The sequence below is a fragment of the Neoarius graeffei genome, chromosome 26 (genome assembly GCF_027579695.1).
Source record: "Neoarius graeffei isolate fNeoGra1 chromosome 26, fNeoGra1.pri, whole genome shotgun sequence".
In the NCBI taxonomy this organism is placed as follows: Eukaryota; Metazoa; Chordata; class Actinopteri; order Siluriformes; family Ariidae; genus Neoarius; species Neoarius graeffei.
The window spans coordinates 42,391,251-42,505,908 of NC_083594.1; the positions used below are offsets into that span (position 1 = coordinate 42,391,251).

Below are 114,658 nucleotides of genomic sequence, written 5' to 3' on the forward strand. Positions count from 1 at the left end.
GGCCTTCGTCGGCCGCTGGGCTCAAACCCGGGACCTTGCTGTGAGGCGACAGCGCTAACCACTACACCACCGTGCTGCGTTATTATTATTATTATTATTATAAGTAGTAGTAGTTGTAGTAATTATTTGTTACTGTCAATTCTTGTACCGTCTTTATTGTCCAATTAACGAGTTGTGTTTTCAGTTGTAACTCGTGTTCTTGTTCAAATTAACATTGGGTCACAAAAAGTGAAAAGGTGTTTGTTTTGCTTTCTATTTAGGAAGAAGAGGGCGGCACGGTGGTGTAGTGGTTAGCACTGTCGCCTCACAGCAAGAAGGTCCGGGTTCGAGCCCCGTGGCCGGCGAGGGCCTTTCTGTGCGGAGTTTGCATGTTCTCCCCGTGTCCACGTGGGTTTCCTCCGGGTGCTCCGGTTTCCCCCACAGTCCAAAGACATGCAGGTTAGGTGAACTGGTGACTCTAAATTGACCGTAGGTGTGAATGTGAGTGTGAATGGTTGTCTGTGTCTCTGTGTCAGCCCTGTGATGACCTGGCGGCTTGTCCAGGGTGTACCCCGCCTTTCGCCCGTAGTCAGCTGGGATAGGCTCCAGCTTGCCTGCGACCCTGTAGAACAGGATAAAGCGGCTAGAGATAATGAGATGAGATGAGATTTAGGAAGAAAAAAAGAATCAAGCCCAAATATTGTGCTTGTGATTACATGGGCTGTGATCTAAGCAATTTTTGCGACTTTCCGGTATTAAACCAATGAAATACTGTATGTGTTGGTCACAGGTCAGTTCTCCTTATTTATCATGTTTCTTTCTTATTCCACATCACCTTGTGTTTTGTCATGTGCCATCGCGGTGTGTGTGGGCAGTGAAGTGAGGAGGGCTGAACCAGGCGCGTCTTCTTTAAGAGCGCGTCCTCCGACTCGCTGCCATTTAAAGCTTGTCGCATCCCAGCGCGTCACGACTTTACCCGACTATCACAATTCATCGCACGTACAGTCGGCCCGGCTGAAGGCGATGGCGTCCGTTACGTTAGGACAACACCCGGGTCGGCACCACCTTGACTCAGAGAAGATGTTCTTCCCCAAATTGGCGGACAAGGGGAAGAAATTAATGCGCAAATCGTCACAGGAGAAAATGACGCGAGAGCGCGCGGCGGCATCAGCAGCAGCACCGACAGTGCCATTACTAATGCACCGACCGTCTTCAGACACGATCAGCGGGACAGGGTTAGAGATGTGTGACAGCAGTGATGCACAACCGCCACGTAGTACACCTACAGACGGGACGGCGGACGCGGACAGAGTCCCTGCGGCGCAGTGCGCACTGGAACGCGCGTTTAACGACGCGGCTCAGACGCGCAGCCGCACCGACGCGCCAAACGCCAACACGAACAACAACGGCATCGTCAACAGAAATCACCCTCGGAGAAGCTCGGCGAAAAACATCAGCGAGCTTTCACCCCGGTCAGGAGGCAAACGCGTCAAGATCAGGTCCCTATCCGCAGATGGAGATGGGTTCGAAGGACTCCAGCTCGAGCGGCTCACGCAGGGCAGAAGCGGCGTCGTGAGGCTCATGCGCAATGATCAGCGGAGGAGACAAGCGTGGTCCATTTTCGATCAAGGTGAGCCCAGGATGAAGGAGGAAAAAGGAGAAGGACACCTTTTCGTCTCGCTCAGGGTCACGCAGGATTGGTGCGACGCGTGCAACCGGCGGATCAAGAGCGCAGCGCTCCGGTGCGAATGTAAGTTGATTCAGGAATGACTCTTTTCGATTCTCACTGAACGACTCTTTAGAAGTGAATCGATTCTCTGTCATAATAGAGTTGCAGCTGCCAGGAAAAAAAAAAGCACAATTTTGGGGGAGGGGGTATTTATTTATTTTTATTTTTTTTTAAATAATAGCTCTAGATCTAGCTTCTAAGTCGTATCTGGATTTCCTGAAATCTTACTAGCCTAGGATGCATGACAAAAATGTAACTTGATTCAGAAACGAGTCATTTCTGTACTGAACGACTCTTTGGAAGTGAATTGATTCTCTGTCATAATAGAGTTGCAGCTGCCTAAAAAAAACAAAACTCTTTTTTTTTTTGGGGGGGGGTGCCTTTTTTTTGGCTTATAGCTCTAGATCTAGCTTCTAAGTCGTATCTGGATTTCCTGAAATCTTACTAGCCTAGGATGCATGGCAAAAGTGTAACTTGATTCAGGAACGAGTCATTTCTGTACTGAACGACTCTTTGGAAGTGAATCGATTCTCTGTCATAATAGTGTTGCAGCTGCCAGGAAAAAAAGCACAATTTTGGGGGAGGGGTATTTTATCTCATCTCATTATCTCTAGCCGCTTTATCCTTCTACAGGGTCGCAGGCAAGCTGGAGCCTATCCCAGCTGACTACGGGCAAAAGGCGGGGCACACCCTGGACAAGTCGCCAGGTCATCACAGGGCTGACACATAGACACAGACAACCATTCACACTCACATTCACACCTACGGTCAATTTAGAGTCACCAGTTAACCTAACCTGCATGTCTTTGGACTGTGGGGGAAACCGGAGCACCCGGAGGAAACCCACGCGGACACGGGGAGAACATGCAAACTCCACACAGAAAGGCCCTCGCCGGCCCCGGGGCTCGAACCCAGGACCTTCTTGCTGTGAGGCGACAGCGCTAACCACTACACCACCGTGCCGCCCGGGGTATTTTATGATTATTATTATTTTTTATAATAGTTTTAGATCTAGCTTCTAAGTCGTATCTGGATTTCCTGAAATCTTACTAGCCTAGGATACATGACAAAATTGTAACTTGATTCAGGAACGAGTCATTTCTGTACTGAACGACTCTTTAGAAGTGAATCAATTCTCTGTCATAATAGAGTTGCAGCTACCTGAAAAAAAAATCCCTCTTTTTTTTTTTTTTGGGGGGGGGGGGGTTTAAATCTTTTGGCTTATAGCTCTAGAGCTAGCTTCTAAGTCGTATCTCGATTTCCTGAAATCTTACTAGCCTAAGATACATGACAAAAATGTAACTTGATTCAGGAACGAGTCATTTCTGTACTGAACGACTCTTTAGAAGTGAATCGATTCTCTGTCATAATAGAGTTGCAGCTGCCAGGAAAAAAGCACTCTTTTTGGGGGGGGGGGGGGGGGTGGCTGATAGCTCTAGATCTAGCTTCTAAGTCATATCTGGATTTTCTGAAATCTTACTAGCCCATGATACATGACAAAAGTGTAACTTGATTCAGGAACGAGTCTTTTCTGTACTGAATGACTCTTTGGAAGCGAATCGATTTTCTGTCATAATAGAGTTGCAGCTGCCTGAAAAAAAATCTCTCTTTTTTGGCTGATAGCTCTAGATCTAGCTTCTAAGTCGTATCTCGATTTCCTGAACTCTTACTAGCCTAGGATACATGACAAAAGTGTAAGTTGATTCAGGAACGAGTCTTTTCTGCACTGAACGACTCTTTAGAAGTGAATCGATTCTCTGTCATAATAGAGTTGCAGCTACCTGAAAAAAAAATCACTCTTTTTTTTTTGGGGGGGGGGGGGGGGGGGGGTTGTAAATTTTTTGGCTTATAGCTCTAGAGCTAGCTTCTAAGTCGTATCTCGATTTCCTGAAATCTTACTAGCCTCGGATACATGACAAAAGTGTAACTTGATTCCAGAAAGAGTAATTTCTGCACTGAACGACTCTTTGGAATCTATTTTCAAGCATGATTGAATCTAGAGTTGCAGCGACGTGAGATTGTTTACCCTACAATGTCAGAAAAGTCTTTGTGTGTGTTGGGGGGTATTTTATGATAAAAAGCTCTAGATCTTGATTCTAATTCATATTTAAATATCGTGAAATCTTAGTTGATTCAGAAACGAGTCTTTTCCGCAGTGAACGACTCGAACCGATTCTCGAGCATGATGGAAACTAGAGTTTCAGCGACAGGATGTGTTTGATTTCCATTTTTTTTTAAGTAGAAGCTCATTTTAGCTCTGGCTTGCATTTTTTTCTTAAATCATTTTGGTTAAAGCTTTTCTAGAATCACAATCCAATGAACCCTTTCAAGTGCTTTTCTAAAAGTGTACATTTGCACAAATGAGCTTATTAGATATTAGTTTAATAACAGTTGCGAATAGATTATGATTGTAAATGTGGTTTTAAATGCACATTTTTTAAAGGAGCATTCAAGGGTTCCTAAAGGGTTCTTTAGAGAGTCAGGTGTCTTATTGTAATAAATGGAAAGTCCACACTTTTTAGGGTTCACTCAGAGAGACAAAAATTTCGAGGATAAACGTGCTATTATTATGATATAAACTAGAGTTTTCCTTAATTCTGAAAATAAAATGTATAGATAAATGATAGACTTACACCATAAATGTGAGTGGCTGTAGGAAATCAAAACGGTAACAGTGCAACATTTCTTGTTATGGCCGTCATGTTGAATCAAATGAATCATAACTCATGTGGCAGCAGTTTGCATAATCAATCATAGAAACACTTTCAGATTTGAGAGAATCGGTCCAACAGACGTTCATTTCAAAAGAATGGAATGATGAAGTGAGTCGTGATCATTGCGCATCACTCCATTTCCTTTCGCAGACTAGTTCCCTTGTACCAAGTTGATACAGAAGATGGTAGGCTGCATCTGAATATCTTGCACTTGTGCTCTATGGGTTACTGCGTAGCACAAGAAAATCTAGATGTGTGTGTATATATATATATATATATATATATATATATATTATATATATATATATATATATATATACACACAGTGGGGCAAAAAAAGTATTTAGTCAGCCACCAATTGTGCAAGTTCTCCCACTTAAAAAGATGAGAGAGGCCTGTAATTTTCATCATAGGTACACTTCAACTATGAGAGACAGAATGGGGGGAAAGAATCCAGGAAATCACATTGTAGGATTTTTAATGAATTAATTGGTAAATTCCTCGGTAAAATAAGTATTTGGTCGCCTACAAACAAGCAAGATTTCTGGCTCTCACAGACCTGTAACTTCTTCTTTAAGAGGCTCCTCTGTCCTCCACTTGTTACCTGTATTAATGGCACCTGTTTGAACTCGTTATCAGTATAAAAGACACCTGTCCACAACCTCAAACAGTCACACTCCAAACTCCACTATGGCCAAGACCAAAGAGCTGTCAAAGGACACCAGAAACAAAATTGTAGACCTGCACCAGGCTGGGAAGACTGAATCTGCAATAGGTAAGCAGCTTGGTGTGAAGAAATCAATTGTGGGAGCAATTATTAGAAAATGGAAGACATACAAGACCACTGATAATCTCCCTCAATCTGGGGCTCCACGCAAGATCTCACCCTGTGGGGTCAAAATGATCACAAGAACGGTGAGCAAAAATCCCAGAACTACATGGGGGGACCTAGTGAATGACCTGCAGAGAGCTGGGACCAAAGTAACAAAGGCTACCATCAGTAACACACTACGCCGCCAGGGACTCAAATCCTGCAGTGCCAGACGTGTCCTGCTTAAGCCAGTACATGTCCAGGCCTGTCTGAAGTTTGCTAGAGAGCATTTGGATGATCCAGAAGAGGATTGGGAGAATGTCATATGGTCAGATGAAACCAAAATAGAACTTTTTGGTAAAAACTCAACTTGTTGTGTTTGGAGGAGAAAGAATGCTGAGTTGCATCCAAAGAACATCATACCTACTGTGAAGCATGGGGGTGGAAACATCATGCTTTGGGGCTGTTTTTCTGCAAAGGGACCAGGACGACTGATCCGTGTAAAGGAAAGAATGAATGGGGCCATGTATTGTGAGATTTTGAGTGAAAACCTCCTTCCATCAGCAAGGGCATTGAAGATGAAACGTGGCTGGGTCTTTCAGCATGACAATGATCCCAAACACACCGCCCGGGCAACGAAGGAGTGGCTTCGTAAGAAGCATTTCAAGGTCCTGGAGTGGCCTAGCCAGTCTCCAGATCTCAACCCCATAGAAAATCTTTGGAGGGAGTTGAAAGTCCGTGTTGCCCAGCGACAGCCCCAAAACATCACTGCTCTAGAGGAGATCTGCATGGAGGAATGGGCCAAAATACCAGCGACAGTGTGTGAAAACCTTGTGAAGACTTACAGAAAACGTTTGACCTCTGTCATTGCCAACAAAGGGTATATAACAAAGTACTGAGATGAACTTTTGTTATTGACCAAATGCTTATTTTCCACCATAATTTGCAAATAAATTCTTTAAAAATCCTACAATGTGATTTCCTGGATTCTTTCCCCCCATTCTATCTCTCATAGTTGAGGTATACCTATGATGAAAATTACAGGCCTCTCTCATCTTTTTAAGTGGGAGAACTTGCACAATTGGTGACTGACTAAATACTTTTTTGCCCCACTGTATATATATATATGATCATTACAAGCTTACTATCTGTCCCAGGTTTCACATGTTCTCCCTGTGTGTTTCTGTTTCCTCTGGGTTCTCTGGTTTCCTCCTACCTCCCAAACATATCAGGAGGTGAACTGGCTACACGAAATTGACCCTGTGTGTTAACACATGTGTGCACTGTGCCCGTTATAGGCGCATACCATCTTGTGTGTATTCCCACCTGGCACTCAGTGCTCCTGGGATAGGCTCTGGATCCTAACTGGTGACTGGAAATGAATGAATGAATGAATGAATATAGGCACACTTATAATTGGCACAAAATGATTCATTCATTTACCTTTTCGAATAGGGGTGAATATTTTTTCTGTATTTCAAGAGGTACACAAGAAGACGAGAAAAAGAAACATTTTTCCAGACAAGTATGCCAAATATGCCTTGAGAAAACACTATCACTTTTATCTCTCACCTAGAGCTAAGGACAACTCTGTGTGTGTGTGTGTGTGTGTGTGTGTGTGTGTGTGTGTGTGTGTGTGTGTGTGTGTGTGTGTGTGTGGAGGGGGGACAAGAGGCAAACAGTATAGCATTATCAATCATACCGTAGGAGGGCAAACTAAGTAGGGAGTATAACTCCAAATACACCAGCACTGAAGACTTTGTGGGTTCATCTGGTATTTCCTGCTGTAGGAGGGTGTTGTTTTGTGTCTCGAATCATGTCATAACCCAGAGCATTTCATCAAAATGATGCCTTCAGATATGAGCTGGGGATTTTTTGGCAGACACAAGGGTCTTGCAAGGAGGCAAGTAAAAGGGGACGTCCCCTTCAGGGGTCATTGTTTGTTTTGAATTGCACTATATGTCTTATACCAACAGCCCCACAGCTGTTACTCACAGGGGCTTGATGTTTGGTGTGTGTCTGTGTATCTATGTGATGGAGTCCTTGGTTTGTTTTTGTAAGTAGAGCAGAAAATGTGACTTTTGAAAGCATCCGCTTCTTTAGTGTGAACATAAATAGTTGCTTTGGGATTAATGGGAGACCTTTTAGCTCGAAGAACACTGTTTGTAGGGCACGGTAACTTCCTCACACGCAGCCTATTTAGAAACAGTTATTCACGCTGTCTGTGAGTCCATGAATCCAGGTTTTGTGAAATAAATACAGTATCTTGCAAAAGTATTCATCCCCCTTGGTGTTTGTCCTGTTTTGTCGCATTACAAGCTGGAATTAAAATGGATTTTGGGGGGGTTAGTACCATTTTATTTACACAACATGCCGACCACTTTAAAGGTGCAAATTGTTGTTTTATTGTGACACAAACAATAATTAAGATGAAAAAAAAACAGAAATCTGGAGTGTGCATAGGTATTCACCCCCTTTCATATGAAACCCCTAAATAAGAGCTGGTCCAACCAATCCACTTCATAAGTCACATAATTAGTTGATTAAGATCCACCTGTGTGCAATCAAAGTGTCACATGACCTGTCACATGATGTCTGTATATGTAAATCAACCTGTTCTGGAAGGACCCTGACTCTGCAACATGACTAATCAAGAAACATGAAAACCAAGGAGCCTCCAAACAGGTCAGAGACAAAGTTGTGGAGGAGTATAGATCAGGGTTGGGTTATAAAAAATATCCTAAACTTTGAATATCCCAGGGAGCACCATTAAATCCATTATAGCAAAATGGAAAGAATATGGCACCACTACAAACCTGATAAGAGAAGGCCGCCCACCAAAACTCACAGACCGGGCAAGGAGGGCATTAATCAGAGATACAACAAAGACACTAAAGATAACATTGAAGGAGCTGCAAAGATCCACAGCGGAGATGGGAGTATCTGTCCATAGGATCACTTTAAGCCGTACACTCCACAGAGTGAGGCTTTATGGAAGAGTGGCCAGAAAAAAAAGTCATTGCTTAAGAAAACATGTCTGGAGTTTGCCCAACAGCATGTGACAGACTCCCCAAAGACATGGAAGAAGATTCTTTGGTCAAATGAGACTAAAATTGATCTTTTTGGCCATCATGGGAAATACCATGTGTGGCGCAAACCCAACACCCTGAGGACACTATTCCTACAGTGAAGCATGGTGGTGGCAGCATCATGCTGTGGGGATATTTTTCATCTGCAGGGACAGGAAAGCTGGTCAGGACTGAAGGAAAGATAGATGGCACTAAATACAGGGCAATTCTGGAGGAAAACCTGTTTGAGTCGGCCAACGGTTTGAGACTGGGACGAAGGTTCACGTTCCAGCAGGACAATGACCCGAAACATACTGCTAAAGCTACACTGGAGTGGGTTAAAGGGAAACTTTTAAATGTCTTGTAATGGCCTAATCAAAGCCCAGACCTCAATCCAATTGAGAATCTGTGGCATAACTTGAAGATTGCTGTACACCAACGCAACCCATCTATCTTGAAGGAGTCGGAGCAGTTTTGCCTTGAGGAATGAGCAAAAATCCCAGTGGCTAGATGTGCTAAACTAATAGAGACATACCCCAAGAGACTTGCAGCTGTAATTGCAGCAAAACGTGGCTCTACAAAGTATTGACTTTTGGGAGGTGAAAACCGATGCACACTCCAGATTTCTGGTTTTTTTTTTTCATCTTAATTATTGTTTGTGTCACAATAAAACAACAATTTTCACCTTTAAAGTGGTCGGCATGTTGTGTAAATCAAATGGATCAAAAATCCATTTTAATTCCAGCTTGTAATGCGACAAAACAGGACAAACACCAAGGGGGATGAATACTTTTGCAAGACACTGTAAGTAATATGGAGATGGCTCCACTTTGCCGTTGAATGAACTGACATTTGAAAATAGGTGAAAATACCCGACACGTCCTGCTTTCACTTTAATTAAAAGAGAATTTCAGTTTCACTCCCTTTCACTCTGTCAGCTCCCGTCCTCCTTCCCAGAAAAGATAAGATCCGGCATTCTTTCCTTCTGACACTGCCATCTAAAAAAATAATAAAAGAAAAATTGTCCCTTCCAACTCCCGGACCTGCTTTCTTATTCTTCCTTTCTTACTCGTATGACTGTTATAAATGAATCTCACAGCAGTTACATAAATAATGAGTTAACATAAATAATTAAATAATAATAATAATAATAATAATAATAGTCATATTTGTAAGATGCTCGAAATGTTATTTAACGGTTTTCCGTTATAGGTTCGAGTGTGTGAATCATTGTTTGCATCTAGAGGTTCTAACATGTCAAGAACCTCATGTCGAAGCTCATGTGGAACTCCATACCGCCCTGTGGGGAAGTGATTTTGACTCATCTCTTTCACCGAAACGTTTCCTGTTCGTGTGTCTAACTTGGCCCACAACAGGGAGCAAGTTCACAATAGTAAAATGATCCTGTGGCCTTGTGCTGTATTTGTGTGGAGCGAGAGAGAGAAACAGATGGAGAAAGAGATGAAGAGGAATGGAGAGAGTGTGTTACAGAGAGATAAAGTTAGTATGAATGCGTGTGTGTTGGAGAGAACGAGACAATAGGAGAACGTGCAATGTGTGAAAGAGCGTCCACAGAAATGACTGTGTGTGTTGGCAGTGTGTCAGATGTGTTTTGGTATGATTGGTCTAATCGTGAAAAACTGGTGATGATTTTTAGTCAAGGCAGGAGGAACAAGAGGAACATACTGATAAACATCTGACCACAAAGAGTTCCCTATATATATATATATATATATATATATATATATATATATATATATATATATATATATATATATATCTTTTAGGTTACGTCTTTTAAAAAACAAAAAAGAACCCTCTTTTTCATTTTATTTTCTTTAATATTAATTCATAACGCTGCTGAGAAAATATTTTACTAAGGATGCCGAGGAATCCCCAAGCTAATAGGACGTGCCTGGGTCGACCCTTTTGTCGACCATAAATGACACTAATTGTCTGATGTATGCACTGTATATATGCTGTACATCTCTAAAAACATTTCACTTTCTGATTTCAAAATGAAAAACAATAGCACTGGCTCCTGAATGGTGAACATAAAACAGACTGTCTTGTCTTCCGAGAGCCCCTCAGTGTTCGAATCCCGACAATGCCACTGCAGTCCGTGGCCGGGAGCCAAGAGAGAGAGCAAAATTGGCTGTCCTTTCTGGGTGGGAGGGATGGCATACTCTCTCTCATCTGTGAATCACAGCAACACTAGCCATGTGTGAAAGTCTTTGAGCTCATGTATGTGGAAGAGGGCAAATAGCACTGTCGAATGATGGGGAGATGGAGCCAGATGGCGGGTACGATTTCGTCAAGGGTACCTTGATGACGCTTTGCACACTATTGGCATTATCTTAACCAGCTTCATGAGGTAGCCACCTGGAATGCTTTTCAGTTAACAGTTGTGCCTCGTCAAAAGTTAATTAGTGCCTTCTTAATGTGTTTGAGATCAAATAGTAAATAATAAAAATACAGTCAATAGCCCTATTCAACACCACAACTGTAGTAATCCATATTATGTCAAAAACCGCTCGACTAAATAAAGAGAAACGACATCCATCGTTACTTTTTAATTAATAAAAATAAAGCAAAACCATTGAATTAGAAGGTGCGTACATTCCACGGACCCCATCAGAACCGATGAACTATTCAAATATTACAATTTATCAAGCGTGTACAGTAATATTCTTTCTCTTTATTCGAGCCGTAGCGCTTCTTGTTCTTGAATGTTTCAGTAATAGAGCACATTAGATCCAAACGTTTAATTAATATTGGCTGGCTTTGAGTGGTCTATCACAGGGCTTTTCAAAGTGTGGGGCGCGCCCCCCCCCGGGGGGCGCCAGAGTTCTTCAGGGGGGGCGCAACGTGAGAGACAAAATGGATCGGTTTTTAGCTGTCTATGGTTTTTAGTACCTAAAGCTACAGTGAGTGAGGAGACAAAGTCTGGGCCAAGCAAAAAAACAGAGCCTCCAGGATGTTGCGATTTGCAACTTCAGCGCAAATTCAACCAATCCCCGCGAATTCAGGGCAGTGTTGCAATTATATCCAATCACCGCAACTTTCCCGCAAATTTGACCAATCGTTGGCGTCGTCTTGAGGTGACGTCGACAAACTACCTTCCGCCTTACTTCCGTGTGTTCAAGAGAAGCAGCATGCGCGTCGTGTTGCCAGATTGGATGATTTCAAGTGCATTTTGGCGGGTTTTGAACATATTTTGGACTGGAAAACGTCAGCAGTATCTGGCAACACTGAAAGTGTGTTATGTTTACAGTGAAGGACTGTGTGCACTTTATTTATTTTTTTTTTACTTAATACAAGAAGTTAATGGATGCCAACATTTTTGCCAAAATGGTATTTTATTTTCCATTGTTTAGGCAGCTTCAGCATCATACTGTGAGATTCTGTTCAAATTGTTTTTTTCTTCTATGAAGCCTGAGCCATTTATTTTATTAGTTTATAATTATTGTTTAATTTAGTCTTCAGGAGAGACTGCCTGTACACAGTACTAGTATTAATAGGTTTTTTTTTTTCTTACATGAAAGCTGAGGCATTTCTATTATATTTTAAGGTAACTTCATAGTGCTGTGAGGTTCTCTGCACTTTAACTTTTGAACCAACAGGTGCATTTGGATAAGTAAAGCCTATTTTTCTGCATTTTTGTAGTCCTGGTAATCTTTTATATTGGTAAAGTTGTTTATAGGACCATTTCTCTTTGTTTTTTTTAATCAATAGTTTTTCAGTAATAACTTAATATTTAACATATCACTCAATTTTAATCACAAAAAGAGAAAATCGCCACAATTTCTCGCAACTTTCACTTCCTCCCGCAATGTAATCGCAACAAAAACCTAAAAAACACCGCAACTTTCATCGCAATTTTTTGGAAAACCCCCCGCAACATCAGACATTTTAGCCCGCAACAATCACAAAAAAGGCCCGCGGAATCCTGGGGGACTGGAAAAAGAAGGAAGTATGACCACGATTATTTAAAGTTTGGATTTTCATGGACTGGATCTGAAGATGCTCCACTGCCACAGTGTGTTGTCTGCCAAGAGATGCTAGCTAACGATGCTATGGGATGTTTAAAATGTGTAAAACAAGATGTTTTAAAAAGCACAGATGTTTAAAATGTGAAAAAGAAAAAAATGTGTACAACAACCATTTTTTTAAAAATACGAATGGAACATTAAGTATAGCAACAACAAAAATTGTAAGGGGGGCGCTGTTGTTTATTTGCTCTCCGAGGGGGGGCTGACTCTCCCACACTTTGAAAACCCCTGGTCTATCAGATATATTCCATTCAGCTAGCATGATATTGAACAAGTCGAAGATGCGCTGTTCGCGCAGCAGTCCAGTTACCTTCCAGCCGGTGTAGCGTTAGCGTTAGCTAAGGCCAACGCTAGCTTACCCGTGACTCGGTGCTGTTAGCGCGGCAGTCCAGTTACCTTCCAGTCGGTGTAGTGTTAGCGAAGGCCAGTGCTAGCGCAGTCAACCTGATTATTATTATTTTCCCTGTGTAATTTACTTAGTTGCTTTTAAAATCAACATCGATAGCTACACACAACGGAGCGACCCGGCAGCCAAAATTCTCTCAAAATCTTCCGTTTTTAACGAAGCAAGCCTGGCAGCCATGTTTGTTTACAAATTGTCACTGTCGCTTGCTAACGCAGAAGTTTTACATCTCCGACGTGTGACGTCGTGTTGTCTTAGCGTGCAATATCGTAACTATATTGAACGCGCATCCTCCATTGGGTAGAGTGGCGCAATACATGGAGGATAAGTGATATGCTAACAATATTGCATGCTATCAATAAACCCACTAGAAGGGAATAGAATACATGTTTTTATTCCATGGAAAAAGTGGCCTGTATGTATTATAATTATTAATAACCCATATAACTGACCAGCTATGCTTCATACCCCATTTGAGACTACTTTAAGACACATTGGCAGTTTAAAAATTACAGATATGACGTGTCCTATTAGCTTCAGTGTAATTACTGAAACGATTCCAAGTGATTAGCTGAATAATATACTTGAAGATAAATAACCGAATCAGAAATGGAGCATCTGTATACTTTAAAGCACCTCTGGCTTCGCAGCTGGTGAATATCTAAAGTAAACAGAATGAAATGTGTGGTTTGGAGAGAGTATATTAACTTCTTGATGTATAACACAACTCCCAGATTGAGATATTTCCAGTTTAAATGCTCTGCATTCTACAGATGACAGAGTACTAAAGCTTTGTCACCCTCAACCTCTCATAATCATGGCCTGAAGGTGACAGAAGCAGACTTGGGCCCAAAGGGTCGCCGGTTCAATTCCTGGGACCGACAGGGAAAAAATGTAAGGGGAGTTGAGTGCATGAACAGCGCTTTCTCATCCCTCTGTATCATGGCTGAAGTGTCTTTGAGCAAGGCACCTAAACCCTGGGTGCTGTCGCATCGCTGCCCACTTCTCTGGGTACAGTATGTGTGTGTGCTCATTGCCCACTTGTGTATTCACTGCTTCAGATGGGTTAAACGCAGAGGAGGAATTTCACTGTGCTTGAGTGTACATTAGGGTGGTCCCGAAATGTATGGGAAAAATTTTTTTTTTTACCAAAACATTCCGACCACCCTACCATTTTTTTACATAGGCTAAAAGAAGGCAACAAGCAAAATTTCAGAAAAATTGGTTAATATTTAGAGGTGCCACATGAGGTTGCAAATCGGGTTAAGCCATTAACATTAGTTGGTGCGTAGACTGTTGCAGAGAAGATCTCAAACCCCCAAAAAGTCACAGTTCTAGAGGGAATATGCCACTTCTATGAAAAAGAAGAGGCAGGAAGAGTTTATAGACTGATAGAAGGTTAACTTTCATGCACTAAGGGGTTCTTAAACAATGAGCACTGATCGTAATATGCTGATGAAGTTGTGAATGTTTTTCTTTCTATGTTTTTCAGATGGCTAGTAACAGTAATACAAGTAGTACCGGTGGTGCAAAGCACAAAACCAGAAAGGACAATTATGTTTGGTTAATTGGTCCCACTTCCAAAGAACTGTCTGTGAGAAAGCTTCCTTCTGCTAGGGAAGTCCTTAATGTGTTCTTTTATCTCCACAAGATACCATAATACCGAAGGGTTTAGAAAATCACTGACAAGTAATAGCTATTGTTGCTTTGAACACAGGAAGTTATACAACCCCGATTCCAAAAAAGTTGGGACAAAGTACAAATTGTAAATAAAAACGGAATGCAATAATTTACAAATCTCAAAAACTGATATTGTATTCACAATCGAACATAGACAACATATCAAATGTCGAAAGTGAGACATTTTGAAATTTCATGCCAAATATTGGCTCATTTGAAATTTCATGACAGCAACACATCTCAAAAAAGTTGGGACAGGGGCAATAAGAGGCTGGAAAAGTTAAAGGTACAAAAAAGGAACAGCTGGAGGACCAAATTGCAACTCATTAGGTCAATTGGCAATAGGTCATTAACATGACTGGGTATAAAAAGAGCATCTTGGACTGGCAGCGGCTCTCAGAAGTAAAGATGGGAAGAGGATCACCAATCCCCCTAATTCTGTGCCGACAAATAGTGGAGCAATATCAGGAAGGAGTTCGACAGTGTAAAATTGCAAAGAGTTTGAACATATCATCATCTACAGTGCATAATATCATCAAAAGATTCAGAGAATCTGGAAGAATCTCTGTGCGTAAGGGTCAAGGCCGGAAAACCATACTGGGTGCCCGTGATCTTCGGGCCCTTAGACGGCACTGCATCACATACAGGCATGCTTCTGTATTGGAAATCACAAAATGGGCTCAGGAATATTTCCAGAGAACATTATCTGTGAACATAATTCACCGTGCCATCCGCCGTTGCCAGCTAAAACTCTGTAGTTCAAAGAAGAAGCCGTGTCTAAACATGATCCGGAAGCACAGACGTCTTCTCTGCGCCAAGGCTCATTTAAAATGGACTGTGGCAAAGTGGAAAACTGTTCTGTGGTCAGACGAATCAAAATTTGAAGTTCTTTATGGAAATCAGGGACGCCGTGTCATTCGGACTAAAGAGGAGAAGGACGACCCAAGTTGTTATCGGTGCTCGGTTCAGAAGCCTGCATCTCTGATGGTATGGGGTTGCATTAGTGCGTGTGGCATGGGCAGCTTACACATCTGGAAAGACACCATCAATGCTGAAAGGTATATCCAGGTTCTAGAGCAACATATGCTCCCATCCAGACGACGTCTCTTTCAGGGAAGACCTTGCATTTTCCAACATGACAATGCCAAACCACATACTGCATCAATTACAGCATCATGGCTGCGTAGAAGAAGGGTCCGGGTACCGCACTGGCCAGCCTGCAGTCCAGATCTTTCACCCATAGAAAACATTTGGTGCATCATAAAATGGAAGATATGACAAAAAAGACCTAAGACAGTTGAGCAACTAGAATCCTACATTAGACAAGAATGGGTTAACATTCCTATCCCTAAACTTGAGCAACTTGTCTCCTCAGTCCCCAGACGTTTACAGACTGTTGTAAAGAGAAAAGGGGATGTCTCACAGTGGTAAACATGACCTTGTCCCAACTTTTTTGAGATGTGTTGTTGTCATGAAATTTAAAATCACCTAATTTTTCTCTTTAAATGATGCATTTTCTCAGTTTAAACATTTGATATGTCATCTATGTTCTATTCTGAATAAAATATGGAATTTTGAAACTTCCACATCATTGCATTCCGTTTTTATTTACAATTTGTACTTTGTCCCAACTTTTTTGGAATCGGGGTTGTATTACTGTATTGTTTGTATTAATATGAAACAGTTAATAAGCCACATTATTTTATATTGTGTCTTGAGTGAAAACTTTAATGGCTTTGTGGCACCTCTAAACATTGTTCAATCTTAACCAAATTTCGCACAATAACTTCTTTTAGGCAATGTAAAAAAAAGGTAAGGTGGTCGTAACAAAATCCTAAAAAAAAAAAAATTGGGGGACCACCCTAGTGTACATGTGACAAATAAAGACTTGTTCAAACAAATCAACCTGACTGCACCATTAATCACCGTGTATTTAGGATTGTTTGAGATTTGTTCTTAAGGGCCCTCTGCAGGACCTCTAAGTTGCCTCATGTTTAAGAGCTGCTTTATGCACAAATATTTTGTAAATCTTCCTAGTCTTAAATTGAGCCGAAGGTCTAAATGCTTTAAAGAGTTTCTTAAAGCTCAATCTTTACTGTGAATACGATCCCGGGGTTTAATATAACTGAAAAGCCATTTTCACAAGGAGCTTTTCTGCTTTCCAAAATGTCCAGTTGAAGCCTATAATTCATACTTTCCAGTCTATTAGCTCAGACTGTAATCAATCTGGGCCGTAATTATACCAGGCTGAATCCCAGTGATAGTATAGCCTTAAACCTGATCTCATGGAGCCTGTGATTAAAGTCACAGTTACTTTTGTACACACTAATTTACCAATGTTGGGCCTCTGCTGGAGATCTCCAGAAGATGGGAATGATCTATGAAAGATTTATGAATGGAATATACAGTAAGTCGTTGCACGAGTGCATGCATTCATAGGAACTGTAACCAAAAAAAAAGCTTCCCTGGATTTCATATGAATGAAGTTGCATGAAAAACGTGAATGCTAGTCGTGTCGGCTTTGGCGTATAGTTCCAATTTTGCAACCACAGGATCATGTTGAATTGTTGACTATGTCATTCTGATTGTCAGTTTGTAACTGATGGAGTAGTCCAGTGAACGGTGTTCTCGTGAGGTCCAGAAACATGACAACTGACCTCAGATGCATGATTTACTTTGTATCATTTCCACACAAATGAATGGGGTGCGTTTCTTTTCCTGCAATCCTGTTAGTTTACGAACTTTGCTGACCTGACGGTTATGTCATTGTCCTTGCTTGCTTTTGGAAAATAAATCACGTCCGAGTCTCAGGTCACTATAGGGCGATTTTATTCTCGGAGCCAGTGAGACGGAACATTGTCCTCTAATAGGCTGTAAGTCTTGTCCTTAGAAGTGGACATTCTCTCTCTCTCTCTCTCTCTCTCTCTCTCTCTCTCTCTCTCTCTCTCTCAAGCCAATGACATTACTCGGCATTCTGCAGAGCCTCCGTGAGTAAATCTAACCTACTTAGAGGCATCTATCATCAGACAACATGCACTGCCGCAGTCCTGACATGGGACAGAGAGAGAGAGAGAGAGAAAGAGAGAGATGTAACATATGTCTGGAAAGTTTGGTCCTTTTTTTTTGAACCACAGTATTTGTTCCTCTTTTTCAAAACATCTTGTCAGTACTTGCCAGAGAAGGAAGGAGTTTTAACTCAGAACTTTTGGTTTTGACAGAGTGGTGTCTTTTTATGCGGTTTATCATGTAAAGACATGACCACAGATTTTGGAAAGTCCCTCCAAACCAAAGTCCCTCCAACGGCCTTTATGTCGGTTTACTTTCACTTTCCAAATGTCACACTCTATTAAAATTTTCCAGTTAAGCTTAACCAACCCTACTTAAAGCACCCTTCTTTCTGTGTTGGCATGTCCATGATCTCGCTCGAAACATAGAAGTCTTACTACAATGGTCTCTTTCCCATTCTAAATTTAGCATTGATGCTCCGTTTGAAGTGGCTCAGCTCCCTGGGCATGCTGGGATATGATGTATTTTCGAGGCTGTGGTGGTGAAGGCAGGCTAAAGAGAGACTATGGCTGTGACTACAGCTCCCTATTTCTAACTCGCAGACCCTAATTACATGCAACGAATGAGAGAGCCGCCAGTCAGCGGTTACGTCCGTGCCATAAACAGCTCGGTTCCGGTCCATTTTCCTGCCTTGTGTTGTTTTGGTTTTCTCTCTCTCTCTCTTTCTTTTTCTGTCTCGTGGATGCCCACCCACACAAACACACAACCCTCTTAAAATAACGATTCTCATCTTTCTTTGAATGCATACAGTAAATGTAAGAGAGAGAGAGAGAGATAATAGGCAACGCTTTTAAGTTCATTCCCATTCAAGATCGGAGATTTCTCACAGATAGAAATCAGGGTTTATGTATGTGTTTGGTGACTTTTGCTGACTGACTGGTTCTGAAGGTGGAGGGAAACAAATCATAAATTTATTGGCTTGTGGGTAAGTAGAAGCTCTAGTATGCTGCTGAGGCTCATGTTTGGTTGCCTGGAAACTGACAAGGCTAAAAGGTAGGCACTAGTATCATGGAGTTGTCCACCACCTTCCAAAATTTTCTCCCCAGTTTGGTCTCGCCAATTTGCACCTCATGTCACAACTACGATGCGAGTTAGGGTGGCTGGGTCTTCGAGACATAAAGTTGTGAACCTTTTCAAACTCTCGCTCATGCTGTGTCACAAACCATGGAGAAAAAGTGCTACATGGCCTCACAGACACCCACGATTGCGTAGCGTCGCTGTGATTGACAGGAAAGAGAGAGAGTAAAGGCAAATGCAAGCTCTAGTTCACTAGATAAGTGCATTAATACACACCATGATGAACAGTTACTCTGATTAATCTGGTTGATGAACCTACTTGTCCTCAGAGTAGTGGTGCCGTACTCAAGACCGGTCTCAAGACCACTTTTTGAAGGTCTCGTCTAGGAATCAACCACATTTTTACTCGGAGTTGTCTCAGTGTCAGACATCAAGGACTCGGGATTTTATTTCAAGACCACAACTGAGTGGATTTCATTAAAGCCCTGTGCATTGTCTGATTTATTTGTTAACGTCGTTGTAAAACTTCCTGCTTCAAATGCAACCAATAATGTGACACATTTTTGTGCCGCCACCCCTTCCCCATCCCACTTCACACACACTGGTTTGGTCCTGGTCTTGACTCGGTCTCGCCCTCCTTTGGTCTTGGTCATGACTTGATCTCAACCCCTCAAAGTCTTGGTCTTGTCTTGGCCTCGATACACTCTGGTCTTGGTCATGACTTGATCTCAACCCCTCAAAGTCTTGGTCTTGTCTCGGCCTCGATACCCTCTGGTCTTGGTCATGACTTGATCTCAACCCCTCAAAGTCTTGGTCTTGTCTCGGCCTCGATACCCTCTGGTCTTGGTCATGACTTGATCTCAACCCCTCAAAGTCTTGGTCTTGTCTTGGCCTCGATACCCTCTGGTCTTGGTCATGACTTGATCTCAACCCCTCAAAGTCTTGGTCTTGTCTCGGCCTCGATACCCTCTGGTCTTGGTCATGACTTGATCTCAACCCCTCAAAGTCTTGGTCTTGTCTCGGCCTCGATACACTCTGGTCTTGGTCATGTCTTGGTTTAGGTGGTCTTGAGTACAACACTGCCTCAGAGCGGCTATGAATAAAAATAATGAGTAGTTTGGACATCAAATCGGCTTGTCTTGGTTCTGCTTGTCTCCACCTTTTTTTTAAAATATATTTTCCCTAATAATGGGGGATGTTCTGGGCCTGTATTTCCCCCAATCCCTGATGCAATACAACTGTCTTGATCTGCCAACGTGACGTACATCATCATTTGTGTATTTCAAATACGTAGTCATTTTGTTGACAGTTTTTTTTTGTATTGTCATCACTGTTGCAGTATAGAATTACATGAAAACTTGAGAACATCTGCAAAAAATCAAAAAACAAACAAATGCAAGCTCATTACTCACCTAATCAATGGAGGAAAACCAATGTCTTGGCTTTTTTGCATGTTTACCTTCATGAAAAGGTAGTTTGGGGTGTTTTTACCTAAAATTAAATCTAATTACTTCTATTAATTTACACATGTAGTGTGCTTTATTCTATCTGAAGGTCACTTCAAGAACAGCGATTATTTCTCTAAATTAATGCATCTGAAGGACAAGTATTAAATATGTGGAAGTCTGTTTATACCCAATGGACAAGATGAACCATTATTTTATTAATGTTTCTTGAAAATTTGCTCTGTGTCTAAAAATAACAAGACTTGACTTCAGATGGCTTGGTTTGAGATGCTTGGTGTTATATTACATACTCTATTTTCATCAAAGCCAGTAATGTTTAAACAGGCCTTTATTCATACAGACCGTATAAACTGAGCACACGTTCATGTCTTGCATTTTGTTTTATATTCAAATTTCTATTTTTAAAGGTGTTATATTCGATGCAGTTAGCAGTCCGTGCGAGTTTAACATTCACTCTATTAGGAGTTTCTTCAACTACCACAAACATTTTCAGCCTGCATTGCATGGTTTAGGTAATTTGTGCAATTAGTCATTGTAAATCACTTACAACCCCCCAAATGCAATTAATCAAATTATTAATATTTGTTTGTTTGGGATGTCACTGATTTAGCAGCATGTGCATGATTGTACCAAATTAATGCCAGGAAGTGACACCCAAGTAATTTATTAATACACATATCTTATTATTAGAGAGCCATGTGCGCGTTATCATTACTGACTAGGACAGTGACTTGTGTTTGTGTCATTGGCCCTTCGTCCTGTTCTCGACCCCTTAAAAATATTCAGGATTGATAAAGAGAATAACAGCGATCCTCATTCTGTAGCATACTGTAACTATGCTCAAATCACTTATCTGCTGCGTTTTCAAACCCAGCCATTTAATTCAGTAATCCACCGGGATTAATCTCTTTGGTCGTGTTGTGGTGTGATGGTGTAAGAGCATTTCCTTTAGGGGCTCAATAATAACTCTATTTATGGAGCCTCTTTTATTGTCTTAAAATGCAACGTAATGTTTTTGTACAGTATGTTAAAAATTGAATCATGATGAATAATTAAAAAACGTCAAAAATATTGATGTTAAAGAATATTAAAAGACATTATGACATAATATGCAGTGTAAATGGAAGTGAACGAAATACAAACATCAACACAAACCACAACAAAACAAAAAAGTTAAAAAGGTTACAAGCACTGGTGTTAAAGTAATTGTATAATAATAATAATAATAATAATTATTATTATTATTATTATTATTAGTAGTAGTAGTAGTAGTAGTACGTAGTAGTAGTAAATATTTACTAGCATGAATAATATTTATACATTTTCGATGAGGACGACAACGACTACTACTACTACTACTACTAATAATAATAATAATAATAATAATGTACTTACTACTACTACTACTATGACTACTACCAATAATAATAATAATAATAATAATAATAATAATATTATTATTATTGAAAATGTATAAATATTAAATATTCATGCTAGTAAATACTACTACTACTCATAATCATCATCATGATTATTATTATTATTGAAAATGTATAAATGATAAAATTATTATTAATGAATAAAATAATTATTAACATTAGTAGACGACTCCTCCTACTACTACTACTACTACTGCTGCTGCTACTACTACTACTACTAATAATAATAATAATAACATTGTTGAAAATGTATAAATATTAAATATTCATGCTAGTAAATACTACTACTACTACTAATCATCATCATCATCATTATCATCATTAGTAGTAGTAGTAGTAGTGAATATTTACTAGCATGAATAATTAATATTTATACATTTTCGATGAGGACGACAACAACTACTACTACTGCTAATAATAATAATAATCATGTACTTACTACTACGACTACTACCAATAATAATAATAATAATAATAATAATATTACTAGTACTACTACTCAATCATCATCATCATCATTATTATTATGATTGAAAATGTATAAATGATAAAATTATTAATGAATAAAATAATAATTAACATTAGTAAATACTGACGACTCCTCCTCCTCCTCCTACTACTACTACTACTACTAATAATAATAATAATAATTATTATTATTATTATTATTAGTAGTAGTAGTAGTAGTAGTAAATATTTACTAGCATGAATAATTAATATTTATACATTTCTGTTGATGATGACGATGACAAATACTACTGCTAATAATAATAATAATAATAATAATTATTATTATTGAAAATGTATAAATATTAATAATTCATGCTGGTAAATACTATTACTACTACTCAATAATAATAATAATAATAATAATAATAATAATAATATTCATCATCATTGAAAATGTATAAATGATAAAATAATTAATGAATAAAATTTTTAATACTAGTAAATACTGACTACTACTACTACTAATAATAATAATAATAATAAGGGGCAGCACAGTGGTGTAGTGGTTAGCACAGTCACCTCACAGCAAGAAGGTCCTGGGTTCGAGCCCAGCGGCCGGCGAGTATGGAGTTTGCATGTTCTCCCCGTGTCTGCATGGGTTTCCTCCGGGTGCTCCGTTTTCCTCCAAAGACATGCAGGTTAGACTAATTGGTGGCTCTAAATTGACCGTGAGTGTGAATGGTTGTTTGTCTCAGTGTGTCAGCCCTGCGATAACCTGGTGACTTGTCCAGGGTGTACCCCACCTCTCGCCCATAGTCAGCTGGGATAGGCTCCAGCTTGCCTGCGACCCTGTAGGACAGGATAAGCGGCTACAGATAATGGATGGATGGATAATAATGATAATAATAATGTACTTATTTGATGAAAGATGGGTTTCTTAAAGTTAAAGGGGGGGGGGTTGTGTGTGTGGGGGGGGCTGTTGTTGTTGTTTGTTAAGTGTTAATAGAGGAGGCCTGACACATATCAAGGTGTCCTGAGTTTCACTTCTTTACTTCTCTTCAGACCTACTTAAGATGTTTTTGTCCTGATGTTTCTTCTCTCCTTGAACTTTCCCTCTCTCACCAATTCCCTATTCAGAGAGTCTCTTTTCCCCTCACTGTGGACCGTGTAGGTGGGACACTGCCCCACAAGCCCCTTTACATATGTTTCACTGCATCGAGGAACATTTCAGTGGTCAAGGCTGTACAGGAGGAACTTTGTTCAGATGCCTATTCAACAGGAGAGACATTGTGTCGGGCTTTTCAAAGCCCCATTCACTCGCACTGACAGATTCAGGAAGCCAGGAGCAGTCTGGGGTTGTTCTGCTAACCACACTTTCAGAATCTTCCAACATCATCCATGCTTCAGGATTTCAGAGTGAGTCTGCGGTGCTCTGTGTAAACTATATGAGTGGTATATGGTGGAAAATGTAATACATAACTAAAAATAAGGTCTAAACTCTTCTGTGACATCACAGTCCTGTTCACCATGTTTTTCCATGGAGTGATTGTTCTGTGAGTAGAATGATGGGATTTCCTTTAGTTATAAAGAGACATGAGACAATGTCACTTCCAGTAATGGACAAAATAGTGCACGATAATGAATAAAGCGTTCCAAATGGACCATGGGATTGGTGATAATGTCTTGAGTGTCACAATGTATAATGACCTTTAGGGTTTCTGCGTGCATTAATCTAGCATATACACCCATCTATCCACCTGCTGTTTGATGCAGTTCTCGAATCAGCCGATCACTTGACAGCAGCACGATGCATCAAATCATGCAGATACAAATCTTCAGTTAATGTTCACTTCAGACATCAGAATGGGAAAAACTGTGATCTCAAAGTGTGACTTTCTTTCCCTGTGGCATGGGTGTCGGTTTGAGCCAGATAGGCTGGTTTGTTTGAGTATTTCAGAAACTGCTGATCTCCTGGGGTTTTCACACACAACAGTCTCTAGAGTTGACACAGAATGGTGCGAGAAACAAAAAACATTGAGTTGAGTGAGCGACACTTCTGTGGGTGGAAACAAACACCTTGTTGATAAGACAGGTCAGAGGAAAATAGACAGATTGGTTTGAGCCGCCAGGAAGGATATAGCGACTCCTCTTTACAACCATGGTGAGCAAAGCATCTCGGCGTGCAACAGAAAACAGAAGACCACATTGGGTTCCATTCCTACAGCCAAGAACACAGACATCCCAACCTGCAGAAACTCATTTCAGGGAGGTGTCGTGACCCCATGCTGATGGGAAAAAAGTCATGCCCCCCCCAAAAAAAATTAAATAAAATAAATAAAGATGCACATAACAGGGGGGCGATGTAACTTCAACAAATTTTAATTAACTACTAGCATGTTACAGAGCAAGCCATATAAAACAACACATGATATTTCCTTTCATTTTTGCTTTTACATGAATAGAACACAACTTTTTCAGTAACTGTTTACATAGGTTGGACATAGCCGGAACGTAGGCCTACTTCCATGTCTTTTCCATGTTAGGATCCAATTTCCTTTCATATCTTCACATGAATAGAACACTGTTTTTCAGCCGAAATGTAGGCCTATTCCTTTTCATGTGACTTTTGCAGGGTTTCATTGTATTTTCATGCTGCTTGCTTTGCAGACTTGAGCAATTTCCCTGAAACTTCAAGCTCATAGCACTCTGTATCAATGAATTTGTTGATTTTACAGGACATCAGGTTCACAAGAGTTTGGTGAGACATCTGACACCTGAATTCAGTTTTGATGTGATGCACCAAACTGAATGCTCTCTCCACATCACAATTGGAATTAGGCAGAACCAACAACACCTTCATTAACTGGCAGAGCTCCTTGAATCTGACCTGCCCTGAGCTTACTGATTTTACCTTAGACAGCTTCCCCCAGAACTCATTGATTGACAAATTCTTGTAATTTGGGACCAGTGCTTCCAATTTGGTAGAGGTATAATCCAGGACTTCCAAGTGGAGTTGCTCTCTGGCATCTGCCTTCATCACATCAGGGAATCTCTCAGCCAAAGTCAAAATCTGCTCTGGTTTCATATCATCTTGGATCTCTGGATTAACCACTGACAGATTTGTCAAGATTTGGTCTCTCATTGGGAACTTTTCCTTTACTTTTTGGAAGCTCCTGACATAGAATGCTCTGGCACCTTTGAAGAATTGCTTTGTCTTGTAAGGGGGGAGGGCTTTGTCACTTAGCAAGTGCCTCCTTGTCAAGAACCCAACAAAAAGCTCTTCATCTTCACAGTGGATTTCAGGGTTACTCACATCTATCTCCTGCACTTTCTGCTCTCTCAACACCTTTGGCACAATAAATCTGCTTACTATGTCATGCAGGAGCTCTTCAACACTGTCGTTTAATTTGAAAACAATGGGTGCCTTGTGTTGAAAAATCAAATTAAATTTGTCAAAACACTGTGTGACATTATGGAGAAAGCAAGTGTAAGTTTTCATAATTGGGTCTGTCAGCCTTTTCTGAATATCACAGGACTTCTGATTCTCACTATGTGATTCAAAATAAGAAGTAAAGGCAGGCCATTGGTTAAGTAGATGGTCCAAATAGGGTTGCCAACCGTCCCGATTTGCCCTGGACGTCCCGAATTTTAGGTGAATTGAATTTGTCCCGCGAGGAACAGCTCCCGTCACGTATTCCAATCGCAGTCGCAGTTTTTGATGAAATATAGATGAAATATTTTGTCCAATAGTAGCAGACTGGTGATTGATGACACATTCTGAACAGGGATCTTTGATAGGCTACTGTGATAAGGCGCCAAAACTCATGCAAACGTTGCTGTGGGAGACGGTTGTTGAGTTCAGTTCAGTCAGTGGTTCTCTGCTCGTGACCAAGTCAGTGAAAATGGATGAACCTGCTAAGAAAAAGAGGCTTTGCAGCTACAACAAGGAATGGGAAGCAAAAAGGTCATCGGTTAAAGCCACCACAGACGCTAGGAGAGCATTTTGTACATTATGCCGCCGAGAGATATCTATTGGCCATGGTGGCGAGCACGACTTATCCCGCCATGAAGACACAGACTCACACAAAAGGGCTGTGCTATCGAAAGGAGCTAGCAACATCAGTACATTCTTCGCCACATCTACTTCTGAAATCGGCAAAATTTCTGAAAGCGAGGTAGCCTATGTGTATCACACCATCAAACACGGCCATAGCTATAACAGCGTGGACTGTACAGTGAAATTAAATGGGACCTTATTTCAAGACTCGAGTGTTGCTAAGAAGATGCAATTGGGAAGAACCAAAGCAGAGATGATAACCATGAATGTCTTGGGACCAAGCACTGTGGGGAAAATAGTGTCTGACCTTTCTACAGATGATGGTGAGCCAATTTATTTTTCACTTGCTAGCGATGCTGTCCAAACATTTTCCCAAAGAAAGCCATCGTGTAGGGCAGTGCTTTTGTACTCTCTGCTGGGCTACATTACAGAAGTCCTGAAACTGTTTAAGTTCCTCTCTTTTTTTTTAACTTTTCTCAAAGTAGTAGTAGATGTCAATTAGCAATTCTTCAGGTGACATTTACCCCGTTTCCACCAAATCAGTTCCAGGGCTGGTTCGGGGCCAGTGCTGGTGCTGGTTCACAACTCGTTCAACTTGTGAGCCAGCTGAGAACCAGTTTGCTTTTCCATAGCTCGCGGTGCTAAGGGGAGCCACGTCAATACGTCGCTGTATACGTCAGTTACGTCGCTGCGTTTGCATAAACCTTGGCGCGAACATCGAAGCAACAACAACACGGAGAAGCAGCAACAACAACAATAATGGATGACTTCGCGTTTGTACAGCTGCTGCTTCTCGTCGCTTAAAAATGGCGACCTTTCAGGGTCTTGCTATTGTTGTTGGTCTTAACAACTCCGCCCCCCCGCTGATGTAAGTGGTTCTTTCCTCTGGCCCAGCAAAGAGCTGGTGCTCCCTGGAACCGGTTTTTCTGGCCCCAGAGCCAGTTCTTTGTTCTTTGTGGAAACAGAAAACCCGGTTCCAAACTAAGCACTGGCCCCGAACCAGCCCTGGAACTGCCTTGGTGGAAAAGGGGCAATTGAGAGCTCTTTAGCAGCAGTTTTGGCACATATGTTAACCAAATGACTAGGACAGCCAACAGTGTATATATGTGGGGCCCGTGCTTTCACTTTTGATAAGACAGAGTTGTTTTTGCCAATCATAACATTGCAGTTGTCACTGCTGAATCCTATGCAATTAGACCATTCAAGGCCTTTTTCATGCATGGATGATGCAATGCATTTGAATATATTTTCAGCTTTGGCATCATTGCACACTGGCATATCCACAAATCCAACTGTCACCTTATCCTGTGCTTCACTGTAGTACCTGACTAAATAGCACATTCTTTCTCACACATGATGCCATTGCTTTCATCAACCAAAATACCGTATGGCCTTTTTTCTGTCCGGATTAATTTGTACACATCCTCTGAACATTCAGGTTCCAGTGCCAGGTTCATCATCACTGCTGTCAGAGCAGGCATAATTTCTTGCTATTTCAGAGTCTGGAAACATTTTCCTAAATAACTTGCCAGTGTGCCTACACACATGGAATGGCACATTATGTTCAACAACAAAAGATGTGAAATACACCTCAGCTGTAGTAACCTTCTCAATGAGACTCTGCTTTTCTGATGAAAAGAACTGAGATATATTGGAGCAGCCTTCCCTACGCTTAGCCTCCCTAATATGTTGTGCTCCCTAAAAGATATGAAAGCATATTATATTATATTATCTCATCTCATCTCATCTCATTATCTCTAGCCGCTTTATCCTGTTCTACAGGGTCGCAGGCAAGCTGGAGCCTATCCCAGCTGACTACGGGCGAAAGGCGGGGTACACCCTGGACAAGTCGCCAGGTCATCACAGGGCTGACACATAGACACAGACAACCATTCACACTCACATTCACACCTACGGTCAATTTAGAGTCACCAGTTAACCTAACCTGCATGTCTTTGGACTGTGGGGGAAACCGGAGCACCTGGAGGAAACCCACGCGGACACGGGGAGAACATGCAAACTCCGCACAGAAAGGCCCTCGCCGGCCACGGGGCTCGAATCTGGACCTTCTTGCTGTGAGGCAACAGCGCTAACCACTACACCACCGTGCCGCCCATATTATATTATATTATTATTATATTATATTATATTAATGTAACGGGGCGGCATGGTGGTGTAGTGGTTAGCGCTGTCGCCTCACATCAAGAAGGTCCGGGTTCGAGCCCCGTGGCCGGCGAGGGCCTTTCTGTGCGGAGTTTGCATGTTCTCCCCGTGTCCGCGTGGGTTTCCTCCGGGTGCTCCGGTTTCCCCCACAGTCCAAAGACATGCAGGTTAGGTTAACTGGTGACTCTAAATTGACCGTAGGTGTGAATGTGAGTGTGAATGGTTGTCTGTGTCTATGTGTCAGCCCTGTGATGACCTGGCGACTTGTCCAGGGTGTACCCCGCCTTTCGCCCGTAGTCAGCTGGGATAGGCTCCAGCTTGCCTGCAACCCTGTAGAACAGGATAAAGTGGCTAGAGACAATGAGATATTAATGTAAACTGCTTATTCATACATTGTTACTTTACGGAAATCTTCAATAAGTTTGGTCTTTTCATGACAGCCTGTTGTAGACCTAAATATAATGCACATGAAATGACACTACTCACCTCAACATGTCTTTTACAATCATTTAAGCCACCATGGGCAATGCTGAAATCACTGTTGCAAGCAGTACATTGCGCGAAACTGTCATTATTTTTTACCCTTATTAGACAGGGATATTGTTTTGTGTAATCTGAGGTGAAGTGGGTTTTGTATTTTTGTTTTTTGGGTCTCTCTCTCTCTCTCTCTCTCTCTCTCCCTCTCTCTGCCATGACGATCCTGTAGGCTGCACTGACTGAACTGAAAACTTCGGTCCTCGAGAAAAGAGATAAAAGCCCACCCACACTGAAAGCTGATTGGCTTATTTTGCTGAGTAAACCAGTCAGGATGCTCTTTGTCTAGCATGCGCTACATGAACAGGCACACACGCAGTCTCTCTCGCACGCGCACATTCTAAGATGCGCGATGCAGACATTAATGTTTCGCGTGCACGCTCTTGCTCGCTTGCTCTAGATTCCGGGAGATATTATCCAATTTGCGGGCATCAGGGAGCCACTATCAATATGCAGGAGACCCCCGGAACTTCCGGGAGACTTGGGATGTCTGAGAACAGGAATCATAGAATCAAGAACAAGTTCCTATTAAAGTGGCCATTGAGTGTCTTTTGTGGTATACTATACTATACTATACTATACTATACTATACTATACTATACTATATATTAAGTATAGTCCTTGAGTGGAAAAGAATCACTACTGACTACTGTTGACCAGTGCTGAAGTTCAGAAGTTCCTACTTTTACATGTTTCAATTTATAAATGCAACACGATAAGAATGTGGGCAGGAATAAAATATTTATTTTTGTTTACTCTCATTTTTCTATCGACGTGTACGGGAAGTTTATTTTGTGTTACTGAAACTGGGAATTAACAAATGGGCATAAGATAAATATTGGTTTGTATGTAGTTGCAAAGAAGCCATGAATTATACATGTATGCTTATATTCAGGTTTTGGGTTTTTTTACATTAAAAAAATACCAGTGTTAGCCAGCTTACAATACAATCTGTCTGCATGTATGATTTATTCATATCTCTTTACGTCCAACAGCCATATTGCAGCTGCCATGATTTTTTGCTGCTGTTATTGTTGTCGTCGTCGTTGTTGTTGCTGTTGTTATTCTTTAGGTAAGAGTTTACAACTAGTAATCCCAACATTGTACTGGAAGTCATCTCGTAATTACAATATTTCTGACAGGACTTGAAGACAGCATGCGTTGCAATGGCATATGAATATACAGCACTCAGCGTCGATAAGGTTTTTAAACTCTGTGTACACTTCCTGGCAATTTTATTCGACACACCTTCCTTGCTGGTGCAGCTTTCAGGCTTAAAGCTAGAAACGATAACTCATTTTGGCATGCACAGCATGTTGGTACTCTTCAAGCCCCTCATCAGTGTCAGCTTCTGATCTCTGGTGGTCCCTGCTGTGCCGAGAATAATTCGCCACCCAAATAACATCTCAAGCTATGGATGATCGATGGGTTCCAGCCTACAAAATGACCTATATGGATAGAACGGCTTACGAGTATGAATATAAAGTAGGTGTACCTACAAAAAAAAAAAAGTGGCACCTTCTTATAGTGTAGGTATAACTGTTTTTATTCTATCCACATTCACTGGATATGAGCAATCGCGCTACTCGACTACTAGGCTATCAGCTCATATACCATGAGTCGAGAAAAACAAAATGGCGGCGCGAAATAAAAACTACGCGAAAACAAAACCTCAAAAAATACAAAAAAAAGCAACAAAATATGGAAAGAAAGTATTTCATGGTAAGAACGTCTCATCTCATTATCTCAAGCCGCTTTATCCTGTTCTACAGGGTCGCAGGCAAGCCGGAGCCTATCCCTGCTGGCTACGGGCGAAAGGCGGGGTACACCCTGGACAAGTCGCCAGGTCATCACAGGGCTGACACATAGACACAGACAACCATTCACACTCACACTCACACCTACGGTCAATTTATACCCCTTTTCCACCAAATCAGTTCCAGGGCTGGTTCGGGGCCAGTGCTGGTGCAAGTTCACAACTCGTTCAACTTGCGAGCCAGCTGAGAACCAGTTTGCTTTTCCATAGCTCGGGGTGCTAAGCGGAGCCACATCATTACGTCGCTGTATATGTCAGTTACGTCGCTGTATACATCAGTTACGTCGCTGCGTTTGTATAAACCTTGGCACGAACATCGTAGTAACAACAACACAGAGAAGAAGCAGCAGCAGCAACAACAACAGAAATAATAATAATGGATGACTTCGCGTTTGTACAGCTGCTGCTTCTCGACGCTTAAAAATGGCGACCTTCCGCGATCTTGCTATTCTTGTTGGTCTTAACAACTCCGCCCCCCCGCTGACGTAAGCGGTTCTTTCCTCTGGCCCAGCAAAGAGTTGGTGCTAGCCTGGAACCGGTTTTTCTGGCCCCAGAGCCAGTTCTTTGTCAGTGGAAACAGAAAACCCAGTTCCAAACTAAGTACTGGCCCCGAACCAGCCCTGGAACTGCTTTGGTGGAAAAGGGGCATTAGAGTCACTGGTTCACCTAACCTGCATGTCTTTGGACTGTGGGGGAAACCGGAGCACCCGGAGGAAACCCATGCGGACACGGGGGGAGAACATGCAAACTCCGCACAGAAAGGCCCTCGCCGGCCACGGGGCTCGAACCCGGACCTTCTTGTTGTGAGGCGGCAGCGCTAACCACTACACCACCGTGCCGCCCAGAATTATTATTATTATTATTTTTATTATAATAGCATTGTTCACAAACTGCTTCTGTCATTTCGGCGGTTTGTTTACAATCTAAGCGGAAATGATTTTGCTGGACATCTTATACTTGGTGCTACAGTACGCGCCTTGCTGGCTATCAGCTCACGTACGACTTGATTTCATGGATTAACTGTTAAATACAAGGTCAGTGTGGAATTCACAAATCTGATTGGTCAGAAGATGTTGATTCGTATTCTGGAACAGCAACTCTGACAGTAGTTCCAACTCTAATTCAAATCACATGTTTGTTAATATGCTCGTTTTATTATATTACAATGTCTATAATAGTGGCGAAGATGTTTATTTGGAGACATTTATGAGGCAATGTTTGTGCTCGGAGTCTCCAGTGTCAGTGTCCAGGTTTTACGCCACGGAAAAGTCTTATTTTCCGATAAAAGCATGACCCCGTAGTGTTTTATTCCTTATTTTATGTGTGCCAAGTGTAACTGAACAGGTCAAAACAGTGTTCTGTTTTACTTTAGTATAAAAAAGTACCAGTGCAGAAAAATAACTGTGACAGCGCGGTGGGGAGATGGCGCAGGATATATTTAGGTCACCCTTGACTCTTCTGTCCTCTCATTCTGTCTCACGCTCTGGAGTTTTAGCAGCAGAAACTGAATCATCTGCTTCGTCTCCACAAACTCTTCACAAATTCAGGGTTTAATTAACATTCATTTATGTATATATGATGTTTTTCGGTCTTGTGGAAATTAGTGTTAATTAGTTGCTGCTGGGAAACACTGTCGAGCAACATCTGTGGGATTTCTGGGTGTTAGTTCTTCATGTTCATCATCTTAGCTACCTGCTTCCTTTTAAAATCTCCTGGACAAATGATTCTCCATTAATTAGCGTCGTATGTCATCGGTGACTCAGATTTGCTCACTGGTTACACATCAGAATTGCCCCTGGGTTCTTATCAGTCTGGGAGTTTTAGACATATAGAAAAAGGGGAAAAAAAGTGAAACGGAGAGAACAGCGTGAAAGAGTGCGAGAGGATGAGATGGACCATCAGTTATTGAGCGTGGTGCAGGAGATCAGATGTCCCTCGGGATTCACAGTGTAGGACATCCATCTGTCTTCACACTCTCAGTCTCTCTCACTCACTCAGGAAGTGGAGCACTATGTGACCGCATAGTGAGCAAGTAGGGAGGATGAGCGAGAAGAGAGGAGAGAGAGAGAGAGAGAGAGAGAGAGAGAGAGAGAGAGAGTCTGTAGCTTTAAGAGGGCTGCAGAGAGGAGGACGTGTGGGCGCTGCATCAGTGCAAGCTCTGCACTGCGTGAGAAAACTAAGGACAGGCAGAGACTGAGAGAAACAGAATGACAGACTGAGAGAGGAGATAAGGGCCGTGTCGGAGAGGTTATCGTGCCCGAGCGTGCCTCTGAAAGCCTGACGCAGCCCTGCAATGGTGGATGCTCAGGACATACTGGCAGCCCCCAGCGCAGTGCCACAGAGCCACTGGCAGCCATCGCCAGAGAGTGCCATGGGCACAGGTGGGCGCAGATAGCGGCGCCCGCCATGAGGCCGGCGGAGGAGGCAGCCGTGTCCAGTGCGTGCTTCGGCCACGTCTCGCGGCGCCTCAGCCGTCTCTTCCGGCGCCTGCCCAAGTCCCGCTCATGGTCTGAGGGTCTCAGGCTTCTCCGGAGGTCCAGCAGCAGTGGCGCTCTTGTACTATCAGGTAACAAACATCGAGGAGAAGAACGGAACAAGATGAGTAGATAAAGCTTTGGGAGAATATCTACCATGAAGAAGGGATGAGGAAAGAGCAGTAGACAATTATGACAGAGTGTGGGAAAAGAAATAAAGGAGCTGAATGTTTTGCTCGATTAATAGATGACGGTAGAGAAGTCTTCTTCAGCAAACGACAGGACAGAGGGAGAAGGTAGGAGGTGGGAATCTATCAGGGACAGAGATAAAGGAGGGAATGAGTAACTGAGAGAGGAAGAGAAGTTGGGCAAACCTTTAGTGACATGTTTATTCAGAAACAGAGGAGGGAACGAAAATGGGAGATGTTCTACGACAAGGGATGATTTAGAGAACCTGAAGGTTCTTTATATAAGAGAAGAAAAAGATTTTCTGAAAAACGAAGGAGTTCGATGTTTTGTGTACTTTGCGTACTAAGATATCCAGTTCAACTGCAACTGAAGAGCTCTGCAGTGATGTTACGCCTCCCAAAAATAGCCCAGTTCGAGTCTATAGGGAGCATCACATTTTATTCTCGCTCACTCTCTTCTTCTCTCTAAATGGTTAGTGTTTCTCTCTCGCTGTACCTATTGTTTTCTATTGGCATGCAGAAAGGCTGGAATAGAGAGCTACTGCATTCATTGATCCTGTATAAAGCCCTGGTGGTTCTATAATGTTCCTGTAAACACGAGAGAGAGAGAGAGAGAGAGAGAGAGAGAGAGAAATGTGCCACAGTCAGGAGTTTGGTTTGTTAACGCATCCTCAGCCAAATTGTTATTCTGAGCTGTGTTTATAATAAAGGCTGCAATGCAGAAGATTGACCTCCGTGCTGTTCAGCATTGATGTAAGGCACCAAGGTTGTGATTCGCATATAGTTCACGTTCGTTTCAATGCACATTACTTTGAGTAAATTATCAACAGCTCTGGGGGAAAAAATGAATTTTCTATTGATTTGGAAAAACCTGTCTCTCACGGTGGACTGACGAAGGCAAAGAAGTGGCAAAAGGAGAAGATGAATAGGGCACGTTAGCTGCCTTGTGTGAAACATCAAAGGATTTTCTGTCTGTTACGTAACTTGCACTTTGCATCATTGTCCTAAATGGTGTAAGGTCAGTCGGGTGGGTGGAGGCAAGAATCAACGACCTTTACAAGTGCTTGAATCATATGGTATGTGACGAGTTGGAGGTTTGTTATCTTACCACAAAGTTCGGACAGCATGCTCACAATAGGTCTCTTTTATTAAGCTGGATACAAACAAATTTCCATCCATCCATCCATCCATCCATCCATCCATTTTCTTCCGTTTATCCAAAGTCAGGTCACGGTGGCAGCAGGGTATTCCAGGCGTCCTTCTCCCCAGCAATGCTTTCCAGTTCCTCCTGGAGGATCCCAAGGCACTCCCAGGCCAGATGAGATATATAATCTCTCCAGCATGTTCTGGGTCTACCCCGAGGTCTCCTCCCAGTTGGACGTGCCCAGAAAACCTCCAAAGCAAGGCACCCGGGAGGCATCCTAACCACCTCAGCTGACTCCTTTCGACATAAAGGAGCAGCGGCTCTGCTCCGAGATCCCTCCGGATGTCTGAGCCCCTCACCCTATCTCTAAGGGTGAACCCAGTCACCCTACGGAGAAAACTCATTTCAACCGCCTGCATCCATGATCTCATTCTTTCAGTCAGCTCAAGTGAGGGTTGGAACATACAGTAGATTGACTGGTAAATCGAAAGCTTTGCCTTCTGGCTCAACTCCTTCTTCACCATGACGGACCAGTACAACGCTCAGATTACTGCTGACGCCGCACCAATCCGCCCGTGCAAACAAATTCATTCACAAATTGTTTGCAGGACCATTTAGAGTGGAAATTTGGTCTTCATGAAAATACACTTTGTGTGGAAAGACATTTTCATTGAATGAAAGGTCATATCAATGACTTTTATGATATTAAAGAAAGCAATCCAAGACAAATCCATGAATTGAGAATAATAAGACGAAGGGCAAAAGAAATGGCGCCCTATACAAAGAGGAAGAGATGGTTGCGTTTGTGGTAGCTGATGCACTGCAGTGGATGAGCTGTATTACTGGAAGATTTGAGTTTAGGAAGTGCTCTTTCACTGTTTAGTCATCATGTTGTCATTTTCAGTGCTGTGAGCTTTTATGGAGTTTTCTGGGCGTCGCTAAATGTTAATCAGCTGTGCTTTGATCTGGTGATTCACACGAGTACGAAGAAAATCAGAACTACCAAAACTTTTGTAAATCTGGAGGGAGATTTTTTGAAAATGATTATAATATTACTACTTTGAAAATGAAATCTTCCAAAATCAAGCATAAGAGATAAAACCTGACTTTGTGTCATCAGACATATTGGATGATTAATCAAATCAATGTGAATATGATGCTTTTAAGCTACTATTGACCGAGACCGGTGGCTTGCCAATATCAATCCATCCCTACTAAAAGCTCTGTGGAGGTTTTGCTTAATGCATGGTCTTTAGTTCAGAGTCTCAGACCTTTAGTAACAGGAGAATAGAGGAGCATAGGAGAGGACACCCATCAATCTTGGCAGTCTCTATGGTCCACGAAGACATAGTGGATCTGCAATCCTGCCTCGTTCATACAGACTGACTCATAGGTGTGATCTCACATATGCATAGTTATTGTGAGGGTACTGAAAACCAAAGTCGAGGCCTATCAGTGTGGTAATGTAGCTACATTATGAATGCCATTAGTTAATAGCTCTAAATTCTTGGTGGTTTACAAAGGAGAGCTGGAGGATATGATGATCAATCGGGTAATATTTTACAATATGGCATATATTTGTTTTTTTTTTGTTGTTTTTTTTTAACATACCAAAATTTCATGAGTGAAAGACATTTGGAGCACCTCGTAAGCAGCAGTAGCTCATGACCATAGATTTTGGTGTGGCATAAACTCAAACAAATTTGCATTTGACCTATGCTCAAGGCTATTTAGAGTTACCCCCATAACAGACAGTTGGGTATGGACAACATACGGTCATTCAGCATATAGTCTCGCAGCATGTTTTGAGTGGTTTCAGTTACAGCGCTCAGCGTAAATGAGTACACCCCCTTTGAAAAGTAACATTTTAAATAATATCTCAATGAACACAAACAATTTCCAAAATGTTGACAAGACAAAGTTTAATATAACATCTGTTTAACTTATAACGTGAAAGTAAGGTTAATAATATAAACTTAGATTACACATTTTTTCAGTTTTACTCAAATTAGGGTGGTGCAAAAATGAGTACACCCCACAACAAAAACTACTACATCTAGTACTTTGTATGGCCTCCATGATTTTTAATGAGAGCACCAAGTCTTCTAGGCATGGAATGAACAAGTTGGCGACATTTTGCAACATCAATCTTTTTCCATTCTTCAACAACGACCTCTTTTAGTCACTGGATGCTGGATGGAGAGCGATTCTCAACTTGTCTCTTCAGAATTCCCCATAGGTGTTCGATTGGGTTCAGATCAGGAGACATACTTGGCCACTGAATCACTTTCACCCTGTTCTTCTTCAGAAATCCAACAGTGGCCTTAGATGTGTGTTTAGTCATGTTGGAAAAGTGCACGACGACCAAGGGCACAGAGTGACGGTAGCATCTTCTCTTTCAGTATAGAGCAATACATCTGTGAGCTCATGATGCCATCAATGAAATGCAGCTCGCCGACACCAGCAGCACTCATGCAGCCCCACATAAGGACACTGCCACCACCATGTTTCACTGTAGGCACCATGCATTTTTCTTTGTATTCCTCACCTTTGCGACGCCATACAGTTTTGAAGCCATCAGTTCCAAAAACATTTATCTTGGTCTCATCACTCCAGAGTATAGAGTCCCAGTAGTCTTCATCTTTGTCAGCATGGGCCCTGGCAAACTCTAGGTGGGCTTTTTTGTGCCTGGGCTTTAGGAGAGGCTTCTTTCGTGGACGGCATCCATGCATGCCGTTCCTCTGCAGCGTACGCCGTATTGTGTCACAGGAAATAGTCACCCCAGTTTGGCTTTCTACTTCTTTAGATAACTGCAGCGAACTTGCATGCCGATTTTCTTCAACGCTTCTCATCAGAAGATGCTCCTGTCGAGGTGTTAACTTCCGTGGACGACCCGGACATCTCTGTGAGATGGTTGCAGTTCCATCTTTCTTAAATTTTTGTACCACTTTTGCTACAGTATTCTGACTGATAAGTAAAGCTTTGCTGATCTTCTTGTAGCCTTCACCTTTGTGGTGTAAAGAAATTATTTTCTTTGGGGAATTCTGAAGAGAGAAGTTGAGCATCACTCTCCATCCAGCATCCAGTCACTAAAAGAGGTCGTTGCTGAAGAATGGAAAAAGATTGATGTTGCAAAATGTCGCCAACTTGTTCATTCCATGCCTAGAAGACTTGATGCTGTCATTAAAAATCATGGAGGCCATACAAAGTACTAGATGTAGTAGTTTTTGTTGTGGGGTGTACTCATTTTTGCACCACCCTAATTTGAGTAAAACTGAAAAATGTGTAATCTAAGTTATATTATTAACCTTACTTTCACGTTATAAGTTAAACAGATGTTATATTAAACTTTGTCTTGTCAACATTTTGGAAATTGTTTGTGTTCAATGAGATATTGTTTAAAATGTTACTTTTCAAAGGGGGTGTACTTATTTACGCTGAGCACTGTATACCATTGTTCAATATAGCAGTTAAAGGCAAACTGAAGGCAAATTTTTTTATTATCAAAATTAAATTTCTCATTTTATTAAATATACTGTAGGAATGCATTTTTTGGCAGCTATTTTGTCACTGCTAGAGCAAGTTATGAGTGTTTTGAAATACTCTATGTAATATATCAGTCCATACGTCAAAGCGATGGCCGTAAATGAGATTCGTTGAGACCTGTGCGAGACATCGTAGGACGAAAGTAAAACGTACAACGGAAATTCAAAGTGACCAACATCTGCCAGCGTTGTCAAAAGACGCGCTCGCCCTCTTTCAAATGCTGGAAGCCGGAAGTTTTGTTTGTTTTGATAGCAATCAGGAAAGTTTGAAAAAAGTAGGCAGTAATCATCATTTAAACTCGTTTTTGTGCAATATTTCGTTTGGAAAACAGTTTTCAAAATGGCGGCACTGACACCTGGCTGACACTTGACGTTTCGAAGTCTCGCACAAGTCTCGTGAAGATCGCACGGATAAGCGACGCCTGCCGTGGACCAAACGAACTAAATTCAACATGGCTAAAAACCGAACAGGCTGATAAGTATAATATTTAATTGCAATTAGTTGCCAATACAAGTCATGATAGGGGCGGCACGGTGGTGTAGTGGTTAGCGCTGTCGCCTCACAGCAAGAAGGTCCGGGTTCGAGCCCCGGGGCCGGCGAGGGCCTTTCTGTGCGGAGTTTGCATGTTCTCCCCGTGTCCGCGTGGGTTTCCTCCGGGTGCTCCGGTTTCCCCCACAGTCCAAAGACATGCAGGTTAGGTTAACTGGTGACTCTAAATTGACCGTAGGTGTGAATGTGAGTGTGAATGGTTGTCTGTGTCTATGTGTCAGCCCTGTGATGACCTGGCGACTTGTCCAGGGTGTACCCCGCCTTTCGCCCGTAGTCAGCTGGGATAGGCTCCAGCTTGCCTGCGACCCTGTAGAAGGATAAAGCGGCTAGAGATAATGAGATGAGATGAGACAAGTCACGATATAAGGTTACTAAAACCGAAAACGTAATTGAATAACACGTTAATTAAGAAATAAAGCAAGTTTAAAAATGACTTCAGCTCTCCTTTAAATATAGCAGGTGTGTTTCCCAAAGAGCTAATATCATTCTGCCATACAAAGGCAAACTGCAGTGTCTGCATATTGTGTCGGTGGCAAAAGACGGCCCAATAGTGTCACCTATTCGTTATTGGACCGTCTTTTGCCACCGACACAATATGCAGACACTGCAGTTTGCCTTTGTACGGCAGCATTAACCAAGGTTGCCAGGTTTCAGCAAAAGCTCAAGTACATCTCAAAAACCATACAAGAGACCTGAAACTAGCCACAAAAATTCAGGTATCATAGAACAGTGACACATTTTTCTCAGCCTTTGCTTGGGAAACAAGGTCACCGTGGTGTGCACACAGACCTGATCCACTCCAAAATCCCCCTTTCCCTCGACTAAACTCTGCAAAATATCTTACAATAGAAATGGTTCTGTGCATCATAGATCCACTGTCTGTGCAAACACTTAGCCTATATTTGTAGAATTTATTTTCCTAATTCTATAAAAAAGGATTTGGCAACCATGGAGTATTTATTAACAAATATAACTTGGTGTCAAAACCACAGCCCCTGGTCACTGTGTCATTAACTGTCCTGTCTCTGCTTCTCCTCCAATACTGAATATGCATGGGGCAGTGTGAGCGAACATTCCTGCACAAATAGTTGTGCTATTAGCACTGGGTGGCACGGTGGTGTAGTGGTTAGCACTGTCGCCTCACAGCAAGAAGGTTCTGAGTTCGAGCCCTTTGTGGATTGCATTGCGTGTTCTCACCGTTTCTGCGTGGATTTCCTCTGGGTGCTCCGGTTTCGTGCAGTTAGGTTAACATGGGGCAGCCGTGGCCTGAGGTTGGGCTGAAGTGCCCTTGAGCAAGGCACCTAACCCCCAACTGCTCCCCGGGCGCTGTAGCATAGCTGCCCACTGCTCTGGGTATGTGTGTGTGCTCATTGCTCACTTGTGTAGTGTTCACTGCTTCAGATGGGTTAAATGCAGTGGTTAAATTTCACTGTGTGCTTAAGTCTGTGCTTGAGTGTACGTGTGACAAATAAAGGCTCTTCTTCTTGCACTTCTCATTTGAGAGTACTTGGTGCAAGTATAACTCTATGGCGCTATGATCCCAAATCAGAAAAAAGTCAGGACGGTATGGAAAAATGCAAATAAAAAAAAAAGAAAGCAATGATTTCAAATTTATTTTGACTTGTATTTCATTGCAGACAGTATGAACCCAAGATATTTCATGTTCTGTCTGGTGACTTTCATTTAATTTGTTAATATCCATCCATTCCTGTGTTTCAGGCCTGCAATACATTCCAAAAAAAGTTGGGATGGGGAAATTTAGGGCTAGTAATGAGGTAAATCAATTAAATAATGATGTGATTTGAAACAGGTGATGCCAACAGGGGGTGGCACGGTGGTGTAGTGGTTAGCACTGTCGCCTTCACAACAAGAAGGTCCTGGGTTCGAGCCCAGCGGCCGGCGAGGGCCTTTCTGTGTGGAGTTTGCATGTTCTCCCCGTGTCTGCGTGGGTTTCTTCCGGGTGCTCCGGTTTCCCCCACAGTCCAAAGATATGCAGTTTCGGCTAATTGGTGGCTCCAAATTGACCGTAGGTGTGAATGTGAGTGTGAATAGTTGTTTGTCTCTATGTATCAGCCCTGTGATGACCTGGCGATTTGTCCAGGGTGTACCCCGCCTCTCGCCCATAGTCAGCTGGGATAGGCTCCAGCTTGCCTGCAACCCTGTAGAACAGGATAAGCAGCTACAGATAATGGATGGATGGATGGATGTCAACAGGTGACTGTAATCATGATTTGGTACAAAATCAGTATCCAGGAAAAGTCTAGCCTTTGAGGAGCAAAGATGGGCAGAGGACCTCCAGTTTGTCAACAAATGTGTGAGAAAATTAATGGAATGTTTAAAATCAATGCTCCTCAGAGAAAGATATGAAGGGATTTGGATATTTCACTCTATACACGATTCAAAGAATCTGGAGGAATTTCGGTGTGTAAAGGGCAAGGGCACAAGCCTAAGCTGAACACCCATGATCTCCGATCCCTCAGACGGCACTGTATCAAGAACCGTCATTCATTTATAGCTGATATAACCACCTGGGCTCAGAATTACTTTTAGCAAACCTTTATCAAGCACTACAGTACAGAGTTACATCAACAAATACCAGTTAAGACTTTACTATGCAAAAAGGAAGCCTTATGTTAACTGTGTCCAGAAGCACTGTCGACTTCTCTGGGCTCGGAGGCATCTGGGATGGACCATCACACAGTGGAAACGTGTAGCATGGTCAGACGAATCAGTATTCCAGGTCTTTTTTGTAAGAAATGGATGTCATGTGCTCCAGACCAAAAACAAAAAGGAATTTCCAGATTGTTACCAGGAACAAGTCCAAAATTCAGGGTCTGTCATGGTCTGGGGTTGTGTTGGTGCCCTTGGAAAAGGTAACTTACACTTCTGTGATGGAGCATTAATGCAGAAAAGTACATTGAGATTTTAGAGTAACTTTTGCTGTCTTCAAGACGACATCTTTTTCAGGGAGATTTCAACAAGACAATACACAACCACATTCCGCACACATTACAAAGGCAGGGCTGGGGAAGAAGAGGGTGCCTGTCCCCTGTCCCCAATAGAGAATGTGTGGTGAATTTTGAAATGAAAAACTATTACAACGACGACCCAGTACTCGTACTGTTGCACACCTTAAGACCTGTTTGCAGCAAATAACACCTGAAACACTTCATCACTTGGTGTCTTCAGTCCCTAAACATCTTTTAAGTGTCGGGAGAATGAATGGCGACATTATAAAGTGATAAATGCTTTACCATCCTAACTTATTTGGAAAAGTGCCGTCAGAATCAAATCATTGTTTTAAGGTTTAATTTCCATTTCAACAACTTTTTCTGATTTGGGGTTGTAAATGTGGTTGTACAATGTCCCGAAATATTTTGATAAGTATGATATATATAGTGTGTGTATACTAGTGCATCTCAAAAAAAATTAGAATATTGTGAAAAAGTTCAATATTTTCCATCAGTTATTTAAGAAAGTGAAAATGTTATATATTATAGACTCATTACACATAAACTAAAACGTTTCAAGCATTTTTCTATTTTAATTTTAATCAGTATGGCATACAGTACAAAAACATAAAAAAAACCATCTCAAAATATTAGAATATTTCATTTTGAGTTTGAGTAAAACAGTATGAACACAGTGTATCTCTCGGTCTAGTTCAGTACACACAACCACAATCATGGGGAAGACTGCTGACTTGACTGTTGTCCAGAAGATGATCACTGATGCCCTCCACAAGGAGGGTAAGCCACAAAAGGTCATTGCTGAAAAGGGTGGCTGGAAAAGGTGCACAAGCAACAGGGATGGCTGCAGTCTTGAGAGGATTGTCAAGAAAAGTTGATTCAAGAACTTGGGAGAGCTTCACAAGGAGTGGACTGAGGCTGGTGTCAGTGTATCAAGATCTGTCACGAACAGACATCTTCAAGAAAGGGGATACAACTTTCACATTCCTAATATCAAGCTACTCCTGAGCCAGAGACAATGTCAGAAGTGTCTTATCTGGGCTAAGGAGAGAAAGAAATGGACTGTTGCTCAGTGGTCCAAAGTCCTCTTTTCAGATGAAAGTACATTTTGCATTTAATTTGGAAGTCACGGTTCTAGAGTCTGGAGGAAGAGTGGAGAGGCACAGAATCCAAGGTGTTTGAAGCCCAGTGTGAAGTTTCCACAGTCTGTGATGATTTGGGGTGCCATGTCATCGGCTGGTGTTGGTCCACTGTATTTTATCAAGTCCAAAGTCAACACAGCCATCTACCAGGAGATTTTAGAGCACTTCATGCTTCCATCTGCTGACGAGCTTTTTAGAGATGCTGATTTCCTTTTCCAGCAGGACCTACCCACAGTGCCAAAACTACTACCAAATGGTTTGCTGACCATGATATTACTGTGTTTGATTGGCCAGCCAACTTGCCTGACCTGAACCCCATCGAGAATCTATGGGGTATTGTCAAGAGGAAGATGAGAAACACCCGACCCAAAAATACAGATACGCTGAAGGCCACTATCAAAGCAACCTGGGCTTCAATAACACCTCAGCAGTGCCACAGACTGATCACCTCCATGCCACACCGCATTGATACAGTAATTCATGGTAAAGGAGCCCCAACCAAGTATTGAGTGTATAAATGAATATACTTTTCAGAAGTTGGACATTTCTGTACTGTAAATCCTTTTTTTGATTGATCTTAGGGAATATTCTAATAATTTGAGATACTGGATTTCTGATTTTCATGAGCTATAAGCCATAATCATCAAAATTAAAACAAAAAAGGCTTTAAATATTTCACTTTACATGTAATGAATATAGAATATATGAAAGTTTACCTTTTTGAATTAAATTATGAAAAAAAGGAACTTTTTCATGGTATTCTAATTTTTTGAGATGCACTAGTATAGTAAATATGACAAGTATTGCATTATAATAGTGAAAGCAAACCCTGGTGGGATGGAATTAGTGGTAAAATATAAGAATATAAAACATCCAAATTTTAAAAACGAATGTGACCTAATTTCTGATGAACCCTAAAATAACCATTATTAGTGATTTCACCCTAAACAGCCATAAATTACGGAACCAGTGATTCTGTTCACTATAGGACTGTTGAAAGCAGTTGACAGACAAACTCCACTGGCTCTGGTAAATGTACACACAAATTGTGTGTGTGTGTGTGTGTGTGTGTGTGTGTGTGTGTGTGTGTGTGTGTGTGTGTGTGTGTATGTTGGGCGCTGATAAGGCCCTAAATAAGCACACTGGTATTCAGAGCCTAATTGCATCTGCACTGTGGGGAAAACGCAGTACATTCTTTTATACTAGTTCATCATTCAGGATTTTTACTGATATTTAACAGTTATTCCACGAAATCGAGTCGTACATGAGCTGATAGCTGATGAAGTACGTAGCGCCGAGTCGGCTATAAGCCATGTACAACAAGATTGAGCAGAATAGCTATTTTATTCTATGCACATTCACTGGATTTTGTGAACGAGAGCATTTATATTTTTATTTTTTGCAAATTCGATCAATAAAAACTTTATACAAAACGTCCGACAAAATAATTTCCGCTTAGAATGTAAACAAACTGGCGAAATGACAGGAGCAATTTGTGAAAAATCCTATAATAATAATAATAATAATTATTATTATTATTATTATTATTATTATTATTATTTTTTAAAAAGATACGTTCTTACCATCAAATACTTTTATTCCTTTTTTTTGTGGTTTTGTTTTCGAGTTGTTTTTATTTCGTCCTCGGTTGGTTCAGCAACACGCTTTGCCATTTTGTTTTTCTCTACTCACGGTATATGAGTTGATATCCTAGTAGCAGAATAGCCAATCAGAGCACACGATTGCTCATATCCAGTGAATGTGGATAGAGTAAATCCTGACATATACTGATAATAGGATGAAATTCGCATTTGCTTTCTGTGAATCTTAGCTGCGAGTTTGTCACAGCTCCTAAACAAACGTTCAGAGCTGTGCTCTGGAGTGCAGCTCTCTCATCTCCTCATCTGCGCCTCTGCTCAAACTGATCAGCTTCCAAAGCATCAACGTTCGTGCTAATAATAAAATACTGCACCAACCAATAAATTAGCACCAGAATCACTGAGCACACGACGAGATTATGTTTCCGGGTGGAATTTTCCTTTAAAACGCCTACATACTTTATTATATGACTTGTTTATACTGTTTTAATGTGGTATAAGTACTAGACCACATGCTGTCAGCCATTTGATATAATGTTTACTTATACAATGGCTCTATATTTGTGCTGTAATTTCTATGGAAATGGAAACACGTTGGTAGGTCGTGGTACATGGTGACCAAACCAAGAATATTGGGTTGTTTTGGATGCCACTTTGTCTACAGTTTGTTAGTGCATTTGCATATTTCATGACCATGACTGGTGTGTAGTTGTCCCATATTAAAACGTCACATGTATCCCAAGCCAGACAGTACAGAATAGAGTTGACTAAAGCCAACATATTTGTAGTAATTAATGTGTGCTTGTCGCATTATGCAAAGCAACCACCCTCGCTATTCTCAGTTGGATTTAAAGTCTTTAAAGTCTTAACTATATTCGCATTATTGCTTGAATTATTTGAGCATGCAGTTAAATTCCTTGGCCTTTTGACTATTGCATTAGATATTTGCTTATGTTTTTTTCCCTACCCTTATTTCCTGCCCAGTTTTGTCTGTTTTTGGGAATGAAATTGTTTTTCCAGTAGCTGTTCGTCTGACTCTAGGAGCAGGCCAATGGAAAGACAGGGCAAAAAAAAAAAAGAGAGAGAGAGAGAGAGAGAGAAAACTTCAACCATTTCCCAATGGTATCATTTCTACTAACTCTTAGTTTTCAGGTTTTGAAGCTGTTTATGTGCGTCTGAATGAGTTATGTTGATGTATTTGTAGTAATTCTCTATAAATAAACCCCTAATACAGTAGGATGCTTGCCAGTTTAGTGCCTGTAAGCGTTATATGTGTTGACTTTGGCTCAAGTACCTGCATTAGCAAAGAGGGCCTTTTCTCACGTAAGAGAGTGCTGGATAGGAACAGAACAAGGCTTGTGCCGGGTCAAGGCCAGGTGGAAGAAAAGGTGTGGGGGCTGACTGGCCGGTCTGACAGCAGTCAAAGACCAGACACACCAGCTAGGGTTACAGAGAATTTGAGTTCTACCCAGAATATACTAATGTTCTGTTTCGGGATTCAAAACACCTCCCTCCAGTTAAATCATTGCAATTGCATCTGAAATACAAGCGAAGTAAAGAGCGTTAAATTCCGGGAAATTGAGGTATTTCACCTGACGTCACAGGGTCACGTGACGCCCCGGTGTCCGCCATTTTGAACGTCAAGCTGCATACTAACGCTGCAGACAGAGAGGGAGAACCAGCTTGAAAAAAAACGTGTTACAGACACCTAGAATAGATTAATTTGTCAGTAAGCACTCTATAAATAACCATGGTGTTTGCTTGTTGTGCTGTGGGCTGCCACAACAGACAGGGACAGCGTGCGGGACGCTCCTTTTACCGGTTTCTAGTGATGGGAATTTCGGCTCTTTTGGCTCTTCTTACTATAAGGAGCCGGCTCTTTCGGCTCCCAGACGGCTCCTGAGATTTTATTTTTGATTTAATTGCTGCAATTAACTCATCTCATCTCATTATCTCTAGCCGCTTTATCCTGTTCTACAGGGTCGCAGGCAAGCTGGAGTCTATCCCAGCTGACTACGGGTGAAAGGCGGGGTACACCCTGGACAAGTCGCCAGGTCATCACAGGGCCGACACATAGACACAGACAACCATTCACACTCACATTCACACCTACGGTCAATTTAGAGTCACCAGTTAACCTAACCTGCATGTCTTTGGACTGTGAGGGAAACCGGAGCACCCGGAGGAAACCCACGCGGACACGGGGAGAACATGCAAACTCCGCACAGAAAGGCCCTCGCCGGCCACGGGGCTCGAACCCGGACCTTCTTGCTGTGAGGCGACGGCGCTAACCACTACACCACCGTGCCGCCCCTGCTGCAATTAACTAGTTAATTAATTACATTATTATTTATATTTTATCAATAGGATGTTTTCCATTTTATTTTTGAGTTTTTGTAGCCATTGTAAAGCTTTGTAAAGTATAGCAGTGTAACAACGTTCTAGCTATAGAAATAAAACTTACTTACCAATTAATAAATTATTTTCTCACAAACATAATGCAAAACTGTGTTATATTACCAATATAAAATACACAGCTGATTTTCCCCTCCTCAGGTGCCTCACAGACTCCTCTCCCCTGCGCTCCACAGCTTTAAGCATTACACCAATTTTCGTATTTTCGCAGCTGTGAATGACATCAACCCCCCCAACCAAAATAAGTAGGCGTACACCATGCTACTTTTTTTCCTTTGAATGGTAATAGACAACACAAAGACGCAATCGGACAGCAACTTTTTTTGTGAAAGTCTCTCTCTCTGAGGCACCTAAGGACAAAAAACTAATTCGGCTCCCCAACTCGGCTCCCACCGAAGAGCCGGCTCCCGTCGTTCACTTCAAAGAGCCGGCTCTTTGAACCGGATCGTTCGCGACCGACACGTCACTACCGGTTTCCTACTGACCCAGACAAGACGGCCAAATGGATTGCAGCTGTGAAGAGACAGGATTGGGAGCCAACAGAGTACTCCAGACTTTGCAGTGATCATTTCATTTCAGGTTAGTTTATCAGTTAACGCAATTTTGATAAAATATATAGCAAAAAGTAAATGGGTCAGTGTTTGTTAACCCATCTGAGCAGTGAAACAAGGCAGTGTTAATTTGTCTAGGGTTGCATGTAGCAGACATCAGACATAAAACGCAATAACAGAGGCTAGAAAGAAACGGGACACAGAAATAAATAAACAGGGCTCCATACCAAGGCTGGGTACAGTGTTTGTGATAAAAGACAGATCCAATTTAACACGAATCACAGCTTACTTTCTTGTTAAAATGTGCAAAGGTCTCCACCATCTCATACCGCCTTGCACTGAAGGACTTAAGCGTGCCGTCCAAAATGGCTGCGTCACGTGACTTGGTCACGTGGGTGAAATACCTCAATAGCAAGTTTGTATGCTAATCCCCCTTCCACCAATTTACACTGTTCACCTTCCAGCTATGAAGAACGGGAAGGAGAAAGCACAATATCAAGGAATTCATTTTACTGGGAAATACGCCACTCGAATTTTTCATACGAACTACATCCGGGACACGGAGAACCAAAACCGTGACATATTTAACCCTTTGATGCAAAACATATGCACACCCCTTCTAATGCACAACATGGGTCAAAAATGACCCGCATTCATTTTCCAGGTTATTTCATGCTGACTGAGTTTTTCTTTGCTCTATCTTTTGAAATCAACTTATTTTATGATTGACTATTCCAAGTATTCTTTAAATATCTTGTTTTTAATTACCACAAATCATTAATTTAATTTTTTCTTTCCTACAGTACTTTATGAACAAAAATACTTTTTATATTACTATACATGGGTCATCCAAGTGTGATTTAAAATGAAATGTCTTAATACTATAATAATAATTTGTTTCAAGTAATTACTTTAGCAGTGAACGGGGCCAGTTATTTATTTATTAACTATGTAGTTAGCTAAGCCAACTACAATAAAATTAGCTAACTAAAGTAGAATATGTCAACAGCTCGGTAGCTAATAGTAATTACTTGTAACTTGACAAGTAATCTACTCACTCTCAAGGTAACCTAAACATAATCAATTTTTTTCTAAGGTAATGTTAGAACAATTGAAAAACATTACTTCCATGTATTAGATGGGCAAAGGGCGCTGTGCTGAGCTGTGAAATGTCTGACACAAGCACAATTCACAGTTCCCACCAAACGCTGGAGTAAATGCATGCGGGTCGGTTCTGACCCATGTGTGTAAACTTGATGTAGAATTACAAAAGCTGTGCTTGTTCATAACTTAAAGGAAAAATAAAAATGATGATTTGTGCTAAACAAAAACAAGATATTGACTGCATATTTGGAAAAGTAAATGACAAAATGAATTTATTTCAAAAGTATATCATAGAAACACTCAGCCATACATGAAATAACCTGGAAAATGAATGCAGGTCGTTTTTGACCCATGTTATGCATTAGAAGGGTAGTGATACAAAAAGGGTTTTTATTCAAAAAGTAAGAAAGGAAAAAATAAAATAAGGATGCATGATGATCAAAAACAAGTTAATTGAGGAATACCTTGAATACTGAATGATGGAATTAATTTATTGCAAAGATATAGAAGATAAAAACTCAGCCGGGTCACTTTTGACACATGTTTTGCATCAAAGGGTTAAATAATATTGGCTGGCGTTGAGTGGTATATCAGATATATTCCATTCAGCTAGCATGATAATGAAGTAGTCTTATTATTATTATTATTATTATTATTATTATACATACAGGGGCGGCACGGTGGTGTAGTGGTTAACGCTGTCGCCTCACAGCAAGAAGGTCCTGGGTTCGAGCCCCGGGGCCGGCGAGGGCCTTTCTGTGTGGAGTTTGCATGTTCTCCCCGTGTCCGCGTGGGTTTCCTCCGGGTGCTCTGGTTTCCCCCACAGTCCAAAGACATGCAGGTTAGGTTAACTGGTGACTCTAAATTGACCGTAGGTGTGAATGTGAGTGTGAATGGTTGTCTGTGTCTATGTGTCAGCCCTGTGATGACCTGGCGACTTGTCCAGGGTGTACCCCGCCTTTCGCCCGTAGTCAGCTGGGATAGGCTCCAGCTTGCCTGCGACCCTGTAGAACAGGATAAAGCGGCTAGAGATAATGAGATGGGATGAGATTATACATACACATTCCTTTCGGGTGTTCAACGCGTCTTTCAAAATTCTCTCGAAATCTTCTGTATTTAACGAAGCAAGCCTGGCGGCCATGTTTGTTTACAAATTGTCACAGCCGCTCACTCGCTAGTGCAGAAGTTTTACATCTCTGACGTATGACGTCATGTTGTCTTGACAACCATGCCGTATCGTAAACCATATTCAACTCTCATTCTCCGTTGGGTAGAGTGACGTAATACACGTAGGATAAGCGATATCATAACAATATTGCATGCTGTCAAACCAAATGAATGAAACATGCTAGAAGGGAATAGAACACATGTTTTTATTCCATTGAAAAAGTGTCCTGTATGTATAATAATTCTCGATATTTCACTCCTATGATGTCACTCTCAGTGTTTTCCTGATGATTGTCAAAATGGCAAACCGGTTCAAAAGTAAAATACTTTTGATTAACTTGCATTTTGGTTTTTTTCTGGATGTGTCCATATAATATAAAGAACATTACATGGTGGCGCGAGGATATGAAGTTGATCTTCTCATGTTAAAAAATTCAAGATGAACCTCATATCTTCGTACAACCATGTAATATCCTCTCTCTCTCTCTCTCTCTCTCTCTCTCTCTTCTACCAGGAGGTTTGTCAAATCCACATCAGGTCTAAACTCATTCAGGCTCCGATTCCTCTTGCTATCCTACAACAAATCTGTGAAATAAAAAGATCTAAATTTAAAAGGAAATCTACATTTCTGTACAAATAAAGCTCAAATCAGATTTTGGCGCTTCTGGATATTCTTCTTTAACATTGGTTGTGTATGTCTAGCTTGTTGTTCAGATTCAGAGAACAACCTTACTGAGCTATAGGATGTTTAGAGGACATGCTAATTACTCAGACTTTGTGTTGGCTTATACGTCTCGAATAAGCATGTATGCTCAATTATCCTCTTTAATTATTGATTCAGACCTAGTTCTACTATCTGACTCAAGAGTAATCATTTTCCTGATAAGAGCTTCATTTGGGAATTTTTTTTTCTTTTTTTTTTGTAATCCCTGCTGTAATTTGGTTTCACTTTAAGGCTCCAGATGATGGGGTCAGGTTACTGGATTTGAGCCAGAGAAAGACAAATAGCAGAAAACATTGCTGACACAGACAGAACCCATGAGCAGAAGAGATCGAGAGAAAGGTGTCAGCAAAAAAAAGCGCCTTTGCCTTCTGCCTTTTCTGTCTGACAGAACTGACGTGGGGGAAATGCTGATGGTGACAAACAGGGCAGACGAGAACAGAAATCCATCCATCCATTATCTGTAGCCGCTTATCCTGTTCTACAGGGTCGCAGGCAAGCTGGAGCCTATCCCAGCTGACTATGGGCGAGAGGTGGGGTACACCCTGGACAAGTCGCCAGATCATTGCAGGAGAACAGAAATATTAGTGGGAAATGGGAAGGAACGAGGCATGTCGGGGGAATATGTAGGAGTCAGTATTCTCCCTCGCTTTTCGAAAGAAAGCCTTTGCATTCCAGGTACAGCAAGGGGAATTAAACCAGCTCTGTGAGCTCCGTCACAGCTACTGCTTTGTGGTCAGATTCAATCCATGTGCATTGTATTCATGGGGAAGTGACATGTTAAAATGAGAAGTGGGACTTAAAGGGAAACACCCAATAATATGTCAACTAGTTGACCTTCTCGTGAGAAGGAAACTATAAATGCCCAAAGAATTTTTTTTAAATTATTATTATGCTACGTTTTTCTGTTTGTTGCTTGGTTATTGCCAATATTACTGCTAAGCCTGTCACAGTTATGAAATCGTGGCTAATGGTTAATTATCACACAGAAAATTGTGATTAATGTTATACTAAATATAGCCCAGCCCTGTTGGATTCTTAAATCTGATTGGTCAGAAGGCATTGATTCATTTTACATAACAGTACAACAGGCTTTAACCAGTGTTGTAGTCGAGTCGCTAAACCTCGAATCTGAGTCTCATCTCATCTCATTATCTCTAGCCGCTTTATCCTGTTCTACAGGGTCGCAGGCAAGCTGGAGCCTATCCCAGCTGACTACGGGCGAAAGGCGGGGTACACCCTGGACAAGTCGCCAGGTCATCACAGGGCTGACACATAGACACAGACAACCATTCACACTCACATTCACACCTACGGTCAATTTAGAGTCACCAGTTAACCTAACCTGCATGTCTTTGGACTGTGGAGGAAACCGGAGCACCCGGAGGAAACCCACGCGGACACGGGGAGAACATGCAGACTCCACACAGAAAGGCCCTCGCCGGCCACGGGGCTCGAACCCAGGACCTTCTTGCTGTGAGGCGACAGCGCTAACCACTACACCACCGTGCCGCCCTGAGTCTGAGTCATTAAAGAAAATTTTGAGTTGAGTCCACTATTGATCTGAGTCGAGTCCAAGAACAAGACTCCACCCGCACCATTCGACGGTGGCTGTCGCTGCCTTTATGTGAAAACATCTCTGCCTACTGTGTTGGACTAACGTTATTGCTCAACTGCCCCATTTTAGTTAACAGGCTACAGATAAAAAGCTTGTTCATCGCTCAGCAAGCCCCGCCCACTATCAACAGGGCATGAGACAGGGTTAACACTAGCTAGTTCGTCGGTCAGCAAGCAAACCACGCTATCAACAGAGCAATGAACATAACGTGTCACTTCCTTCTCTGGGTGGAGTCTTGCCAAATGATGATTGAAGTTCGAGGTTGTCCCCGTCGTCTCCTCAATAGTTCTTCTACATATGGAACACATAGCAGTGCATTTTTTCCCACTGTACGAGAAGTCTGTAAAAGCAAAGCGGACAATCCTAGGGGCTTTTCTCCAGGCATTTTAGCAACATTAACGTTAGTTTGTTCCTGAACATGACGTATGAACAGGTGAATGTGCATTCTCTTGCACGGAATTAGTATAAAAATTAATGTCGACATAAATATAAATCTCTTATGCCAAATTATTATGGCATGTTACAAAAAATAAAGAAAAAATCAGAGTCCTCGTCTCCAGTTTATGAATCCGACTGCAGTTAATGTCCGAGTCCGAGTCATCAGTGCTCAAGTCCAAGTCAAGTCACGAGTCCTTAAAATTAGGGCATGAGTCGGACTCGAGTACTACAAACCTGGGCAGTGTAAATGTACTACTCTGTAATAATGTACTAAACCTTGTTTTTATTATTATTATTATTATTATTATTTAGAGTATGGCTAAGTTAAAAGCTGAATATTTATTAAATTATTCATCTCATTATCTCATTATCTCTAGCCGCTTTATCCTGTTCTACAGGGTCGCAGGCAAGCTGGAGCCTATCCCAGCTGACTACGGGTGAGAGGCGGGGTACACCCTGGACAAGTCGCCAGGTCTTATTAAATTATTATATTGATAAATTATAGTAATCCTGATCAGCATATCAGGTAATACTGTATATTTAAACAGTATTGCTGCTATTTAAACTTCTAGATATTGGAAGTGTAGTGTGAACCTACATGGATTACTCTGTGGACTTTGTGTAGATCATTTCCATTCTGTGAGTTTGTCTAATACCATTGAACGAACTGCTTCCAAACCCTGAGCATGACCGTGTATCGTTTCAGAGTGTGTTGGATGAATAATTCACAGGATTCCTGTTTTCTTGTGGGTGTGGAAAACTTTGACGCTTTTCTTCCCAAGTTGGCTGTAACAAGTCACACAAGTCTTTCCACATGGTACTCTCAATGAAACACAAAGGAACAAAAAAATTTAGAGAACATGGGTCAACTCTGTTCCATCTTTTGCCTTTTTTTGTTTGTTTGTTTACGCAGCCAAATTCTGAACACATCAGTCGTGATAGACTACATTTCCACATCACCAACAGGCATAGGTATCTCCCAGCTTGCGATCTCACATCCAGGTTCATGGATATCTTCCTGTTTTCTGTGGTTTTAAAAGCATTTAAAGAGACCCTTAATCCTTGCACAGCTCCTGCATTGCAGTCAGTAAAATCCAGGATAAGGCTAAGCTTCTTCGTCTTCTTCCAAATTCATCAGGTTAAGGAGGTCAACCAACAACACAAAAGGGTTCGGAGCATATGTTTCCAAGGCATCATGCTTGAGGCAAGAAGGGGGCGAGGGCATGTGGGCGAGGATGTCTGCGCCTAAGGGACTAAATAGCTTAAGGTTGTAAAGGGTGCACTAGAAATCTGCCTAATCCTATTTGGGATATTTAAAAGCTTTCTTCTAGACCAGCCTTAGAGATTTCCCAGATCTCTGCACAAACCTATGGGTTGTTAAACGTTTTCATATCTGCCTCTGTATCAACATCTCATCTCATCTCATTTATCTCTAGCCGCTTTATCCTGTTCTACAGGGTCGCAGACAAGCTGGAGCCTATCCCAGCTGACTACGGGCGAAAGGCGGGGTACACCCTGGACAAGTCGCCAGGTCATCACAGGGCTGACACATAGACACAGACAACCATTCACACTCACATTCACACCTACGGTCAATTTAGAGTCACCAGTTAAGCTAACCTGCATGTCTTTGGACTGTGGGGGAAACCGGAGCACCCGGAAGAAACCCACGCGGACACAGGGAGAACATGCAAACTCCACACAGAAAGGCCCTCGCCGGCCACGGGGCTCGAACCCGGACCTTCTTGCTGTGAGGCGACAGCACTAACCACTACACCACCGTGCTGCCCCTGTATCAACATGAATCCGAAATACTTTTTAAAGAGGATATTTGTCATTTTTAGTGCCCTCTGCTGCCTGTCAGATAAATTGACCCCCATACACGATGTTGAAAGAACATATTCCTCATGAGTTACCATTTAAGGAAAAGAGGTGGAGTTTCTGTTGCAGATGGGGTGGAGCTAACTTCTTGCCTGGCAAAATGTAAACAGATGCCTGAAGCGAAGAAACGTATAAGATCTGTTGCATGGCAATATTGCAAATCACAGTTTTTCTCATTATAGGTGATTATTATAGGTCTAGAAACACTTTTAAAAATTACACACCACACCTTGAAGATGTTATAAAGATTAAGCCTGTTGTGCATTACTGATATCAACCTGAAGGTATATTAAAAATCCAAGAAAAAAAAAAGTACTGATATCAGGATAAGATGGTATGGTCTGTAGGGTGTGTTTTAGATTGCGGCTGAATCACACTATATTAGAGTATTATATCTCAGCTGATTTCAAGAGTGCTCTGTCACCTGTAGTTGGCAACAAGCTCATGTTGTACTGGAGCCCAATTGGATTGGACTGTTGCTAAGGTTGAAGGTGACAGGCAGAGCAGGATGGAAGTCCTCCCAGATACGCATTTCCTGATCCTGGATCATGCTGTTTGCTTTGGACAGATTCTCCTAATCTCCATTTCACACCCATACCATCCTACGATGCATGAAAAAAAAGGTGACCTCTTTTTTCCGTGGGTGGCTATCAGCGTTGCGTGGGCATTCCCAGGCCCTCCTCTCAGTTTGCTGATCCACCCTGCTCGCCTTGCAGATGTGTCTCAATGTGTTCAACATTGATAATTCACCATGTACTTAGTGCTGTATCTGAAACCCTGTTATCACTCTGACAATACTTTTGCCAATAGAGTGGACCGTATGTACAAACAAGGGCTCCGTTGAGCTTCCGACAACAAAATGGAAACCAAGACCAATCACACTTGTGTCTTGAGGTAGTAAGCTGCGAGTTAATAAATCGAGCTTTTAGTTCCGTTGATTGCAGTAAACCCGACTGATTCAGTCCAAAGCTCTTAATTTATTGGTCATTTAGCCGTACTTGCCTTGTTTATGTTTACTGATTAAATGAGCAGACGACAGGCTATCTTCATTAACTTCATTGTTGTGTTCAGTTGATCTGACAGCAATGGTGTTGTATCTCGTTAAAACCTGGGGTTTGGATTCAGAAGCTGGTCCTAAATCAGGCCATAAGCAGTTTCTTAAGTGTTTACGACCAACACTGTGGTTACTAGAAGACGACGTTTAATTATGTGTGTGCTTTTGTTTCATGAAAAGGCGAAAAGGACCCTGAGGGCCAGTAATGGAAAAGAAAATGTGCTCCACTGCCAGGGTAACCTTCATATCAAAGAAAAGTCTCTTGGCAAGCTTTGTGGAATAGTCGGATATGCCAGTACTTTAATGAACACATGCTTCTGAGCTCTCTGAGTGGAGAGATTCTGTCGCCATCTATTGACCATTATCTGGAATTACACCTAATGAACGGGTGAAGTGGATTAAGATTAAACCACAAAAGTGCTGTTTACAGAAAAGCCAGTTTAAATAGTTTAAGTAGGGGATAAAACACAATGACTTAGAGTACCACATGTCATACTTTCTATCCATTTATAGTTATATTTAATGTGAACTTTTATGAACAAAGTTAGTTCTTTTTTATTACTTACATTACAGCAAGCGGCACGGTGGTGTAGTGGTTAGCGCTGTCGCCTCACAGCAAGAAGGTCTGGGTTCGAGCCCCGTGGCCGGCGAGGGCCTTTCTGTGTGGAGTTTGCATGTTCTCCCCGTGTCCGCGTGGGTTTCCTCCGGGTGCTCCGGTTTCCCCCACAGTCCAAAGACATGCAGGTTAGGTTAACTGGCAACTCTAAATTGACCGTAGGTGTGAATGTGTGTGTGAATGGTTGTCTGTGTCTATGTGTCAGCCCTGTGATGACCTGGCGACTTGTCCAGGGTGTACCCCGCCTTTCGCCCGTAGTCAGCTGGGATAGGCTCCAGCTTGCCTGCGACCCTGTAGAAGGATAAAGCGGCTAGAGACAATGAGATGAGATGAGATGAGACATTACAGCAAGTATAAACAGCTGTATCTTCATCAGCATCATTCTTTCTCTCTCCTGAATTTAATAAGCCAAAACAAGCAGCTTATCATGTTACCGTGAAATTGCAAAGCCGTCTGTCTTGAAAACGTCCCTGTGATGGAAAACCTACACCTTTAACACTGGAGAAATAAATGAACATTTCCTCATAGAACTCTTCACCAGATCAACAACTAGTTTTTAACACATTTATGTGGAGCACCTGCCATATACAGTTCTGTGTAAAAGTCTTAGAAATGCTGTCGACCAAAAATGGCTTAAAAATAATGAAATGAAATGTTTCAACATTAAAAAATACTATAAACAGTAATCAGTGAGCCATAATAAATGAAACAAAGTCGATATATGGTGTGAGACGACCCTTTGCTTAAAAAAAAAATAGTAGTCTGAGGTCCAACGAGTGCAGTTTTATGCGGAAATGAGCTGTAGGTTTTACTGAGCATCTTACAGAACCAGCCACAGTTCTTCTGGACACTTTGACTGTCACACTCGCTTCTTCATTTTGCACCAAAGCCCAGTAGCCTTCATTATGTTTTCTTTTTTTAATCTGAAATGTGCTGTACTATGTAATATGCTGCTCAGATACAAACCATTTTTTCCTGTAATATTTAATTTTTTGCTGGAAAACGAACATAATGTAGAAGTCATAAAATAGAAATCTATAACAAAGTTTGTATGAAAAAAATAGGGTGCCTCAGAGTTTTTGCAAAGTCTTCTTCTTCTTCTGGCTGCTCCTGATTAGGGGTCGCCACAGCGGATCTTTCGTCTCCATTGCTCCCTGTCTTCCGCATCCTTCTCTACCACACCTGCCACTTCCATGTCCTCCTTCACCACATCCATGTATCTCCTCTTTGGCCTTCCTCATTTTCGTTTGCCTCGCAGCTCCATCCTCAACATTCCCCTTCCAACATGCTCTGCATCTCTTCTCAGGATGTGCCCATACCATCTCAGTCTCATCTCTCTTAGCTTCATTCCCAAGCTTTCCACATGTGCTGTCCCTCTGATGTGCTCGTTCCTTATCCTGTCCAACCTCCCATCGCAAACCTTAACATCCTCAACTCCGCCACCTCCAACTTTGCCTCCTGTGTCTTTGTTAAGCGTACGGTCTCCAATCCATACATCACACCTGGTCTCACTACTGTCTTATACAGCTTACCTTTCACTTTTGCTGGGACTTTCCTATCACAAATGGCTCCCGAAATCCTTCTCCAACTGCTCCACCCTGCCTGCACTCTCTTTCTCACCTCACTATCGCAGCCCCCATTTTCCTGCACAGTTGACCCCCAGGTACTTGAATTCACCAACTTTCTTTACGTCTACTCCTTGCATCTTCACTACACTCTCATCCCCATTCTCATTGATGCACGTGAAAGTTTTTGCAAAGTACTGTGTGTATATATAGTACATCCACAAGGGGGCGCTATATGCAAGATTAAAATGATTTTTGCAATTACATGAGTAGTTACTGTATGTGATTACTGTATATTTTTAGTCTTAATATCACCAGCATGTGATATATAGTTGCACAACCCAGAGAAGTCAACTTATAAAGTCAGACGTACCACAAGTGCTATTACTCACTAAATCAAGACTCTGGGGTTATAGTCTCTCATCAGTGTAAGAAAGATCACGGTGACTTCATGGGTCACCTGATACTCCCAAACAAACAGTGAAAAAACACTGACATGGCTACACGAGAAGACATTTTCTGTCATCCGCTGTGTTTTCATGTCTTGAACTATGCAATCTAAAATCTGTTGGTTCTCTTGATCAGTGGGGTTTTTTTTCTGTTACTGATGTGTTGTTTGTGTGTCTATCCACCAGACTGCAGTTACACTTGTCACCTGCAGTGCGAGAACCATGTTCAGCTTGACTGTAACCAGGCAAACAGGCAAAAAGAGGAAACGCCTACCGACTCCCCCTGCAGGACATATTCTACAGCACCTCCAACGAAGGTAAACTTATAGAAATACCTTCATTTACCCATTACATTCATGGTATTTAGCAGATGCTGTAATCCAGAGCAGGTGGTGTAGTGGTTAGCACTGTTGCCTCACAGCAAGAGGTTCTGGGTTTGAGCGGACAAGAGCTTTTCTGTATGGAGTTTGCATGTTTTCCCTCCGGGTGCTCTGGTTTCCCCCAAAGACATGCAGGTTAGGTTAATTGATGGCTCTAAATTGACCGTGAGTGTGAATGGTTGTTTGTCTCTCTTGCCCCTTTTCCACCAAAGCAGTTCCAGGGCTGGTTCGGGGCCAGTGCTTAGTTTGGAACCAGGTTTTCTGTTTCCACTGACAAAGAACTGGCTCTGGGGCCAGAAAAACCGGTTCCAGGCTAGCACCAACTAGGGCTGTGCTCGTTTGCCATCAGTTGCTTACGATATCGTACCATATATATCGAGTTAAACGATGCCTTTAATGTATTGTAAGCAGAGGGCACGAATACGTTTGGCACCAAAATTATTCAATCAATGAGTCTCGAGACGAGGCCATGGAGACATGGGGGACGTAATTAGCGGCTTGCAGCGTCTGTAGCAGAGCGCATTGAAGCAGAGCGCCTAATTTCTAGTGCGCATGCCCTGAGTAACTGGAAGCGCCATTTGTAAATAAAAACGTTTTTGGTTGGAACAGGTTGCAAGCATGAATTTCCGTCGATTTCTGGCATGAAACATGCTTTAAATCAAGTGAAAATTGATGACAACCTGCTACAGAACCGGGAGATATGCATGAAATATGTCATATATGGGATTTTCGATTTTCAAGTGAGTAAACGATATCGTATCGTACCCTCGAAAATCGCTCATGATCGAGTATCGCGAGCTGTGAGCACAGCCCTAGCACCAACTCTTTGCTGGGCCAGAGGAAAGAACCGCTTACGTCAGCAGGGGGGCGGAGTTGTTAAGACCAACAACAATAACAAGACCGCGAAAGATCGACATTTTTAAGCGACGAGAAGCAGCAGCTGTACAAACGCAAAGTCATCCATTATTGTTGTTGTTGTTGCTGCTGCTGCTTCTTCCGTGTTGTTTTTGCTTCGATGTTCGCACCAAGGTTTATGCAAATGTAGTGACGTAATGACGTGGCTTCCCTTAGCACCGCGAGCTATGGAAAAGCAAACTGGTTCTCAGCTGGCTCGCAAGTTGAACGAGTTGTGAACCAGCACCAGCACTGGCCCCGAACCAGCCCTGGAACTGATTTGGTGGAAAAGGGGTATCTGTGTCAGCCCTGTGATGACCTGGTGACTTGTCCAGGGTGTACCCTGCCCCTCACCCATAGTCAGCTGGGATAGGCTCCAGCTTGCCCATGACCCTGCACAGGATAAGTGCTTATGGATGGATCTAAGCCAGAGCGATGTACAACATACCCAGATCAGCCTGGAGAGCAGTTAGGGGTTAGATGCCTTGCTCAAGGGCACTTCAGATATTCCAGCTGGTCCAAGGACTTGAACCAGCAACCTTTTGGTCCCAAAGCTGCTTTTCTAACCATTAGGCCATGTCAACTGCTTTATACACTCACCAGCCACTTTACTAGGATTCTAAGATTCCTGTTCTTGGCTGCAGGAGCGGAACTCGATGTGGTCTTCTGCTGTTGTATGCTGAGATGCTTTTCTGCTCACCATGATTGTAAAGAGTTGCAATATCCTTCCTAGCGAAAAAAACCCTCAAACCAATCTGGCCGTTTTCTTCTGACCTGTCTTATCAACAAGGCGTTTGTTTCCACCCACAGACCTGTCGCTCACTCAACTCAATGTTTTTTATCTTTCACACCATGCTGTGTCAACTCTAGAGACTGTTGTGTGTGAAAACCCCAGGAGATCAGCAGTTTCTGAAATACTCAAATAAACCAGTCCATCTGGCTCAAACCGACACCCATGCCACAGGGAAAGAAAGAAAGTCACACTGTGAGATCACAATTTTTCCCGTTCTGATGTTTGAAGTGAGCATTAACTGAAGCTCTTGATTTGTATCTGCATGATTTTGTGCATCGTGCTGCTATCAAGGGATCGGCTGATTAGAGAACTGCAGAAAACAGCAGGTGTGTGGGTGTTCCTAATAAGGTGGCTGGAGAGTGTACGTATAATGACAAATTTATGTATAAATGCCTCCTTCTTTGTATGGTGTTGTAAAAGCGAATACTGCATTTTGCATCACAGACCTTCATTACAAAGCATGCGACATATTACCTAAAGGAGTAACTCGATTAGTGCAGAGAGGCTTTGTGTTCTCCACATGCTTTCCAGAATGAAAGCCATTGTGTCATAGCTTTCAGAGGTAGAGCTAATGCTTTCCCACTGCCAGTCATGACATGAAAGAGACCAGCTAGTTAAAGGACATTGAAATGAAGGTCCAGGACAACTTAATTACAGCAAAGGTTTTATTAAATCATGTGGACCAGTGTGCACCTTAAGATCAGCCAATGTTGTAGTCGAGTCACTAAACCTCGAGTCCCCAGTGTTCAAGTCCGAGTCAAGTCCAAGTCATTAAAGAAAATTTCGAGTCGAATCCGAGAACAAGACTCCAACCGCACCGTTTGACGGTGGCTGTTTTAGCGCCGTTAACATTAGCTCGTTCCTGAACATGACGTACACTACCGTTCAAAAGTTTGGGGTCACTTTGAAATGTCCTTATTTTTGAAAGAAAAGCACTGTTCTTTTCAATGAAGATCACTTTAAACTAATCAGAAATCCACTCTATACATTGCTAATGTGGTAAATGACTATTCTAGCTGCAAATGTCTGGTTTTTGGTGCAATATCTACCGTACATAGGTGTATAGAGGCCCATTTCCAGCAACTCTCACTCCAGTGTTCTAATGGTACAATGTGTTTGCTCATTGCCTCAGAAGGCTAATGGATGATTAGAAAACCCTTGTACAATCATGTTAGCACAGCTGAAAACAGTTGAGCTCTTTAGAGAAGCTATAAAACTGACCTTCCTTTGAGCAGATTGAGTTTCTGGAGCATCACATTTGTGGGGTCGATTAAATGCTCAAAATGGCCAGAAAAATGTCTCGACTATATTTTCTATTCATTTTACAACTTATGGTGGTAAATAAAAGTGTGACTTTTCATGGAAAACACAAAATTGTCTGGGTGACCCTAAACTTAAACTTTTGAACGGTAGTGTATGAACAGGTGAATGTGCGTTCTCTTTATCAGGGAGTGTGAAGTATTCTGTCAGAGATGGTTGGGAGATGGATGTAAGTGCAGAAGGTGTGTTTATTCATACAAGTGAAGACAGGTAGACAATCCAGAACGGCAGGCAAAATTGTAAAACAGTGAAACGGGTAATAGATCGAGCGAGGCACAAACAGGCTAGCGTACACTCGGCAGAATCAAAGACGAGAAACAGGAAATCAGGCATCAGGAAACCAAACAAGGAGATAAGACTCGGTAATATGTCAGCAATGCAACTCAATACTTCGCAAAGTAAGTGTGTTTTCACAGTTTTTATATAGCCACGCTGATTGTGCCTTAATCCTGTGCAGGTGCGAGTCGTTTACGGTGCGAGAGTCCGCTTGGCACGCGCGCTGTCCATAGCGCACCCAAGAGTCTATCTGATGCACACGCCAAGGCGCACAGGTGTGACACTCTTGCACGAAATTAGTGTAAAAATTAATGTCGATATAAATATCTCATCCCAAATTATTATGGCATGTTACAAAAAAATAACAAAAAAATCCAAGTCCTCGTCTCCAATTTATGAGTCCGAATGCAGTTAATGCACGAGTCCGAGTTATCAGTGCTCGAGTCACAAGTCCTTAAAATTAGGGCACAAGTCGGACTCGAGTACTCCAAGCCTGAGATCAGCTCTCAGGCTCAAAATAAAGCTGTTTCAGAGACAAAACACACCATGGAACTATAAAGTGCTTTACTGCTGTGTGATATAATTAGATAGAAGTGCCGCTAACTGCAATGAGATTGAGTTATCATGCTAAAATTATGACAGCGGAATGGATTATACAGTATCTCCATTTTACGAACGTGAGTATATTGAATAAGTGTAAGACATACAACAGTGTAAGACAATTACTGGCCTGTTTATTCTTGAAATCATCAAAAAAAAAAAATCCTCTGCTCTGTATTTCCCCCACTGTGCATCTCTGCAGTGTCACATCCCTTCAGTATCTCCTCTCACCCTTTCTCTCTTTCCCTGTCATTTTATATTTCTTTGGAAAAGGTTACATGATGGGCGGCACGGTGGTGTAGTGGTTAGCGCTGTCGCCTCACAGCAAGAAGGTCCGTGTTCGAGCCCCGTGGCCGGCGAGGGCCTTTCTGTGCGGAGTTTGCATGTTCTCCCCGTGTCCGCGTGGGTTTCCTCCGGGTGCTCCGGTTTCCCCCACAGTCCAAAGACATGCAGGTTAGGTTAACTGGTGACTCTAAATTGACCGTAGGTGTGAATGTGAGTGTGAATGGTTGTCTGTGTCTATGTGTCAGCCCTGTGATGACCTGGCGACTTGTCCAGGGTGTACCCCGCCTTTCACCCGTAGTCAGCTGGGATAGGCTCCAGCTTGCCTGCAACCCTGTAGAAGGATAAAGCAGTTAGAGATAATGAGAGAGATGAGAGGTTACATGATGTTCTCGGAAAGTGTCTTCCCCTCATCACGCCATCATCCGAGCCCAATATTCCATCCTTTAGTTCTGCACTCACTCTTCTACCTTTTTAACCATTACTATTAGCATTTAGTTTTGGCACCCATAACCTCTGACACACTCCAAGCCACTATGTTCATTATAAAATCCAGCATATTCCCCGAACTTCAAACTCTGTGACGGAGTTTTGTGCCTTTTATTTATGGAACCTGTAGAACTCTGATAAACTACTGAACAGCCCCGTCACTTCCTTTCCTTTTTAATCTGTGTCTATTTTCGCAAAAATACCCACACCTTTTCGAATTCGACTTCCTTCTTCCTGTCTCAGGCATAGAAACTGCAAACGTGAACGTGTCCACTGTAACATGCACACTTTTGTGTGTGTACGAATGCATGTATATTTCGTAAATCTTAGAGGTGTTCCAGCAAAGCAGAAGCTTCAGCAGCTACTTGTTTTTAATCTCTGTGTTTCTGTGAATGTGCATCGGTGCTGATGCTTATCGAAGCTCTTAGCTTTCTAGAGTCTCGACTTCCTGTTTGTATTCTAATTCACAAGGGATTCCGAGAATTAGAGCAATCTTCTTGGACATGCAGCACGACTTCATATGCTTTCTCTGTGCCTTTCTTTCACAGAGAGAGTTTCTAATGTCTTTGTATTACTGTTTGCCCGTATGGAATCAATTTTGTGCCAAAATGTTCATACAATACTTTTGAAATATCAAACAAAAACGACAAATCCAAATACAAAAAAACAAAAAAAAGTCAATTTTTTTAGACAGGCAAACAAATTATTCGTGTAATCGTGCAAAATATCAGTCTATTACTCTTCAGAAGCCTTTTATTTTTGTTCCGCGTCTTTCTCGGTTTTGTCTGACGTAATTTATTTTGGTTGCGATTCCAGCTTTCTCGTTTGCGCTCCCTGATTTTTTGCTTGCAATTTTGGCACAGGGCGGCACGGTGGTGTAGTGGTTAGCGCTGTCGCCTCACAGCAAGAAGGTCCTGGGTTCGAGCCCCGGGGCCGGCGAGGGCCTTTCTGTGCGGAGTTTGCATGTTCTCCCCGTGTCCGCGTGGGTTTCCTCCGGGTGCTCCGGTTTCCCCCACAGTCCAAAGACATGCAGGTTAGGTTAACTGGTGACTCTAAATTGAGCGTAGGTGTGAATGTGAGTGTGAATGGTTGTCTGTGTCTATGTGTCAGCCCTGTGATGACCTGGCGACTTGTCCAGGGTGTACCCCGCCTTTCGCCCGTAGTCAGCTGGGATAGGCTCCAGCTTGCCTGCGACCCTGTAGAAGGATAAAGCGGCTAGAGATAATGAGATGAGATGAGATTTTGGCACAAACTTCACGTGTGGGTGGGCTGTCCAGGAATGCATTCCCATTGGCTAACTTGTGTTTGACCGACAGCTATGCTCAGCCATTCCCTACTCGGATTCTGGCGGACTGTTTGACGAGTGACCGATCCATTGACGGTAAACAAGGATCGAGTGGACTTCAGTGGCGACTATGATACTGAATTAATTCAACAAAGTGTAAATTCAATATCATAGTCGCCACTGAAGTCCACTCCATCCTTGTTTACCGTCAATGGATCGGTCACTCGTCAAACAGTCCGCCAGAATCCGAGTAGGGAATGGCTGAGCGTAGCTGTCAGTCAAACACAAGTTAGCCAATGGGAATGCATTCCTGGACAGCCCACCCACATGTGAAGTTTGTGCCAAAACTGCAAGCAAAAAGTCAGGGAGCGCAAACGAGAAAGCTGGAATCGCAACCAAAATAAATTACGTCAAACAAAACCGAGAAAGACGCGGAACAAAAATAAAAGGTTTCTGAAGAGTAATAGACTGATATTTTGCACGATTACACGAATAATTTGTTTGCCAGTCTAAAAAAATTGACTTTTTTTTGTTTTTTTGTATTTGGATTTGTCGTTTTTGTTTGATATTTCAAAAGTATTGTATGAACATTTTGGCACAAAATTGATTCCATACACCCGGGTTGAACGATATCATGATACATCGAGGGGTTAGGGTTGGAGCCAGTGTGTACTTGAAATTCTGTATCGCTACCAGATCCATTTTATTTTATCGTTTGATCCGATTTGCTGACGTACTTGGTATTACAAGCACAGGTTGTAACAGACAGATCAAAGATTAAAGCTCTTCAGAAAACTTCGAAATTTCCAACGAGATTTGAGAAAAGCTACTAAAGATGGCAAAGCTCTACAAATATTCTACACAATCACCAGCCACTTTAATAGGAACTTGTTCTTGATTCTAAGATTCCTGTTCTTGGCTGGCAGGAGTGGAACCCAATGTGGTTTTCTACTGTTGCATGCTGAGATGCTTTTCTGCTCACCACGGTTGTAAAGAGTTGCTATAGCCTTCCTGGCAAAAAAGCTCGAACCAGTCACAGAGAGGTCACAGTGAAAGAAAGTCACACTTTGAGATCACAATTTTTTTTTCCCATTCTGGTGTTTGAAGTGAACATTAACTGAAGCTCTCGATTTGTATCTGCATGATTTGATGCATCGTGCTGCTGTCAAGGGATCGGCTGATTAGAGAACCGCATCAAACAGCAGGTATACAGGTGTACCTAATAAAGTGGCCAGTGAGTGTATACAGTATATTTACCTATACATTCATGTATTAACATGTTTTAATGTGAACGTCATTATTATAGCAGTCCAGTTAGTCCGTAAAGTTGTTTTTACAGCTTTGCAGGCACGATTAGAAATTACTGTATGTTCCACAAGAAACTTTCAAAATAAAATCTCTGATATCTGTCTTGGTCACTTTTGTCTCGTAACGGCAACGTGTTTTGTGAGGGGGAAAAAAAATTCCCAAAGTTCGTAATGAAGCCATTCCGACGATGGCTTTCTTTTCCTTTCAGCACTCCTCAATATTGCTGTGACATTTGAGATCTTTGTGTCCTTGGTGAGCACAGGAAATAAAGTGAGCCATTTAGTGTTGAAATTCATTTCATAAGAATGTGCAACGCTCAACTTTCTTTTGGACAGTGTTGGAGTCGAGCCACGAAACCTCGAGTCCGAGTCCAGTCTCGAGTCCCCGGTGTTCGAGTCCGAGTCAAGTCCAAGTCATTAAAGAAAATTTCGAGTCAAGTCCGACACGAGCCCCGCCCACTATCAACAGGGCAAATAACATGAGAGAGGGTTAACACGAGCTAGTTCATCGCTCAGCAAGCAAGCCCCGCTATCAACAGAGCAATGAACATAGCGTGTCACTTCCTTCTCTGGGTGGAGTCTCGCCAAACGACGATTGAAGTTCGAGGTCGTCCCCGTCGTCTCCTCGATAGTTCTTCTACATATGGAACAAAGAGCAGTGCATTTTTCCCCACCGCACGAGAAGTCTGTATAAACAAAGTGGACAATCCTAGGCGCGTTCTCTCCAGGCATTTTAGCACCATTAACGTTAGTTTGTTCCTGAACATGGCATATGAACAGGTCAGTGTGCATTCTCTTGCACGGAATTAGTATAAAAATTAATGTAGATATAAATATAAGTATCTTAAACCAAATTATTATGGCATGTTACAAAAATAAAGAAAAAAGCCAAGTCCTCATCTCCAATTTATGAGTCGGAATGCAGTTAATGCACAAGTCCAAGTCATCAGTGCTCAAGTCCAAGTCAAGTCACGAGTCAGACTCGAGTACTACAAGCTAGAGCCCTGCACTCCCGTGGGAGTCCCGCGGGACCCGACGCAAAGCAGTGCGGCGCAGGACAAATTTTGAAAGCTCATTGCGGGCACGGGCGGGAGGGGGAGTGCACAATGCGGGAGCGGGCGGGAGAGGTGATAAGCTGCAGTCCCGCTAACTAAAAACGTGTTTAAAATAAAATTTATAAATTATTAATTTATGTCTATCATATATAATTTGTGCTGGATATTTTTTTTGGCATTAATAAAAACATTTTAAGATGCCTAAATTTGCGGATGTGGTCTAATCTAGCGTACGTTTCCGATTCCTTTCCGCTCTTCCGTGTTTGAGATCTCCGATCATGGCAGAAGAGCAGAGCTCCTCTAGTGAAGCTCACAATGGGTATCTCTGTAAAGCCTCAGCTGCGCATGCCGCCTGGCAACGCGCACCCTCGCTACGTGCGCTAGGTGAAGGATCGGTCAGTGGAGAGCTCAGCTAAGCTCAGCACGTTTAATTCCCCAAGCCAATGACAAGAACTTTCGTGAGAAATAACGCGAACGTCTGCATCATGCGGGATTTGCGGGTGGGAGCGGGACAAAATATGGCAGGCGGGAGCGGGACTGAAAATCATAATTCTTTGCGGGAGCGGGTGGGAGCGGGACTGAAAATTCTGTCCCGCGCAGACCTCTACTACAAGCCTGCTTTTGGACATTTTGAATGGCTAGCTAAGACATGCAACAACAAAGCGAGCCAGTTACAGGAGATCCTAACATGCCTCGCTGGCTAAGCTAAGTAAAACAGTGGGAGAACTCAGCCATTTAAATTTAGATCACACAGCAACAAATCAAATAAAACACACTGCGTGAGTATCTCAGCTAGTGCACGGGACTAGAGAGACCGAGAGAGGTCTGTTTTGTTCTAAACACACTAGCAACCTGCTGACCTCCTTTCCATATTACTGACATGCTAACTGTTATGCTAAGTGTTATTCTGCGTGGCAAATATGTCTTAGCATCCTGTAAATAAGTATCCATTCCACAGTAAACGTAGTTTATGAATGCATGGGAACATATACATGTACTCTTTGTTCCTCAGAATACACGTTCTATCGTTTTTAGCTGTAATTGTTTTTTACGCAGGTATACCCAATATAGGAACAATTAGTAAGATCTGACAGTGCACGGAGAGCAGCTTTGCAAACTAGTGTCTTGCGTAGCTTGGAGCTTAGCATACGATTGGCAGAGGAAGAAATTAGAGCCTCTGTGCATTATTAAACACAAAGAAAAAGCAAGCAGCATGAGGTGTCCTGGTTAGCAAAGAGGGGTATGAAACACAGATCATGTAAAGGATCTGACGCTGCATTTAACATCAGTGTGTAAGAAGAGTCTATCATGAGAGACTGGATACTGAGTGTCACTGGCAAAAACCTGTCCAAACCAGAAAGCCCCCAGTAGCTCTGACAGTAGTGCTGGCTACAAGGCAATTTATAGGCAGTCATGTGTCCGTTCTTATACGTTACTGTTTCTATAGTAACAGCCCATTTATTGGGACTTGTATGGAGGACTTGCGGTGAATTTCACACAGTCTTCAGTCTTCATGACTTGCTTGGTAGCATGATAATAATCTTTTTTTTCCTTTGTCTTATTCACTTTAAGCGAAATAACTTGGTGCGCGTCCTGCCAGGTCACCAGTGTCTTAAGACCTCCTGACAATTTTAACCATCTTCTGCTGACCATGTGTGCCCTTCAGCTCAAGTTTTTGGTAGCGTTTCAGCTGCTGTTCCAAATATTTTCTACGGACGTGAGGTCCGATAATTTTGCCAGTCACTCATGCTTGTTATTTTAGTCCTACACACCCACACACGCGGGTCTTACACACCCTACAGTTGTCATGCTGGAACGCCGCGTGTTGGGTCCTGTGTGGTCATGAAGCTCAAAAAAAGGCAACCTCAGAATCTGGCCAACAGCTGGGGATCTGGATTTATTCTAAGTTACACTCAAGTGTGTAACATTGTACAATAAGATGCTGTTACTGCTGTGACATTTTTTCAATTCAATTCCCATATCTGGTCATAACAAATGGGCATGAAGTCTTCATCACGATGCAACTCTGGCTGGTGAACTCTCCGTTCTATGCAGCCGATCTCATAACCTTGCAGGTCTTGGGTGTTTTCCTATCGAAGAGCAATTCTGCCCAGCTTTTCATGAGATTGATTATCTTCCTTCACAGCAATTTGCAGAAAGACCCTCCAATATTTCCTCCAGCTCTACTACGGTGTATCGATGCCATGCAGAGCAGGGATCCTCATCTTTGGGCCAGTCAATAACCAAACCCCCAGGAAAGCAATCTTCGTGTCCTCCATCTTCTTCCCATCAACCATCTCATTGATTATGATAATATAACAGAAGGCTTTGGCTTCGGGTCATTTGTCTGCATTTATTGAAACGGTATCTCTCTCTCTTTTTTTTTTATCTCCAGACACATGCAGACAAAATCAACCAGCAGCATTTATAGTCGGCTTTGGGATACAAGGAGGCAAGACTTTTTGCTGCGTTGACAGAACACACAAGAATACTGGCCTGTCTCCAAAGCTTTAACTGTCGCTCAATGAAAATTGAGTAAAGCGGTGACATGGGAAATCGAAAGTGGTTTGGCTGAAAAAGGTCATCACTTTATCTCTCTTTTTTTTAACTAGGGCTTTTCATCACACTCAGTAAAATATAGTTCATAGAGTGGATAGTGGACAACGCAAGTCTGCATATGGGCAAGTAAAGCCAGGATAATGGTGATGCTTTTTCCAGTATGGAGTGATATACATTATCTCCAGGGTATGAGGAAAATAATGAGCCATGCTGGATGACACCCAGATTGCCGTTAAGAAGAACTCTCACATTATGCTGTACTCAGCTGGTCTTAACTACTCAAGGTCAGGGTTAAAGGTTAACACCACGGGTGCCTGCTGGGCCTGAAGTGAGGTCAACAGTCATGTAATCCATGACCTGCAGATGTCTAGGTTTTATTATTGTAAACTGTTAGGATTAAAACCTTTGCATTTCACTTTCATTCATGGAATGGTTTGGTGTGGACGGGTGTCCATCATCTGACAAATACCCATCCTTTTTTCAGAGTGTTACAAATCGTTAAAAACGAGGAGCAGTCTGGAGGATAAAATTGCGGTTTTAATGTTCGAAAGTCAAAGGATGAGGAAATACCATTATTGGATCTAATCTCTTATGGAGCACAGAGAAATTATGGTGAATTCAACTCTTTCAGGAAGACAACTCTTTACAGTTTTGGTCTGTATGTCAATAAAGCAGATTAATTTGCTGAAATCATAGCACTCCATCCGTCCATCCATCCATCCATTATCCATAACCACTTATCCTGTGTAGTGTCGCAGGCAAGCTGGAGCCTATCCCAGCTGACTATGGGCGAGAGGCGGGGTGCATCCTGGACAAGTCGCCAGGTTATCACAGGGCTGACACAGAGCCAAACAACCATTCACACTCACATTCACACCTACGGTCAATTTAGAGCCACCAATTAGCCTAACCTGCATGTCGTTGGACTGTGGGGAAACTAGAGAAAACCCACACAGAGAACATGCAAACTCAACACAAAAAGGCCCCCATCAGCCACTGGGCTCAAACCCAGAACCTTCTTGCTGTGAGGCAACAGTGCTAACCACTTCACCACCATGTCGCGCTACTGGCATTTCCAGGGGCCTCACAGCAAGAAGGTTCTGGGTTCGAGCCTAGTGGCTGACAGGGGCCTTTGTGTGTGGAGTTTGCATGTTCTCCAGGTGCTCTGGTTTCCCTTACAGTCCAAGTACATGCAGTTAGGCTAATTGGTGGCTCTAAATTGCCCATAAGTGTGAATGTATGTGTGTGTGTGTGTGTGTGTGTGTGTGTAGGTTGTGGCAGGACGGGCATCTGGTGTAAAACTATGCTCCAATTAATGTGACATGTGGATCAATAGGGTCCGCAGGGACCCCGACCTGGCAATAGTGCTGGACAAGGAAATAAGAAGAAAACGTAACGGGGTATGCTGTTGTTGGAAAATAATCAACAATGAAGTGATGACATGAAGTTCCAAATCTTCCTCTGTCCCAAAGTGGTTTATTCCTGTTATTTCAAAAGAAATAGTAAGTCCTCTGGACCATGGTGGAAAACTTAAAGCTCTGGCACTGCGGACTTTTTCCACAAATATTTAAAGCTAGAAGGCCTTTCGATTTCATAAAATCGGTGAAATTTAATTCCGTCTGAAGTTTGATCATCGTGATACATGTTTATTTCTGCAATATCTAAAAAAAAAACAAAAAAATAGGCCATTCTGTTGATGGGAAGTTATTCAATTTGAGGGGATTCCCGAGCAAATAATGTGCATGAAATCGCTCGCTTTGCGCAGTCACGCAGACAGAGGAAGTCCGTGTGCGCATGCTCAGGTTTGCTTGCTTCTTCTTCTTTTGGGTTTTACGGCAGCTGGCATCCAGTGTTGCATTACTGCCATCTACAGGTTTACCTTGACCATGCACTGACAGTTCCATCATCCTGTCGCTAAACGAACAGCTGATCACACCGAGGTGCTCGCTGACCGCTAATAATTAGTTTGGTCCTGCGTTTCCTTTCCTTCGCATATAACGTCTTTTCTTCTCACTTTCCGTTACTGTAGTCGGTCTTTCACATTTCATTCACACACTCACGTCCTTCATTTTTCTCTCCTGTTTCAAATTTGTATCCCACGATGCCTTGCGCGACCGGGGGAAAGCCCACCACGTGCTGCATGACGTAGTATCTTGCATTGCGTCATGGTGAAGCAGGAAAAAAATAGCAGAGAATTTAGGGCCACGTGGCTCTGAATTTATTCTCATCTCATCTCATTATCTCTAGCCGCTTTATCCTTCTACAGGGTTGCAGGCAAGCTGGAGCCTATCCCAGCTAACTACGGGCGAAAGGCGGGGTACACTGTGGACAAGTCGCCAGGTCATCACAAGGCTGACACATAGACACAGACAACCATTCACACTCACGGTCAATTTAGAGTCACCAGTTAACCTAACCTGCATGTCTTTGGACTGTGGGGGAAACCGGAGCACCCGGAGGAAACCCACGCGGACACGGGGAGAACATGCAAACTCCGCACAGAAAGGCTCTCGCCAGCCTCGGGGCTCGAACCTGGACCTTCTTGCTGTGAGGCGACAGCGCTAACCACTACACCACCGTGCCGCCCCTCTAAATGTATTACTTGTTCTATTTTTAAAAAACTAATAAAATTGGAAGTCTGTGATTCGAATTCAGTAGCTTTCGGTCCACTGAACAAAAAAAAAGGCAGTCTACCTTTAATAAATGCTGCCTAATACAAAGCGTGATCAGTATTTGATACATTTTTCACAATATTTTTATTGCACTTGTGATCTGTTATGTCCATCATAATTTATTCAGTTATGTAAACTAGGTATACTATATATGTGTCAGTACTGTATTATTGTAAGCTCTTCAAACCAAAGAGCATTGGAATTAATTAATAATGCAAACCATAACAATAGATCATACATTATGAAGCCTTTTAATTCGACCCGTGGCTTTTTCGAATGCTTGTTATAATGAAGTGTGCTCTTTTTACGCAGCCATTAAAGCTTACTTCCATTTATCAACACTTGAAATTCAGACATATTTGCTGTCCTTCCTGACACCCAGGACTTTGCATATTGGCTGTTATGTTAAATAGGACCACGTGCGGATTGGATGGTGTGTGGGGTTTGTATCTGTGTTTCTTTTTGTCTCTCAGTCTGTGCCTGTGTTTCTTCGTTAAGAGGAAGTGGCTATGGTTGAGCAGTTGCATGCAGGAAGAGAGACAGGGAGGGAGCAGACTCAACCACTGATGGTAGAGCAAGGCGTAGAGAGAAAGAGAGAGAGAGAGAGAGAGAGAGGGAGGGAGTAATACGTCAGCTCTGCTCTGTCTGTGTAAAGCAGGCAGGAAGGCAGTAAGCAGGTTGATTCCCAGCTTTGACTGCTCTACCCACTAGAAGCACACTCAACACAGAACTGCATCATCTGTAGACTCGCTAGGGTTTCAGTTATCAACCCCAGCTTGTGCAGCAATGTTCGCATGTGACAGCAAAGCTGCATGAGCACTTCACTTCATCGCAGCGACATATCTTCATCTTCCTTCCATTTCTCAGCTGATTGACGAGCAGTGATCCGAGTGGCTGTGGATTTTGAAATTTCAAAGACCGAGCTGAAAAGGCCACTTCTTCTCATTTCCAATGAGATCTTGTCTTGCTGACCTGCCAGAAAGAGGAACTGAGGTCGGTCTCCTTCCGCAACCTCCAACAGTGATACGCAGAAGTACTCCGATATCTCAACTCTCCTGCTCTCGGATTTCCATCTCTCCCTTCGACGGAGTCCAGGAGTTCTGAAGCAGTTCCTTATCTCGTTGTCGTATCTCGACTTCTTGCACTGCCTGGAGCCAGGGGTGCCAGGGGCCGCTGGAGGCCCCGCAAATGACCGGTAGCAATAGCATGAGCAGCGGCTACTGCAGCCTGGATGAGGAGAACGATGATTCCATCTTCTTCACCGCCAAGACCACCTTCCTTCGCCAAGCACAGGCAAAGCAACGGGAAAAGGTAATGCTGGGGAAAAGGGAAGAAGAGCAACGAGTGTATGGTTTTGGACATCACGGAAACTTCTTATTCTTAGATGACAGTCGTGTATTGCGGAAATGAGGTTGTCGTCTTGAAGTTTCTCAAGTTGCGCCAATGATGACTCAATACTCCGTTTTAGTTTGCATCCTTAAATTAAAAAAAAGTGGATTTGGTTTGTTGATTTTATTTCAGGGGTGTTTTTCAAACGATGGTTTTGACGTACTTCATGTTGGAAAAACGTTGATGGTGGAAAGTTTAACATGAGAACAAAAACTGTTTTACCCAAATGAAACCTCGAAGTTGGGGAAGTCCCCCCCCCCCCAGTGTTTCCTTTGTGTCAGTGAAATATGCTAATTGTGACAACAGCAGTTTGACAGCTTGCTTGCGTAAATAGCATATGTTGCACTTCTTTTTTTTTTCTCTCAGTAATGTACAAACCTTGGATTGTCTGTTAAACCTTCATATGGAAGGTTCATAGTGAAATAGTGTCACTTCTTAAACCTGTTTCTTGTGCTCTGAAGCTGCTATGGCGGGGAATTTCGGCAACCGGGGTGCCGGGGTGGGCTGAAGAGTTGATAACACACCTTATCACCATTTCCTTATTATCTTTTAGCATGAATATGCTTCTCTGTAGAAATATATTCGGTTTTAAATCATCTCCTGGTCTCGTGACACACCCTAAATTCTTTGGACTGTTGTGTTTTCCCATTGGACCACGTTTCCCCAAAATGTATAAACACTTATGTAAGCTCAATTCAGTTTGAGACTAATTTATTTGTTTAAGATGCTACAGTGAGATGAATAGCACGCCCAGGCAGCTGGCATATCGCTTGACAATGGAGTTGCATATCCAGCTTATTTACTTTCTATCTTATATCGAAAGTTAAAATTTGAATATTAAAATGAATCCTTGGTTTGGTGTTGTATTGCCATGTGGAAAAATTGTATTGCACATTTATAGGTATTATATTCTCGGGTTAAGTGGACACCTGTATCAGGCCAACCCTCTGAATTTTCCTTCACCAGGCTTACCTCAGCCTCAGTAGTGTCAGGTTTGAAAAGATCCTTGTTCATACTATGAATTATTCATCACAGTGTGTGACCAATTTAGATAGCCAAGGACTGGGTTAGGCATAAAAAAACATGTTGTCGACGAGGTCTACTCTTATAATCAATAGAACAGAAAGATCTTGCGTTGTTTGGGCTGCCAGGATGTGGGTTTTGTCGGACTGGTTGCTAAGATGGTGTTGTCTGTGTCGTTCAGGTTGCCAGGTTAGAATTGAGGTTATTGTTGTTGAACTGGTCGTGTAACCGTATCTTCAGATCAGATTTCATCTTTAGACCTTGGTTGAAGGGTTTCTTTTCCCTCTCAAAGCTAATCGTAGATCAATACCTTATCATAATTTGTGCAATATTTGGAATTTGACCAGCATCACCAAAGAAAAAAAAAGGACCCTACAACCCTATGCTGTATAATAGTTCCAGTAGCATTGTACCCATCATTCATTCATTCATTCATTCACCGGAGCATATGCAAATATTCCTTAAATTTTCTCCGATGGACGTATAATTCATGTTGGACGCCAAACCTTAAAGCTAACCCGCTGCTCAAACAGAAAGCATTGTGCAGAACAAACAGACTTCTACAAACAATTAGATAAGCCCCGCCCCTGCCGGCTGAAACATTGTCGTTACAGCCAGTTGTTAACATTTGAATAGGGAAAAGTACACAAATACTGTATAAAGAATCACTATGTGCAGAGCTTTGGGATCGAACGAGCCGTACATTCAGACACGTTGAAGAGAACTGACTTCAGATCGATGACTTCAAGCAGTAAAACTGGAGGATGTTTATAGAAATTACAGATTTCGCACGATGAAGCATGGCATACAGCCCCTTAAAGGAGAACTGAAGGCAATTTATCTCATTTTATTAAATATAGGAATGCATTTTTGATCGCTATTTTGTCACTTCTATAGCAAGTTATGAGTGTTTGAAATACACTATGTAATATATCAGTCCGTATGTCAAAGCGACAGCCGTAAACGAGATTTGTTGAGACCTGTGCGAGACATCGTAGGACGGAAGTAAAACGTACAGCGGAAATCAAAGCGACCAACATCTGCCAATGTTGTCAAAAGCCGCGTGCTCTCTCTTTCGAATGCTGGAAGCCGGAAGTTTTGTTTGTTTTGAGAGCAATCAGGAAAGTTTGAAGAAAGTAGGCAGTAATCGTCATTTAAACTCGTTTTTGCGCAATATTTTTTTGGAAAGCAGTTTTCAAAATGGCGGCACTGACACCTGGCTGACACTTGATGTTTCAAAGTCTCGCACACGTCTCGTGAAGATCGCCAGATAAGCGACGTGGACCAAACGAACTCAATTCAACATGGCTAAAAACCGAACAGGCCGATAAGTATAATATTTAATTGCAATTAGTTGCCAATACGAGTCACGATATAAGGTTACTAAAACCGAAAACGTAATTGAATAACACGTTAATTAAGAAATAAAGCAAGTTTTTAAAATGACTTCAGCTCTCCTTTAGCTTCATTTTATACTGTAATGAGAGGTTATGCAAATGATCCTGGACTCGCAGGCATTTTTGTTAGTCTCCCTACAACCATCCGTCACATACTGCTTTGCTGCTGGCTTTGCCGAGTATAAAATCATTTATGAAACTAGCAGTTGGTACCCCAAATCACACCCTTGCCTGTTCTGTGGAGCATGTGATGGCCAAGTTGCTTTGGTGCAGTGGCAATGCATCGTAAACGCACGGCGTAATTAGCTCTATACTACAGCATTTGGTTTGGCGTGTGTTTGTGAGTGGCTTTGATGGTATAACGTCTTAGATGAGGGATAGCAGGCGTGCAGATGATCAAGAGTGATAGCTTCTCCTACTCAATGCTTGACCCAGTAATGAAAGAGGAGAGAGTGCATGTGTGGGAGGAGGACAGAGAGAGAGACTTGCGTTATTTGTACACTGCGGTACATTAGTGTCTGTGCAGAAACAGGAGGGAAAGAGATTACGTGTCAGGCGAGAGCAAGAGAGCGTAGATGTCACGCAGTTGCTGCAGTCAGATTGTACTGAATTCTAATTCAACACATTTGGCATGATGTGAGCATGTCAGGTCTTCGGGTTATAATAGGAAGTGGACCACAGTTTCACAGCTTCCGTTCTGAGATAAACAAGCCTCTGCTCAGGCACCAAGTTCCTCACTCTGACTAATCATGCTCGGTGGCTGTAAGCAAGACCAGTGCGTTAGCAATGCCATTTAAGTCAAATTGGAAGTGATTTTGGCCTTCAGCGATTTTGACACAAAAGCGAGCTGTCTTAAATCTCAAAATTCAAGCAAGTGCAATTTCTTCTTTTCGGGTCACTTTGCAAAGCCATGCCCCCAAACCGATACAGACCATTTCATCCAATAGTTAAAGGGGAACTGAAGTCATTTTTAAACTTGCTTTATTTTTTAATTAACGTGTTATTCAATTACGTTTTCGGTTTTAGTAACCTCATATCGTGACTCGTATTGGCATATTATATTACACTTATCGGCCTTTTCGGTTTTTAGCCATGTTGAATGTAGTTCGTTTGGTCCACAGCAGGCGTCGCTTATCCACGCGATCTTCACGAGACTTGTGCGAGACTTCAAACGTGAAGTGTCAGCGCCGCCATTTTGAAAACCGTTTACACAGCAGCCAGATCGCCAGATCATTCCAATTTAGATTAATTTCGAGATTTGCCAGCTTCATCAGTGATGGAGATTATTCCATACGACTTCGAACCAACGTGGAGTAGAGAAGAGTTGGAAAGATGACAGGATAAGGATCAGTCCGCCGCGCCGGTATTTACATCATTACTGTCGCGCAATTAAAACATGCCAGATCAGGCAGCTGGTGGGTTTTCAAAATAATAAATACATGCATGTATTTTTGTGATAAATACATATTATACTGAGTGCATTTCCCACATAATCCTCACTAAGGTTTCGGACAGCACTACAAAATGGCGTCCACGCTATATAGTGCCCTATGTAGTGAGTAGGGAGCGATTTCGGACACAGGGAAAACTTCCGGCTTGATTACATCAGCATTTGAAAGAGGGCATGCGTGTCTTTTGACGACGTTGGCAGATGTTGGTCGCTTTGATTTCCGCTGTACGTTTTACTTCCGTCCTACCATGTCTCACACAGGTCTCAACGAATCTCGTTTACGGCCATTTCTTTGACATACGGACTGATATATTACAGAGCATATTTCAAACACTCATAATTTGCTATAGCGGTGACAAAATAGCGATGAAAAATGCATTCCGATATTTAATAAAATGAGAAATTGAATTTTGATAATAAAAAATTTGCCTTTGGTTTCCCTTTAAGACACTTCATCCAAATCCTTTTTCATATGCACTATCGATTATTTTAGGCGGCACGGTGGTGTAGTGGTTAGCGCTGTCGCCTCACAGCAAGAAGGTCCTGGGTTCGAGCCCCGGGGCCGGCGAGGGCCTTTCTGTGTGGAGTTTGCATGTTCTCCCCGTGTCCGCGTGGGTTTCCTCCGGGTGCTCCGGTTTCCCCCACAGTCCAAAGACATGCAGGTTAGGTTAACTGGTGACTCTAAATTGACCGTAGGTGTGAATGGTTGTCTGTGTCTATGTGTCAGCCCTGTGATGACCTGGCGACTTGTCCAGGGTGTACCCCGCCTTTCGCCCGTAGTCAGCTGGGATAGGCTCCAGCTTGCCTGCGACCCTGTAGAAGGATAAAGCGGCTAGAGATAATGAGATGAGACTATCGATTATTTTATATTTCAGGTATTTGTTTGTTTAAAAAAAAAAGGAGGAATTCTCAACGGAATTTGACAGAAGCAAAAGATATTTTTGCAAAATGAAAACGAAACCGGAAATGACAGGAATCGGCGAGTGTCCAGTTCGGGCGCGTTCGGCTGGGGGCCGCTTGTGGGGAGAGATCGTTTTTATTAAACCAAATTACATAATAAATCTATACTCGCACTTGCGAAGGATATCTGGCAAGTGCGATATCCAGATATGAGAAAACATGTGTTTTCTCAGTCTTTATATAGGCACACTGATGCCTCTTGATCATGTGCAGGTGAGCCTCATTAGCAGCGCGCGTGCGAGAGTCCAGAACGGAAAGGAAAGACCTGATGACTGGTTGGATATTCGTGGGCAGGAGAAAAGCTGTACCGTACGTGAGACTCTTTTTTTTTTTAATCCTGTGTCTTTAGATTAGAAGTCAGCTGATCCAAATCCACAGAATTACAACAAAGTTTTTGAACATGGTTAAAACTAGACGGCCTTTCGATTTCTTAAAATCGGTGAAATTTAGTTCCGGCTGAAATTTGGTCATCGTGATATATGTTTATTTCTGCAATATCTTAAAAAAAACCCAGGCCATTCTGTGACTGGGAAGTTATTTAATTTGAGCGGATTAAAGCAAATAACGTGCACGAAATCGCTCGTTTCATGCAGTCAAGCAGACAGAGGAAGTCCGTGTGTGTGTGTGCGCGCATGCGCAGGTTTACCTTTGACCCTGCACTGACAGTTACATCATTCTGTCGCTAAACGAACAGCTGATCACACCGAGGTGCTCGCTGAGCGCCGATATTTATTAGTTTGGTCCTGCGTTTCCTTTCCTTTGTATCTAACATAACATCTTTTCTTCTCGCTTTCCGTTACTGTAGTCAGTCTTTCACGTTTCATTCTCACACTCACATCCTCCATTTTTCTCTCCTTTTTCAAATTTGTATCCCACAATGCCTTGCGTGAACGGGGGAAAGCCCACCACGTCATGCATGACGTAGTATCTTGCATTGCGTCATGGTGAAGCAGGAAAAAATAGCGGAGAATTAGGGCCATGTGGCCCTCAATTCATTAATTGTTCTATGAAAAGAAAAATAATAAAATTGGAAGTCTGTGATTCAAATTCAGTAGCTTTCGGGCCACTAAAGAAAAATAACTGGGTGTCGGGGAGAATTCTTTTTATGACCTACACTTGAAAAATCTGAAAGGCAGTATAGCTTTAAGAGAGTTTTTCCTTTCGAACAAGGACAAAATACAGACGGACTTATTTCAATTGTAAAATTTAGGATGTTATTTTAAAGCTAGAACAATAGCAAATAATATGTGTTTGGCAAAAAAAAAGCCTTTTCACTTGGGTAGAATGCGGTTTCATGCCAAATTCATCGAGGTCAACTTTACCCGTACAAATTTTCAGTGAGCCAATATCACATCACACACACACATCACATTATCTCTAGCCGCTTTATCCTTCTACAGGGTCGCAGGCAAGCTGGAGCCTATCCCAGCTGACTACGGGCGAAAGGCGGGGTACACCCTGGACAAGTCGCCAGGTCATCACAGGGCTGACACATAGACACAGACAACCATTCACACTCACATTCACACCTACGGTCAATTTAGAGTCACCAGTTAACCTAACCTGCATGTCTTTGGACTGTGGGGGAAACCGGAGCACCCGGAGGAAACCCACGCGGACACGGGGAGAACATGCAAACTCCACACAGAAGGGCCCTCGCCGGCCCCGGGGCTCGAACCCAGGACCTTCTTGCTGTGAGGCGACAGCGCTAACCACTACACCACCGTGCCGCCCGTGAGCCAATATGTTATTTTTTAAAAATATGTTTTTATTTCCATATTATTTTCTCATAATAAACCAAAAACAAGCATATTAAACCTATTGCTAAACGTTTTTGTCTCGTTTACAAGCTTGAACTGGGTCTTTTCCCTATTCGGCAGATGCTTTTGCACATTTTATGCTTTGAATTTCTCAAAAGAAGAATCAGAAATTTTAAAACTTGTCTAGAAATAGGTTTAATAATAGGATATTGTTTTGTGGCAATCTCATAATCGGACATACTAGATAAATTCGGCGATATTCAAGATATTTTCAATTGAACAGACGCCATTTTTACACTGAGGCTGCGTCATGTAAAGGTATGTCCTTGGGCTTTGGCGTAGAATTTTGTTTCAGATGTTATCTAGTATAGTACGTCTAGTAATTGAGCACCAATAGCTGTATATACTGTATGAGGAAAGAGGATGTGGAGCAGCCAGCAGCTTCAGAATGCTCGAGTAGCTTCCACGTGGCCCGAGGATGGCTCTGAGGGCATCGTGTTACCTAATCAGCTCAAGACAACATGTGATGAGCTCAAGGTTGGAAGTGAGGACACGCTAAGGAAACACTTCTCTTTTAACATATGCAAGGTGATATTTGTCCATATGCGCTTCGTTCTGCATCATGGACTTATGTTACACCTTCAGGTGTCATGATGGAGAGTTGAGGATTCATGGTTGTTGTTTTTTATTATTATTATTAGTATTTGTTATAAGCATGCTTGGCATTTCATTTGAGGAACTGAAATGGGTTTTAAATAATAAACTGCATTTATGATCAGGCAAATGTGGCCGAGTTGAGTTAATGTTTGATCTCTGTGTGTAAATATATAGTTTCGGTTTACAGTCTGGTGCACTTCAAAAAGGTTTTGCAGTTTCTAGAGCATGTCCTGACCTGCTGCAGGAACCCATCTGTGCAAGGTAGAAAAATCAGGTCATGTCTGAGCTGAAATGAGCAAAATTGAAAGAGACAGATGTCACCTGGTCTTTTTCCAATCTTTAAAGGGAATATTCTGGACCAATTTCGTTTTTTTTTTTATATATATATGAAAGTATGTCCCTTTACACACTCATCCAGAAGGGTAATTTTGCACAAGGCCATCTGTCTCCAGCAGAAAAAAATAAAATAACAAAACGCATCTGGAAAAATCCCAAGGGAGTCTGAAGCCAGATTCGTGACGTCACCTGCGGAAGCGCCAGCAGGCTGCGAGAGCTTTGCACGGTTTCAGTGCACAGCCTGTGTAGACCAAGCGCTCCCATTTCTCTCTCATTGTCCGGTCTTTTGGAAAACGATGAGTGCTAATCCCATCATGACTGGTGTTGCTACACCCTCCTACGATACATCTGTTAACCATTTTAATAATTACGTGATAACGTTGAAGAAATTTGCAGAAAACCACCAGGTCGTTTTCTCATAAACAAACCAGCGCTGGCGTAGGATTCAGAAGGAGGCGTCCCGCACGCGACGTCACGAAAATCAATGCTTCCCGGGAAATCCGAACGCCAGGTTTTTTCAGAGGCGGACCAATTCACCTCAAATGGCTTGATTTCAACTGAATTTTTCTGGTATTGCGCAAGGTAAAAAAAATTGCACAAAATGCAAAATGTGACAGATATTTGACCAAAGTTTAATATAAAATAGGAGAATTACGTTGATCTTGCTCTTGAATTTACCCGTGATATGCACTTTAACCGTCCTGCTTCATCAGATTCCTGATCTTGGCTGCCCGGAACCTGAATTGACCTTCTGCTTTTGTAAGCCATTCACTTCAAGATTGGAGGGTTGTGTTTTCTAAGATGCTTTTCTGCTCACCACGTTTGCAAAGAGTATTTATTTATTTAAGTGACAGTCGAACCAATCAGGACGTTCACAATAACCAACCTCTCTGGCACTTCCATATATTCTCATTCTTAAAGTTGACAAAAATAAGCAGACCTGAGTGTTTAGCATATTGAAATACTTTTTATATCTGCATTACTACATCTACAACTAATAGTTGGAACAGTACACTTAATAGCATTGATAATATTGTATCAGTACTTCATATTTTAATACTATTAAAAGTAAACGGCCTTTCGATTTCATAAAATCGGTGAAATTTAGTTTGCTCTAAAATTTGGTCATTGTGAGATATGTTTATTTCTGTAATATCTCACAAAATATCAAGCCATTCTGTGGCTGGGAAGTTATTTAATTTGACGGGATTCCCGAGCAAATAATGTGCACGAAATCGCGCAGCCAAGCAGTCGGAGGAAGTCCATCTGCGCATGCGCAGGTTTACCTTTGAGCGTGCACTGACAGTTACATCATTCTGTCGCTAAACGAACACCTGATCACACCGAGGTGCTCGCTGAGCGCCGATATTTATTAGTTTGGTCCCGCTTTTCCTTTCCTTCGTATATAACATAACGTCTTTTCTTATTGCTTTCCGTTACTGTAGCCGGTCTTTCACGTTTCATTCGCACACTCAAGTCCGCCATTGTTCGCTCCTGTTTCAAATTTGTATCCCACAATGCCTACGTGAACAGGGAAAGCCCACCACGTCATGCATGACGTAGTATGTTGAATTGCGTCATGGTGAAGCAGGAAAAAATAGCAGAGAATTAGGGCCATGTGGCCCTAAATTCATTAGTTGTTCTATTTTAAAAAAAAAAAACTAATAAAATTGGAAGTCTGTGATTCGAATTCAGTAGCTTTCATTCCACTAAACAAAAATAATCGAGTGTCGGGGAAAATTCTTTTTATGACCTACACTTGAAAAATCTGAAAGGCAGTCTAGCTTTAAAATAATTAGAATACTTGCATGAGCACTCTATACTTACAAATGCTAGCATAGTATATTTAACAATTATTCCACAAAATCGAGTCGTACATGAGCTGATAGCCGACGAGGTGCATAGCGCTGAGTTGGCTATAAGCTATTTACGACGAGACTGAGTGGAATAACTGTTTTATTCTATGCACATTCACTGGATTTTGAGAAACGGAGCATTTTTATGTTTATTTTTTTGCAAATTCGATCAATAAAAACTTGATACAAAACGTCCGACAAAATAATTTCCGCTTAGAATGTAAACAAACCGGCGAAATCACAGGAGCAATTTGTGAAAAACGCTATAATAATAATAATTCTTGAAAAAAAAAGATACGTTCTTACCATCAAATAGTTTTATTCCATATTTTGTTGCTTTTTTTTCTTTTTTGGGGTTTTGTTTTCAAGTAGTCTTTATTTCGTCCTCGGTTGGTTCAGTAACATCTCGTCTCGTCTCGTCTCGTCTTCTTCCGCTTATCCAGGACCGGGTCGCGGAGGCAGCAGTCTAAGCATGGAAGCCCAAACTTCCCTTTCCCCAGACACCTCGGCCAGCTCCTCGGGAAGAACACCGAGGCGTTCCCAGGCCAGCCGAGAGACATAGTCCCTCCAGCGTGTCCTGGGTCTTCCCCGGGGCCTCCTCCCGGGGGGACATGCCTGGAACACCTCCCCAGGGAGGCGTCCAGGAGGCATCCGAAAAAGATGCCCGAGCCACCTCAGCTGGTTCCTCTCGATGTGGAGGAGCAGCGGCTCTACTCTGAGCTCCTCCCGAGTGACTGTGCTTCTCACCCTATCTCTAAGGGAGCGCCCAGCCACCCTGCGAAGGAAACTCATTTCAGCCGCTTGTATCCGCGATCTTGTTCTTTCTGTCATTACCCAAAGCTCATGACCATAGGTGAGAGTCGGAACGTAGATCGACTGGTAAATTGAGAGCTTCGCCTTTTGGCTCAGCTCCTTCTTCACCACGACGGACCGGTAAAGCGACCGCATCACTGCGGAGGCTGCACCGATCCGCCTGTCGATCTCACGCTCCATCCTTCCCTCACTCGTGAACAAGATCCCGAGATACTTAAACTCCTCCACTTGAGGCAGGACTTCTCCACCAACCTGGAGAGGGCAAGCCACCCTTTTCCGGTCGAGAACCATGGCCTCGGACTTGGAGGTGCTGATTCTCATCCCAGCCGCTTCACACTCGACTGCAAACCGCCCCAGTGCATGCTGAAGGTCCTGGTTTGAAGAAGCCAACAGGACAACATCATCCGCAAAAAGCAGAGATGAAATCCTGTGGTTCCCAAACAGGATTCCTTCCGGCCCCTGGCTGCGCCTAGAAATTCTGTCCATAAAAATTATGAACAGAACCGGTGACAACGGGCAGCCCTGACGGAGTCCAACATGCACTGGGAACAGGTCTGACTTACTGCCGGCAATGCGAACCAGACTCCTGCTCTGTTCATACAGGGACCGGACAGCCCTTAGCAAAGAGCCCCGAACCCCATACTCCCGAAGCACCCCCCACAGAATACCACGGGGGACACGGTCGAATGCCTTCTCCAGATCCACAAAGCACATGTGGACTGGTTGGGCAAACTCCCATGAACCCTCGAGCACCCTATGAAGGGTATAGAGCTGGTCCAGTGTTCCGCGACCAGGACGAAAACCGCATTGTTCCTCCTGGATCTGAGGTTCGACTATTGGTCGAATTCTCCTCTCCAGTACCCTGGAGTAAACTTTCCCTGGGAGGCTGAGAAGTGTGATTCCCCTGTAATTGGAGCACACTCTCCGGTCCCCTTTCTTAAAAAGAGGGACCACCACCCCAGTCTGCCACTCCAGAGGCACTGTCCCCGACCGCCACGCGATGTTGCAGAGGCGTGTCAACCAAGACAGCCCCACAACATCCAGAGACTTGAGATACTCAGGGCGGATCTCATCCACCCCCGGTGCCTTGCCACCGAGGAGCTTGCAAACTACCTCAGTGACTTCGGCTTGGGTAATGGACGAGTCCACCTCTGAGTCATCAGCCTCAGTCTCCTCAGTGGAAGACATGACGGTGGGATTGAGGAGATCCTCAAAGTATTCCTTCCACCGCCCGACAATGTCCCCAGTCGAGGTCAACAGCTCCCCACCCGCACTGTAAACAGTGTAGGCAGAGTACTGCTTCCCCCTCCTGAGGCGCCGGACGGTCTGCCAGAATTTCTTCGAAGCCGACCGATAGTCCTTCTCCATGGCCTCCCCGAACTCCTCCCAGTTCCGAGTTTTTGCCTCCGCAACTGCCCGAGCTGCAGCGCGCCTGGCCTGCCGATACCCGTCGGCTGCCTCAGGAGTCCCGGAGGTCAACATGGCCCGATAGGACTCCTTCTTCAGCTTGACGGCATCCCTTACTTCCGGTGTCCACCACCGGGTTCGGGGATTGCCGCCACGACAGGCACCGGAGACCTTGCGGCCACAGCTCCGAACAGCTGCATCCACAATGGAGGTAGAGAACATGGTCCACTCAGACTCAATGTCCCCCGCCTCCCTCGGAAGCTGGGAAAAGCTCTCCCGGAGGTGGGAGTTAAAGACCTCCCCAACAGAGTGCTCGGCCAGACGTTCCCAGCAGACCCTCACCATACGTTTGGGCCTGCCAGGTCTGTCCAGCTTCCTCCTCCGCCAGCGGATCCAACTCACCACCAGGTGGTGATCAGTTGACAACTCAGCCCCTCTCTTCACCCGAGTGTCCAAGACATAGGGTCGGAGATCAGATGACACGACTACAAAGTCGATCATCGACCTCCGACCTAAGGTGTCCTGGTGCCACGTGCACTTATGGACACCCCTATGCTCGAACATGGTGTTCGTTATGGACAAACTGTGACTAGCACAGAAGTCCAATAACAAAACACCACTCGGGTTCAGATCGGGGAGGCCGTTCCTCCCAACCACGCCCCTCCAGGTGTCACTGTCATCGCCCACGTGAGCATTGAAGTCCCCCAGTAGCACAATGGAGTTTTTGGGGTTTTGTTTTCAAGTAGTCTTTATTTCGTCCTCGGTTGGTTCAGTAACATGCGCCGCCATTTTTTTTTTTTGCTCTACTCACGGTATATGAGCTGATACCCTTGTAGTAGAGTAGCCAATCAGAGCGCACAATTGCTTATATCCAGTGAATGTTGATAGAATATTTAAAAAAAAGTATGCTCATGTACATTGTGCATTTTTCTTCATATATACTCAGACATAATAGTATAGTATAAGAGAAAAAAACTTAGTATGTTTGAAATGTGAATGAACTTGACACATGTCTGAGAACAGTATCTGAGATGTCTATTCCAAGTCAAAGAGGAAATGTGTCTGAGGTTTGTGTTCGATTTCATTCCTGTCTCGGAGAAACTATAGAGAAAATCAAAAGATCACTTGTGTGTGATTTTTTTTTTCCTCCTGTGGGTGGGACGCAGTAAGATGTAGGCAGTTGGAGCTGGAGGAAGTGACAGAGGCCTCGATGGGTTTTAGTTCCGCTGTATAAAGCAGTGCTGCGCAGGTGCTGCAGGTTGTGACCTATTTCCAGAGACAACCTCGTGTCGTTTAATAACAGTAGCAAAGGATCTGAATCGATGTTTAAGCTTTGTACTGTTTTAAATCTTTCGCATTGCATGAGGCAAGTACGCAACACCCGCTGATTCACCATCACACACACACACACAGAGAGCATCCGCCATGGTCTGTTATCTCATTTAAACCAACATTCTCGGAAAAATGGATACTAAACCATTTTGTGTGTTTTACTTGGAAAGGTTCATGTCGTGTACCACAAAATAATTACCCGAAGTACAAGTTAAATGTGACCTGGCGACTTGTCCAGGGTGTACCCCGCCTTTCGCCCGTAGTCAGCTGGGATAGGCTCCAGCTGCCTGCGACCCTGTAGAAGGATAAAGCGGCTAGAGATAATGAGATGAGATGAGACAAGTTAAATGTACACTGTGTTCATATTATCACGTAAAAGATGCACACTAAAGGTATAAAAGATGCTCTTGATTGGACCACACCAGTAACAAGGAAAGGTACTGGTTATTTTTATTTATTTATTTATTTCTGATTGTGCACTGACTGAATTTTATACACACACACACACACACACACACACATCAAATTTCATGAATGCTTCAATTTGAATTTTAAAGCAGCGGTAGGAAAGCTCGGATCTCTGAACGGTTTGTAGACTTGAAACGAAAGCCAATTCTCATACGTATTTGCATTCTGTCTAAAGATTGCATACATCTCATACGTGTGTGTGTGTGTGTGTGTGTGTGTGTGTGTGTGTGTGTGTGTGTGTGTGTGAGAACCAGGCAACCATTTACAAGTCTGCAACCTTAAAGTGGCAGCTCGATGCCTCCCTACAGCATCGTGTTATTTTCTTGTTGCACCATTTTTCCTCAGTACCTCATACCTCATAACCCCCACCACCCCGATGCTTTCTCTAAGCTCACTCATTTTCCGCTGCCTAACCCCCCTACTCTTATTCCCCTTAAAGCTAGACGGCCTTTCGATTTCATAAAATCGGTGAAATTTTGTTCCCTCTAAAATTTGGTCATTGTGATATGTGTTTATTACTGCAATATCTCAAAAACAAACAAACAAAAAAAAAACAGGTCATTCGGTGGCTGGGAAGTTATTTAATTTGAGGGGATTCCCGAGCAGATAATGTGCATGAAATTGCTTGCTTCATGCAGTCAAGTAAACAGAGGAAGTCCGTCCCTGTGTCCGAAATCACTCCCTATTCACTACATAGTGAGGACGCCATTTTGTAGTGCTGTCCGAAACCTTAGTGAGGATTACTTACACCCTATATAGTGCACTTAAAGTATCCCGCAATGCATCACGAAAAGTAGTGTACAACCGATGGTCACTAACCAAAGCAATATATCCTATCATGCATTGCGGTTGCACTGAAAGAAATGAAATTAAAACTCTCAAATTTGATTTAATAAAAAGCAACAACAAAGAAGAAAGTATTCAGCCTCGATTTAAAAAAAACTGAAAGATGCAGGTACTTTGTATTGATTAATGTGGGAAATACGCTCAGTATAATATGGATTTATCACAAAAATACATGCATGTATTTATTATTTTGAAAACCCACCAGCTGACTGATCTGGCACGTTTTAACTGTGCGACAGTAATGACGTAAATACCAGCGCGACGGACTAGTGTCCAAAAGCGTTTTTTCATTTTACCAATGAGCTCACTATATAGTCCTCTATATAGTAATTCCCTATATAGGGAGTAGTGAACAAGTGAGCGATTTTGGACACAGGATGTGTGCACATGCACAGGTTTATCTGCTTCTTCTTCTTCTTTTGGGTTTTACGGCAGCTGGCATCCACAGTGTTGCATTACTGTCATCTACAGGTTTACCTTTGACCGTGCGCTGACAGTCACATCATTCTGTCGCTAAACAAACAGCTGGTCACACCGAGGTGCTCGCTGAGCGCCGATATTTATTAGTTTGGTCCTGCGTTTCCTTTCCTTCGTATATAACATAACATCTTTTCTTCTCGCTTTCCGTTACTGTAGTCAGTCTTTCACGTTTCATTCACACACTCACGTCCTCCATTTTTCTCTCCTGTTTCAAATTTGTATCCCACAATGCCTTGCGCGAACGGGGAAAGCCCACTACGTCATGCATGATGTAGTATCTTGAATTGGGTCATGGTGAAGCAGGAAAAAATAGCCGAGAATTTAGGGCCATGTGGCCCTAAATCCATTAATTGTTCTATTAAAAGAAAACTAATAAAATTGGAAGTCTGATTCAAATTTAGTAGATTTTGGTCCACGAAAGAAAAATAATTAAGTGTCCAGGAAAATTATTTTTATGGCCTACACTTGAAAAATCTGAAAGGCAGTCTAGCTTTAAGTGAAAGCGAAACCTTGAGAGTTTTACCTCATCATCTACTCTATTGTTCTAATCAACAGCACTTTCTCATTGCAGGCAAGAGGAAGGGTGGGAGGCAGTTATATTTAGCCTGAATCACAAATGCAGGAATTCCTGAGAGAATATTTGAACAAATGTGTCAATTCCAACTCCCTGGAAGGAGCACGAAGATTCACCACACATCCAAATTCACGTCTTTTAGTAATAGATGACTCACGATGGTCTGGTTGGCTTTTTGCGATAATACAAATGAGGCTGGGGAGGCACGGTGGTGTAGTGGTTAGCGCTGTCGCCTCACAGCAAGAAGGTCCAGGTTCGAGCCCCGTGGCCGGCGAGGGCCTTTCTGTGTGGAGTTTGCATGTTCTCCCCGTGTCCGCGTGGGTTTCCTCCGGGTGCTCCGGTTTCCCCCACAGTCCAAAGACATGCAGGTTAGGTTAACTGGTGACTCTAAATTGACCGTAGGTGTGAATGTGTGTGAATGGCTGTCTGTGTCTATGTGTCAGCCCTGTGATGACCTGGCGACTTGTCCAGGGTGTACCCCGCCTTTCGCCCGTAGTCAGCTGGGATAGGCTCCAGCTTGCCTGCAACCCTGTAGAACAGGATAAAGCGGCTAGAGATAATGAGATGAGATGAGACAAATGAGGCTAATATCTAACATGTCGATATCCTAGCAACGAACCTATGAGGGTTGAGTCGTGCGTTTAAAGGCAGATAATGAGTTGCATTTGCGATTTCAATTTTCTGTTAACTCACAATTTCTTACAAGGTTCATGCTATGTTTCCTCAAAAAAAAAAAAGTTGAACAATGTATGCTTCGTTTATCTACTTTTTGCTTCTCCTCCAAAAAAAATACGCCTGATAGAGTAAATAATCGACCTTGTTTACATGAATTTCAGCCATGACTTTACTTCACATGCACCTTAATCACTGCTGATGAAGTGTTCGGGATGCATCAGCTAAGCAGGTTGAAAAATATCAGCCCAAACGCATACGAAATCTAGGGGGAATTTCACCTGACATAACCGTCACTGATACCTGAATCTACAGTCTGGGCTTGAAAGAAATCAGCCCCAGCCTCGCCTATTCATACCATTTCTGTGTCCTGTTTTTATGACCACTGATGGCGCCATTGCTTTTGTTTCCACAAAAATCCAAAATAATCCATCGTAGGACATTTTGTAGCAGCAAATAAACTGATGTGGATGGCAAAAAAAAAAAAAAGTAGGTATTATTATGTTTCACAAAGCAATGGGGATTTAGCCCTGCTAGAACATTTAGACCAGCCATGCTAACCAATGCTAAGATACATAGCCATGTAGCAATAGCAGAATGATTATTATAAAGAATTATACACAAATCTGAAATGGTTCGAGTTAATGTATTGCTATATAGTCATAAATAATAAGATTTACTGATTCCATTTTTATATTTGATAAAGTTCTGTGTATAACTACAACCCCGATTCCAAAAAAGTTGGGACAAAGTAAAAATTGTAAATAAAAACGGAATGCAATAATTTACAAATCTCAAAAACTGATATTGTATTCACAATAGAACATAGACAACATATCAGATGTTGAAAGTGAGACATTTTGAAATTTCATGCCAAATATTGGCTCATTTGAAATTTCATGACAGCAACACATCTCAAAAAAGTTGGGACAGGGGCAATAAGAGGCTGGAAAAGTTAAAGGTACAAAAAAGGAACAGCTGGAGGACCAAATTGCAACTCATTAGGTCAACTGGCAATAGGTCATTAACATGACTGGGTATAAAAAGAGCATCTTGGAGTGGCAGCGGCTCTCAGAAGTAAAGATGGGAAGAGGATCACCAATCCCCCTAATTCTGCGCCAACAAATAGTGAAGCAATATCAGAAAGGAGTTCGACAGTGTAAAATTGCAAAGAGTTTGAACATCTCATCATCTACAGTGCATAATATCATCAAAAGTTTCAGAGAATCTGGAAGAATCTCTGTGCGTAAGGGTCAAGGCCGGAAAACCATACTGGGTGCCCGTGATCTTCGGGCCCTTAGACGGCACTGCATCACATACAGGCATGCTTCTGTATTGGAAATCACAAAATGGGCTCAGGAATATTTCCAGAGAACATTATCTGTGAACACAATTCACCGTGCCGTCCGCCGTTGCCAGCTAAAACTCTATAGTTCAAAGAAGAAGCCGTATCTAAACATGATCCAGAAGCGCAGACGTCTTCTCTGGGCCAAGGCTCATTTAAAATGGACTGTGGCAAAGTGGAAAACTGTTCTGTGGTCAGACGAATCAAAATTTGAAGTTCTTTATGGAAATCAGGGACGCCGTGTCATTCGGACTAAAGAGGAGAAGGACGACCCAAGTTGTTATCAGCGCTCAGTTCAGAAGCCTGCATCTCTGATGGTATGGGGTTGCATTAGTGCGTGTGGCATGGGCAGCTTATACATCTGGAAAGACACCATCAATGCTGAAAGGTATATCCAGGTTCTAGAGCAACATATGCTCCCATCCAGACGACGTCTCTTTCAGGGAAGACCTTGCATTTTCCAACATGACAATGCCAAACCACATACTGCATCAATTACAGCATCATGGCTGCGTAGAAGAAGGGTCCGGGTACTGAACTGGCCAGCCTGCAGTCCAGATCTTTCACCCATAGAAAACATTTGGCGCATCATAAAACGGAAGATACGACAAAAAAGACCTAAGACAGTTGAGCAACTAGAATCCTACATTAGACAAGAATGGGTTAACATTCCTATCCCTAAACTTGAGCAACTTGTCTCCTCAGTCCCCAGACGTTTACAGACTGTTGTAAAGAGAAAAGGGGATGTCTCACAGTGGTAAACATGGCCTTGTCCCAACTTTTTTGAGATGTGTTGTTGTCATGAAATTTAAAATCACCTAATTTTTCTCTTTAAATGATACATTTTCTCAGTTTAAACATTTGATATGTCATCTATGTTCTATTCTGAATAAAATATGGAATTTTGAAACTTCCACGTCATTGCATTCCGTTTTTATTTACAATTTGTACTTTGTCCCAACTTTTTCGGAATCGGGGTTGTAATACGCAGTACTGACTGTTTCCACTATAATAAGTGTGAAAACGTTTCAGTTTTAATGGTGTTGATGGGAAGATGACTACAGTGCCATTATTACCTCCGCCAACTTTGTTGGAGGAGATTATGTTTCGTTTCTGTTTGTTTGTTTGTCTGTTCCGATTGTAACTCAAAAAGTAGTGAAAGTATTTTGATGAAATTTTGAAGAAAGGTGGGCCATGGGCCAGGCTTGTAGTACTCGAATCCGACTCGTGCCCTAATTTTAAGGGCTCATGACTTGGACTTGAGCATTGATGATTCGGACTTAGACTCGGATTTTTTCTTTTCTTTTTTTTTTGGAACGTCATAATAATTTGGCCTAAGATATTAGATTTAGACGTAGACTTAGACAACCTTTATTGTCATTCAGTATGCAACAAGTGTATACAGAATGAAATTTCATTGCAATTTGGCTCAGCGCAGAATTAAATATGAAGTGTATTAAATTAAGTTATGCAGCAGCAAAAATATTATAAAGTGCAATCGTATAAAGTGACCTGTGGAATTAGGAAATGTTCAAGTTATAAATAGAAATTTAGAGTTTGGGTTTAGAGTTCAGCAGTCTGGCGATCTGGGGGAAAAAGCTGTTACAGAACCTGGTGGTGCTGCACCAAATGCTGCGGAACCTCTTTCCAGAAGCCAGAGGGGAGAACAGTCTATAGTGAGGGTCTGAGGGGTCACTGATGATGTTTCTGGCTCGAGACATGCAATGCTTTGGTGCAGTGTCCTGAATGGAGGGAAGAGAAGTCCCAATAATTTTCTCTGCTGTCCTCACCACTCTCCTCACAGTCTTCCAGTCAGAGGCACTGCAGCCTCCACACCACAGATGCAGCTGGTTAGAACGCTCTCTATGGTGCTTCTGTAGAATGTAGTGAGGATGGGTGGGGGCAGGTGGGCTCTCTTCATCCTACGCAGGAAGTGCAGACGCTGCTGTGCCTTCTTGACCAGTGACGCAGTGTTCACAGACCATGTGAAGTTGTCTGTAATGTGCACCCCCAGGAACTTGGTGCAGTTGACCACCTCCACAGCCGTGTTGTTGATGAGAAGTGGAGCGTGGCTGGGCTGGTTTTTCCTGAAGTCAACAATGATCTCTTTAGTTTTGTCCACGTTCAGGATCAGGTTGTTTTCCCTGCACCAGCCCACCAGCTGCTCCACCTTCTCTCTATAGGCCAGGTCGTTGTCGTCCCTGATGAGGTCCACCACTGTTGTGTCGTCCGCAAACTTCACAATGTGGTTGCTGGCAGCCCTGGGGACGCAGTCATGTGTCATCAGAGTGAACAGCAGAGGGCTCAGGACACAGCCCTGAGGGGAGCCTGTGCTGAGGGTGATGACACTGGAGGTGTTCTGTCCAACCCGCACTGACTTTCGGTGAGGAAGTCTGGCAGCCAGTTGCACAGGGGGGTGCTTAAGCCCAGGGGACCCAGTTTGTTCACCAGATGCTGTGGAATGATAGTATTAAACGCTGAACTGAAGTCCAGGAACAGCATCCGCATATGAGTGTTCTTCTCTTCCGGGTGTGCAAGGCTCAGGTGAAGAACGGAGGAGATGGCGTCTTCAGTGGAGTGGTTTGGCCGGTAGGCAAACTGGAAGGGGTCAAACATGGGACGGAGCCTGGAGGTGATGTACTCCTTTACCGGCCTCTCAAAGCACTTCATCATTAGGGGAGTGAGTGTGATGGGCCGGTAGTCGTTGAGTGATGTGAGGTTTTTTTGGCACTGGAATGATGGTGGCAGTCTTGAAACATGATGGGACTTTGGCTTGATCCAGTGAGGTGTTGAAAATGTCCGTTAGAACATGACCCAGCCGGTCTGCATATTCCCTGAGCACCCAACCAGGAATATTATCGGGGCCCGGGGCCTCCCGTGTGTTGACTCTCCTCAGAGTCCTCCGCACCTCAGCTGTATCAAGACAGAGTGCCTTTTCATCCTAATGGGGAACAGCTTTCACCGCAGGAGTGTTATTTAGTGCCTCAAACCTCCCAAAGAAGTTATTGAGTTCATTGAGGAAGTCCGCGTCATCATCACACTCGGGATTATTATTATATTTATATCTACATTAATTTTTATACTAATTTCGTCCAAGAGAATGCACATTCACCTGTTCATACGTCATGTTCAGGAACAAACTAACATTAATGGCGCTAAAATGCCTGGAAAGAACGCTCCTAGGATTGTCCACTTTGCTTATACAGACTTCTCATGCAGTGGAAAAAAATGCAGTGCTATGTGTTCCATATGTAGAAAAACTATCGAGGAGACAACGGGGACGACCTCGAACTTCAATTGTCATTTGGCAAGACTTCACCCAGAGAAGGAAGTGACACGCTATGTTCATTGCTCTGTTGATAGCGGGGTTTGCTTGCTGGCAGATGAACTAGCTAGTGTTAACCCTCTCTCATGTTATTTGCCTCATTGATAGTGGGCGGGGCTTGCTGAGCGATGAACAAGCTTTTGATCTGTAGCCTGTTAACTACAGGTTATGGTGCGGTTGGACTGGTTGTTCTCAGACTCGACTCAGATCAGTAGTGGACTCAATTCAAAATTTTCTTTAATGACTCAGACCTGGGGCGGCACGGTGGTGTAGTGGTTAGCGCTGTCGCCTCACAGCAAGAAGGTCCTGGGTTCGAACCCCGGGTCCGGCGAGGGCCTTTCTGTGTGGAGTTTGCATGTTCTCCCCGTGTCCGCGTGGGTTTCCTCCGGGTGCTCCGGTTTCCCCCACAGTCCAAAGACATGCAGGTTAGGTTAACTGGTGACTCTAAATTGACCGTAGGTGTGAATGTGAGTGTGAATGGTTGTCTGTGTCTATGTGTCAGCCCTGTGATGACCTGGCGACTTGTCCAGGGTGTACCCCGCCTTTCGCCCGTAGTCAGCTGGGATAGGCTCCAGCTTGCCTGCGACCCTGTAGAAGGATAAAGCGGCTAGAGATAATGAGATGAGATGAGATGAGACTCAGACCTGAACACTGGGGACTCAAGACTTGACTCGGACTCGAGGTTTAGTGACTCGACTACAACACTGCCATAGACCAAAGAACAGCTGATTAGATTTTGATGCAAATCCGAATCTGTGGTTTGGCGGAGGGATGTGCTCCACTGAGTGCCCTCTGAGTTTACTTATTGAGCCTAGGAAGAGGAATGAACTCAGCTCACAGATGTTTCAAATATAAGCTGATACCAATTTAGATACCACTTCAGGCCAATATCAGTGTAAACCCATTTTCATCTGTTCCATGTCAGATTTAACAGAATGTTTACCTCCTGAAACATGAGCTATTCTACTTTAAAGATGGCACAATAAGCACAGGGGGAAAAAACATAATCGTTAATGCCTTTAATTAAACAAATATGTTGCAGTTTATCACCCTTTTTACACTTCGGCACAGCTGTAATCGACAGACCTGGCAGATAACTGCTGAGGTGGTGGTGTTATTGGAGCTGCTTTCTGGCTTCTCTCCATGGCCTCAGAGTGGCTTGAGAAATGAATCGATTTTCCTCTGCCCTCTTCCTGGCACTGCTACTCCTGAAATTACAGTGGGGAAATTGTATTGAAGTGGCGAAGTGGTTCACTGATTCTACATATATATTATGCTGCTTTTCCACTACAAACGCGGCTGAGTCGGGCTGAGCCGTGCCGTGCTGAGTCGGGCTGAGCCGTGCCGTGCTGAGTTGGGCTGAGTCGAGCTGAGCGGGGCTATTGGAGTTGCATTTCGACTACAACCGCGCTGAACCGTGCTGGCTGGAAGTGGGTGGACACATTGGGTGGAGTTAGCGAAAGTGGGTGGATGTCACGTGATGTCGTTAAGCGGCGCAAACAGTGACATCAGTGACCTTTTAAGCAGTAGTCTCACGACCCGGAGAGTAAACAATAAACATGGAGGACATGGAGTCGTTAGTGTTGCTGGTCTTGGTGCTGTGGCTTGTTGTCACCAACAACGCCAACAGATACTGGCAAGAGCGTATAGATGAGGCGAGGCGCATAAGGCTTCAGAAATTCTCGTAATTCGTAATTCTTCTTCTTCCGGGTTTACGGTGTTTACAGATCCCAGCGTGCTCGCGGGGCGTGTGTGGGCATGTGAGGACACTCCTCCTCACCAATCAGTGCACAGGGGAGTGTCTCCTCACGCCCCCAGCCTCACTCAGCTCAGTTTGGCTCGCTTCAGCCCCACTCCAAAACCGTGCGAGTTTTGGGTGCTAAGCAGGGCTGAAGCGAGCTGAGTCGTGCTGTTCTTAGATAGTCGAAACGCGAGCCGTGTCGGGCTGAAGTGAGCTGAAGCGAGCTGAAGTGAGCTGAAAAAGGGTAGTGGAAAAGGGCCATTAGGGTGCATCAGTTGCCCCCTAAAAATGAAAAGTTCCTCCGATCATGATGCATTTTTGTTTTTATGTTCCTTTTGGTAAGAAAACACACTGGGTGAAATATTTTGACAAAATTCAAAAGTTTAATGGTGGCACCAGGAGCTCAAAGTTATGGAAAAAGCTGCTATTTTATGACTTTTATGACAAAACTTCAATCACTTTTCATGAAACATTATGGCACCTTATAGAGTATACCAAATATCTTAGATACACATTTTTAGTACATATTCTAAATATATTATCAAGCACAGTTTGAGTTTTAGCTGTTCATTGAATCACTGTTCAACTACTTTTAAACAATACACATGTATTATGAATCACATTAATGCTTCTCAATCCCTTGCAAAGGTTCTTAACATGATCTCTGGCTCACAAGAAATCAATAAATGGAGTCCAACATTGTGATTCAAACCTTACGCGAAAACATAAAATAAGTGTTTTTTGGCAAAAAATGAACCTCATGGTGCCACCATTAGACTTTTGAATATGGTCAAAACATTTTACAGGATGTCTTAATTGGTGAAAAGGAACACCCAAACAAAAATGCATCAGATTTTATGAAAGTGAGGGCAACTGATGCACCCTAATATATATATATATATATATATATATATATATATATATATATATATATATATATATATATACACACACTTTTCTAAGATTAAAATTCGATCAGAGCCTATAAAACATCAATGAACTGACATACAAGACAATCTCAGACAACTTGACAAAGTTATTTTGTGTACTGAATACAAACCAAATTAATATGTAAGACAAATGAAGTGGGCGGCACGGTGGTGTAGTGGTTAGCGCTGTCGCCTCACAGCAAGAAGGTCCGGGTTCGAGCCCCGTGGCCGGCGAGGGCCTTTCTGTGCGGAGTTTGCATGTTCTCCCCGTGTCCGCGTGGGTTTCCTCCGGGTGCTCCGGTTTCCCCCACAGTCCAAAGACATGCAGGTTAGGTTAACTGGTGGCTCTAAATTGACCGTAGGTGTGAATGTGAGTGTGAATGGTTGTCTGTGTCTATGTGTCAGCCCTGTGATGACCTGGCGACTTGTCCAGGGTGTACCCCGCCTTTCGCCCGTAGTCAGCTGGGATAGGCTCCAGCTTGCCTGCGACCCTGTAGAACAGGATAAAGCGGCTAGAGATAATGAGATGAGACAAATGAAGTGCATTAACACATCATGTATTTACACCCATTGACTGTCTGGAGCGTCCTATAGACAGTAAACATCAGCATCTATTATATATTATTCTATCCACATTCACTGGATATGAGCAAGCGCACGCTCTGATTGGTTACTCTACTACTCGGATATCAGCTCATATATAGTGAGTAGAGAAAAACAAAATGGCGGCGCGTGTTGCTGAACCAACCGAGGACAAAATAAAAACTACTCGAAAACAAACCCCCCCCCCCCAAAATACAAAAAAAAAGCAACAATATATGGAATAAAAGTATTTGATGGTAAGAATGTGTTAGTTTTTATTTTAATTTTCAAGAATTCTTACTATATTTTCGCATTTTTCACAAATCGCTCCTGTCATTTCACCGGTTTGTTTACATTTTGTCAGACATTTTGTATCAAAGTTTTTATTTATCGAATTTGCAAAAAATGAAATAAAAATGCTCTATTTTTCAAAATCCAGTGAATGTGGGTAGAATAAAACAGTTTCGTGGAATAACTGTTAAATATTCTGACATAGTCTACAATACTCAAATACAGAAATGCTGAATCCTGATTGGTCAAAGGGTGTTGATTAATTTTCTATTTAACAGCAGGTTAACCACAGGATTTATATTAATACGGTCATCCTCATATGTTATCATTTCTATAGTAGGCTAAATGACTTAAACAAGGACTTGCAAGGTGGACACGCCACATAAATGGATTGAAAAACCTGTATAAACATTGATTCATGTTTATTTCACATTTTGGCAAGGAGTCTTCAGACACTGGAAAGTCTTCAGGACAGAGGACTTTTTGCTCTGCGGCTTCTCTGTAACATGACAAGCTACTTTCTTTTCCCCGTACAATAAATAGAAGAAAAGAGAGACTAGTGAGGAAACAGCTGTTTATAGCTGTTAAAACATTACTGATATCAGGAACTAACTCGTTTTCCAGACTGTCCACAGCATTAAACGGAACTAAAATGGATTTTTAAAAATGACATATTAATAAATAAATTATTTTAATTCAGAAAATATTGTAATTGTTGGCAAATTGCTGTGGTAGAAGAAGAAGAAGAAGAAGAAGAAGAAGAAGAAGAAGAAGACATGTTGAGACTTCAGGGTGGTAACAGTAACCCCATGTTTGCTGTAACATCACACCTAGCTATGTTTTATTCCTGAGATAATCAAAATGTGATGCTTCATGCAGAAATAAATAGAGGGAAAGAAATTATTCAACGCCGAATTTATCTGTAATACAACTGCGTGACTTTTTTTTTGTCCCATGGAAGTCTTTCTGGTGGATAAGAGACACCAGACCCTAAGGAAGACCCTGTGTGTGTGTATATATATATATATATATATATATATATATATATATATATATATATATATATATATATAATCATCGCAGGGCTGACACATACCGTAGAGACAACCATTCACACTCACATTCACACCTACGGTCAATTTGGAGCCACCAATTATCCTAACCTGCATGTCTTTGGACCGTAGGAGGAAACCCATGCAGACACAGTGAGAACATGCTAACTCCACACAGAAAGGCCCCCGTCGACCACTGGGCTCGAACCCAGAACCTTCTTGCCGTGAGGTGACAGTGCTAACTACTACACCACTGTTCCACCCCTGTCGTCTTGCAGCCAAATAAAATATTTTTCATGTTATTTCGACATGTTAGTCTATCATTTTGGCAGAATTCCTACAAGAGGATCTTTTTTTTTTTTTATCAGATGTTCCCCCCCCCCCCCCCCCCCCCCCCCCCTCTTCTGTCTGGGTTTTGCTATCTCTTTTTTTTTCTCTCTTTCAGTCATCAATCTGGACTCTGTCAGTCAAACCTGGTACATAAAGCTACAATACACTACAAACCGTGTGTGTGTGTGTGTGTGTGCTATTGGATTCCTTTGTGCTCAGTGACATAAAGCAAAAATGTACCCTAAGGAGCTTCATTGAATAAATGATCCCATTTTTTTTCCATCTTTCAGAAGAAAAAAAAAGAAAAATGCATTTTGTGCATTACAAAGGAAGCAAGCAACTAAAAATATCCCAGCTTCAATCTTTGTTGCTAAGGTTCATTCGGTAGCAGCTATGATCTACACACACCACTAACACCCACAGATGATCGTTACTTTGCACAAGGGGACTTTTTAAAGCAGAAAACATCTCGCTGTCATGCCCTCTTTCTCAAGTCTGACACATTTAGTGAAGAATGGAGGTGTGTTATACAGCATGATGTTTTGTAGGGAGATGGGGTTTTTTTTTGAAGTACGCAGGCTGAGTAACTCAAGAACAGTCATAGAGATGAGATAAACAAGTCAAATGATGGAAATAAACCATAGGTTGGATGTTTCATCGTGTAACTGTAGAAAAGGGAATGGCACTGGTGTGAGTGAGACGTCTTACTTGAAAGGTTGGTGCTACGTCAGGGGACGACGTTGTTGCCGATACCCTGAGGATGAAGGTCCTTGCTTTATGCTCCAAGCCACCGGCTTTTATATACGATCACACAAGCTTAACCAAAGAAATCTTTTGGCCTTTTTTCGAGGTGTGTGTGTGTGTATGTGTGTGTTTGGTGCTTTCCTTGGGGACCAGCCAAATATCCCCACAAGGTCAAACCTGTCAGATATTCCTGATCATATGAGGATAAAAAACACACACGTACACACATATATTGCCCCCTATATTCCAGATCAATATGAACCAGAATTCTGCACTACTTACATAATCAGCAGATTTGTTTTTAATCAATACTAGGACTCATAAAATAAAAAAACCCTGCTAATGTTGTTACACAACTAGATAATGCATGGAGATGCCCATGCCATTATGTACTTCCACTTCATCCTTATTACACTGGCCTAGTGGTTAGCGTGTCCGCCTCTCGACCGGGGTCATACCAAAAACCATCATAAAAATGGTACCTGGCAAGGCATGCCGCAATACAGATGTGAGTACGGAGTCAAACTCTCATGGTTACCAGAGGACTAGCCCCCCGCTGTAGCCCTAGCTATATGATAGGCGAGAGGCCGAGGGCTACTGAAATGGAGATTAGCGCCGCACCCATGTGCCTCAGAGAGCTGGGTAGTACTGGGAAAGGAGACTGCTTGGGAAGACCAGATCCTGGCATGGGAGGGACTTTGGGGAGGGGGGACTTATTACAAAATAAACTAGAAGGGCACCCAGTACCTCTACCAAGCCACATGTTATCAACATCAAAATCAAATCACTTGAACCTGGGATAATACTCAAGCTGTACACCAAATTTCATCAAAATCCGTTCACTACTTTTTGAGTTATATGGGGAACAGACAAAAAAAATCCTGGATACACATCTCATCTCATCTCATTATCTGTAGCCGCTTTATCCTGTTCTACAGGGTCGCAGGCAAGCTGGAGCCTATCCCAGCTGACTACGGGCGAAAGGCGGGGTACACCCTGGACAAGTCGCCAGGTCATCACAGGGCTGACACATAGACACAGACAACCATTCACACTCACATTCACACCTACGGTCAATTTAGAGTCACCAGTTAACCTAACCTGCATGTCTTTGGACTGTGGGGGAAACCGGAGCACCCGGAGGAAACCCACGCGGACACGGGGAGAACATGCAAACTCCACACAGAAAGGCCCTCGCCGGCCACGGGGCTCGAACCCGGACCTTCTTGCTGTGAGGCGACAGCGCTAACCACCCTGGATACACATACATCTCCAAATTTGTATAAAAAACTAATCAATTGTTCCTTGGCCCATGGCCCGACTTTCCTCAACATTTCATCAAAATCTGTTCACTACTTTTTGAGTTACGTTGGGAAAAAAACAAACGGAGGCAAAAACATAACCTCTTCCAACAAAATTGACAGAGGTAATAAATAAATAATCCACTGATGAGTGGATTGAAACACTGGACTGAGTTCACTGTTCAACCTTGAATTATGATATTTCCAATATTTCCTGTTATGCATGTGTGTATAAATAAAAGTAGTTAAATATACAAGATATCACCGACTGGGAACTGCAGCTGTCATCCATTTTGTCTATTTTATTAAAATTATTTTCGTAACACAGCGGGCAAATAAGAACAGGTACTTTGCAAAGACCATTTCTGGTTTCTGTTAATGTCACAAACATCCCTTATACACATATTGCAACCTTGTTAAAACCCGAAGTAGGAAGCTTCGATAAAAGCATCTTACACTTAATGGATAATCTGTCATTACAGCGCAACTTAATGCTTAGTTCGAAAGCTTTTGGAGTGTTGCCAAGTCTATCCAGGAGATTTTTTTTTCCCTTTGGGGACGGCATAAGAGGGCTTTTGTAGATGTTAATCTGGCACGCTAAAAGGCTTATGACCATCAGTAACTATATGAGAGCTAAAGTACAACATTAAAGCTAGACTGCCTTTCAGATTTTTCAAGTGTAGGTCATGAAAAGAATTTTCTCCAACACTTAATTAGTTTTGTTTAGTGGACTGAAAGCTACTGAATTCGAATCACAGACGTCCAATTTTATTAGTTTTTTAAAAATAGAACAATTAATGAATTTAGGGCCACGTGGCCCTCAATTCTCAGCTATTTTTTCCTGCGGCGGCACGGTGGTGTAGTGGTTAGCGCTGTCGCCTCACAGCAAGAAGGTCCTGGGTTCGAGCCCCGGGGCCGGCGAGGGCCTTTCTGTGCGGAGTTTGCATGTTCTCCCCGTGTCCGCGTGGGTTTCCTCCGGGTGCTCCGTTTTCCCCCAAAGACATGCAGGTTAGGTTAACTGGTGACTCTAAATTGACCGTAGGTGTGAATGTGAGTGTGAATGGTTGTCTGTGTCTATGTGTCAGCCCTGTGATGACCTGGCGACTTGTCCAGGGTGTACCCCGCCTTTCGCCCGTAGTCAGCTGGGATAGGCTCCAGCTTGCCTGCGACCCTGTAGAAGGATAAAGCGGCTAGAGATAATGAGATGAGATGAGATTTTTACCTGCTTCACCATGACCCAATTCAAGATACTATGTCATGCAGCACATAGTGGGCTTTCCCCGTTTGCACAAGGCATTGTGGGATACAAATTTGAAACAGGAGAGAAAAATGGAGGACGTGAGTGTGCGAATGAAATGTGAAAGACCGACTACAGTAACGGAAAGCGAGAAGAAAAAACGTTATGTTATACACGAAGGAAAGAAAACACAGGACCAAACTAATAAATATCGGCAGTCAGTGAGCACCTCGGTGTGATCAGCTGTTCGTTTAGCGACAGAATGATGTTGCTGTCAGCGCACGGTCAAAGGTAAACCTGTAGATGGCAGTAATGCAACACTGTGGATGCCAGCTGCCGTAAAACCCAAAAGAAGAAGAAGAAGAAGGTAAACCTGCGCATGCGCACACGGACTTCCTCTGTCTGCTTGACTGCGTGAAGCAAGCGATTTCATGCATATTATTTGCTCGGGAATCCCCCCAAATTAAATAACTTCCCAGCAACAGAATGACCTGTTTTTTTTTTTTTTTAGATACTGTATTGAAGAAATAAATCTATATCACAATGACCAAATTTCAGAGGGAACTAAATTTCACCGATTTTATGAAATCGAAAGGCCGTCTCGCTTTAACGTCACCGCTATTGTATATTTTGGTAACACTCAACAAAAAATGCCAAGGGTTATAGTTTTCAGAGTAAACACTCCCCCATGGTTTGAAAAAGAGAGCCATAATAAAAGGTCTTACCATGCGATATAGCAATAACAAGTTTTAAATTTTTGTCTTTCTTCATTTCAGAGCACCGCTAAAGAGCACGAGGAGGAGAACCAACAGCCCCTCGCCGAGGAAGAGGTCAAGGCAAAGATAGAAGAGTACAACTCTAAAGTGTCCGAAAATGGAATGAAACTAGTGAGTACCGACACGTTTGGGTTTTTTTTTCTCCAAGTCAGCATGTGACAGATTCCAGATGCAGAACATTAAAACATTTTTAGCATTGTATATTCTTTGTTTTTGCATTTCTTACAAAACCTTTGGGTTAGGTAGTCAAGATATATAGTTTACGACTCCGTCTGTACATGAAGTAACTTTCTTACTGTATTTTGTTCTCCTTGCTAGTTAGCAAGCAAGTACAACTCACTTTTTTTGAACAATACAATAGTGTACAGTGTCTTGCGAAAGTATTCATCCCCCTTGGTGTTTGTCCTGTTTTGTCACATTACAAGATGGAATTAAAGTGGATTTTTGGAGGGTTAGCACCATTTGATTTACAGTACACAACATGCCGACCACTTTAAAGGTGCAAATTGTTGTTTTATTGTGACACAGACAATAATTAAGATGAAAAAAAAAAAGAAATCTGGAGTGTGCATAGGTATTCACCCAACACCCTGAGAACACCATTCCTACAGTGAAGCATGGTGGTGGCAGCAAATTCTGTGGGGATATTTTTCATCTGCAGGGACAAGAAAGCTGGTCAGGACTGAAGGAAAGATGGATGGCACTACAGTAAATACAGGGCAATTCTGGAGGAAAACCTGTTTGAGTCGGCCAGAGGTTTGAGACTGGGACGAAGGTTCACGTTCCAGCAGGACAATGACCCTAAACATACTGCTAAAGCTACACTGGAGTGGTTCAAAGGGAAACATTTAAATGTCTTCGAATGACCTAATCAAATCCCAGACCTCAATCCAATTGAGAATCTGTGGCATAACTTGAAGATTGCTGTACACCAACACAACCCATCTAAGTTGAAGGAGTTGGAGCAGTTTTGCCTTGAGGAATGGGCAAAAATCCCAGTGGCTAGATGTGCTAAGCTAATAGAGACATACCCCAAGAGACTTGCAGCTGTAATTGCAGCAAAAGATGGCTCTACGAAGTATTGACTTTTGGGGGGTGGGGATGAATACCTATGCGCACACCAGATTTCTGGGTTGTTGGGTTTTTTTTCATCTAAATTATTGTTTGTGTCACAATAAAAAAAAAAACCAATGTGCACCTTTAAAGTGGTAGGCATATTGTGTAAACCAAATGGTGCTCACCCTCCAAAAATCCATTTTAATTCCAGCTTGTAATGCGACAAAACAGGACAAACACCAGCTATCGCAAATCCCCCATTCGATCAATTTTTGCATATTTTCCTGATGTTCATGTGGGTTTCCTTCAAGTTCTTTGTTTCCTCCCACCTCCCAAGAACATCCTGGTTGGTAGACTGCCTACTCTGGATTGCCCCAGGTGTAAATTCATGTGTTCATGTTACCCTGTGATGAACTGGTTTGCCTTCCAGGGTGCATTCCTCGAGTATACGCTCGAGTATTTCTTTCACCTAATACTGTAATTTTTTTGCGGGGTCACTACATTTCAAAAGAACAACCTCTGCTTTCTACTCAATACATTTTCAAGCACTCCATCATTAAATTTCTTGATAATCGTATATCTGTAAAGTCATACGAGGAATTATTAGCATCAGACAGCTTTGTTGTTCTGTTGTTAATTAGCCTCAGCGAATGTTTTCCCATGCTCTTTGGTTCCATGGTGAAAGATGCACAAAAATTAGTGAGGCACGACATTAGTGTGTGTCTTTTTATGAACTATTTTCCAACTTCCAGTCAACTTACTTTTTGAGTTTATGCTTGAGTGAAAGGTTCAAAGCTGTACTTCAACCGACGTATTTATTTAGATGTGCAATTACACATTTCACATTGCATTCCAGTGAAGTAAAACTTGCTCATCACTTAATACACCGTTTATTTCTTGAATCAGGCTGCTGATGGCACCTACAAGGGGTTCATTAAGGTCCACCTGAAGCTGCGGCGGCCGGTCACACTGCTATCAAAGGACGCGAACAGCTCAGGGAACTCGGAGAACAGCTCAGCAGTGGGTGACATTTCAGACAAACGCACATCCTTCTATCTGCCCAGTGAAGCTGTAAAGCAGCTTCATGTCAGCAGCACCACCACAGTCAGAGAGGTCATCGAGGGACTGCTCCGGAAGTTCATGGTGCAGGACAATCCACTCAAGTTTGCTCTCTACAAGAAAATGCACCGCCATGGACAGGGTAAGCAGAGAAACTGTTGGAGCAGGTCTCCGTTACTAAGACATAATGAAGCTATCTATAACATCTACAGTGCTCAGCGTAAATGAGTACACCCCGTTTGAAAAGTAACATTTTAAACAATATCTCAATGAACACAAACAATTTCCAAAATGTTGACAAGACAAAGTTTAATATAACATCTGTTTAACTTATAACGTGAAAGTAAGGTTAATAATATAACTTAGATTACACATTTTTTCAGTTTTACGCAAATTAGGGTGGTGCAAAAATGAGTACACCCCACAACAAAAACTACTACATCTAGTACTTTGTATGGCCTCCATGATTTTTAATGACCGCACCAAGTCTTCTAGGCATGGAATGAACAAGTTGGCGACATTTTGCAACATCAATCTTTTTCCATTCTTCAACAATGATCTCTTTTAGTGACTGGATGCTGGATGGAGAGTGATGCTCAACTTGTCTCTTCAGAATTCTCATCTCATCTCATTATCTCTAGTCACTTTATCCTGTTCTACAGGGTCGCAGGCAAGCTGGAGCCTATCCCAGCTGACTACGGGTGAAAGGCGGGGTACACCCTGGACAAGTCGCCAGGTCATCACAGGGCTGACACATAGACACAGACAACCATTCACACTCACATTCACACCTACGGTCAATTTAGAGTCACCAGTTAACCTAACCTGCATGTCTTTGGACTGTAGGGGAAACCGGAGCACCCGGAGGAAACCCACACGGACAACATGCAAAATCCGCACAGAAAGGCCCTCGTCGGCCACGGGGCTCGAACCCGGACCTTCTTGCTGTGAGGCGACAGCAGTAACCACTACACTACCATACCACCCTCTTCAGAATTCCCCAAAGAAAATAATTTCTTTACACCACAAAGGTGAAGGCTACAAGAAGATCAGCAAAGCTTTACTTATCAGTCAGAATACTGTAGCAAAACTGGTACAAAAATTTAAGGAAGATGTAACTGCAACCATCTCACAGAGACGTCCAGGTCGTCCACGGAAGTTATCACCTCGACAGGAGCGTCTTCTGATGAGAAGGGTTGAAGAAAATCGGCATGCAAGTTCACTGCAGTTATCTAAAGAAGTAGAAAGCCAAACTGGGGTGACTATTTCCCGTGACACAATACAGTGTACACTGCAGAGGAATGGCATGCATGGATGCCATCCACGAAAGAAGCCTCTCCTGAAGCCCAGGCACAAAAAAGCCTGTCTAGAGTTTGCCAGGGCCCATGCTGACAAAGATGAAGACTACTGGGACTCTATAATCTGGAGTGATGAGACCAAGATAAATGTTTTAGAACTGATGGCTTCAAAACTGTATGGCGTCGCAAAGGTGAGGAATACAAAGAAAAATGCATGGTGCCTACGGTGAAACATGGTGGTGGCAGTGTCCTTATGTGGGGCTGCATGAGTGCTGCTGGTGTCGGGGAGCTGCATTTCATTGATGACATCATGGATTCACAGACGTATTGCTCTATACTGAAAGAGAAGATGCTACCATCACTCCGTGCCCTTGGTCGTCGTGCACTTTTCCAACATGACTAAACACACATCTAAGGCCACTGTTGGATTTCTGAAGAAGAACAGGGTGAAAGTGATTCAGTGGCCAAATATGTCTCCTGATCTGAACCCAATCGAACACCTATGGGGAATTCTGAAGAGACAAGTTGAGCATCACTCTCCATCCAGCATCCAGTCACTAAAAGAGGTCATTGTTGAAGAATGGAAAAAGATTGATGTTGCAAAATGTCGCCAACTTGTTCATTCCATGCCTAGAAGACTTGGTGCGGTCATTAAGAATCATGGAGGCCATACAAAGTACTAGATGTAGTAGTTTTTGTTGTGGGGTGTACTCATTTTTGCACCACCCTAATTTGAGTAAAACTGAAAAATGTGTAATCTAAGTTATATTATTAACCTTACTTTCACGTTATAAGTTAAACAGATGTTATATTAAACTTTGTCTTGTCAACATTTTGGAAATTGTTTGTGTTCATTGAAATATTGTTTAAAATGTTACTTTTCAAACGGGGTGTACTCATTTACGCTGAGCACTGTAAGTCAAGTCTAGACTTTACCACCCTTTATCCAGTCACCTTGAGCTCCCATTGAAAACTATACTAATCTTTGTACATCCTGTCCATCCCAGATCTTTTCCAGAAGCTTCCGGATTCCGAGCACCCGCTATTCCTTCGCCTGCTGGCGGGTCCTGATCTCGAGAAACTCTCATTCGTACTGAAAGAAAACGAGACTGGAGAAGTAGAGGTCAGTTATTCAGCTACACACTTGTTATCGTGCTGTTTGTAGCAATGATGTCACATAACCCAGGTAGTAAATCAGTGGTGACTCAGTTCTGACCTTCATGCAGCCTGTATACCGCAACAGAATGGGATCCAGATCACATATATATATATGTGTGTGTGTGTGTGTGTGTGTGTGTGTGTGTATATATATATATATATATATATATATATATATATATATATATATATATATATATATACACACAGAGCCTTCTCTTGATGAGATAGCATCTCGGAGTAAAACGTTGGAAAAATTATTCAATATGGTTGGTTGCATTTGGACTGTTTTGATCCATAACCATGAATACCACAAATACCCTAAACCTGGATGCTTATTGGACACTTTTAGTAGATTGCTATAACAGACTAGCCTGGGAAATCCCATGCTGCTTTGCACAATCGTTCCGATCTGAAAAGACAGCATGGAAACTATGGTCTAAAGGCTCGCCTGAGTTAGGGAGCCAATCAGAGAGTGGGGAGGGGTGGAAAGACGGTGACGCGTACTACTCGACAAACGGAAGCTTGTAGTTTATTTGGGACTGTTTACGGATCACATTTAACATGGCGGCGAGCGATACGAACCAAACTTTCGATCAAGCTTTAGACACTGTTCTGAATAGTTTAGAGCGAAAGTTTGTTTTAAAAAAAGAACAGCATTTGGCGTTACAGTCTTTCTTCGCCTCTTCGTCTTCTTCGTCGCTCTAACTACGTCACCGGGCACAACTGCCATGATTGGCCATGGGCTACGTATACGCCAAATGATAGACATTCGCAACGTCCAATAAACGGCCGTTGACGATCGTAAAACACACCTCCCCTACGAGAAATTCAGTAGGTGGATTCCAGACCATATTTCACTTGTGATATGGTCTGGTGTTAACCAGACTAATAACAGACCCCGGTATTGTCCAATCCGACAAATATTAAAACTTTGTCCAAATCATATATCCGAAGCACTAACCATTTTACAAGTCTGTTAATTAATTTAATATGTTAAAGCCCTGATGGCAAATCCGTAACACCCAGTTGTGATCCACACTCACGATGTGATCCACTGACAGTGGTGAACTCGGAAACTGACAACCAGAACACAGCCAAGCAGAAGTCAGCCTTGATGAGGCTACATTTTGTAGCAGAGCTTACAGCTGAATCATTTTGGCTCAAAATATTAATTTATATTAAATGCCAGGCGGCACACTGGTGTAGTGGTTAGCGCTGTCGCCTCACAGCAAGAAGGTCCGGGTTCGAGCCCCGGGGCCGGCGAGGGCCTTTCTGTGTGGAGTTTGCATGTTCTCCCCGTGTCCGCGTGGGTTTCCTCCGCGTGCTCCGGTTTCCCCCACAGTCCAAAGACATGCAGGTTAGGTTAACTGGTGACTCTAAATTGAGCGTAGGTGTGAATGTGAGTGTGAATGGTTGTCTGTGTCTATGTGTCAGCCCCGTGATGACCTGGCGACTTGTCCAGGGTGTACCCCGCCTTTCACCCGTAGTCAGCTGGGATAGGCTCCAGCTTGCCTGCGACCCTGTAGAACAGGATAAAGCGGCTACAGATAATGAGATGAGATGAGATATTAAATGCCACACAGGCAGTGGTTGCATGTGGGATAATTAAACTCCAGTTTCCAAATGCCACTGGAAACTTGAATGATTTAATGACAGTTGGGCTACTTTTGGCTTTGCCATAACAGGCCCTTATGTGCTTAAAGCTAGACGGCCTTTCGATTTCATAAAATGGGTGAAATTTAGTTCCCTCTGCAATTTGGTCACTGTGATATGTGTTTATTTCTGTAATATCTCACAAAATATCAGGCCATTCTGTGGCTGGGAAGTTAGTTAATTTGAAGGGATTAAAGCAAATAATGTGCATGAAATCACTCACTTTGCGCAGTCAGGCAGACAGAGGAAATCCGTGTGCACATGCACAGGTTTATCTTCAACCGTGCACTGACAGTTACATCATTCTGTCACTAAACGAACAGCTGATCACACCAAGTTGCTCACTGACCGCCGATATTTATTAGTTTGGTCCTGCGTTTCCTTTCCTTCGTATAGAACATAACATCTTTTCTTCTCGCTTTCCGTTAGTGTAGTCGGTCTTTTACGTTTCATTCACATGCTCACGTCCTCCATTGTTCTTTCCTGTTTCAAATTTGTATCCCACAATGCCTTGCGCGAACGTGGAAAGCCCAACACGTGATGCATGACGTAGTATCTTGAATTGTGTTATGTTGAAGCAGGAAAAAATAGCCGAGAATTTAGGGCCATGTGGCCCTAAATTCATTAATTGTTCAATTTTAAAAAACTAATAAAATTGGAAGTCTGTGATTCGAATTCAGTCGCTTTCGGTCCACTAAACAAAAATAATTGGGTGTCGGGGAACATTTTTTTATGACCTACACTTGAAAAATCTGAAAGGCCGTCTAGCTTTAAACTGGCTCAGTGGTATTTAGATAACACAATGATTTTGCGATATATCAAATGAACCTACAGTATGTCCTGGTTTAAAGGATGGTATTCGTAAAATGTTTGTTCCTTTCGTTCAAGTGCTATTAATATAGTCGCAAAATACAATTAGATACCATATCCTGGCTTATTTTTACTCTACAATCTAAAAAAAAAAACCTTTAGGTAGCCATTAGTTTACTTTTTTCTCTCCAAAAAAAAAAAAAGTTCCTGTAAAATTTTCACACATCCCTTATCCAACTGTACACGCACGTTTATTCAGGATCTTTAGTAACGATATCTTTGTCTCTTTTTTGTGTCTTTTAGTGGCATGCGTTCTCTGTGCCCGAGCTGCAGAACTTCCTGGCTATCCTGGAGAAGGAGGAAAGGGAAAGGGTGAAGCAGGTCGAGCAGCGCTACATGGCCTACCGTGAGAAACTCTTAGAAGCTCTGCAGGAAGTGCAGAACAAACCCGGCTAGTGCACTGAGCCTATGGACAGACTCATTAAAAAAAACTCTCCATTGAGGATTCCCCCAAACCCGCCTCATGAACTCTGGAGCCGAGAGTGATCAGAGGGGGTGGGGTGTGGGGGTGGGTCTGGACATAAAGAACAAGGAAGGGGAGAGTGACGGATCACACAGTCACGTCACTCAGGACGCAAACAGCACGCGCACGAAGATCCAGGAGTGTGTTTTTGACTGACGTGGTTGGCGTTCGAAAAGGATTTTGTCTGTCTGTCTGTCCACATTTCTGTAAGATGCTGCTGCTATGACTGCTACTGCGAGTGTTACTTAGCATGACTTCCTTTTTCTTTTTCTTTGCTAGCATGTTCTCCATCAGGGATTTTTTTTTTTTTTGAAGTAGAAAAAGGAGCTATATGAAAAAAATAAATAAATACCGTAGATGTAAATTTGGCGATAAAGAGTCCGCATTCCTGGATGTGAACTTAAGTAATTGAATCAACGTAAAAGCTTAATATAAATCTAATTTAAAGGTCTGGATCATGTGCTGTAAAGAAATCAATACTCGCTCACACTCATTCGCATTTTACAGCATAATTTGTATCTTGACTAAATCCATTATGAACAATGTACTGTATTCCGACTGTGTTTCTGTACAAATCAATATGCCATTTGCTGAAAGCATCCTCTGCTATAGTCACACAGCTTTCAAATCAATAACCTGAGTAGCCAACACTGCATATTCAACTCAACCAATCAGCACTGATCATAATCTCTCATCCATATACATACATGCATGTGTACATTTCCAACGACCTGGAAGCTTTTTCAGTCTAATCAATAAATATTATAAATTAGGCTGGACAATGATAATAAATTATAAGTTCAATTATAACTATAAATTGTAAGATACGTATGTTCTAACGCAGGCATCTCAAACCAAACCCTACAGAAATGTGAAACGGCGAAAGCGTACAGGTAGAGTGTATAAAGTGTGGGCTTTTTTGTAAAGAAGTGTGTTTCGTCTGTTCATGCATATACATACAGTACTGTGCAAAAGTCTAAGGTGCATGGAAAGAAATGCTGTCGACCAAAAATGGCTTAAAAACAATGAAATGAAATGTTTCAACATGACAAAAATACTATAAACAGTCATCATTAAGCCATAATAAATGAAACAAAGTCAATATTTGGTATGAGACGACCCTTTGCTTTAAAAAGAAATAGTAGTCTGAGGTATGAGTGCAGTTTTATACGGAAATGAGCTGTAGGTTTTACTGAGCATCTTACAGAACCAGCCACAGTTCTTCTGGACACTTTGTCACACTCGCTTCTTCATTTTGCCGCAAAACCCAGGAGCCTTCATTATGTTTTCTTTTTTTCATCTGAAAAGTGCTCTCTTATAAATTTAAATATGCTGCTCAAATACATTTTTTTTCTGTAATATTATTTTGTGCTGGAAAACGAACGTTTGGACTCGAAAATGTTTTTGTACCGACTCGATAATGTAGAAGTCATAAAATAGAAATCTATAACAAAGTTTGTATGAAAAAAAAAATATATAGGGTGCCTAAGACTTTTGCACAAGATTGTATGTACATACATACATACATACATACATACATACATATATATATTTAACAGTTATTCCACAAAATTGAGTCGTATCTGCGCTGATAACCGATGAGGCGCGTACCACCGAGTCAGCTATAAGCCATGTACGACGAGATTGAGAGGAATAACTCTTTTATTCTCTCCACATTCACTGGATTTTGAGAAACGGAGCATTTTTATTTTTATTTTTTGCAAATTCGATGTATAAAAACATGACACAAAACATCCGACAAAATCATTTGTGCTTAGAATGTAAACAAACCGGCGAAATGACAGGAGCAATTTGTGAAAAATGTGATTATATAGTAATAATTCTTGAAAAGTAAAAAAAAAAAAAGATACGTTCTTACCATCAAATATTTTTATCACATATTTTGTTGCTTTTTTTTGTATTTTTTGGCGTTTTGTTTTCAAGTAGAGTTTTCATTTCGTCCTCGGTTGGTTCAGCAATACGCTCCGCCATTTCGTTTTTCTCTACTCATGGTATATGAGCTGATATCCTAGTAGTAGAGTAGCCAATCAGAGCGCACGATTGCTCATATCCAGTGAATGTGGATAGAACATATATATATACACACACCGGTATAATACTGTAGCCTTGCTAATCGTATCAGATCATCATTTCAGCTAAGCGGGCAAAGCGAGGCTGTGGGGTGTCTTTTTATGAGCTGAGAAACACCACAATGGATTTTTACACCAAAGTTAACGGGGACAAATGCGTCCAGTATTTTGCAACGATCCTAACAGGAAGTATATTTCATGCCTCGTCATTTAAAAAGTCGTTACTTGAACAAGAACAAACCACCAAGTGGTGAGCCAGAACTGAAATATCCTACAGTATATAATACTCCTGGCTATTTCGTAACGTAAGAATGATGTGCGTTGTATTTTTGTTCTGATTCTAAAATATTTCAGCAAAGGATTATTCATGTTGCTTTGAAGTGTGCATGAGATTTCATTCTGTCTGACACTGAATATCATTATAGAACTCGTAGCAATGTTACTAGAAAGCACAGAAAGGTAATGAGTAATGAGAGAAGGTCAGCGATGTGAACTGTACAATCTGATAAGAACATCTGAGGTCCAGCCTATGTTCTTTTTTTTTAATGCTAATTCCATCTCTGCAATACAAATTAGTAGCCAGGGACAATCCAGACTAACACTCTCTGTGTTATGCGAGAATGATGGAATGTTAGTCTTTTTTTTTTTCTCCAATATAATCAAATCTGTTGAGTTAACTGGACTCAAATGATCACTGTTAGAATTCATTTCACACGGGTTAGTTTTCCTGTATAGACCTAACTACACACTATGTCCATAAAGGTCATTTGACGGCTTCGTTTTAGAGCCTTGGATGCTAGTGTCAAGGAAGGATTTTTAATGGTAGCCACATCATCGAATCCCCATGCCGATGTCTAGGATCCTTCGAATTCTACTTTTTGCTTCATTCAGAGAACTTTCAAGGATGCTTGTGTGTATTCTCTGCATTTTTAAAGCACCAACAATCTTAAACATGGCCTTTTTAATGGTGCACACTCGCTAGGAACTGTTATGTGGTCTCCGAATGCTAGGAAGGAGTTTTATCTAGCTTCTGAAGGACCCAAGTTGGACTGATACCAAGGAAGCGTCCTTGACTTTAAGAAATACAGCTTGTCTCCACCTCTTTTTGCCCCTGTGCTACCCTGCTGGCTCTGATGCTACTTTTACAAGTGCGCCTCCTAGAGCATGGGAGGTATAACATACAGCCATGAGCAAACTTGGTCGGATGGGTCAAAAACTTTCTTTTGTCCTGTCCTACTTGCTCCTGTGTTCCCGCTGGCAGTGCCTTTTGTCTGTGTGTAGCCTTATCTGAATATATGTGTGTGTGTGTGTGTGTGTGTGTGTGTGTGTGTGTGTGTGTACTATATACATATATGCTCTGTTTTCTGTGTTTATCTGCCTCAGTAGTGAGGATAAATGCGTAAGATTGAAAGAATGAACAACTGTGTGCATATGTATAAGTCTGTTTTTAACTTATTTCCTGGTGCATTTTTGTGTGTACATTTGGGGTTGTGGACAAATCAGTGCTCTCTGGCAAATCCTTTGTTTTTGAGGATTCAGAACTGGATATCATCTCTAAAACTGTAAAGATAATGGACAGCGAATAAAAATAAAAGGTCATCATTTTATCTGTCAGTCTTTTTATGATTTGTATTGATTCATAATAGGAAGCTTAACTGAAAGAAAATTACAGTGGTGCTTGAAAGTTTGTGAACCCTTTAGAATTTTCTATATTTCTGCATAAACATGACCTAAAACATCATCAGATTTTCACACAAGTCCTAAAAGTAGATAAAGAGAACCCAGTTAAACAAATGAGACAAAAATATTATACTTGGTCATTTGTTTATTGAGGAAAATGATCCAATATTACATATCTGTGAGTGGCAAAAGTATGTGAACCTCTAGGATTAGCAGTTAATTTGAAGGTGAAATTAGAGTCAGGTGTTTTCAATCAATGGGATGACAATCAGGTGTGAATGGGCACCCTGTTTTATTTAAAGAACAAGGATCTATCAAAGTCTGATCTTCACAACACACGTTTGTGGAAGTGTTTCATGGCACGAACAAAGGAGATTTCTGAGGACCTCAGAAAAAGCGTTGTTGATGCTCATCAGGCTGGAAAAGGTTACAAAACCATCTCTAAAGAGTTTGGACTCCACCAATCCACAGTCAGGCAGATTGTGTTCAAAAGTAGGAAATTCAAGACCATTATTACCCTCCCCAGGAGTGGTCAACCAACAAAGATCACTCCAAGAGCAAGGTGTGTAATAGTCAGTGAGGTCACAAAGGACCCCAGGGTAACTTCTAAGCAACTGAAGGCCTCTCTCACATTGGCTAATGTTAATGTTCATGAGTCCACCATCAGGAGAACACTGAACAACAGTGGTGTGCATGGCAGGGTTGCAAGG

General features: G+C 42.4%; 1 protein-coding gene across 2 annotated transcripts; it reads left to right on the top strand.

Annotated features, from left to right (window-relative positions):
* The first annotated feature begins 947 nt into the window (after nucleotides 1–947).
* Nucleotides 948–113,875, top strand: rassf5 (Ras association domain family member 5). Of its 2 annotated transcripts, XM_060910564.1 has the most exons (6): nucleotides 948–1,729; nucleotides 57,820–57,950; nucleotides 102,619–102,729; nucleotides 104,581–104,875; nucleotides 107,039–107,154; nucleotides 109,959–113,875. In XM_060910564.1, exons 1-6 carry the CDS (start codon nucleotides 1,003–1,005, stop codon nucleotides 110,109–110,111), a joined length of 1,533 nt encoding a protein of 510 aa, XP_060766547.1. In that variant the 5' UTR covers nucleotides 948–1,002; the 3' UTR covers nucleotides 110,112–113,875. The 2 variants fall into 2 exon arrangements, with proteins under 2 accessions (XP_060766547.1, XP_060766548.1); XM_060910565.1 differs by lacking the exons at nucleotides 948–1,729; nucleotides 57,820–57,950 and adding an exon at nucleotides 72,184–72,856.
* The last annotated feature ends 783 nt before the right edge of the window (nucleotides 113,876–114,658 follow it).

Bases quoted from the DNA above. Each gene is read 5' to 3' on its own strand.
- rassf5 (XM_060910564.1), top strand. From the start codon at position 1,003: ATGGCGTCCGTTACGTTAGGACAACACCCGGGTCGGCACCACCTTGAC. The intron at 57,951-102,618 runs GTAAACTTATAG...TCTTCATTTCAG, and splicing joins CTACAGCACCTCCAACGAAG to AGCACCGCTAAAGAGCACGA. The intron at 107,155-109,958 runs GTCAGTTATTCA...TGTGTCTTTTAG, and splicing joins ACGAGACTGGAGAAGTAGAG to TGGCATGCGTTCTCTGTGCC.